This window comes from Haemorhous mexicanus, chromosome 2 (assembly GCF_027477595.1).
Source record: "Haemorhous mexicanus isolate bHaeMex1 chromosome 2, bHaeMex1.pri, whole genome shotgun sequence".
NCBI classification, from domain to species: Eukaryota; Metazoa; Chordata; class Aves; order Passeriformes; family Fringillidae; genus Haemorhous; species Haemorhous mexicanus.
Genome location: NC_082342.1, coordinates 89,130,724 through 89,274,902, shown reverse-complemented (window position 1 = coordinate 89,274,902; position 144,179 = coordinate 89,130,724). Strand labels below are relative to the sequence as shown.

General features: G+C 41.5%; 3 protein-coding genes across 6 annotated transcripts; 2 read left to right on the top strand and 1 right to left on the bottom strand.

Moving 5' to 3' along the window:
• Positions 1-16,828: 16,828 nt before the first annotated feature.
• CHST7 (carbohydrate sulfotransferase 7) lies at positions 16,829-24,180 on the top strand. Its single transcript, XM_059839428.1, has one exon. The coding sequence runs from the start codon at positions 17,167-17,169 to the stop codon at positions 18,568-18,570; it is 1,404 nt and encodes a 467-aa protein (XP_059695411.1). The 5' UTR covers positions 16,829-17,166; the 3' UTR covers positions 18,571-24,180.
• A 12,336-nt stretch (positions 24,181-36,516) lies between these two features.
• On the bottom strand, positions 36,517-105,643 carry SLC9A7 (solute carrier family 9 member A7). Of its 4 annotated transcripts, XM_059839423.1 has the most exons (17): positions 105,277-105,637; positions 73,210-73,409; positions 71,830-71,907; positions 71,089-71,165; positions 70,332-70,444; positions 68,875-68,980; positions 68,442-68,588; positions 65,063-65,163; positions 64,639-64,727; positions 64,413-64,526; positions 61,960-62,071; positions 60,458-60,611; positions 54,795-54,854; positions 50,029-50,092; positions 47,267-47,349; positions 43,954-44,059; positions 36,517-38,285 (listed from the first exon to the last, which is right to left on the bottom strand). In XM_059839423.1, the coding sequence occupies exons 1-17, from the start codon at positions 105,542-105,544 to the stop codon at positions 38,037-38,039; spliced, it is 2,121 nt and encodes a 706-aa protein (XP_059695406.1). In that variant the 5' UTR covers positions 105,545-105,637; the 3' UTR covers positions 36,517-38,036. The 4 variants fall into 4 exon arrangements, with proteins under 4 accessions (XP_059695406.1, XP_059695407.1, XP_059695408.1 ...); XM_059839424.1 differs by lacking the exon at positions 54,795-54,854 and having other exon boundaries at positions 105,277-105,640; XM_059839425.1 differs by lacking the exon at positions 71,830-71,907 and having other exon boundaries at positions 105,277-105,640.
• Positions 105,644-122,711: 17,068 nt separating this feature from the next.
• Positions 122,712-138,987, top strand: RP2 (RP2 activator of ARL3 GTPase). Its single transcript, XM_059839422.1, has 5 exons — positions 122,712-122,899; positions 131,666-132,331; positions 133,934-134,048; positions 135,205-135,290; positions 136,562-138,987. The coding sequence occupies exons 1-5, from the start codon at positions 122,762-122,764 to the stop codon at positions 136,643-136,645; spliced, it is 1,089 nt and encodes a 362-aa protein (XP_059695405.1). The 5' UTR covers positions 122,712-122,761; the 3' UTR covers positions 136,646-138,987.
• The last annotated feature ends 5,192 nt before the right edge of the window (positions 138,988-144,179 follow it).

The following is a 144,179-nucleotide window of genomic DNA, read 5'->3' as shown; positions in this document are numbered from 1 at the left end:
AAATTTTCTAGCTTAGCAGTAAGCTGAACTCAAAGGGTTCATAAAGCTGTATCAGGAGAGTTTAAAAGGTAAATACAAAGATGAGAGAGGATAAATCTGCTCCAATTCGACATTCCCAGTGCAGACATCTGCTTTGGCATTGGTCTCTCTCTGCAGTCAACTGAGAGCAACAGATGTTTCTGGGCATGACTCATCCCATTCAAAACCTGGTACTTGTGCAAGCAAAGTGCACCTTGAGATTGCCACTCTCTCTCCAGTGACTGAGGAGGGTAGACAGGGTGATCAGCTCAGCCTCAAATGTTTCCTACATAGATCCACAAAACCAAGTTAGAAGATTGAGTGTTGGACCAGAAGACTTACAGAGGTCTATTCCAGCCTCAGAAATTCTGTGAAGTTCAGGCCAAGTGCCAACAAGTAAAAGTAGAGCAGCCAAAATTAGAGCTGCCCCTCAGGTCACCCAAACTAGCTATAAGTCCAGTCTTTCACAACATTTTAAATGAAAGCAGGATGGGCATGTGGGGTCAATGATATTATCCCATAATTTACTCATCTGGGTGAAAAAATGCAAACATTTACAAGAGAGTATGTGCAGAGGCTCAATAAGTGATTGTCAGAGAAGCAAAAGAAGACTTACTGAAGTGTCTATCTTGTTACTGACAGCCTTAATTTTGTTAAGATATTGATCTGTGTACCATTAGCCATTTTTAAGAAGAGATAAGCTGAAACTTTGACTCTTGAGAACAGAAAATACAATTTTTTTCATACTCTGAGACTTAACCAATTACTAAATAATATTTTTTATCCCTTGTGGACAGAGAAACAGGTGCTGAACTGATGTCCAAGCCACTGAGGAATATAAAGTGCCTCGGGCTTGAGGGAATTAAGGTGCAGCTGCCATAGGAAAAGGAAACAACAAAAACGGCATGTTTCTGAGGAGACTGTGATGGCCAAAGAAGCAACTAACTAGGAAAAGATCACGTTATTTGCCTGAAAGCCTCATTCTGCCACTAGTTTCTGGAAATAGATCAAATCAGAGGAGTAAGTATAATCATCTCCAAGCCATTTATGAGCCTGAGATTAAAGTGGGCTGGTGAGGTGTGAAGAATTATGGAGGTGTGAGGAAAAGAAAATGCTCCTCTGTAACTGCTGTCAGATACAGCATCCAACTGCCCATAGGCTGATTGCATTACAGAGAAAATGTAATATATTTTGTAATCATCACAGGATTTAGTTTTCAGTATTCTTTAGATTTGTGTTTTAATGCAATTGTCTAGGCTCTCCAGGAGCATCTTGACCTGTGTTGGCCATAATTCCCACCCCCAAAAAAAACCCTTAAAAATTCCTCCATACTTGTAATGAATTTGGAAAAGAAAAACTAAACAACACCCAAAAAACCCCAAAACCAAAAAAAAAACTTAAAAACAACAACAACAACAACAACAACAACAACAACAACAAACCAAAACAACTAAAAGAAGTAGCCCTTCTCACTTGCCCAAAACACTACTGAGTAATAGCAGGTAGCTTGGACAGGTGGATTTCCAGGGCAGCTATATTGGACTAATGCCTGCTCAGAAGAAAAGGTTTGTATTACTTGATGTGCCCTTTCTCTTTTCAGCACTTTCAGTCTTGAGGATTTTATGAGTAAATCCAAGGAAAATACTTGGGTGTACAGTGACAATATCAAAAATGTACATTTACTAGACAAATAAATTTTGTTAAGCAAGCTAGGATCATGAGAAAGTGAAAATTAAGGAGAGAAGGAGAAGAAGGAAAAACAAAATGTCAGAATTCTTGTGACTGTTGCAACTATTCCTTGTCTGACTCCAAAACACAGTCAGAGAGAGAAAAATGAATGCATTAGGTTGGCATTGGCAATTTTGTATTCAACCTCTTTACTACTTTCCTGCTACAGTTAGCTCATGAGGGATCTGATTCCTCACTTTGCTATCCAATTTGAAGTCAGGTAATCATGAAAGGTAATACCTGTATCTTTTACTGTGCTAAATGAAGCAAACTGGCTTATGTGGCAAGGAAGTAGATGACCTACCAGGCATATTTAATATTTTAGTACAGGGCTGCTTAGTTTTTTATTTCCTTTCAGAAGTATTTCCTCATGTTCCTGGCCCAAGGATTGTGCCACGCTCTCAACTGCCAACAATCTCTGTCCTGAAGGAGCAGAAAGGCTTTGCTGCTAGTCAGCACCTCCAAGTCCCATGTATGAGATAAGGAACAGCAGCAGATGACACAGCATGATCGGTGCAAATTAGGAGTAAATCTTAAAAAACATGGACTCCTGTGCACTACCTCAGCGAGGATCTGGTGTGGACACCAATCAGTTTGAAATCACTTTGTCCCAGATCTTGCAATGCCTCCAGTCTATATGACTCTACTTTGAACAAGTGCAGCATCTCCAGGCCTGGCCAGTGAATTTTCTGGTATTTGTTGCATTCAGCTCTAAAGTCACTCACACAAATACACAGGGGGAAAAATAATCATCAAGTAATGCTTTTCTGGTAAAAGCATTGCAGGAGGAGCCCACAGCCCTCCAGAAACTAGAAAAGCAAAAATTTTTAAATTAATAGTTACTTCTTTTCAGCACACTTTAATAGTCTCCATTATTTTGCTGGTTTTTCATCTCATCCCAAGGCATATTTACATGTTGGATTGTTTCTTTCCCTCTCAGATTTGCTGTGATGTCATCAGCAGTTACAAACGCTGGGCCGAAAAAGCTTTACAAGTGCTAGACCACATTTATGGATCCTCAGCATCCCAACCCTTTGCAGTTTCTGCAATTGGGGCCTGTCCCCTTCTCATCAGGAATTTGTGTGGACTCTCCCCTGGCTGGCAGAGCTTCCCTTTAGTGGCCTAGTTCAGATTTACTACTCCATGCCCTCACCTCCAAACGTGACTCTCTCTTTTAAGTTTTATTCTCTGCCTTCTCTGCTGGCTGCAGTTGCTTTAAGCAAAGGAAAAATGAGAAAAAAAAAAAAAAAGGGTGGAAGGTACTGCTTTAAAAGGAGTGCCCCCAAATCTGCCCCTCAAGTGAATCCTGCATGACTGTTGTAAGTGCAGCTGCTGTCACAGGAGCCTGGAAAGACCAGCCCTGTGACCCATTTTAAACACACAATCCCTGATTCATGGCAGAAATCTCATTATGGACATGCATTTTTTTAAGAACTGCTGAGTAGTGGGTAACAACATATCTTCAAATTAAATCCAGTTCAATAAATAGCACAAAATTAAATTATTCAAGGTCTGGCCTGCCTTGAGCTATACTTAAGCCCTGTGCATGATTAACAGATTAGAATGTGAAAAAAAGCAGCTTAATATGTCCACTGCAGAATGCTTTTATTCCCCTGTGCTACAAATTGTTTTATCACTAGATACTACACCAGCCTGCTCTGCCTGTAGGCCTGAGCAGATGGTGTGGCTAGAGGAGCACTGAATTTCCAATTTACCCTAAAACCTGGATATTTGTGTTGTGTTCTTTGCATGATAATAGTGTTTTCAATTCTTGCAAAGAGCTATGTATTTGTCTGTATTATACTCATTATAGTAGTATTCCCAGTCAAGATCAACACAAACAAACGCTGAGAGGCTCAAATTGGTCCCAAGCCATGCAGTAATTCAGTATAAAAGAAAAGGCAATGGCATCCACATAGCCCAAATCCTACCTTCATGCCTTATCTGTAACAACACACTATCTGCTATGGGGCTGTCACTTACCACCCTTTAAATTTGCACTTTTTTTTAGGACATTTAAATCCTAAGTATTGCTCACAATGAACTTTAATTTATTAACAAAGCCAGCATTCCAAGCTTTTATTCTCTTAAATGGAGCCTACTTTTATTTTTTTATAAGACTGCATAGCTGCATGACTACACCACTGCGCTTAAAATAAAACTAAAGTAGATTAATATAAAGCTCAATACAACAGAATATAATTTAAATTCTTCTGGCATGGCAGGACCATGTTTCACTTTCAGCAGAAACGGAGAGGTGAGAGGGCTCAGCCTTGTGCAGGATGAAACCATTTGCAATATTACATAGCACTGAGGACAGAGAGAATCAGGCAAACATTGAGACCATGCTCAGGTCTCAATTAGAAATATCAGTGATATTCCAGGCTCAGGTGCCTGCAATATCACTGCAAAGCCTTTGGCACTTAAATAACCAGAAAATCCTTATCATCATTTGCATTTCATAGCTGAAACTCACTTAAATATTGGGACATATCAGAACAGCAGTGAGAGGCACTGGCATATTCATGTATTTTTAAATATGAAAAAGACCACCCTGCTGTAGCAGGTGACATTTTGCAGTCTGCTCTGATAGTCTCCTTCAATCATGCCAGCTACTTCCAGCAGATGTTTTCTGCCAAAGTGCCTGAACAAATTAGAATCCTGCTAACACAGGGGATCTTTCAAAATGAGCAGTGGGATTTTAATTTAGTGATTCTCTTAAACATAACACTCTTAAACCCCTCTGTGGACTTACAAGGTACATGGCCAAGTCAGACTTGCCTCAGGTACAAAATTCCAATGACAATCAGCCTGCACCAGCTGTAAAAGCAGTGAGCTGGGCAGTACCACTGCAGCGTGGTGCTATGTCACCTACATCTGCTGAGGCACAGGCTTATGTCAGAAAAGATGTCCTAGGAATAGGTAACCTGTGATATTGTTTCCTTTTGTTAAGGTTTCGTGTCATTTTCCTCTACCAAGATTTCAGAAATTAGTCAGGTGATGAATGACCCAGTTTTGAACAGGAAGGTTACCCCAATTTGCTATGCTACTGTGAGCATGTGTTGTCTTCTGATTTTAAGTACACATAAAGAAAAGAAGAGTTGATTAAATAAATCATTAGTTCTTTGTTGTAAGTTTTCAATGAATTGATATTTGAGCAGCAAGCTTTGTTGTGTTAGAGGTTTTTTCCTAACAGCAGTTTCTGTAGTGATTTCTACTAAAACAAAGGCAATGTGGTTTTCAGACCATTCAGTGTGATAAGGCTGTGCTGAGAAATCAAGAACCTGTTTGTGTATGTCATAATACTTTTCTGAAGAAATAAATCAGAACAGCACTCTGCAACGTTGAAAATTGTGAGCACTTTTCCAGTTGCTTGCATAAAAATGACTGCATTTTTAGTGCTCTGCTTCAAAGTCAAGTGGCCACAATTCTATTACCTGATTGATTTGTAAATCTTGGAGTTTGAATTGTGCAAAACCCCTAAAAAATAGTCAAGTGTGTCTGAGGCATCTAATATTTGAGGAGAGACTGACTTTCCAGACTCCTCAAAACAGAAAATCTCAGGAAAACATGCCAATGTCAACAGCTAAGCCTCCCAGATGCTCTCCAATTCACCTTGAAGCAGCAAAGAAAACATCATTTTATGTGATGAGCTCATTGTCTGCAGTGCCAGACTCTGCCCTTCCAGAATCCCAGGTGCTGGGGAAAGTCAGTGAGCCCAGCTTTTCCCACCTTTTATTTTCAGTCATTTATTATCATTGCCAAAGGGATATCCATAGCCATGTTCTTTCTCTTTTTTTGCTGCAACAAGGGCACTGACAGCTTTGCACATGCCAGATGTATGAAGCCCATGTCTATACACAGCCCAACCAACATCAGCAACCAAAAAGACACAGCCAAAAAGATTAGTCCCAAAGTCTCAGCATCTTTCAAACACGTCAAATTTGCTGTGAATATGCTGATCAGCTGGGCTCCTGCAACTGGTCTGAGAATGTCCAACTAAGCATGTTAAGTTTGCCCAGGATGGATGGAAAGGCAACAGGGTTGGCTATCAGAAGTTTAAAGACTGTAGAAGTTCAGAGTATATCAGCAGCACTCCAACCAGAGCTGCAGGGAGGTCCCCAGCTGCATAGTGATTTTTAAAGTTGAATGCTGTATGACTGGGGGAGGAAAAAAAAAAAGCTGTCAGTAAGGCAGGAGAGTGTAGGTGAGAAAATTTTCCCCAGATTTAACAAGATCCTAAATATTTTCATTGAGACAATCTGCAAACAGTTCTTTGCATCTAAAATACCCTGGAGATTTGACAGTGTTGCGTGCTCTTGTTTAATTAATGTTTGTTACAAGACCTACTGAAACTATTTTTCTCATGTTCATATTATAAAGACTCTGTGATAGTAATGTGAGACCAACAGGAATAACCCCATCTGCGTAAAAGCTAAAGGGAGATCTGTAACTGATTGAATTTTATTGTGTTTCAACCACAAAATACATCTTTTTATATCAGAGACACATAATAAATTGCATTTCTGTCAATAGGTAACACAGATGAGTACACCACTCTATCAAAATGAAACTTTAGCCATTTCCTGTTATTAAGATTATGATTCTTGCAGCCACATCCAGACTTTGGATCCAGAAGCACATTCTTCCAAAGATGTACCTTTGGGACTGATGCAGACTGACACAGAAAGAGAAAAGTGCAGACAGAGTTAATACAAGCAGGAGAACTGTGAGGTGCAGACAGGAAATACCCTTTCTGGTTTTAAGTAATTTGGTTTAGTTTGTTTTAAAACTTATATTATTATATTATATTATTACGGAGAAAATGAGTCCTTTTTGATTCCTGGACTTCAAAATTTTGCATCTTAAAATTATAATAGAAGGACACCAGTTCAGTTTGTTTGGAAATTACTTGGGATTGAAATATTAGCCATGTGCACTTTCATTTTGGCTGGTTTTTCTTTTCCAAACTGAAAAAGATAAATATATTTTTAATTTTACAATCCTTTTCTGTTTTTCATTCCTATAAATGCTGTTCAAGGTGTTTCGGATTACAGTGAAAACCTATATATTTTTGCAGCTGAGAAGATGCTTACTTACCTACTGACTGCTGAGGGTATTGAAAATTTGAGATTTGTCACTATAATTATTAAGCACATCAAGTTATTTTAAATTTCTTGACAGTCTTCCCATTCAATGGCAGCAGAAATTGAGACAGCATTCAGCAAAACCACAACACCAGTTTTACTTTCATCAGGAGACATTTGGAGGCATCACTACTTAAGTCAGAAAAGACATTAAATGCTTTTTACTAGAGCATGTTATTGGACAGAAGGAATTGTGGTTGAGAGAGTAAAACTCCATCCTACAACATGCCTGGCTGGAACTCAGATCAGAGGAAGCTCTTATTTGGGCCATGGAGGGAAGGGAAACAGGTCTCTTAACACAAACAGAGATAATTTTAATTACTTTAATTGTTTTTGCAGGAACTCTTTAAAGAGAGACTCAATTTTTTAGGACTCCCACAGGATAAAGGTAAGTTAACAAAGTAAATAAACACAGAGCATCTTAGATCCCAGACAAAACATTTAAGCAAACTGATCTATTTGGCTTGCTTGCAGAATAACTGTCAGTATTCCCCAGAGGAAGAGGGATGGCACTGAGAAATCCTTAGGCTTCATCTGAACCCTTCAAGTCAGTAAAGCCAGGCGACTGTGAAAAGTGATGATTTAGACTTCCCTACAAAACCCTTTTGATGGTACAGTGAAGGTGCAGTACATCAAAGCCCAAGATACACTTGAATAAAGGCAGTTCATACTGAAAAGAAAAAAAAACCACCCAGTTTTATAAGAGCAAGAAACAAAATGGATCAAGAATGAAGGAACTGACATTGAAGAGTTTCTCTAAGTACCAGGCATGGCTAAATTGACTGATATCCTCAGTAACTATCAGTAAGTCACTGATGCCAGGGTCCAGGAGAGCTGGATGAGGGCCATGTACTCCTGACCAAGTCTGTGTTTTTAGGAGGTGTGCCTCAGGAGATGACTTAAACCAGAGCCTCAAGGAAAGTCCTCAGTGTTCTGCAGATGAAAGTCTGCTATGGCTGAGTCACTCAAGAGACGAGGTCACACCACTGCTAAGCAATGCCTCTATTTCAAGTCATTTCATAGACCATGAACTTGGGTGAAACCTGTTTGGAAGTTTATCACCAAGACCAAGTAGATAAAACCCCAAAATAACTAAAATGTAAAGCAACTGTTTAGCTCCCTGCTTTGGCCAAGTCTGGAAGCAGGCATGACTCTTCATGGTGAAGTTATTTTCCTCAGTCCCCATACTCAAGAGGACATCCCATCCCCTTTGCAAAACAGCTGTGTGTGCATCAAGGAGGCTCACAGAAGACAGACCCTGCCTTGTTTGTGTTATGTTTGCAAGGGGATATACAGACAATAACTCACTAGTACCTGTTTTAGCAACTCTGAGTGAGTACAAGTGGGAAAGCCTGGTCCCTTTCAGCAGCAGCTCAGCTCAGATGAAGGTGGGTGTCAGCAAAGTGACTCTCAGCAGAAATGAAAGCCAAAGGTGCAGAAAATTGTCAGTTACAAAATGCTGAGCCTCTGAGGGCACCCCCTGTCCCTGCCATATCCTATGGGGTTCCCCCACCCTCCCTTGGTCAAGGATCCCATTTCAGCCCAACCTGGACCCATCAGTCAGGCCCCCATTAGAGTTACCTTGCTTGAGGTAACTTACCTTCCTCAGAACTCAGATGGAGGCAGCTGTGACAACAATTTCAAATACTTAAAATATTAAACAATTTAGTAAAACTTTCTTCCTGCTTTGCCAGTAGTCTTGCAGTGTTTTCAGAGGGTATTTCCCAATGGTAGGCTGGAGGAGAAATCACTAATGAAAATCTCCACCTAGTAAAACCACAAAGTATGACTGTTTCTCAAAACAAGATGTAAAGTAGGGGCATTTCACCTTAATACCAAAAAAACATGAACAGTCCTCTGTAGCTCCTGCCTGGGCAGCTGCTTCAGCTTCAAATGGATCAATACTTTTCCTTGAAGGCTGAGTGACAGGACCATCCAGCAAGAGGATAAACATAAAAAAACCCATAGGTAAGAGGACTGAAGACAGTGAAGGAAGGACAAAGGAAAAATCAACCACCACCAACAAGAAATACAGCAAGAGAAACTAGAATAAATTTTCCTTCAAGCAGAGCAGAGGTGTAGGGACTTCAAATACATGCTTCAGCCTTGGCCATTCCTCATGGCCAGGACGCTGGAGCAGCCTGGTTTGACCACCAGCAATGCCTACATGCTCTTCTGCATACAGCAAAGTCCAGCAGCTAATAAATAATGTGTGAAATCTGCCTGGACAGAGGATCAGGTTTTCCCAGAACATTTCCATAGTCAGCCCAATTCTTCTGAGAACCTGAGGAGTATTGCAGAAACTGTGCTGAGATCAGCTTGAAGTTTTCAGGATGTATTTGAGTATTTTCTCTTTGAGCTGCATGGTTGAAATAAATTTTTGCAGCAGCTCAGCAATTGCATGTAACTTTTTTTGTTGTTGTTCAGCTCAAACAACAGTTATCTCTCCTTAGAAAATCAACCTCTATATCCTGTAATGACCTTTTACTCTGGTGTTTTTTTCCTGTTCACCCACTTGTTTCATGAACTAGGGCTGTGTGTTTTCTCTTCCTTTTTCTACTAGGTATAATTAGAGTGAAGCTACTGAAGAGTAGATGATTTCTGTGCTAAAGCTTCAGTAAATTTTGTGAGGCAATTTTCACAGTCATATAAAACCTGAAACTGCATTAAATTGTCTATGTAGCTAAAGTAACAAAGCCTGACAATCAACATTTGCATACCAAAAACTGCCCAGAGACAATGTCTCTTTACAGAAAGCAGTGTACAAGTTCTTTGTTTACAGAAGTTTACAGTAAAACCAAGATGGTTTTCATCCACTGTTTAAAGCATACAGGCATAGGGATGTCTCACTAAATAAATGATGTGCTGCAGTTGTGCTATGATTGCTTTGGATAAATTTTGTAAAGCTTGTAGTGAAGGCCCAAAGCAAGAGACTAACACCAATTTTCAAATCTGCTGCACTCATTAGACAGCTGAAAAAATAAATTGTGGACTGCTGACTACCATTCCAGTTGGACACCCCCAATTAACAGCATAACAAGCACAGAGAAGACTTCCTCATTAATAACCAGTAATGACAGGCAGGGAGTTAAACTGGTTCCCAGAGGTTCCAGGAACCCAGGAATTTCTCAGAATCAATATCTTTTTGCCTACTAACATTTCCCTCATGAAAGTTAAATTATCTGGCACAAGCACATACAAGATTAATTTTCAAGTGAATTATACATTCTGGCATTTGTCTTTCTTCCATATAGTCACAGTAATGTCTCCTGGGAATAATTTGCAGAAATTATTCAGAAATTCTGAATTTGCAAAATTATCTTTAGAAAACTTGATGGGACATATTTATAAAGTAGGTGCAGTGATTGAGCGCTCAGCATTTTCATTTGCATATGTCAGTACGGATTTGCACATATGACTGAAGTGAATAAAAAGGCAGATAGATGCTCAGTCCAAAAACTAAATTCTGTGCATGAAAGTGTTGCCTGAGGAAGTGCAGGAGAATTGCAAGTATTTTGTTACAATAGCTGTCAGAGGGGTTACTTTGGGGGGAAAAAAATCCCCCTTTAAAAATAGGTCTTAAATTTTCTAGTTAATTTCTTCGCTTGAGTGAACTGTGAAAGAATTAGTTCCCTAATTATGCCAACACAATGGCTTAACTTGTTGAGTGTCAAAAGCTTGCTCTTAATCAGCATCTCCAATTCAGTAATAGTAAGACTGTGACAATGAGAGAAAGCAGAAAAAGATTCACAGTTTCTGCCAATAAAAACTATTATTTCCCAAACATTTTAGTATAGAGGTAGTTCTAGTACTCAAAGCTGTCAGACCCCAAACACATTACCACAGGAATAATTTTACTGTGGCAGTTACTGTTAATGGCCAGGCAGTGGGATGGAGGTGCTGGCTGTTGGTGTAGTGTAAGTGTTTCTGGGCTGCGAGAGAGCTGCCTTTCTGCTAATGGGACAACAGAGCTCACTCTACAGGGGAGAGGTTGAAAGTCTTCAGATTAGAGCCATCCTTGGTGGAATTTAGGAAAACTCAAGTTACATTAGCATTGAGTTGGATAACAAAATAGATGCTTTTTTCTTTCATTGTTGCTGATTTATCTGAATTTACACTGTTAAATACTAACAGACTTCCTTCTGAGCTTCCTCTTGAACCTCAACAAATACATAAGCTTACCCTGCTCTGTCTTCTACCCCCTGCATTTTCTTATTACATTTCCTCGTAGCATTTTCTGTCATCTTCAATGATGACATTAGCTTCTTTCTTTGAGGAAGTTAGAGGAGCTCACAAGATCACTGATGACATAACCATGTTTTAAATTTAAAAACCCCAAACCTTCCTGCTTCCTTTTTTTTTTTTTTGTTTTTTTTTTTTTTTGTTTTTTGTTTTTTGCCATTTCAATACTCAGATTTCACATTCTTGGAAAGCCACAGACAATTTCTACTCTGACAATTACAGTGTAGTATATTTATTATATTTTAATTTTTAAATAAATCATAAGCAGAAATAAAATGTCTCTGCTTCTCTTGGGCATAGAAGAGCTCCCCTAGCTAGGTATATGTCAGGCTGCTGCAGCTGGTTCAGCAATGCTGCACTGGGCTATCAAGCATCCCTTAGCCCAAACACGGGCTGCAGTGCTGAATTTGGCTTAATCTGAACACCTTCTCAGCTCACTCCCTGTACCCAGCCCTTATGTCAGAAAGCTGAGAGCAGCAGCAGGCCTAACTTTACAACTTTACCAGTTCTTAGGAATAACTGGAGAAATTTGGGAGAAGGAACCAATGCATCCCTTCCCTTCTGACTCCACACATGCTGTTGGTCCCCAAATTCCACTGCCCTCTTCCCTCCATCTGAGTGGTACAGGAGTCTCATCCTTTTCTGCTGCCCTTGCTCTTTTGCAGAGCCATTGGGTGGTCTGGGATGCACAGTGGCTATGTGATTGTATTAACCAAAACCTGAAGCTGTACAGAATCACAGAATAGGCTGAGCTGGAAGGGACCTTCAAGGATCATCAAAGTCCAGCTCCTGGCCCTGCACAGAACCATCTCCAAGAGTCCCATCATGTGCCTGAGTGTTGCCCAAATGCTTCTTGAACTCTGTCAAGTTTGGTGCTGCAACCACTGCCCTGGAGAGCCAGTTCCAGTGCCCAGCCACCCTCTGGATGAAGAACCTTTTTCTAGTATCTAAACTAAACCTCCCCAGGCACAACTTCGGGCTGTTCCCTCGGGTCCGTTCACTGGTCACCACAGAGAAGAGATCAGTGCCTGCCCCTCCTCTTCCCCTCATGAGGAAGTTGTAGGCTCTCATGAGGTCTCTTCTCAGTCTCCTCTCCCCCAGGCTGAGCAGACCAAATGCCACTCGTCATACAGCCACTCCTCATACAGCACCCCCTCAAGGCCCTTCACCATCTTTGTTGCCCTCCTTTGGACACTCCAAAAATTTTGTATTTTCCTTATATCGCAGCACCCAAAACTGCACACAATATTCAAGGTGAGGCTGCCCCAGGGAAGAGCAGAGTAGGAAAATCCTCTCCCTTGCCCAGCTGGTGATGCTGTGCCTGATGCACCCCAGGGTTGGCCCTCCTGACTGCCAGGGCACACTGGTGACTCATGTTCAACTTGATCAGGACCCCCATGTCCCTTTCCATGGTGGTGCTTTCTAGCATCTCATTCCCCATTCTGTCCATACATTCTGCCCCATCCCAGGTGCAGAATCCAGCACTTTGTCTTGTTGAACTTCACAGTGTTGGTGATTGCCCAGCCCTCTGATTTGTTGGAAGCCTCTCTGCAGGGCCTCCCAGCCTTTGAGGGAGGCAACAGCTCCTTCCAGTTTTGTATTGTCTGCAAACCTGCTTAGTGTCCCTTCCAGTCCTGCATCCAAGGCCTTTATGAAGATTGTAAGAGCACAAGACCTATGATAGAGCCCTGCACAGCCCCACAAGTGACAGGTCACCAGTCCGATGTCTGTGTTCACTGTAATCCTTTATGCCTGACCTGTGAGCCAGTTGCTCATCCATGTTTTTATCCAGTTGTGTGCTGGACATTTTGTCCAGAAGGATACTGTGAGAGACAGTATTGAAAGCTTTACTGAAATCCAAGCCCTTGATCACCTGGGTGGGTTACCTTGTCATAAAAGGAAATCGTGTTTGATAAGCAGGACTTTCCTCTCACGAAGCCGTGCTGGCTGTGGCCAGTAACTGTACACCTGGCTTCTCTCAAATCAGCCCACAGAGAAACTCAGAGCTCTGGACTTGTGCCAATGTAATGATTGGTACACAAGACCAAGGTAGTTAAGAATGCTACGCTTTCCTGCATCATTTCCTTGTCTTCCTTGCAGATGCTCAAGAATGACATCAGGTATACATGCAGAAAGCTGAATTGCTACCTTCTGAATGTGGCTTTGTGTCTGAAGCCACTTCCACCCAACTGCTTACCAGCCCCACATTAGAAGTCTACTCTGCTTTTGTCTTACTTTCCACTTTCTTCAGATTCTCTAAATTTCCATTGTGTCTCAGAATTTCTGTGTCATTTTTGACCTTTTTCAGGTCCTCAATCTCTGTTCCACTTTTGGGGAAAACTATACTGCAAAAAGTCCCTTCTGCACCAGCCATCTCGCCTGGACCAGCTTGTCCTTCCCGCTATTCTCAACACGCCCTTTCTAAAATCTGAGCTACTAGGTCTGGTCCCATATGCGAAACATGTGGTATTGCACATGTTGGAACATCTGATGTCAAAGTAACTTCAAAAATAAGGACATTTGTCCTAGCTTGTTGGCTTCTGGAAGATTTTTAAGCTGCTACTAACCACGGACTTCCTTTTGGCTGAAGCCTGTGAGTGACAACATGTGCAAGCAGAGAGCTCATTAACAGTCAGGATGTTTGAGGGCGGTGCTCCGTGTGCAAAGCATGTTTAATTTTATCAGCAAATCAAGCTATTTTTACTCACAAAGTACTCTGTGAAAATGACAAGAGCATGGGAGAGCTGAAAGATTGCGAGATATAGAAGCAACTATTTCTATTTTGAAGCCTCTGCTGAGAAGATAAAAATTATTGAGGCTGAAATGCTGCATTCCAGCATTTACTGTCTCTCTTGACAGTAGAAGCACCGTGGGAGACAGAAGAGCAAAAATTAAGTTAGAGAGATAATACACAGGAAGCCAATGTTATGTTATATTAAAAACAGACAGTACTTACAGTGACAAGCTTGGAAACTAGAAAGGAAATACTGCAATACTAAAGTATGCAGAACATGTTATGCCTATGTTCTTTCTCTCACTCTTTACAAAAAACTATTAAGCATAGAATTATCACCAAAAAATGGCAGGAGCTAGATGTCAAATGCGCAGACTATTCACAGATCAGTGAAGAAGAACCTGGCTGTCTCCCTTGGGTACAGAACCCTCCTGATCTTAGAAGGAGATGCAGATCATTTGTATATTTAAATGGTGTCTTTGTGGTTTATAGAAAAAGCCTAAATAGTGAAAAATCATCTCTCTTATCTGTGCTGAAGAGACAATGCAGTATGGAACTGAAAATCGAGAAAAGAGAAAGCTGCTCTGTTCCTGCTCTATGCAGAGCAGCAGTCCACTCCCCAACGCTCAAATAAGGTACTTCTTGAGAAGTAGGCACTTTCTTCAGGAAGGCTGGAGCTCAACGATTACAAGTCTAGTTCAGGCACCTGGTGGGTGACAAAATAAATACTGTCTTTGCTGGAATCTCCCTGTGCCAAAACAACTGTAACCCAAAACAACTGAAGTAAACACAGCCTAATCCTCTCACAGTAGAGGAAGGTGCAGAACAAAACATTTAGTGTAATTCTTTTTTGATCTGATATTATTTTAACAACTATGGTTTTATCTTTACTAAAATATGTAACTTGTCATAAAGCTATTTGCATCTTTCATTTTTCTAGAACAATTGCCACAGAAGTTTGTAGCTCCACTCTCTGAAAAAAATCAGTGTAAGACGTACAGCGAAACCATAGTTTTATTTCTATGGTTTCGCATTTTTCTGATGGATTGTCTTACTCTGTAAGATGTTTGATTCTTTACAAGATGGCTTTACTTCAGTTAGGCAGGTTTAAGACCTTGATTTTAGTTCTTAGGCCTAAGTATGTGTCTTAGAAACCCATATAAAATTAGTTTAAAGTAACACGTCCTGCGGCATGGCTCATTGGCCATCACTGGAGCTGATACTACTGCCAACCCAGTATTTTGTCTTACAAAGGGAAAATCCTGGCATCTCTGAGTTATCCATTCTCATTGGCACTTCTCCGGATCCTATCTTGGTAAATCTATCCAAATTACTATTTTGCATGATGCCACACAAGTCAGTTACACTGATGGTTCTCAAAATACTAAATATAAATGGTTTTTGGATGAGGAAGGGATTTTTTTTGACAAGACTGTAACATGATTTTGGCAAGTGTGTTTTTATTCTGTCATCCTCCTTTAGCTGAGAGTCTGGATGAAATCCTGGTATTACTGAGTCAGAGGTGAAACTCACACTGCTAAGTATGAGATTCTGGTGTATCTTGGTGTTTGAAGACATAAGCAGTAAAATGTATGTTGAGGCAGAATTTCCTTTCCAATGCTATAATTTCAACATTCTTCTGCTAAGGAGCTCACAAATCTTGCTTGGCACCCTCTGCTCACTCAGCACGCCATAAAGGGCAGGAAGCCCAGTCTTTAACACTTATTAATATGGGGTAAGTAAAGAATTAGCAGGCAGACAACTGGCTCACCACCTGCACAGAAGAGAAGCATGCTTTTTCTCTCTCACCCTGATTTCTGGTCCTTGTGTTTTGCCTGACAAATTCAAAACTAGATTATTATTTAATAACTGGACATTCATACTATGTCCAGCATCTTCAGGCTGTGTATCTACATATCTGTATGGATGGAGCATTTTTAGAACCCAAGAAACTAATGGGTTGTTTCTGCTCTCTGTTGCATGTGGTGTCATGTGTCTAAGCACAGGTGCTTATATACCACAAAGACTCTTCTGGGAGTCAAAGCATCATACACCAAGGGCAAAAACTGTGTTATCCTCTCTGAATTTTGCCCTGCACACCATACTTAAATATTAGTAGCGTTTTACAGAGGATGCCACCTATTGCCTAGAGGTCAGGACTGTCAGCAGCTACCACTACACCATCAGCAGGATAGGGACCTCACTTTCCTGACAGCTGAATGCTTGGACCAAGAACATGGGATCATGGTCCATCTCCTTATGTGAGCATCTTCCAAGGTCAGGCAGGGTCTGGGCTGGAGATTCTGAGACTATATATTTTAATTTAAACATCTGAAGTCAACATCATGTTGACTTTCCATCTCCCAGCAGATTTCAAATAATCTTAGATGTCTAAAAAACTAGAAGTCTACATTGGAACTGGTGACTTTATGCTCCTACTGTAGTTAATAAAGAGGGCTAACAGGAAGACATCCACAATAGGTTGAATGTCCCTCTGTGGGTGCCCATTTCTTCCTTCCAGCTGCAAAGACAGCTATGGAATAGCTATGGAACTTACAGGTGTAAAAACTGGAGCAATGAGTCATGATCGAGATGTCCGCATCCCATCAGCACACACACGTAGACAAAAGTGTGGCTGAGAAACCCCGCAGCTCTCTACAGCGCAGAACTGCAGCATTTCTGAAACTCACTGCAGATTTTAATAGCTGTCGTCTACCCTAAAAATACATTTGCACCTCTCATCCTTCCTGTAGCGTCTTGCGTGCTCTTTCTCCGGAGCTCTGGTGAATAGCAGGACCAACCACTCCTCCTCGGGACACCCTCGGCTGCTCGGTACCTGTCCTGGCTAACACACCTCCTTTTCGGTGCGCCCCTTCCCGGGCGGGGGTGAGTCCCGCCGTGCCGAGCCCGCCCCTCCGGCCCTGCCTGGGGGAGGGAGGGAGGCCGGGCGAGGGGCGGCCCGGAGCCCGGCGCAGCGGCACCGGGAGCAGCAGCAGCCCGCGCCCCGCCGGCGGCAGTGGCTTCTCCGGCGGCAGCGGGGGCAGGTGCGGGCGCTTCCGCGTCGCGCTGCGAGGAGGAGCAGGACGAGAAGGAGGAGGCGGCGGAGAGCGCGACGGGTGGCGCGGCCAGGAGCCCGGAGCCGGGCCGGCGTGCCCGTGGGCGTGCTCCCCGGCGGGGAGCACCGCCCGCCGCCCACATCCCCGCCGCCGCCGCTGCCGCTAACTTTGCTTCTCCGCAAAGAGCCGCCCTCCGGCAAACAGAGGGTCGGCGGAGCCGGGGTCCGAGCCGGTCCCAGCGATGAAGGGTCGGCGACGGTGGCGAGGCGAACATCGCCGCTTCGCCGCGGTGCTGGTGCTGTACACGCTGCTGCTGCTCCTGTTGGTGCCCTACGCGCTGGACTACGGGGCCAGGCGCGGGCGAACGGACGAGGAGCCGCTGCTGCGGCGCTGCCCAAGCCTGGAGGAGGCTCTGAGTGAGTGGGGCTGGGAGCAGCGGCCGCCGCTGGACGAGGAAGAGGAGGAGGATGAGGCGGGCACGGCCGGGGCGGCGGGTAACGGCAGCGCGGGGACGGCGGGGAAGCGGCACATCTACCTGCACGCTACCTGGCGAACGGGCTCCTCTTTCCTCGGGGAGCTCTTCAACCAGCACCCCGACGTCTTCTACCTGTACGAGCCCATGTGGCACCTTTGGCAGGCGCTCTACCCGGGGGACGCGCTGAGCCTGCAGGGAGCCCTCCGCGACATGCTGCGCGCCCTCTTCCGATGCGACTTCTCCGTCCTGCGCCTCTACACCGCCCCGTCCGGCCCCCGCGACCCGCTGGCCCCCGCCCCGCCCGCCGCCGACAACCTCACTACGGCCAGCATCTTCGGCTGGCGGACCAACAAAGTGATCTGCTCGCCGCCGCTCTGCCCCGCCGCCCCGCGGCCCCGCGGCGAGATCGGCCTCGTCGACGGCGCCACCTGCGAGGAGACGTGTCCGCCGCGGGCTCTGCGGGAGCTGGAGGCCGAGTGCCGCAAGTACCCGGTGGTGGTCATCAAGGACGTGCGGCTGCTGGAGCTGGGCGCGCTGCTGCCGCTGCTGCGGGAGCCCGGCCTCAACCTGCGGGTGGTGCAGCTCTTCCGCGACCCCCGCGCCGTCCACAACTCCCGCCTGAAGGCGCGGCAGGCGCTGCTGCGGGAGAGCGTCCAGGTGCTGCGCAGCCGCCACCGCGCCGAGCCGCGGGGCCCGGCCCGCCACCAGCAGCAGCATCTCCTGCTGCCGCCCGGGCTGCTGGGCGGAGGGCGGCCGCCGCAGCCGCAGCACCGCGCCGAGTTCTTCCTCGGCGGCGCGCTGGAGGTGATCTGCCAGTCCTGGCTCCGCGATCTCCTCCTGGCCCGGCGCGCTCCGGACTGGCTCCGCCGCCGCTACACGCAGCTCCGCTACGAAGACCTGGTGCGGGAGCCCCGGGCCGAGCTGCGCCGCCTGCTGCGCTTCGCCGGGCTGACGGTGCCGCCGGCCCTGGAGGACTTCGTGGTCAACATGACCCGCGGCGCCGCCTACTCTTCCGACCGGCCCTTCCTCATCTCCGCCCGCGACGCGCGGGAGGCCGTGCACGCCTGGCGGGAGCGCCTCAGCCGCCAGCAGGTGCGGCAGGTGGAGGCGGCGTGCGGAGAGGCCATGAGCATCCTCGCCTACCCCCTCAGCGCCGGCGACGCCCGGTAGCGCCCGAGCCGCACGTCCCGGACGGGCCTGAGGGCGGACGGACGGGCGCCGTCGGGCAGAGCTGAGCGCGGGGGTCCTCGCTGCATGGTAGGCGCCCACTTGGCGGGCGGGGAGCTCCCTTGAGGGCAGCCCCGGCTGAGGGACACCTGCCTCGCCTCGGGTACAGGCAGCGCTGCAGGGTGCAGGCCCTCCGTGCTGCTGTGGCTTCATTGTGGCTGTTTTCCTTCTGGGCTGCGTGGAGAGGGCAGGGGGATGTTACACTTCCGAGAAGGGTTTGGTAAGGGGCGTCCTCCTAGTACGGCATCACTCTTGGAGCCTTTTAGCTTGAAATTGTGATCGTGTACAAAGAACAGGTATGCTACAAACAAACTGCATGAAAATTTAAAAATCCCCCAGGTGAAGACTCTCAGCAAGAAACTAGAGGGCCTGGAAGGTGCTCCTGTGGGAGCATTGCCGTTCTGGAGCTCTGAATCACACTGACCTCTGTCCTGCTGCTACTGAAACACAAGAGGCTTCTGTGAAGTCGCTGCAGGGGTCAGCAGGGGCCTGGACAGCCAGGAGGAGGGTGCCTGCTGCAGGGTAGGACTCAGCTCTTCTCCAAACCTGCTCTGCAGGGATGGTCTCTGCCCCTGTTCATTGCTGGTGCTGTCGGGAGGGGGCTGAGGGAAAGGGAACCGTGTCCAGCTCTGTCCCTTGTTCTGAGCAGCAGGGTAAGCAGTGCAGGGAGGGTAAGCATTTGCCTGCTTATGTGTTTTGAAGATGTTTGTGGCAGGAATCTTTGCTTTTCTAAAGAAATCTGTAATTGTTTTGAAAGTAGGATTTTTTAAAATATACGTACATTAATATAGTTTGGTGATACCCATGTGAGATACAGGTGACTAACATGTTTCTTTGGAACACGTGTAGGGGTGAATGAAGCTGGAAGGCAACTGCTTGACATTTCCGTTTTGTTTTCTCTCTCAGATGAGAGAATCACTTTTCTTCCCTTGCTTCCGGGCTGACACATTGTGCCATGCACAGGGTCCTCCTGATCACATCCCTTCCAAACAATAACATCCTCTCAGCTGGCAACTCCTGGACAACAGCAAATGTTTCCTAAGAGGCTAAGACCAATTAATCATGAAGTTCCCAAATAAAATCTTACATTAAAAAAGCAAACAAACAAACAAGCCCTGAAGTTTTATTTTAGATTTTTAAATGACATGTTCCTGCAGATATCCTGCAACTTGTGTGAGAAGAGGGTGTGTATCTGCAAGTACCTTTGTCTATTAATTTCTTGATGTGGGGATAGAAGGTTCAGTTGTAATTTAGGGATGCAGTTTCATCACTTCATAGAGACTGCTTTTGAATCTGTTACAGTCTGGTAGTCTTTAAATGGCTCCATGAGAGTGTACAGGATTATAGGGATGTTTGCATGCAGTCCTCAACTACAAACCCAGAATATGAGTTTCAAATTGCGGATAATCCAGGATCAGGAAGAAAGTGCTTTTTAGATAAAGTGCTGAAAATAAAGGCAATTCAAAGACGTTATGTTATCGTGGAGGAAGTGTTTGAATTGCACTGTACATTTTTGTGCTCTGAGTGTCATGCTGTACAGCATGTCACTAAGTTAGGATGAACCTTCATTTTTTTTCCCCTTGATCTTCCCATCTGAGAGTATGTTGGCATAAGAAGCAGGTTTCTTTCATTATCTGACAGAAAAATGTAGTCATAACAATATTTTTGAACAAATTTATCCATTTCCCTGTAGCATACTTCATTCAGTTTTGCAACCTTGGGCTTCTGCTTGAAGTAAGAATTACAGGGTCTCGTTTTGTGCTGGAAAAACTTGTGTATTATCTAGGGGATGTTTCTGCATTCTCTCACTGTGCTTGTGACACCAAAATTTGTCTCTGGGTGTTCCAGTAGCATTTAATAACGGTATTTGTATAGCTAGTACCTGTACAATGCCTTGATAACCTGTGTCAGGTAACCTATTTTGGGAGGCTTTTCTGGGACTATACCCAGCCTGGCTTGTACTGACAGGTTTGAAAAGAAATTAAGATTTTTGTGCATACCAAAAGATGATACGGTACTTTTTTTCCTTAATTGGATGGGAGATTAAAATCCAGTATATCCTATTGATTTGTTCTTAGCAAGTTGCAGTCACAGAATTGTGTGATGCAATAGTTAAGCATTCTCCTCGCCTTGACAGAGAATCTCATCATGCTCTTTCAGGTGGTAGATATCTTTCATAAGTCTTTCAAAATTCACACTTAATTTCACTTAAAATGGTTCATCATGATGAGCAAAGAAGTGTTACCATCTAGCTTAACTTGATTCTTGTAGCTGGGAGGAAATTATTTGGTATTTTCTGAAACTGTGTTTGAGTTGCGGAGGTGGTGAAGAGCCTTGAGGGGAAGCCATGTGAGGAGCATGTGAGGTCACTTGGTCTGTTCAGCCTGGAGGAGACCGAGAGGAGACCTCACTGCAGTCCACAGCTTCCTCATGAGGGGGAGTGGAGGGGCAGGCACTGATCTCTTCTCTCTGGTGACTGGTGACAAGACCCAGGGAATGAAAGTGTGTCGGGAGAGGTTTAGGTCGGGTATTAAGAAAATGTTCCTCACCCAGAGGGTGTTTGGGCACTGGAACAGGCTCCCCAGGGACATGGTCACAGCACCAAGCCTGACAGAGCTCAGTAAATTTTTGGACAATGCTCCAGGCACATTATGTGACTGTTGGGGCTGTCCTTCGCAGGGCCTGGAATGGGACTTAGCTGATCCTTGTGGGTCTCTTCCAACTCAGGATATTCTATGATAGATGCGTTTTCTGTATCAATAGTTATTTCTGTCAGCACAAGTTGTTCACTAGCCTGGTTGCTCTCCGTGAGTGATTATTTTAATTTTTAAATTTTTGTATAATGTGAAAAAGGCTCCATTGGGCAAAGTGTACAAAATATAGCAAGTGCAATTTTTGGTTTGTATTCAGTGGACCTGAATTCATCAGAAAACTCATCTAAAAAATCTATAGGGGATATCCAAAGCTGAGAAAGGAGCAAGTAGGCCAGAAAGACATCTTAGAACAGGATGTGGATGACAATTGTTTAGTGACTGGTGGTGTGACACGTGCGCTTCAATCATTAGGAGTTTTTCTAAAATTCTTCTACCCAAGGAGGACAACTAAGGCTCACCAACAAATGCACCCTATTTTTCTCTTCATGGTGTTTTGATGGCATTTGACAGCATCATTCAGGGTGCTTACAGCATGTACTTGGTCTTGAAATTCAGGCCTTGAAGAAAAAGCAAATGTACTGTCAAATGTCAGTGTTGGTATTTTTCTGAAAAGGCAGAAACAGGCCTTATTAGGACAACCAGCATGGAGTTTCAGTGGCAAAGATCTTTGGAACCAACCAGAACCTGCTGAAAGCAGGACACCCATAGTTAGACTGCATTGTGAGAGCAGCTGGACATTTATAGCTTGGGCAGTTTGAGGTGAAGTCACGGTTCTACTGGGTTGTGGTAATCCGTGTTTTTCCTGGGCCTTCTATGAGTCCAATCCAGCCAGCTTAAGACTCCAGCCCACACGGACCCGCACAGACGAAGGGAAAAGACAAGAGGCGCTCTTCTCCACGTGGGTGCAAGTATCTTGTTTATTGGCTTGGTGCAAGACACACGTGATGGGGTCACCCAGGCAGAAAAGAGGGTGGGGAACTCTCACTCAGGAGGTTTTGTACCCTAGGGGATGGGGGTGGGGGAGAGAGGACCAGGGCCAATGGGATGCCATTGGGGAGACATGCCCAGTAGAAATTGCCCATCAGTGCAACAACAACAACTAAATAAACTATTTAGTGCAATACAAGACTGGATGATGTAAAAAATTGAACTGCTCATTTAGAGCAGAGCATGGCATGATGAGCAAGAGAACAGTAAACACATTTTTGTATCCAACCTGAACTTGGACAGCTTAGAATCACAGTGCAGGACTCAGCCATAAAGTTTTAGTATTTCAGACTGAGATTGGTGAAAATTACCTACTTGTGCTACATTACATACAATGAATTAGCAACTAATTTATTGAAAAGTCATAGTGGGAAATGGGTATAGAAATGACAAATGCTCACAAGACAACTCTGTTGTCTGTTTTTACTTAACTTCTGGTTGTCACATGTCCAAGTTAAGGGAGGTAGAAACTTGAGTACTGTAATTATTCAAGAAAGGCTGGGATACTTCCATGCCATAATTGCTTGTGGGAAATTATGAAAGTCCAGGGCCAAGAAATACTTAGGCCCTGCCTTATTTCTACTCCTTAGGATATGGAGTCCTTGTAGATATCCACAGTATGTACTTGCATACTGCAGGTACAATAGAAATAGTTTGGTATGAGTTGCAGTATCTAACAAAAGTGGAGTTGTGGAGTTACTTATTTAACAACTTCAGTATTGCATGAGTCATTTTAGCCCCCTCCTCCCCCATCAGTCTGGGCATCAAGAAAAGTCCTGAGTTTCTGCATTAAGTTCTCAGTATCACCACTTTCAGTAAAGCTCAACGATAAAAATGCTGCAGAGTTTTGGGTTTGTTATGGTAACGCAATTAAACCACTGAAACCCCGAGAGCCAGCAAGCCCGACAGCATGTTCTGTTCCTTTCTTCAGCACAGAGAGCTGTCACTGAGACTCCCTGATGGTGCCTGTCATTTTTCAGAGTCACCATGCAATCCGTACAGCACTGGGACTACCTGAGAGGTTTTATCTTTCTTATTTAACTTAACATGACACCTACCACCATGGAGGATGACCTGGGAGAAAAAGGATTTGTCAAGCCTTGCACTAGCAGTTTTCAACACCCCTCTGGCAGTGTGTGTGTGTGTGTGTGTGTGTGTGTGTGTGTGTGAATGAGGGGCCAGGTTCAGACTGTCCTCATGGCTGTGTTTCAAAGAGGTGAAAGCTGGATGCAAGCACATTGAGTCGGTGGGTTTCAGTGATTGAGGGGCCTCTTGGTTGTTGGTGACACTTATGTCTGGCAGCCTCAGCTCTGAACAACAGGCTGCAAGCTGATGAACATTGTTTTAGCACTTGCAGTCTGGATATTGAGTACTGTGAAATTCTTGCTTCCAGCACTGAGATGTTCAGCTCTGCTGCTAACCTGGAGCACCTGCAGTGCCATTTTTTGTTGCTGTTAAGTGGGAATCCAGCTCCTTCCCTGGAGCTTCCAAACTTGTTGCCCGTTTCTGAAGGTCCAACTTTGCCAAATTTCAACTGTATATAGACTGAAACTTTTTGTCATGGGCGTAAGGTTTAAGTCTTTTGGAATTTCAGTCAAAGCAGTTGCATATTCTTTTTAACTTAGAATGTGGTGGTCTTTTGCCTGTGTTTAAATATTCTCAAAGATATTTCTTTGAAATCATTTGTCACTTCAGTGTTTTGGGACAGAAACTCCAGTTTGGGTAGGGGAAATGACCTCTTTGTAGAGGATGTCCCCTGTGTTTTTATTTTTACCTCTGCTTTCTATTCTGATTTGGCCAAATATATTAATGTTTGTATAAAATGGATAGCACGTGCTCAGTAAAAATGGTTTTGGTATGTGTGTGTATCTTTATTTTATACCAAATAAAATCTGCATTGGTCTTATCTCCAGTGAGCATGTGCAAACCTCTTTCTTTCCCATAGAAAACTCAGTGTGGTACAGAGGGAATCAAAACCATGTAATTATGGCAGGGGCTGCATCACTGGGCTGAGCAGGGAGGATTCTGCCATTCCTGGTTCCCACTGATGCCTTCTTCCCTATCCCCTCTTTCCCTGTTGTAGTTGTTCCTACGGAAGACCCCCAAATCCAGTGTTCAGCTTTCCAGTGCTTAATAAGGAAACGGACTATCGGTGAGAGGGAGAAGACATTGATGACAGATGGGGTTAACATGAGGGAATGGGGAAAGGAGTTCACTTTTGGTTGAGGATAGTGAGGTTTGTGCAAAGGACTTGGGTGTGAGATGAATGAGGGACTGAGATATGATGAGGAGAGGCAGGAAGTTGTGATTGCTTTAATTGGAAATGTTGGCTGGGAGTGTGTGAGGAAAGGAAGGTGCATGGAGAGAGCAAGCTAGGAGAAGTAGGGACCAAGAACTGGGAATTGCCTCAAGTGTGTTATTTGGAGGAGATAGAGGAAGGAAGCTCAGGGCAGGAAGGGGGGAAGATGGAGAGCAGGTGAGTCTGAGTCCAAATTGCGGGGGAAACTTGTAACTCTTCAACAGCAGCTCTTGCCATGTTTCAGCTCAAATTGCTGTGCAGACAATTGGCAGTGGATCAGCTCCTGGGTGGAGAGCTGGTCCACAGGGCAGAGGTGACTTGCCCTCCCTTGTACCTTTCCCAGCCCCCCAAACATTTCTCCTGCAAACCAGACTCCCCTCTTTCCCTCTGTGTAAGGAATTTATTAACTGCCCCCCTGCTCTCCCAGCATTGGGGTGGGATGCATGGGAAGAAGTTCTCTCCTGCAAAACTGAGATTTTAAAGCTCAAATTTGTAAAAATAAAGTCTTTGCCCACCTTCTGCTACTGTTGGGCCCAGTCTGTGAGTAAAAGGGATGATATGAGAGCTGTCTCACCCAGCTGTCTTTGTCTGAGCTCCATTTGGGAATGCCTTTGCAGCCCCTTCTGCTATGGGCATTACCACCAGCCACCAGAACAGAGGAGTCTGGGGAAGGTCCTTGTCTGTGTCCTTGGTTCGAGTGACAGATGTTTGTACACTGGATTTAAAAGTCCCAGTTCTAGCAGTGACTCATGTGCATATCACCGACATCTATTGTTTTCAGTAAAAGCTTTTTAAAAAATGCCAGGAAACCTCTTGTCTATGCACCCTGTTACAGGGGCATTCAATGTCTGTGCTGCAAAGTCAAGCACTGAAGGAGTCAGACTCAGTGTCTGCTGCCTCTCCTTTTATGCTCCTTCTTAGTCATGGATCACAAGTGGTTGTTTTTTCTCCAGTGCAGCACTTGATCAGCACTCAAGGTTGGACACACCTGGGGCAGGAATGGATCGTGCAGCACGACTGGCACCATGAGCACCTGGCACCTGGTCTGTGCCAGAGGTCAGAAAGTGTGCAGGAATCTGGTGGGAGACTGAAGGAGGTAAAAATAATGGAGGTAATATCTCAAGGCTGAGGTATGTAAAAGCTCTCAGAGGAGCTGGACCCAGTCCCTGGTGCCACAGTGTCTGTGAGGTGTTAGACAAGTTAGATTTTCTGAAGAGGCCTAGTCCAAATCAAGCAGAAGCTGAGTGACACCTTTGGTATGCTGGAGCTGGCTTTGCAGAACTGCTGTAGCAGCAGTCAGGGTTCGAGTGTGCCTGGTCAGGGGGCACTGGTGGCTCAAGGGGTGACTCTGAACCCCAGAGTGAGCTAGTCGTGAAAAGGGAAAAATGTATGGTGGCATTAACATGTTCTTTGTTATAGGCACCCAAGCCCCAAGGGTGTGAAGTTATATTTTTAATAGATACAGAGAAATGTCAGGTGAAATAACTTCTTGGAGAGGACCAAGCTGTGTGATTTATTTAGTCTCAAAGTCAGGGTTGAAAGAGGAAGCAGTGCACAGCAGCATGAACAGCAGTGTGGAAAAGAGGTAATCAAGCTCTGAACAATACCGGCTTAAGAACAGATTTTTACACATCAGCACTGAATCATTTCAGCCTGGAAGTTGGAAAAAGGTGGGGCTTTTTTAACCATAGAACAGCACAGCAGGAAGGGATGGAAGAGACAACTCATTTTAAGAAACAACTCCTATAGTTTAGAAATAGAAAGGAACTGATATGGTAGATTACCATGTTATGACTAGATATGAAGCTGATGGTCCAGAAACCCTGTGACCCATAGGAAATACTGTACAGAGTGCTAAAGTCTTCTGAAAAATCAGTTTTAATGTACAAAAAGACCAGAGCCCTAGTTTAAAGATGCTTTGTACATTTTGTTTGTGCTCTGTGAAAAGGAGGGAATGCTGACTTTCATAGAAATAATGTTAACTCCAGACTCCAGTTTGTTCTGGGGTACTCTGCAATAGGTTAGTGTCTCATAACATTTCCTATGAGGAAATCTGGCAATTGTGCCTCTGCCAGTATTTGAATAAAATATATTGGAGTTGTACAATAAATCATGAGGAGCACAATGCCCACACCATTAACCCAGTAGCTTTTGCCCCTTTTTGCCTTGAGATGAGAGGAGCTGAAGGGAAAGGAAAGGTGGAGTTGTGTTTGTGTAAGCAAAGGCTGCGTGGTTGTTCATTTGCCACGGGTAGAAATCCCAGCTGTGCCAGCAAGTGCAGGATGTGGGACCACCCAGCCCTAGCACTGCCCTTGCTGTGACTGAGCAGCCTTTAATGCTTTGCCATACAGCTGTAAAATGATTAGTCCCTTGTTTATTTATGCACAGGCATGAAACTAGTTTCAGGTGGGCTCTGGCTAGGATCTGAAGTGCAGCACTTGTTAAAATAATGGGAAAGAGCTGTGGGAGATCAATCCAAATACAGCAGAGGCCTCTCTGATGGAAGATTTGAAAACCTTTCCTTGGCTTTTCACAGTCATTTCACCCCGCCTGAGCAGGGGTGACTTGACTGAATTGGTGTGAGTGTTCATCCCCCCTCTCTTATTTTTTTCCCCTTTTTTATAAAAACAGTTTAAGAACATTGAGTGATACTTAACTCTTTCTCAAATGGATTTAGAGATGAGAGGGTAGAACATTTGTCACCTGTTTCAATCTGGTTTTAAAATCATTAAGGACAAAGATTTCATCTAACATTCATTTACTCCATTATGTCTGTATGCCCACTGCTAAAACCTGCTCTCAATCATCTGTTTGAATCATTCTTGATTCAATTTAAGCCTGGTACTTCTCTTACTGGATGCAGAAAACAGCCTACTACCATGGCTCTGTGCTTACTTTTTCTTGTCACAAGCACGTAATTATAGAGTTATTTTTTTACACAATTACAACAACCCTCCCCCAAATACTCAGCTTTCAAGTTTATTCATTTCCAATTCAGGTCTCCATTTTACAGTTTTTGTTCCAATAAAGCACTTTGGTTTGTTCATGCTTGCATATTGATCAGCTTCCATACTCAAGTCCCAGTTCTGCCTTCATGCCCCAAATCAGATAACCAGATAAATATTTCAATCATTTATATAACATCAATTTCTTGCATGAAAAGAGGTGCTGTTGCTTACCTGAAAATTGGTTTTGTCTGTTTACAATATTTTTAATATCTAAAATGTGAAAACTGCTAAAAACCAGGACCCAGCCTCAAGCTGCTGCAGCAAATAAGGAGTTGCTTTAGCATGAATTTAATTTTACATCCTTAAATTGTAAATTGGAAACCAAATCTTCTCTGTAAATTCTTGTTAAAATAGTTGCTAGTTGACTCTTCCAAGAACTTATAATCAAAGCAGTTGCATTTAGATTGGATGATAATAGTAATAACTAGCTGATATTCTAAAACTTTGTTCCTTAATAGGAAGGGAGTTAAAATCTTGACAAGCAGTATAGGTTATGTAGCTGCCTTGATAGCTCTGCCCTGGAAAGTGGCCCTCCTGCTGCCTTTAGCTCACTACCAGAGGTTAACATGTTCTTGTAAATTGGTAATGCTACCCCTGAAGGAAGCAGCTACTCAGCAATTTTAAGACTGCATAAACTTGCCTTATTTCTAAACTGAGTTTCAGGTTGCTTGGAGCTGTCAAAGTGTGTCTGGTCATGCCTGAACTTACAGCTTCACAGATTCCTGCCAGGAAGGATTCCAGTTCTGAGACACTGAGCTCCTGAGGGCTGACCTTGGAGCTCTCCTCAGTATGCAGAGAGTAAAACTCCTCTACTGGCTACTGAGCAGGTGAGTGATGCCCCAGTCCTCATAGCAAAACTCCTGTCTTTCAGAAGAGTTAGGCTGTGCCTTTAATAAACATTACTTTAAAATTCTTTACTAGTGCATGAAAGAAAAGGTCCAGGGATAAGTGGGAGAGAAGTCTCTTGTGATGTTACAGAATAGCTGGAATAATTTTGAGCTAGACATTTAATTAGTAAAATTTTTCATCTTCTAACGATGCTTTGATCTGGGGAATGCACAAATAGTCTAGGGCCCTACAGAATAATTCCTGGGACTTATTTCTGAATGCCTGTAGGGCTTCATCACTGCTCTACCCATGAGAAGTTCATTCCAGTGTTGAGGAGTTTTAAACTAGTGAAGGTAAAAAGTATCCAGGGAAGGTGATAGTTACTCTTTAATCTAAACCAACTGGAGTATTAGACGTATCTAACTGTAAGCAGTAATTTGAATACCTGTAATATCATAAGTACAATTAATACAGAGTGAAGTTTGCATCCTTTGAAATCCTTTACATCCTGACTGGACAGTCAAGTTTTGGAATAACTGCTAAAAGGTAAAATCAGGTTGATTTTTGTAACCAAGTGCTTTCATGCAAGCATAATGTTATTCTCCAAAAGAAGTGTGAAATTCTACAAGATAAATGGCACATCCATCTTTGTAGATTTTTGTTGGCTAAAGGCCCAGTATGGACCACTTTCCTTTTTAGAAGCTTTTTGGATTTTTTTTTAAACTTACTTCTGCCCTGCCCATGCAGATATAGCATCTGTACTGAAGCATGCAGCTATGGATAGCTTATAGTAACCTGAGGGTAGTTCTGTTTACATTTGACCATAGTGTTGTAACAGTTAATTCCTTCCTAGTGAAGGAAAATGTGTGGAAATTTGCTGGCATTCCCTTCTCCTCCCTTTCTAAATACCAATGTCCAGGGTAAATCACATCTTGCCCAGTTTATTTTTCCAGTAGGATTCTACCAACATGGGTGTTTCTTGTGCTTGAAGAGACTTTCTCCCATGATCCATTAGCTGCCTCTCTGGGGTCTAACCCCAAATTCCTGCTGTTGGCTGAAAAGCCCAGCTGAGCTGGTTTTGGCTGGGGAAGTTAAGTTTTTTCAGAGCAGCTAGTGAGGGGCTGTGTTGCATTTGTGCTGCAGGCAGTGTCAATAACACAGGCATATTTTCCTTATTTCTGAGCAGTGCTTCTAGGGAGTCGAGGCCTTTTCTGCTCCTCACCCACCTGTGAGGAGACTGGAGGTGAACAAGGAGTTGGGAGGTGACACAGCAAAAGATAGCAAAAGACAGGTGCATTCTCTACTGCAATTGTTATAGAAAATTTCATGCCATAAACCAAGTTTCTCTCTGTGGCATATGTTTAATTACTCATCCTTTCTTGAACAAAAGGTGCTTTCAAGATACCTGTACATTTACCTCAGGTTATAATTTCCTTTTTCAGATTGTATGTAATCATTTAATATTTAAATTTGATTTCTTGTCCTTTAACAAGAGAGCAGATGTGGTTTTGTTTAAGATTTTTAATAGGGATGGATTTGATAATTTTATTTCATTGATCAAATGTCTCAGGACACATAGTGTATATTGAAATAGTCACGTTTTCAAGTGTTACCCTACACAAAAACTGAATGTAAGCTGTCACTTTTTATTCTTCTTAAAATTCTTCTTAAAAGGAAAAGAAAACAGCTCCTAACTGCAAAACACACCTGGCTTGTTTTACTTTAAGTGCTTCTCAGAAATCACTTTGTCTTGGACTGTGGATTAGTTTAGCAGGAATAGTTTTTACTTTGTGAGCTCACTCTTGTTTAGGAAAAATAATAGATACCTGAATTAACAAAATTCAGTTTCTTTGAGATTATTGAACTCAGTCGTGGCAGAGGTGCCCTAGTCTTGGAACAGAAGCAATGTTAGATGAACAAATATCCTTTATTAAGTATGTTTAAGAAAATACAGAATGGCTGGGGAAGGAAAGTGAGTGTGCAGAACATCTGTAGCTCTTCAAGCAGAGTTAAATTCTGATCACCATCTCTTTTCATTATTTCCACTCCTCCTTTGATTGATCCAGTTCAAATATTCAGCTGATGTTAGCATACTGAAAAATTCCTGTCTATATACGATGGGATAATGCAAGACAAAGCAGGCTCTCCTCTGGTATCTCTGCCAAAGCTCCACCTCACGTCCTCAGAGGGCTGGCAAAGCCACCCACACATTGCTGCTCGGACAGAACGGGGGAGCAGCTCCTGCACTGGATTTACAGTGCAACAGATGGTTTGTGAGTTTGGCTTCAGCTCTCAGCAGTGCCTTTTTAATCAGTCCTGCTGTCTTCTGAACACTAACCAGGGTGATTCCAAGCTCTTTCTGACAAACAGGCAGCTATTTTATAGGCTGTTGCACTTGTAGGCACACACACACTGGAAATGCTTTTCACTAAGTGCAGCACCCCATTTTACAATCAACCTTGGGTTCCAAAATTAACTGCATATCCCCCACATTTTTCACTTTTCTGTGATTCCCTTCTCCAGATCCAGCCCTACACATCCGTAGATGACAGTGCTAGTAACTTCTCTCCATTGTGAAAACTGGTGAAAAGATAAGAAACAGAATAGAGAATAAATGTTCGTTTATTAATCCTCATAGATTCATCTTCCTACAGTGACTAAGAGAGTATGAGCCAAGGCTTTTTGAGAAAGGACTTTCCAAATATCTCATAAAATTTAGTATATCATCAAGACCTCCTTTGTCTGCATGATCATTCACTCTTTCTAACAACACATTTAGAAGTTATAACACCTCTCTATCCCATTCAGGTTGATGTAAATCTGTAGTTTATTTCTCTACATTATGTTTACTTTTTGCTGTACCTTGCAACCCTTCCTAGGGTGGAGATGCTCCAAGGTGGAAACCATTAATTAGATTTTAAGGAAGGGAACTCTAAATCTGTACTGTGAGAAGAGAGCTGAGTTGCTGGCTTTGCCTTGAGGGAAGACCTGACAGTGTCAGCCTTTTTCTCTTCCAAGATAAAATACAAAGTTCATGTGTATTGCAAATGTGTCAAGCCACAGTAAGTTTTATATTACTGTCAGCCAAATAAGAAGAGAAGACATATTTCTGATGTCTACAAATGACAGCTATGATTATTTGTTCTAGTGCAACCAATGGTGTATCTCAGTGTGAAACAATTAACACCACAAAAGCTACCACTACCTTGTACCTGCTATCTCCCAGTGACTCCAAAGTCTGTTTGATGTAAGGAATAAAAAATGGAAAGATAATGCTGATCTAGAACAGTAACACCCTCTTCATACCTAACCTGAAACTTGCTGGCAGAGCAGGAGTTCCAAGCAGCACTAACACTTCCTCTCTTGAGAACAGAATGCTTGAATGAAGCCTCAATCAAGACACTCAAAGCTGAATTTACTGCAGTATCTTGTCCCCATGAATGAAAGTTTAGCCAAGCTTGTACACAAGCCAGCCTCTGGCAGAAAGCCCAGCAGGTGTTTATTCCCCATCCTCCACTGTTACTATCCCCACAACATGGAGAGCTTTTACAACATTTTGCTTTCTCTCTCCTCCCCACCTACTGTTGTAATCAAAAGATAATTCCTTGCTATTTAACCTCTTTAGGATACTGAGCTCCCAAACTTGGACTCGGAGACCTGCACACCGTTGGTGTGCTGAAGACCAAGAAACCAAGCCCTGGTACTGCAGAGAGTTGCTGTTCTTCTTACATCCTCACTGCTTCACATGCAAATATTGAAAGGACAGCTGTCATGGAGCTGTCAACACGATGAAGAGGATGTGTCAGGGCATACAGGACTATGCTCCAGTTCTACTAACCTCTGCTTACAGCAATTACTTCAGCATTATTAAAGATATTTGGTGCAGTAGCACCCAGTTTCTTGCACACAAGAAACCGTGTTTATCTTGTGGAAGGATAGGACTAAAGATATATTAGAGCCCTCCTTAGTAGCAGTTGGACCACTCCCAGCTTGAACCTATCATACCATGCAGGCTGTAGGTGCCTCAGGGAAGGCACCTCCTGAAACCTTACTGATATGTTTATATCATAAGTGACAAGAATGGTAAACTGAAAATTCAGGCTAAATGCTGCTTCTGATTTTGAGCATTATGAAGAGACCAAACTAATTAACAGGCAACCTGTGGCAGCCAGCCTGTAACTGCAAAGGCAAGGCATGGCATCCTGTCTCCCTTAAAGGAAGGAAGCAAATTTGGGACGTCCTTAGATGGCTTACATTCTCCTTGCTCCACCAGAACCAGCTGTGGGTAGTGTGATTTTACCTCCTTTTCTTTACTTCTGATATCCCAAACTCAAATCAGACAAACTTACCTCAAGTGACCCCGTGTGCTGGAAGTTGTTATTTCACAACAGCTATTACTAATCGGCTGATGCGATCCAGAAGAATGCCTTCTGGTGTTCTGCTTTCTGGTATTAATCTGTGTCAGCATCAAGACATTCAAGCCAAGCAATTTAGGACTGAAATTCAAAATCAGGCAGTGGAGGATAACCTCCCTGATTAAACTAAAGTCTGGAAACAAAAGTCATAAATATATTACAACACGGAACTGCATGACCTACTTCTCCCTGCCTCAGTAATAACAACTTCAGAGATTTTACTAGTTAAAAAATAAATCCAATTCATTTCTCATAGCCTAAAGTTAAGTATTTTAACATTGCAGCAAAAACCTTTTAAGTTGGGCATTCACTTTCTCTGAGGGAATGCAAATCTGGAGGCTTTTTTTTCAATTAGAAGCAGGAAAGCGACCTTTAATTGCTGCATTTCAAATTATTGCCATTTAATTAATCAAATTTACATAAGTTAGCAGTGTAGCATAGCTTTGAAATTGTACTCAGGCACCAAAGTGAAGTTTGATATTCTGCCTCTCTCTCTCCTTTTTAAAAATCTTTATCTAATGTGTTTATATGTGACATTTTCAAGCTCCAAAAGGTTAAAAAACTGCAGGAAATGGGGCTTCAGAAACTTAAACTAAAAATTATTATGTCAATAAAAGCTAGAACTAACCCAAATATTTTTAATTTTCCTAGGACAAAGATTGCTGCTGCTCCCTTACATGCACCAATAGAAATCCTCTCTGGCTCTGTACTATTGCACAAGAACCTGAGGGGAGCACTGGCTTTACCCTTGGCAGATTAGCAGGTGTTCAATAAGCCAGGGCTTCTCTCCCTCCCTACACATACCTTTCTCCACCAGAAAGTTCCCTGATAGAGATAGTGGAGGCAACTAATAGTCTTTTATTCCAGAATAAATTATAATGAGCTGTCTCACCCATTTAACATTCAGTCCCTAGATAAATCTTCAAACCCACTGGCATTTTGGATGTCAGCAAGTCCATATGGGGCACTGCAAAATAGATTATTATCAAGAAAGTACCAGAGGAAGAGTGAATAAAGCAGCCAAACCAGATAGATAATTTTATTACCTGAAAATCTAAACTGATTCTAATATTCAATTACTGTGTTGCAACTGTTTAATTTCCATAACAAAAACTTATATAAATTGCAAGTATCAAATGAAGATATGAAACGTCTTTTTGAGTCTGCAACACAGATTGAAATATTAGATAAGCATTTGCATCCTGTTTGTAGGTGTGCATGTTTCATAAGGTGCCTCCATATTTACCACACTAATTTACCACACTAATATTACCCTAAGAACTGTTCTCAACATTACTATAAGCAGTTTAGAATCAAGAAAACATAGTAATGATGTAAGGTTACTTTAAAAAGATTGTTCAAAGTTACTTTCCTTACTCTGGAGTAGAAGCAAGTCAGTGCTACCCTGTAAAAGCCTTTCATTTTGTGATCAGTTAGAATGGGGTGGTTTTATTACTTTTGCATTATCCCACAGCCCTTGTTTTAGATAAGGTATGCAGAAGCCAACATAACTTCTCAGCATTTAGGACTGCAAGATTAAGAATAGCAATTGTTTACAGTGCTGTTCCCACAGTAGAGCTGCCTGTTTAAACCATTTCCTGGCTTTGTAATTCACTGTTTCCTCCACACTTTCCTCCTCTTTCACTTTGCAGGCTTATTTCTACTGGAAGTTATTTTTCAGAATGGCACTCCCAAAAATTCCAGACCAAGAAGTATCTGTGGTTTTTCGCTGTGCCATATTAAGCTCTCCCCTAAGCCTTGGGACTCTGCTTCTGCATGGAAAAGAAGGTTTGCATGGGCTGCTTCTTACAAAGAGTGCTTTCCAATATAGGGATATTTGAATTTGTAATCTACATGATTTCAACTGATTAATGTGTTCAACCTATTCAGCAGCTTTGTCCTACTTTCTGCAAGTCTAATTATGACCAAAAATTTTCATAGCCAGTCCAGGGCATTTACTGGCTGCTTTTCTCCTGGATGCTCTGTGTCTCCTGGTCATGGGTTGTCTCCCCTTTCTTCTGAAGTTTCAGTGGGTCATGAGTTCAGTAATTTTGGAGAGGAATACTCCCTGCTGATGCATTTGTAACTTCTCTGGTTTCTCCCCCAAAAAGGTCCTCCCCAAAATGTTAAAGAAAAGCATATGAAGTTTAGGCTTGAAAGTATCCAAATTCCATTCCCACACTTGTGCAGAAGCAGACACCATGTCTGCCAAGGCTGAGGTCAAGCATGTTATGCTTCAGAGTTAAAAGAAACATTGAACCTTTCTCTGAAAGGCATGTGAAGCACACTAGTTCTTAGGGTTTTATTGTCCAGAATAATACTAAAAGACATTCTGCTGACCAATACTGTCTAAAGAGAGACTGCAATTGGAGTTAAGTTGATATTATCCATGAAGGACCATGCCAATCTTATTATAAAGACAAAAATCACAGAATCTGGCTTCCTAAGCAGCATGAGCAGCTCGCAATATCTGTGAAGGTTGCTAGAATTCCTACTGTGAGAGTTTTTCCTCCCCCCAGGAGTAAAACATAGCAGCCATCATTCCATTAATAATGGACGTCATTTTAACCTTTGCTATTTACTCACTTCAGATCAGCTCTTCGGAAGGTCAGCCCAAAAAAGAAATTTTTTTTCTCTCCTCCAGTTAAAATTCCTGCAGTCCTTTCCCCAAAGGCAATTCCTTCATTGTAAAAGTAAATACAATTTTTTTTGGTCTTTTCATAGGTCAGAAAACATGCATCCTTGGAATAGGGCTAGACTTGGTCAAGTACCAAGTATGTGATACCTCACCCTTGTACAGGCTTATCAGAAAAGCCAGTTTACATTGCATAGTAGACATGTAGCAGAGAGTGTAAACACACTTGTCATAGTGCTCCTCCTTTCTGATAACTGGAGATCGAGGATCAGAGCTGCTCCTGGAACCAGCGCCAGCAGCGCTTGGAACACCTCTCACGGAAAGCACCCTGGAAATTCCAGTGTTGGGCCCCTGGTTGTAGCAGTGCTCTTGGAAGTCACAGGATCTGCTCATGGCTCCTCAGCCTTAACTGAAAAACTGCCTGTGCTCCCAGGGAAGTGAAAGGAATTGCCTTTTTTTTTGCAAAAAAAAACGTGCGGGCCTGAAAAGTTTTTCTGCTCAGCCATCTTCATCAGGGTTTGTCGCTCCCTCATTGCAGCCTACAACTCCTCATGAGGGGAAGAGGAGGGGCAGGCACTGATCTCTTCTCTGTGACCAGTGACAGAACCCAAGGGAATGGCCTCAAGTTTTCACAGGGGAATTTTAGGTTGGATATTAGAAAAAGGTTCTTCTCCCAGAGGGTGGCTGGGCGCTGGAACAGCTCCCCAGGGCAGTGGTCACAGCCTGACAGAGTTCAAGAAGCATTTGGACAACATTCTCAGGAACAAGGTGTGGCCCTTGGGGATGGTGCTGTGCAGGGTCAGGAGTTGGACTTGATGGTCCTTGTGTGTCCCTTCCAACTGGGAATATTCTCTGATTCTATATGGGTCTTACAATTTTTCCACTAAAAGATGCCTGGTTTCCTTGTCTCTTTGCTTAATAATGTGAGACTGTCATTACAGATCAACACCCTTTTAAATTTACCTTGGAGGGACAGACAGGGAGGTAGATCACTCATTAGAGAGCATGTTTGAAAGAAAGCAGACTAGACAACACAACTGCAAAGTTCCTCTGCAGCAGGAAGTTCACGTACTGAGGTTAGCCCAATAAGTTTAATAGTTAAGGAAAAACAGAGTGGGTATTTACTCACACACAATTTTATGAGAGGAACAACTGAAATGGCAGCGAGAAAAACACACTTTCTGGACAAACTGGTATTACATCACGTTAGTGGGCCACAAACTCTTTAAAAAAATAAATCTTTTGAGACATGAGAATGAAATCACATTTTAGCATGCTTTAAATAGCTGAAAGGCTCTTCAAAGCATACATTTTCAGCTATTGGCAAAGACAATGATTATCTCCTCATCTGGAAATTAAAAAGCATTTAGCAATAAGTTAAAGCTAGCCTACACGTAAGTGGGCTAAATACTAGTCAGAGATTCTTCCCTTTTCACATTTAAGATGATACTACAGTTCATCACTTCTGTAGCTTATTTGCTGTTGTGCAATGCCCCACCGAAGTTTCACATCTACTCTGCGAGAGAGAACAAGGGTAAACAGCTTTCTTTTAGGATAGTCACAAATGGTAAAAACAGTAGTATTTGTTTAATTAGATGTTTGCTGTTTATCACACACAAGAACTGTAAGCAGAGTCCATGAATTCTTCTGAGCAATATGAAACCTCCTGGTTCCATGCAAGTTCAATACTGCCTCTCTCTCTCTCTCTCTCTTTATTTCTCTCCTCCTCCTAGCTGCTGTTTTCCCCAGCCCAAGTTTCCAACTATTTTCATATGAAAGAAAGTTTTACTTTGTGACTGCTACCTGAGAGAGCCTGGCTCCAGGCTCACGTTGGCTTCAGGTACATCTTAGACCACAGGAAGCTGGATGTTTTTCTTTTGAGGCACTAGAAGTTAGGCTAAGAGTAAAAGTCAAGTTGCCCAAGAGTAATAGTCAAGTTGCCCAAAGCTAAAGGGACAAGTAGCTTTCATTGCCTTCTTATTTAAACAGCTGGCCAGCAAAGAAATCTTATTTTCCCTTTTTTTCCCTGAAATAGATTAAGTACATTTTGCAGTAACAGATTCCCCAGTCCTTCATTCACACAGCTGTAACCCTAATGTTTACTGTCCCATTTCACTTGAGTTTCCTCAACCTCAAGAGAGAAGTTAACAATGGATCTCTTCACATTCAGATACACACACAATCTTTTTTGTCTCTTAATTTTCAAGTTTATAGATGTCCTTTCACATTCTCAAGCTAAGCCAAGACAAGCTCAGTTCTATGATAACATTTTCATGTACCTCTCTTCAGAGAGAGAGCTGCTGCAGCTGAACAAGACAATTGCAGCATGCTAGTTATACTTGGATTTGATAAGCAGTTGGAAAGAGGAGAATAACCAGTTTTCTCATTTGTCTAATTTCAGACATTTAGAAAACCCCACTGTCAGCATCTTGAGTAAAAAATTGGTGACATCTTCAGACCCTAGTAAAACCACTTCTGCGTGTTAACTTGTTTAAATAAACACCCCCACCTCAAGTGACACAGTGGCCTGCAGTCTTCCTTGATCCATTCACAGAGCAAGAGTTATTTTTACTGAGTCAGTAATCATGCATTGTATTCCAGAGGAAATACTAGCCGGGTACCCCTGCTTGTAACTTCATGATCTGCGGCTCCCAAATCACGTTCCAGTGCTTCCTCTGAACTGCTTTTTGTTCTCCTGCTGTCAAGGTTAGTGGTAGCTGTATGGGGGCCAGAAGAACCATTTGCAGTTATTGTTGTATCACCATATGTCACAGTAAGGTCACCATCATTCAGAATAAAATCAGAATCCTCTTCTCGAAGCTGTTCCTGATTCTGAAGAAAAAAAAAAATAAATCTTTATACAGTGCACAGCACCTTTCTCTGCCCAGAACGTAACTGAAGAATTCACCTACATGTCAATACAGAAGAGATAATGTTCCACCTTAAGAAATGTTAAAAATAACCTTGAACCCAGTGTTTGCAAATCAGCTTACTGTTCCCTGTATAACTACTGCTACTGGGGAGAGTTGAGAGGGAGCTGAAGCCAAGAACTAGGTTATGGAACGGGTAACCCGGGATTTAGTAGCACTGGAAGTACACCAGAAGTACAGGAGATGAGTGCTACATATTGGGTTTTGCATGACAGTTTAGAAGGCAGTACAGGAGATCAAGCACAGTTGAGCCACTCCAGATACAGAATTGCATCTGTTGTTAGTTAGTCAAATTCATTAATAAACTTTTCGTGCAAGTCCATAAGAACTCAGAAAGCCCAAAATCTCTGTATTCAAGAATTCTTCAACACTTTTTTGTTACACATCAAGAACTAACAATATTTTTTCAAATTATCTCCTTACTTTTACCTATTCCTAAATAAAGAATTACTTGACCTAGTTCTTTGGCATGCTCCTGAGCCATAAAGGATGGATACAACAAAGTGCTTGCTCCGTAGTTTTGTAACTAGTTCTGATGGGTTTTCTTCTCAAAATCATTTAAGTGGCTCACAAAACCCTGTGAATTTATTTTGGCAGAGATGGAATGAAATATTTAGTCAGAGAATAGAAATTGCTAAAGTGCAATAAAGCACTTCATTTCTCTATCACAGCATAACAATTGTACCGTGCTCCACTCCTGTTTAACGAGGTAAAAGGCAAAATAACTGAATTGGTCAGAAAATGGGCTTTCTTCACATTTGAAGAAAATTCTAATCAGTGCTATAAGCTTGCTTTCTTGCAACAGAAAGCAATTATTTCCCCACATGAATGGCTCTGCCCTGCTTAGCAGGAGCTGCAATGTGTACCGCTGCTCCTTTGGCAGGCTGGACACAGATCAGGCTACGTCCTCAAAATGCATTATTTCCTTGCACTGCGGCAAAGGAAGGGGGGCACAGGCCATGTGAGATGGGATGTCTGTGATCAGTGTGAACAGAAAGCTCTGCCTCTACTGCAGAACAGGAGTTCAGGGCACTGGAGGTGGAAAATGCTGATTAACCTGTCCATGATGAAAAATGCAGCTCCTGACTAAATAAAACTTCCTGGGAAAGCTTCCTGTCATTATGTCAGAAAGATAATCAGACAAAATGAAGCAGCAGAAGCCTTTAGATGATACAGAATATATAACTAACAAGGACTAGAAGAGGTGTCAGGAGTTTGCCAAAATCAAGTAAAGAAATGGTGCAGTTCAGTGTTGGGTGCAAGACAAGCTCTACTTTGAAGGAATGCTAATTTCTTAGAACCTTTATGGCATCCAAATTTATCATTGGTTTTTTGTGACAGGGTTAGTCTGATAGAAAGCACAGTGTTCTCAAAGAGCAAATATGGGTTAGGACACTTGTTTTTTGATCACAAAGAAAACACTGACCTGCTAGCACCATCTTAAATAGAAAAAAAAAAGGGACAAATGAAGGGGTTCAGCTATAATTGGCAGAAACAGCCTTTGCAATCTTTTAATTGTTACCAAAAAAAAAAAAAAAAAAAAAAAAAAAAAAGGTCTGAGGAACAAGACCAAAATGATTAAAAGGGTCACAAAATAATCAGTTTAAGAAAATCTGGTATCTGTTGATATATTGTTTGGAAGAAGAGGCATTCAAATAAGGAAGAAAATCAGAAAAATGAGCAAGAAGTGGGAAATCTGTGACTGTTGACTGATTATGTTCTAAAAAGTCAAAGAAGCTGCTAAGGTCTATCACACATTCCCCTTCATGGTTTTTGCCCTTGGAGAGGCACCAAGGAGGGGAAGGCAGAGCTAACAGAGCACCAGAAAGTATTGCTGGACCAGGCCCACATGTGAAGTGACTGCAGCAGGCTCTCCTAGCACCTCCTGTCTCCACAATGCTATTGAGCAGTGAACCCCTGCAGCCACCTAGCAGATAAGAAACTGTAAGAACACACTACACTTGAGCTTCCCCAAAAGGCCGAGGTGCTCTTGGAAGCATGATACTGAAAGAGAGGGTCACTGGCTTTATACTATATGGCAGGTCCTGACTCAGTCTTTCTTGGTTTGTCTCATGATGCACTTACATGTACCTAAACATGATCAGTTCCAGAAAAAACACTGAGACTGAGCTTTCTCTCAAGGTAGTGAACAAACATTGCCTCGTACAAGCCAAAGTCCACTTATTTGTTTCCATTCTGAATAGTACTGCAAGCAGCGTGGATTTTATTTCCTATATTTCCCCAGAGAACACCCACGAAAAATCTCATGTACTATACAGTTTTACTGTGTTTGCAAACAAAGAGGATGGGTGAATAAACCTATCGTGCTCCATGCAGCATGAACAATTCGTTCAAGAAAGACAGGAAATGTATCCAAATAGATCCACAGAGACTTGAAATACTCCCAAGAATAACCCTGAACAGGCCTCTGCAATCCCCTACGGTTCTGTAGGAAAAGCTTCAATTCACTCAGAAAACACAGGTCTGAACGACACTGCTGAAAGTGACACACTAGAATGGCTCAAGACCTGAATCCAAATCTGCAAAAAAATGAATTCTGCTTTGATGTGCCGACCTTGAGGGACCTCTGCAGACTGTCCTCTTTGTGGTAAAAGCTGTTCCTGCTCCTAAGAATACATGCTGGAGATGTTTTTTATTATAAAAGCTTATTTAAATGGAGTAACTGCTCACAAAGCCAGTCTTTATTGCCTCCTAAGACAATGTTTAAAAAAGCACAAGCAAAGTACGATGCATGTGCAAAGTGCTGGCAGTTGTCACAAATGCTGCACACAACACGGGCACCACAGATAACAGAACTTGCATTAGAAGTTGCTTATCTTGTGGCTCCAAAATGAAAGCATCAAGTACCATGCATGCAAAATATATTTCAATTTAAACCTGATGCTCCGTTTAGTTTCTCTTTCTCAGCTGAATTTAAATTCAGCAAGGAAACGAAGTAATTTTTGCTATGAAGCTAGAACCACTGAGGAGGGGGAAGGGGGAAGCCTGGCTGAACAGTTTTCTTAGCCATTTTGAGAGTTATCTACTCCAAAGATTGCAAATCAAGTCTCTTCACTGGGCTTGCATATTCATAAATTACTTCAATTCTTTCTAGCTTCATACCAAGTTGTCATACTGTGTATGTGCAAGAAATACTTTTTTTTTTAAAGAGTGCAAGAGCCCCGAAACAAACAAACAAACAAACAACAACAAAGTATCCCCAGGAGGGCTTATTTCAGTTGAAATAAATGACTGATAGAACAGAAAATTACTAAAAGTTTCAAAGGACATTTCAAAGGAAAAAGCAAAATAACTGACCTACATCAGTTTGGTCATGCACTGAAGATAACACCAGAAGAGAAAAAAAGTGACTAAAATTATAATTTTCAAAATTTGAACTGCTAACTGCAGCACCTTTTCGTGCTTTAAATTCCAGCTTATCTGTCTGGGTTGGAAACAGCCCAGTGGCACAGCCTTAAAGCAGTGGGAGAATGTCAACAAGGAACAGTAACATCATCTCTGGAAAAAATCCACTGTACCTCACCCCTGTGGGCTGACTCAGAGCCTCACACATACTCCATGCAAATTGAGGCTTAGAGGATACAATCTCATGCTGAGGAGTAAGTTGTGGGTGGGCTGCATTGGAGGATTATTTGACTTTCAGACTTTTGAACCCCCCTTTGGCATTTAATTAAAAAGACCTACTCCCACTTGTGGAAGTGAGAGTGAATTCTAAGTAAGGTTGTGATAAAGTCAGAGAAGAAAAAAAAAACCTGAAACAAAAGCTAAAAACAATCTACAAATATACAGTCAGCATAGCCACATACTTATTGCTTTCTTCTCTATATAGATATCATAACTCAGACACGCACATGTAATGAGGTCCAGGATTTAACACTTGTTTGGGAAATATATTTTATGGCTATATTTTTGCAGACTTTTTTTTTTCTTGTTTAACTGACAATCTTCAGTCTTTATTTCTCACAGGTGTGCCATTTAATTATCCTGGAAATACCTCACAAAAGCACCATTCCAAGCAGTTTCTGTCCCCACAAAGACATGGCTGTCTTGGTTGCTTCACCTTCATTTAATAGAAAGGCAAAAAGATTCCACAGCTTATTAACCAGTAATGAAAAGTCATAGCCAAGTAGTGGAGCAAAGTCAGCCGTGTAAAAAAACAAAAAGACAAAGCAACTGCAGGGTTCAGAAACCTTGAAAAGAAGCTAGAAATAAACTTCAAAATCATATTCTTTCATAAGACAATTGCAACACTGCACTGAAATAGGAACAGGAAAGAGAATACAATAGGAAAGTTCCATATTATACACCTTAACAAAGTATACAACCTAACAAGCATTTTTAATGAAGGTAATGTCCTGTGTGTATCACAGAGCCAATCCATTAAACAGTAAGTTTCCACATCTGGTGGTAGCCAACAATGATGAGTAATGAGGGGAAAAAAAAAGAAGAAAAAGAGCCAACTCTAAGAAAATGAGAGTCAAAGCTTGCATGTTCATTCTGGTTAGACCCTCAGTTACTGGACAATTACTCTCATAAGATCATAAAAAGGCAGACATATGGGTAGTGCACAAGGGCTAATTGGTCTGATGGATGCCTTCCAACCCTTCCAATGCCTTCAAGACCTCCAGTGCCATTGCAAAGAAGGGAACTAGGCCGATTTCTTGCATTACTGTAGTTCCAAATGGGCAACAGGTACCTCAAAGTTCTTTGAAATTTTTCTATCGGGTACAACTAAGTTGCTAATGATACCCAGAAAGAAATGTGGGGAAGATTTCAAAGCTGCAATTAGAATTCGTCATTTTTAGGAAATTATTAATAGACAACTGGTCCAAGACTACTTGAGCATAGAGATACTAATATTCCAGAGAACCTGCAAATTTAAGAAGTCCCACATAGTACTATGGCTTTATGTACAAGCAGCCCATGAAAGGTTGTAGATTTCAGAAGCACTGTACAGATAAGAATGACAAGTATCAGGATCCTACAAGAATAATATGAGAAGAGAGCACTAATTATTGCAAGACATGGCTCAAAAGACAGTGTGGTGACCTGCTGGACTGAGAAAAGTAACTGATTAACAGTTTCTGAAATCTGATCTCAGATTTTGCAGTGGAAGCAATGAAGGGAAGTGCTACCAGGTTTTTTTCCAGCTGGGCAAATGTGTCAATGACATCCCTAAAAAGACCTCGAAGTTTAGCAGTAACAGGCAAAGAATCTTGTCCAAAAGCCTTGAGAAGGGACTGAATATTATGAAGTGATTCACTGAACTGGGTTATTGACTAGGCATGTAACTTCCCCATATCCTTAACTGTTATTTTTCTAATGTAGTATTTGAACAATAAGATAATTCCTGATCTCAAACACCACAAGCTTTTGCCTCAGAAGAGACAATCTTCAATCTTTTCTGCCTAGGAAAACCAGGACTTTCTTGCAGTATGTCTATCAGACCAGCTGAAACCAGGACATTACCTAAAAAGGAAAAACCACCAATTTGCTGAAGTTTAATACATAAAAAACAAAACCAAGAGGCATTGAATTGTTCTACTTACATCATAAACCTGGGGACTTGTCAGGCAGCGGGCTATCAGGCCACACCAGCTGGGCAGCGTTGTGGTCAACGGAGGGCCACTGTGAGTGAGAATTGGCTTTAAATAACTTTAGTAGTTAAGGAAAACACACCAGTGCTCAAAAACCACTACCGAAAATAAAGAGACAATTGTACATAAATGTGGTTCTGCCTTTGAACTGTGATATGCAATAATTGTACACAAAACACCCTCCCAACATTTTCCCCTTGATTGTTTCAAGGGCAGTTTCTTTACTCACTAATCTTCTGCAGGGACCACTAGCTAACTTTCTTCTTACAAGTTTCAAAGAGTTGTAATGTTTCTAGGTTCTGTGCTCTCAAGGAAAAAGGAGAAACCAAAGGTGCTTTAGTGCTGAGAGGTCCAAGGGTATTTCTCCTCTGAAGATGGGAGCATGGTGTCAAGGCTGCAAGCTATAGGCAGGAAGGTGACATTCCTGCATGGCTTAATATATGTTCATTCAACATCCTCAAAGCAATATAGCCACTTGATCTGCTGGTTACTGAGCCACAGAGGTGCAACCAGAGGTATTACCCTGGGGCAATGCTCACAGACATTTCTGCAGTGCACATATATTATCCACACAGAGCAAAAAAGGCAAAGGGAAAACTGTATGAACCATGTACCACACTGTCAAAAGAAAGCAGTGCTGCCTAGATGACACTGAGGGGACATGGGCGTGGGAAAGGAAAGTGTCTTTACCCCTGTTTTAAGATCTGTGCCCTGGTTAATCCACACTTTTCACATGGGTACTCCACACTGATGATATGCCTGAAAAAAACACCCAAGAGTCAAAATATGTGTCTCTGTTAAAAAGCAGCATGTTGATCTTGACTAGCACACGAATCAATCAATTTTAATTTAAATTCAAATGTATAAGTTGCAGGTATTCTAGTTACTTTCTTAGGCCTCTAAGCATGGAGAGAATCAAGTCCATTTGTAAATATAATAGTTTTCCTCCCAACCCATTAAGGTGCTTAGGGTAAAGATGGGGTTAAAAGGGGGCTGTTTTAGCAGAGAGCTATCCCTTCCCTTTAGCAGAGCCTGGCACAGCTGTTTACTCCAGCAGAGTTATGTTTCCTCCTTTCCTCCTTCCCTAAGAGTGTGGTTACACCCATTCCTGGAAAGAAACAAGCTCTTCACCCTCACACTAACCCAGGTTCCATCCTGCCCTGTGCCAGACAGGCAGCAACTCAGCCATGAAAAAACAAGCCCAGTTGAAGACATCTGCTACTTCATCAAAGTTGCGGTTGTCTCCATGTTCAGCAGTTGTGGGTGAACCCAGGGAACAGCCCACAACATAAAGTGACCTCTGCATTGCACAGGAGTGAAGTTCCCACTCAGCCATGTGTACAGAGCTCTGCAGGCAATAATGAGCTCTGGAGCACACTTTTCCATCACTTACTCCCATCTTTTTCAAGTTAAGCTCTCTTGCAAAGAGTGAATTTTGAGACAATCTGCCTTTCTACCCAGAAACCAAGTGAATGCACCAGCAAAAAAACCCCAAAACATATAGCCATGGATATAGAGGGGGCAATTCTAAAGGTCATCCCACAATTTAAGCCCACCCAGACAATGCTTGTCTGAATCCCTTCTTCCAACAGAAGGAGCAGACTTTTACTTCTACATACAGGAAGACAGTTCTGCCTCTCAATGTCAGTTTCCTTGGCACAAACTTCACGGAAACTTTTCCTAAATATTGCAAGTCACTACTAGAAAAAAAAAAAAAAGGGAGTGCACTGTCAGGATCCTTTAAGTTCCTGTGAAACAGGTAGTTTGGCTGTAATTTTCCTCCAGGCACTCCCCCTGCCTTGGCTGCAGCTGCTAGGGAGGGACTGTTCTCTGCAAGCATCAGCTGAGGGAAGTCAGCATTGCCAACTACTCCTTTCATCAGGCACATCCCTTTTGTAAAGGCAGGGGAAGAGGACAGCTCTGCTTCCTTCTTAAAAAGGCTAAAAAGAAGCAGTCAGCCACAGCCAGATCCTTTCATGATTTTAACACCAAAGTCTCTGTGGGGTTTTTTTGGGTTTGGTTTTTTTTTTTTTTTTTAATAATAAAAATTGACCTTGAGGCACTTTGAGGCCAGTCACCAGAATTTGAAGAGTTAACTTGGAATTACAAACATTTATGAATAATTAAAATGGCACATACACTCCCTTCTGTGCCTTGGGTCAGTACTACTGCATCTGGAAGCCTTGGTCACAAACAGATTTTATCCCAAAGATGCAAGTGCTATTAGGATCCAAACATTTTCAATGTGCTAGCTAGGTTTGCCTGGGTGTGAAAGCCTTGTGCACAAGGCATGGAAGGAAACTGTTGTGCCCCAACCAGTCCAGCAATTTCTCATCAATCAAAGGCCAAGACTTCAGTGAAAAGGCTCACATTGGAGCTACAAGAACATTAGGGCCCTATCTCTGGTCAGTGTGTGTATTTAGCTGCCCCAGAAATTACTAGGAATTCAGTATTAAAATTTCTTTGGGTGTCTAGGTGTGACTTGCCATGGCCACAAGATTATCTTTGCCATTTTCTGCTAAGTAACTCTAAGCTGTTGAAGAGGAGCAGCTGTGACATACTTAATGTGTCATAATTAATAGCATACTGATTAAGTTAAGTAGATTAAAAAAAAAAAAAAACCAAACCCACAAGCATGAAATACAGGACAGCTACACAAAAGTTGCTCAGGATCTTAAACAAGGTTATCTGAATAGTATAATAATAGCTTCAGAAGGGTTGTACTGTACTATACACACTCAGAGACACTCTGCTTTAACACCCATAGTACATTCTGGACATACTTAAGGAGATCAGCTGGATCTCATGTAGATTTTTAGTTCCAGAACTTCCTCTTTAGGAATCAACCACAGATTTTGGGACTTCATCACAAAAGCAGATGGCTCTGCAGAGCAATGAGTTGAGGCTTAGATATGTACAATGAACTGAAAACCTAGTTTGTGCTATTAGCATCATTGAAAATCAGCACAGACTAATAGAACTAATCAGAAATAGTTAATTGTCTGTCTTATTGTTTAGGAAGGTACTTCATCTCTGACTGGTTTCTGTCCTCCAGCAAGTGTCACACACCCTGCATTAGGGAAATGAAAGGTCTGACTGCTGAGCCAGTGAATTCAAGCTTCAGTTCCGTGCCTTGAGCTCATCAAATACTTGAGAGAGTCAAACAGGAGAAAGATCAAGTGCTTAAGGCTACATATGGGTACATGGAAAGGGAAAAAGTGAACATTTCATGCCTTGAAACGAAGCTGTGTTTTCAAAAGGATACTTATGATCAAAGCTGTACCACAGCCTGAAGAGCCAAGCGCTTTCCTGCTTTGTCCTGTTCCTTCGTGCAGAATCTTGGCCATCCTGGAAGTAAGATAAAAACATATTCAATTACTTCAGGCAGAAAAACGCAGAACTGTACACTCCAATAATTCATAATGTAATGTTCTGTCAAAAAAAAGAGGCCAAATTCAATACTGTACTTGAAATGCAGAAGAAAGCTGGTTAGAGACTTGCTGATACTGAGTTTACTTTCCCTAGAAAGACCAGAAACAGCTGCAGAGAACCAGGCTGTCTTCATTGCACTCATGTTACTTTAACAACTCCTCTACCACCAAGTTCCCTGGAGCCTAAAACCTTATCTCACTGTTAGTCTAGTAACAGATATGGAAATAACTTCCAAACTGACAAATAAGCCTTGTGATAGTCCAAGACTGATTCCTATTCATTGCTTGGTTGGCTTCCTTAATTCTAGGTCTAGGTCTAACTCTAGGTTTGATGGTTTTTTCTTAAGCATGTTGCTTCCTTCGAAGAGCAAGGGAAATTGCACTACCTGATAAATTCTTAGAAACCTGATGAAATATATCACATTTAAAAGAAATGTGCTTAACAGAGAATCCATGTAAAGATTACAATTGAGGGAGGTCATGCAAATCTCAGAAATGCTGGATCAACCTTGAAAGGGCTAACAGTGTTAAATATAATCTCTTAACTAGCAGTGCTGCAAATCATCACACCAGCTGGTCTGCAGCTGCATTTGTTTTTACTTTTGTTACTGTTTAGGGGTTGAGTGTTTTGCTTTGTGTTTTTGTTTTGTTGTTTGTTGTTTGGATGGGGGGAGGGGCATTAACTCTGGCCTCTGGCCATAAACAAACACAGGAAAACAAATGAATGCCTTGAATGAATCATCTTCCAAACTACTGGAAAAGAACAAGACAAGGATTACACTGTGTACTTCTGACCTGCAAAAAATCCGTGATCCACCAAGAGTTAAACCTAATACATTTTCACTCCCTCCCCTTCCCAAATGATATATTTTCTTTAACTGTGACATACTGCTAATCTTGGCTTGCTGAGAGAAAGATAAATCCAAAGGGAACTGACTAATGGACTATGTTAGCAATGCAATGCATGGCTAAAGAGGGAAACAAACGGGTAAGTTCTTTATGTTTGCATGGGAAAAAGCAAACATGATATTTCCACAGCAGACACTGAATGAGAGCAGAATACCCATGCTCTGTTCCCATTACAGCAATTCCTCAATTACTGAGGACAAGCTCAGTCTGAACTGGCCAAAGCCGTCTTTCCATGATACCACTTCCTAACCTTGGCTGTATGCAATAATTGTGGCCTTCTCTGTAACAGTTCTTTTGAGACCTGGACTTCTGGTTACTTCCAGATAGTTACAAAACAAAGTTCACCCTTGCTTGTAGCCAGCTCCACCATTTCAGCATCTATTTTGTGTGCTGGACACAGGCTTTTACAAAGAATATAGAGATGCCAAGTGCAGTGTCTGAAATGAAAGAGGTGCTTCCTGAGAAGGTATCTCTCACCTGTACAACATGTACCAGGAAAAGAAAGGATGGGGGGGAAACAGCCACCAAAAACCCCACAACAAACCAACCAACAAGAAAAAACCAAACCAACAAAAACAAAACAAAAAACAAAAACAACAACAAAAAAAAAACCAAAACCCAAAAAAACACCCCAAACAAACAACAACAACAAAAACAAACCAGACAAACAAAAACCCAAAGCCCCAAACGCACAAAAACAAAAAAGGCAGGAGAAACCACTATGAAAAAAGCTAATCCCAAATACATTCATCCATCTCTGACAAGCCTGAACACCAGCATCATCATACAACACTTGGTCCCTAAGCATCCCCTAGATCCAAAGTTACCTTGCTCAAGTAGGTTCCTACATAAGCAACCAGCTGTGCTGCTGATCTATCAGTGCCAAGCAGAACTCTGGGAGAATGGAAACTAAGATCTGGTCAGAGGAAACTCCCAGTTAAGCCTGAGGAATTTTTGAGTTGTTTTGTTTTTTCCAGACCTTTCATTCCTCCAGTGAATCTAGTTTATAGCTGAGCAAAACTGAAAATTCTGCTATGAACAACATTCCTCCAATGATCTTGTTTGCCAATAGCATATTTCAGGAGGAAAAAAAAGTCAACTCTTGGGTTGTTACTGATCATGGAAAGCTTCACTAAAGATTCACAGCAACAATTTGCTGAATACAAATGGCAATTTGCCCGTGCTCCTTCTGCCACACCCAGGTGATAGGTAGTCCAGGCAGGATCCAGCTGGCATGTGGTTTGGTATACAAGAGTCAAGATCAGATTAGCAAACCTAATCTTGGATTCTAACAAGCCCAAGGGCTAAAATTTGGTATCAGCTAAGGAAGGGGAGCCAGCAGTATTACCTCTGAACTGGGAAGAACAATTTGTGCAGTAGCATGCTGGGAGCAAGCACGTTGGGCAGGTGGGGGAAGAGGAAAGTACATTGTTATACAGAGTATTAGTAGATTTGGGGAGGTTTGTGATGCCTTACGTATACGCAAAAATGTGACCATGACAGCATTAAACCCAGAATCACTGAATGTTTTTCAGTGGGCATTACTTGAATGTTACAAAGCAAAATCCCCTACTGACTTGCCAGCTAGGACAGAAAGGTTTTATCCATGCATGCAACTTCTGCAGTTTTCTATTGTCTTAGTTATAAAACAAGATCAGCCTAATAGAGAAGTTATGTAATTACTTACTCCTTGTAAGACTTGAAAGCTGTCATTAGTAGGTGGAGGATCCTGATCTGGGTCAACCCCAACCCTACAGAAACATTAGGAAAACAAAGCAAGTGGTGTTACTGAGGGCTGCAAATGCTGTAAGTTTGGCAGAATGCATTTTAAAAGCACTTTAAGCACCCAGCAAAGCTGCATCAGAGAGGTTATAAGAACAGATTGAAGAAGAGCTGTCCATTACTCCACTGCAGTTACACAGATATAACCAAGATACATTTTCACTCAAGAAACTGCTTTAACTCTAGGTCACCATCAACATCTACTGCTTACCTTTGTTGCCAATTTTTTTAGAACAATGGAAAATACTATTTTTGCCTTAAAAAGTGGATGGCATCCTCTTCAGTGGAGAGTATCCCTTGTATTCAGCAGGAAGAAAACAGAAACTAAGGATAAAGCCCAGCCTAAATATTTCCCCAGCAAATAACTGCCAGATAAATCTGAGAATGACTGAAATACACGATTTTAAAAAGACACACACACTCCATGTGTTAAAGCACTATGGGAAGCAAAAAAAAATTTTATAAAGTGTCATAACATTAATTTGCTGCAAGTTTCATTCACCTAACACAACATAACCACAGTGAACTAGCACGTGGCCTGTAGTCCAGCCCTCCATCTGAGTGAGGAAGGGTTTGTGTAATGAGGGTGTTGACAGAACAATATGTTAAGAAGAAACTGTCTACTCACTTTTGCATAGTTAGAAAGCATCTTATTACTGAACCATCCTTGCAAACAGGGCTCCTATCCAAGAATGGCATTTAATCCTTGTAATTATGTTCAGGTTTTTCTGGTCTGGTTTGGGGGTAGACTGGACTTGTCTATTTTATATCCTATTCATGTCCTGATCTCTGTCATTTCTTGTAGAACCTAAGCCTCCAACCTCAAAAGTCAGATAAGATTCTCAGTCTCAAATGTGCTGTGTTTCAGTTCCACCATGTCACATAGTAAGTGTGGGGAAACACATGTAACAGCCATTTCAAACAATAAGATTTTGTTAACATTGTCACTTCTACTCTCTTAGAAGGGACTGAGCTGGTTTGGTGCAATGTCCTTGTTACTCAGACTTTTTGTCAGCTAATCATTTGATAGCCATGGTGTTTATGCACCAGCCCTAAGAATCACCAGAAGCCAAGAGAACCTTGCTGCTCAGACCATATCATTGGTTTGTCCCAGGGACATCATGCTTGGATCAAATAAAAAGAGAACACTTTCAAATAGCTTCCAGGGCAGCATCTTTGATAGAATAATAGAAGAAGAAAAGTTTAAAGTCATCCTTGTGGACTCACAGCCATCTCAAGGCCTCACATGAATTAATGTAGTTCAGAGAAAATCCAGAAGGCTGCTCTGCAGCAGCCTCATAAAACTAGTGCTGACCCAGTCCTTTGCTTGGATTTTTTTTTTCTTTTTTTCTAAGCATCTTGTTCTTTCCTCATTACTTCCTTTTTCCATATATAGAGTCGTCTCGAACTTTAGGCACATTTAGCCTGCAAATTCCTTGGCACTGACCAGCCTCTGAAAAGCTTCACCAGTTTAAGGGAATGTTGGATAGACAGATTGAGTACTGGATTGTAACACATGCTAAAATAAAACAGCACACACAAGAGCTCTGAGAGCTCACAAGGGCTGAAGTGTTGCTGCCTTGGCTATCAGTACATAAGAACAGGCTTTGGCAGGGAAACTGGGTTCTAATGCAGAAAGCTGACAAACAACACCAGGAAACCAACTCAGTACAGAAATATATGTATATACATAAGAGTATGCATAAGTGCACATGAAAAGAAAAGAAAAATACTTGTGGCTTTCCAAACTGCACGAGGGGGAAGGTGCAATGTGCTATGCAAAGCAACCAGGCTCAGGTTGGCTGCGTAGCTGACAGTGTGAACGGGGAGTTCAAGAAGTTTGTTCCAGAAGATGAACATAGCTCACATTCCCCAAATAGTTTTTACTCCCTGGGCTACCTATTCACTTCACAGCATGTAAGAGAACCAAACAATTCAGTGTCTCAGCTTTTACTTGACTTACAAGGTTGTGCATTTGTTTTGAGAATTTTAACTGCCCTTAGGCAGAGAAATGGGGCTTAATGGAAGACCAAAGCAGGATAAAGACACTGTTCAGTGAAAAGTCATAATATATCACAGACCAGGAATTTGGGTTCACTGTTGTGCTGAAGAGGCAAAAAAACCTTTTCTGTATTGAAATGGTTCAAATTTTAGGGGAAAAAAAAAATCATACCACAAACGTTTCTTTCAATATTGAACTAGTATATCCACACAGGCTTGTTCATTTAACTTTTTTTCAAAGTTATTCTTCAAATGAATTAATATTTTGAATATTTATAAATAATTATTTTCCATAAATCACATTACAAAAAAAAAATCACTCTCAAAATCTGTTCCTCAGTTCAGACATTAACACCAAATACATTGCCATTTTGAATTCTCACAATTACATTTTGTATCTTTCAAACAATATGCTTTTATCCTCTATTCTAGCATCAATTATATAGGAAGCTTAACTTTTTGGTAGCAAGCCTGCCTAAGTTTCGAGGCTAAATACCCTTATCTCATGACAAGCATCACCGTTTTTTGCAGCCCCAACAATTCTAAGGAAGTGTCACTTTTATCACCTGAAACAAAACAATACTAAAAACCAGTCAAGTCTGTCCTAACCTCTTTTACAGTGAAAAGAAGCACAGAAAACAGTTACTTCATCTTTAAATAATTAAATAATTAGTTACTTCATCTTTAAATAATTAAAAGTACATGTAAGGCTGATGCATGTATGTCTTCAACATTGATTTTCTTCTTATGCTGAACTAAAAAAAAAATCTATTTCCTATGCTTAATATATTTCGAAAGTTTCCTGTCATTTCCATGTGCTGCAAAGGTCAATATCAGCTCTCAATTATCTAACCTGCTTTATCAATTAAACTGTTACTGGGTGGATTCACACAGATCCCCTCCCAGAGGTCAGAGCACAGAGAGGGCAGCCCTGCTCAAGGCTGGGCTGTTTTGCTCAAACCCCTAGCAGAAAGGCAGGGTAAAAACAATGTTTTATTGAAGAGGCACCTCTGTGATGGGGACTGAGGGGCACAGCAGATGTGGCACAGCCAAGGCCAAGGCAGTACAGATGCCAGCAAGCATCTTTGTTTTCCCCTCCACTCTGAGAGCCTCTTGCAGCAGTTGTATTTGTACAGCCTGCAAGGCTGTACAAATAAGTAACTCTTAAAAAGATGATTTTGGATGAAGAATATGAGCAGTTTTTCAGCTGTAACAATGCATATATGTTTCAAAATCAGTGAAAAATCCATTTACTTCCCCTTTTACTTAACTTTGGTATCTGATAGACACTTTATTCCTCCAGTACAGACAATTACTAGTATGTAAAGCTCAGACACCTTTATTTCAGCCTTGAGAAGGTCATTGAAATTTGTAGACAAGAGTATGCTGTAGTCAAATTATTCCCATTTAAGTGTATTTCTTCACTCCTCCCTTATGAAAACTTCTTTTTAAGGCAAAAGAGACTTTTAATGCTTTAAGATCTCTGTAACAGCAAAGAGACTAGTCTTGAGCTCCTAATGCCAGCACCAAAACACAGCATTTCTGCCCTTAACTGACTCCTGGACTTCTTGGTCTTTATCCTACAGCTACAACTCCAGCACCACATGTAGGAGAGGAGCTACTCAGACTTGAACTCTCAAAGCATTAAGCTTATGTATAATTCAGTAATTTAAACAGTGTGGGAGAAAGTGGTTCACACACAAAACTGAGCTAAGTGGATGGAAATGAATGGAAAAAAGGCATCTAGAACTACATCAAGTTCTCTGCTGCATCATTTTTAAATGGGTGGAATGATTTCTTCTGAAACTTCAGAAACTTTTCCAGGGCCCTACAACACATGGATGACAAGTTACTGAAATAGCAGGCATTATTAGATTTAGCATGTGTAGTTACTATTGCAACAGCCAAGAATGACTGCAACAGATAATAGTTCTCAGATTGTCTGCACAAACTAACACATTGCATCTCTGGCAAATCTAGTGGTTTGCTGGAAACCTTCAAGTGTGACAATGTACATGAAAACCTTTCATTACCCCATCCCAAAGAACTTTCTTTACATAAATATTCTGTATGTTTTTATATACACACATACACATATGTACATACATATTGCCTATAGATGTCAGTGAGAGATTTATCTTATTTTAAATTCTCTCTCTAACCATTTATCTGTTCTAAAAACACCATACCAGAATCCTAGTATTCTCTGGTTGATATCTGTTTTTGAAAATATATCCCCAAAAAGGCTGGGCTAAATCACCTATGAAGTTCCTTCCAACCTGAAGAGTTACACAAAATAACCTCAAGCAATGGTTAAGAATACCTTTGTGATTAAATATTATAAGGTCAAATCCATTATTTGATCTTATAATCTTTTTCAGCTCTCAAGTCTTCCAAGGTCAGAGATTCAAGTTTGGCTTTATTAAATATCTATACACAGAGTGAAAGAATGTGTTTTATGGTTTCATTTTTTAGACATGATGTGTGATCCACACTCTCACAGCTCAGAATAAGTGAACAGACCCAGAGTTGAGGAACATCTATAGTATTCTCAGAAAAGAAGCAGCAGCAGCATGCCACAGTATAGAAAAAGAGCACACACTCAGTGTTACAAAGAGGAAAAAAGCCAAGCACCAGGTTAATGTGGTATCAAGGAAAGCACAGTGTCACCTGAAATACAGCCAGTGGCTTTCACTCATCTCTTCCACCGATGGAACATGGTCACCAACTCTGGTACAGTACAAGAATGCAATGTGAGTAACAAAATGCTCATGAGATGGGGACTCTACAGAGCTCTTCAGCAAAACAAAACAAACCAACAACAACAACAAAAAAATCCATACCCAATCAAAAAAGGCAAAACATACATGAAAAACAATGGCAGAGCAATGACAAAGTGACTAAAAAAACCAAAATTAGCAACAGCAGCAATTTATGATTGACATATCCAGTAATATTCTTCATACATTCAGATCCCAGCTGGCAATACATCTGTATTAATGACAGACTGCATTCCCCAGAAAACCAGATTCAGTGACAGAGCCAATCTGAGATGATTCCTACCACTTCAGACCTGCACATGGTCTGAAAGAGAAAGAGACATCACAGGAAGCAGTGATGGGAAGCTGTACATGTGTGAGAGGGATCACCAATACTGCCTGGTTTCAGAGCACTCCAAACCAACTGGAACAAGCACTAAATCACTCCATTGTTTTAACTAAATTCGACTATCAGTTTTTGATTTAATTTCCAGTCATATCAGAGTCTGGTTTTACTCATTGCTTTGCCTTTTTCAGTTCTGTTTCTGGGGTTTGTTTTAGGTGCAAATGAAAACAAGCTTGTTTTCCAGTATTTTTCACATACATTCCTTAGCAGCCTGCGGGGGTTTTGTCCCCCCTTTATTTTTCCACAAAGGCATGTGTCATGAACAATAAATTGCTTGTGTAAAATAAAAGCCCAGATCATCAGAAATCCACAGAGACCTCACTTTAGAAAAAGCAGGTGTACACACTGGTTGCAGGCTGACATCTTGACTAACCAAATATTTAAGGCCATAGCTTGTGATACAAAAAGCATGTACTCATCTAATCCTTGAATATTGAGACAAATACCAGACTTGAGATAGCTTTGATTTGGATTCCAGGTTCAATAGCTCTTTTCCCAGGCCAACATACACTCCAGGTCAGAGTACTCTGCTCCCCAACGCCATCACGGAGATGGTTCTGCATGTACAGCAAAAACTAAAATTAAAAACTCCCCAATAACTTCCCTTCTATGACTTCTTTCTCTTTCCTGTATCTTTGCCAAGTTAGTATACTAAAGTTTTCCCAGATGTCTGTAATGAGTGCAGCATTTTTGGAAAATTTTAGCTATTTTTGAAGAGTTCAACAGTTTCTGAGAAGATGGCTGAGAAGAAGAGAACTCCCACCACCATGTTTTAAAAAAATTAAAACCCAATCCCTAAAAACCTCTGAAATTAGGAAAAGTTGTCGAGTAGTTTTAGGATGCCTTTGGGTATTTGCTCACTTCACCTAACCAAGACAATGACTGCAGTCATTGTTTGGCCAAGGCTGGCCAGAGCTTGGCAGCTTAACTCACGCCATCTATGTGCTCTAGATGTGCCTCAACCCAGCTCCTGCTCCAGTGTGTCTCAACCTGATGTGTCTCAACCCTACTCCCACTCCAGGGTCTTCCCCACACTTTTCCTCTGTGGTCTGAATTGCTGTGTTTCAGAGAATGAGAAGAGAGAAAAGGAAACATCTCCCATGCTCACTTCCAGACTTCCAGAGGAAGAGGTAATCTCTTTCCTACTAAGGGAAAAGCCCAGAGGGGTGAGGCTGGAGGCTTGGAGGCTGCACTGCCCCACTATTAAGGGAGATCCAAGACTAATGATAAAAAAAATGGAGATTGGGAAAGGAGGAAGAACAGAAAAACTAGGGAAAGACAACTGGAAGAAACAGTACAGAAAGAGATGGGTGAGGGAAAAGCTCACAACAGAGGGCAAAGGACAGCCCCTGTGTTTGTGCACCTGCCTTCAAGGGCAGCAGAGTGGCTGAAGGCAGTGAAGGATCTAAGACCATAATGGAAACAGGCTGCTAAACAGGAGGATGGAACCTCCTGTCAGACATCCCCCAGCCCAGCCTGGAACACAGCATGAGGCTGGATCCCAGCAGCAGCACTCTCCTCCTGCCATCGCAGCACACCGAGGTGTGGTGTGCAATGCACATTTTATCCCTGCACCACCTGGTAAGAGAATGGAGAATAACCACCAAGCCAACACTTTTACCACCATCCCAGTTAGCCAGGTAGTTCACATAGCAGCTGGATGAGAGTTCATGTTTCTACATTTCTTTTTCAGTTTCCTCTTTTACAGGAAAAGAAAAATCACTAAATAGGAAACTCTTTAAAGATTGCATATGCAAAGTCAGACATAAGACACTAAATATTTAAGTTGGGCTTGTCAGTGCAACCTTTAGCTTTTATGGTAAAAAGAAATCTGAATTAAAGTGTAAGGTATAATGCTTTGAGATTTATAAAAAGGTTTCTAAGTATAACAGAAATTACTTCATTAAAATAAGCAATAACTTCTGCATTTGCAGCAGGTTATGAAGGAGAGGAAGGCACTAATCCATGTGTTGCTTCATTGAACATGAAAAGAACCAGGTCACTAACCTCTAATCAAAAATGGAAAACACATTGTTTAGCAATACAAATGCTAGAAGTTCCCTTTTTTTTCCTCTGACAGATAAATGAAACAAGAAGTCAGCTATTTTTATGAAAAGAGGAATTTTGCCAGCGGTTTTGATTTACATAGCTCTCAAGTTTGCTGAAACTGTTAAAGCTTCAGCCAGGAAATTGTTTCTTGGTTTAGGTCTTAAAGGATGAGACTATATTTTTAATGTCCAGGTCATGCTTTAGTTTCTAAGGAAAAAAAACATCTACTACTAAGAAAATATAACTGTTCACCACTCAAATGTTGGATGTGTCTCACTGAGAGTCAGCCAAGGAACTCTAACACACGATATCACAGCTTGAACTCCAGTTTCTGGTGTTGTTTTTTATTTTCCTCAGTGTCAAGTGGCAGAAATCAAAAGCATCTCAAGATCCTGTTATTTTTCTACTCAGATTTTGAAGTTGTGACCTCACTTTTCCAACCAGTTAAGCAGTAAACTGAAGTTAAGCCTCTGCTGCAAACCATAGGTTCTTTGCTGCTTAGCTGTATGTAAAAGCCTGGTCAGTGGTCCCTGGTAACCTACCCTATCTGAAAAAATAACTGCTCATCTGAATATCTGACATTTTCAGGACAGCAAGAGAAGGCAGAGAGTATTTTTTGCCTGTTTTCCTCCTTATACTGCTTTTTATTTTACCAAACTTAATTTGCACATTAGCCTCTCTGCCCCTTACCTACTTTTAATATTTTGTATCATGGGAGGGAGGGGACCAGCAGTAAATAAAGAACCAAGCACGCATCCCAAATGCTACACAGCTAATGGTGTGGCCAGAAGGCGAGTGCCTCTTCCTCCAAGCCACAGCCAAGCAATTCTGGATCCCTGTCTAGGCATTTCCCCTTGCATGCACACAGCTGCTTCCCCATGAGCTCACAGTATCAGGCCAGGCTGACACTCCTGGCTGGAGTCAGCTCCCTGCTACAGTTCTACTTGAATCATGCAGGCACCACCTTAAATAAGCCCCCTTGGTTTTGATGTCTGTCCTGGCTCCTCTGATTTGCCCAGACATGGGCCTTCTACTTACATCCACACTGAAGAAAGGCCAAATACTTCATGAGGACTTGGTAAAGGCTGACTAGCCTGCCTGCCTTCCTGGTACAATGGGTATGACCTTCACATCAGAACCAGACTCTTAGGAGTCCCCAGAAATCCTGACATTTAAGTCCAACATAGACATGGCATTTATTATTACATCCCTTCACTTCATCTAGGAAGCAAACCACCTTTTATCTTATAACCTCTTTTCTGCTAAATAATCCTGCATGCACCCACCACTTATTTCCAGCCTCTGGCAATCGAATTTAATGGCAAGTTCCAAGGCTCAGCAGGCATCCTAGGGACAAGTTACCTGCTGCTCAGCCTCGGGACTGCATCAGCACTATGCACTGCTGCTGAGCGAGGCACTGGGACAGTGCTGGGACAGATTCCTCTCCTCCTGTTTACCCCTTCCACTGAGTAGAACGGAATGGAAAAGAGATAACTAGCATGATTTAAAAATTCAGCTGGAAAATAATTTGTGCCTTTTTTTTTTTTTTTTTTTTTTTTTTTTTTTTTTTTCTCCCCAGCAGAAAATGTTCTAACCACTGGGGGTACCTCGCCAGCACCAAGCCTCACACTCTCGATCAGTTGCACACGGCCGCCACCTCCTGGCACAAATCTGATTCCATGCTGTCCCAGAGGGCGCAGGCTGCATCTGTCAGGCCAGTGCCTACCGAGCCAGCTGCAGGCAGACCCACGCAGTTCTCTAAAATGCTTCCTATGCAGAGTTCCCTTGTTATATATGTTATCCTTCCTTTGACAGGAAAGTTAAGCCTTTATTTTCTGTCAACCATGCCAAAAAAGTGACAGTTAAAATTACTGCTTACTCGCAAGGATGGGTAAATCTCCCCCCTAAAACTACAGCTAAACACTCAAAACTGTGCTTCAGTCAGCTACCTTTTGGTAGTTACTTCTCTAGGAATGGTACCAGAGCCTTTACAGCTGTTCTGCCTTGTTGGTCACACTAATGACTTTTGCCAGCCTAGCCACCTCGAGGGACAAGCCTGGGATGGATATGGGGTTAGTCCTCTCTGCCTGCAGGACCAGCTCATCAGCCAGGCTTATGGAGTCTCACTACTGACTAGATTAGCTAAAGGAGGAAGTGCATAATCTGGGATGCTTCCTGGTTCCGATGGAGGAGGGTGGGAGGAAAAAAGCTGCTACCTCAGAATGATTTTGCAGCTGGCCAAGGGCTGGGGCACATGCAGGAATTCAGTCCTGTCCTACTGCTGATGACTGAAGGAGCCCTGTGATAGAGGTAATGGTTGGTTGCACTCAAGGCTTGCACAGCTTGTATTGTTTTAATTCTCCTCTATTTTTCTTTGCCTCCCAAACTGCCAAAACTTCCAAAATTATAATATATATGACTTTAACAATGATTGATTTGTGATTCTTTAGCATATCTCTTGATGAATAGTCTCAAATATGAAAGTACATGCAGTCAAAAGTACTAAGTATTAGCTTAGGATTTATAGTCAGACATCTATAATCATGCAACTTACCATTTTCACAGATCTCCTCAAAACAGGAGGAAACATACCCCAAAGACCAGCAGGATCCCATTTATCCCAGTTACTTAGATAACATCAGGTTTTGTTTAAAGTACATTCACCTTAGCACCACCCAATAAAGAATTTACTGAAATTAAAAACCTTAGCAGGCCCATTATAGAGAGCCAAAAGAAAGGGAACAGTCTTAGTATAATATGAAGTTTATGTGGGACTAGATTAATTCTTTATTTTCAATATAGAGCTGCTTTATCAGGCAACACTATTCCATATCCTGCTGGACTGACATAGACCTAGAAACCTTCTTGCAGAGCACCAGAGCACCTTTAGGCTGAATCCCAGCAGCATTAGAACATTTTCTTCACCAGATTGCACTAGCACCTTCCTCTATAAAATATCATGTCCTAAATACCTATATATATATATATATATGTATGTATAAATACCATGTTCTAAATTCTTCTAGCAAGCATGAAACAAGTTCTGTAGAACTGTGCCAAATTAGCACAGCTGCCTGTTGAAAAGTGAAGTTTCCCCAGCACACAGCTGCATCACCAACCTGATGTTCAGCCACGACAGCATGGGGGTTGTGCCTCCACCAACAATCCACACAGTGAAAAACACGATGAGCAGAGTTGTTGAGAACATCATTTGGTGGGAGTAGGTAGCAGTATCTCGTATAGCCAGAGCAAATGCCATGGCTCCCCTGAGACCTATCAGAAAGAATGAAACAGCACAGCTTCAGAAGTGCAGATGTGACTGTGGAGAAAACAGCACCTTTGCTTGCTCCCCCCCACAAAGTGTCAGGCAGAAAGCACTGGGATCCAGCAGCTTTTAATTTCCTTAGATTCCCTGATAAATTATGCCTTGGGATAATTTACAACAGAATATTGTAACTCTCCTGGTTTCCTATAACTTACAGAATCCAGGAGTGCTGTGAAAATGTGTAAATACTTCCAGAAACTAACAGGAAAGGAAGACAGAAACAAACAAGTTGTGAACAACAGCAAAACATTATGTAAGTTAAGCAGCTCCCTGAATCAGATAAAAATTCAGACATTTCCAGTTGAATTCATAATTGAAATGTGAGTTCTTGACCTGACATTTTTATCAGCCAGAAATTCTAGTTAATTACATGGTCACAGGCAGACTATATCTTTCCTCCTCTCCTCTGCTCCCAGTTATGAAACTTCACTAGCAAGAACAAGCCATGGCACTGGACCACCTGCAGACCTCTTATGTAAAGGAATCACAGGATGGTTAAGGTTTCTTAAGGAACCCCTGGAGTTCATCTGGTCCAATTCCCCTGTTTGAACAACCCCTGCTCCACCTGCACTAGGTTGCACAGGACCACATCCACGTGGCTTTTGAATATGGATGGAGATGCCACAACTTCTCTGGACAATTTGTACAATGCTTGGACATAGTAAAAAAGGTTTCCTGATGTTCAAACAGAAAACCTCGTGTGTTCCAGTTTGTGCCCATTATTTCTGGGCCTGGCACAGGGCACCGCTGAAAATAGCCTGGCTCTATCCTCTTTTGTACAGAGGATTCCCTGGAACTTCTTGAAGATGCACATGTTTAGACACACAATATATAATTTGCCTTAAATTATAAATTTAGACAGTGTCTGTATGACAAATTACAAGACAATTTAAGTCAAATTTGTCCAATTAAATGGGAAAGGGTACCCACAAATACACCTCGATTTTCTCAGCAGGTATCTATTTCTGCACAATGTGAACATCTTCTCAGTTAGAAATAACCTTTTAGAAGAGATACATCCCAATTCTCCCATGTCCTTCACAAGCACTTCGAATGAAAATGCTCTATTCCCAGCTTCAGGTGCTGCCTGCTGTGAGCAGGTAGCATTTCACCCACCCCAGACATGGCACACTCTGTAAAGGCTGAAAGACACCTGATGGCATGCTGCAACAATCAGTAAGTAAGCCTTCCCTTTAGGATGCATGAATGTGGATCACAAAAACAGAAGGTAGCAGAGTCGATTGCTTATGAGTTAAAACTAAGACTTTTTGCCTTGCCCAGAATTTTTGCTCTTACCTGAAAACATCATCATGTGCTGAAAGCTCCAGCTGATCTTATGCCTTCTGCCCAAATTCAACAAGAAGGAGAGGGGGTAGATATGTGCAGCTCTGCCCAAAAAGATTGCAACCTGTTTGCAGCTGAGGGTTAAGGATTTCTTTTTCCTGAGGTATGCAGTTTTTGCTACCTGGCTTTAACATGAAGCTTTTGTTTTAATGAGAGATTTACATCATGATATCAAGTGTTCTTCCTGTAGCTGTGTATCTGAAGCAGTCTTTCCCCAACTTAATGCAATTTGTGTGTTCACAAGTGATTGCACAAAATGCACATTTTTACTAATATAACTAAGTTTTTAGATGCACAGTGAAATTATACCTAGTATTAAAATGACCAATTGTACAAATTAAGGCTTTACTTTGAAAATTCCCACTTTAAACAATTATCACCAGCACCATTCAGTTTTGAGTTTTGGCACAAAAGAAATGCAGCCTTGTATACAGAGGGGAAACCAACTTAAGACCAGCAAGTGGTCACCCCTCCTGCAGAGGCAAAATATCCTAATGGCTAGCAAACACCTGTACAGAGTTACTCAGAATATAAATCCAAAATCCATTTGTCAGCACCAGAATGAAGCTGAAAAAGAATAATGAAAGAGTATTGCAGAAATTCATGACAGTAGGTGGTAAGCATGCCTACTGTGCTGCAAAACATCCAGTGAAGAAGCAGAAAGCTGAAAACACTCTCAGCTGTATAAGGAGCACTTTAGGAAAAACTGGAGTGGTTGGCTGAAATCCTATAAAATGCCAACACGGCCAGAAGCCAAACAAACACTGACAATTTGCTGCTGGGATGGGAACATTTGAAGAATAATACATCTACCATGGAAAAGAAATAAAGAGAATATAAGAGCTCTAGACACCACTGGGTTGTTGCCAAACTAAAGTAAAGCAATACTGTCAGCAGGGAATATATCTAGGAAAATCAGATTTTGATTATTACTTTGTACAATTACCCTCACATAACTATTCCAAGCAACTTTTATACCAGTCCTTTTGAGGACTGCAGAAATCAGACAACAGAAGCCATCAAGACTAATGTATGTAGGAATAATAGATAAGATTTTGCCAAGGATGCTGAGGCTCTAGCTCTGTCTTTACAGTCCAGCCTTTCACTTTCAACAACTGGTGATGTCTCTACATTTTACCTTTGCAAGTTGTTAACTCAATGGGGACCACAGGTGCTGAGTAAAACACGGGTGCTAGTACTAGTTGCCCTCCTCACAAAGGTAGAAAAGCACTCAAGAGGTAACAGAGGTTAAGTGCAATTGGTAGAAAAAGATGTGGAAAATGTATTAAAAGGCAAGTAGGCAGAGAAACAACTACTGAAAACAAACCCAGGACAGACAGCACAACTTGAGAGCAGATGGAAGGCCTCAATAAGCATGAAAAATTGCATGGTTTAGTATACCAGGTGCAACTATTCTGTTCATATCTTTATCCAATATCTGCAGGGCTCTGGAGCATTTCTTAGGCCAGGAAAGTGGGCATGAGGCAAAACAGCAGAAAATCTATTACTGTTCCAGAAATAAGTAAATGGCCAAAGGAAAATAAAAACAGATGTGGTAAATCCTGAGAAGTAGTACAGAAAACAGTAGAAAGAAGAGAAAATAAGTACATCTCATACATGGCCATCTTTATATGTCCTTTTTCAGGGTTTTAGCTCCATTGCCAACAGCCCTACTCCTACAGCAGGAAGAGGGAAATGAAGACTGGTTGCCATTTCTTCATGCACACTTATAATTCTGCTGAATTTTCAAGCAGCCAGGAATATAGTGAGGAGAGAGTTCCATTTCATCAGGGGCAGGAAGCAGAGCTTACATGGGTGTGACTACTACAAAGTATTCAGTTCTGGGGAGTTTGAGAGGCAGGTACCAAACCAACCAGAGACAATGGCAGAACCTTTAATTGTGTACCCTTCATGTAATGGCCTGCACCCCAGCTGAGTTCCTTCCTCTCCCATCACCTGACCTCTGGGGAATTGCTCAAAGATGATCTATTCACCCACATTCCTTTTTATGTATTTGAAGTTTGCCCCTTACCTTCTCAAGGGGCCACTGGAAGTGGAGAGAAGAAATAATCCTTTTCTAGGTCTCCAGAGTTAAAATACAAGAACAACACAAGCAGTGTTGGCTGCCAATAGCCAAAGCACGCAGTAAAGCATATTCATTTCTTTATCTAGTGAAATTATATGGCTTCTAACATTCAGGTACAGAGCCAACAACTATGAGGCACAGAGGCTTAGGGCTTTGATGTAAGGTGTAACCAAAGATTTTTCTCCAAATTATTGTGCCTCCAAGACATTAGGAAAACTTAGGCCAGTCACCATTCTCTGTTTGATAAAGCCAACAGACATTACAAGTTTTTGGGCACATAAGAAACTAGAGAAACTTCACACAATGTGAAAAAGGATACAAAAGCTCCAATAATGAAAACTGGGCTGAATATGTGCTTCTGGAAAGTAAACAGTGCCAAGCCCATGTAAGAAAATATGAAGTTCTCAGCCAGGAAGTGCAACACTTCAAAGAGCTAGAGAGAAAACCATCACATGTTAAAGGCCAAGTAAAAAAGATGTTGTAAAAACAAAAGCACATGGACTACTACAGCAATGCACTGTAAGAAAGGTAAAAGACATCCTTGCCTGCTTAGTGCGACTTCTTGATTCAACGGACAAGTTATTGTATGTATAATGTGCCTGGGTAATTCCACAGAAGAGGACAGCCACCACACCTGTGAACAGAACCACATGTGAAAATCAGCCGGTTTACTGCCAGCCCACCACACTTTCCCTTCACCAGCTCCATTTAATTATAGAGAATCCTTAACCTTGAGTTTTTATGACTCGTCCATTCAAGTGAGTGAGATACCAGGTTAGGGAGATGGTGTCTGAGCCAAACCATTGCCTTTGCTACACAGTGAGCTGCAGCTTCAACATGGAGCAGAAGGCAAAAAAACCCAACAACCCAACTTTAAGCACAACTTTATTTCTCATTGAAAAGCTTTAGTGAAAAAGTGGAAAAATAGCTGCTGAAATGGACTTCTGCGCTTAAATCCAAGCAACTCACCAGTAAATCCACACGCTTCTGCAAGCAAGAAAGTGCTCCAGGACATCAAGAAGAAGAGAGCCGTTTCCAGCAGGGGGAAGCAGTGCAACTTGGTAAACTTTGTCACGTTAAGTCACTTGTTAAGGGATCAAAAGGAAATCCTTTGGCTACTCTGTTCCCAGTACTTCTGAAAAACACTTTTATGTTTCAGAAGCCCCTGCTTGCTGGAAAACAAAACACTTTTGATGCTGAAGAATGCAAATTCCAACACATCAAGGAAAAGTTCAGACTCAACTTGTCAACAATCAGTTTTGGTTATTTTTGTTGTATATCCATAGCATAAAGCATGGCTCCAGCTCCTAGAAGTAATATTATCTTATTCTATGATTCCCCTTGAAGTGCTAGCAAGGAAGGGATATTTACCTGCTGTTCCTTTTAGACTGTGTGTGCCTTGGCTTTTCAGGGGATTGGTGGGGGAATGATGTTTTGTTCACCCTACCAACCTCAATTATGAGTCCCAATCCTACCTTAAAATAATGCATAAAACAAATTCAAAAGCATTTAATTTACAGAGCTGTCCTTGACTACAGCAACCCTAAGATCAACAAGAAATTTTCTCCTCAGATTTGTTAATTAGCCTTTTCCAGCAAGCATGGTTACTTCAGTATTTTTAAGGCAAAACAATTGCTGCCTACAAATGTATTTCCTCTCCTTGTGCTGATGTGTTTAGAGAAAAAGCCAACTCAGAGCAGCTCAGTCTTTCAAAGGAAAGAAAAAACAAGTTCATCTTGCAGAGGAGAGCAAAACCTGAGGAACATCAAAGCACACACTGGATTAACAATTCATACAGCTACTGAAGAAGCAAAACAGACTTTAGCAGTGTTAAATTTAGCTCTTCACACACTACAAAAAAAAGTTGTTCACCTATTTATAGAATCCTTTCAGTGTTGGTTTTTTTCCTGAGCGCTACTCTGGCAGCAGGTACACGCTGAACAGCACGCTGTATCTGTATCTGAGGTGCAAAGAGCTAGGCACTGTTCATATGAAGGCAATCAGTGCCAACTCTCCACTCACACCTACTTCTTGCTGACATTCTCTGCTAACTTGGACTAGGGCAAATATATACTCCAGACACACCTTCAGCCATGACCTTACTTTGTCAGAAGGTTGCTCTCAAAACAAAGCTCAGAGCATCCTTAAAAAAAAAAAATCCATCTCCATGTTGGCATTACACTAAATATAAAACACAGCATAATTTTTAAACAGCTGTTAATTCTGCACAGAAACCACATCTAAAACTTCTGAGCTCAGCTGAATTCCTCCCCACCACTTCCACCAAACAGATCTATTTTCTAAGATCATGCTTCTAAAGCAGCAACATCCACCATAACAAAAATTGGAACCCATTTCCCCACAGGGTACTCAGATAATCCCAGTGCCTGACTCAAGGGACATTCATGGATGCCTAAGGAAACTGGATAGCCACAGTCACTACAGGGGAGAGGAAGAAGTTGAACCTTGTTCCCCCAAAGTTAGGCAAGAGGACTTGTCAGAAACAGTTCCTTATTTCCAGTCTTTTCTGGCAGTTTTGTGAATCAAACTGTTTATTCCCTTTGCTGCTATTGTCAGTAATCATACAAAAATATTTCATTAAATCTGAAATGAAAACCTGTGCTCATCATTTTGGAGGAAGCTCAAACTGAAAGGTAAGAAAAGAAAAACATTTTATTATTTAATATAATTGATCAAATTGAAATGTTACCTAAAGCTAAATTATTATTTATTTTTTCTTATTTATTTTATTTGTTAGACATGACCTTGTATTTCACATCTTTTCAACCAGTCAGATGCTGCAATTTAGTAAAAATATACAATATGGTACTATAACTTAGCTATTTAAAAAAATACTGAGACAGCTTGCTGAAAGGCAGAATAAGTCCTTGTATATTATCTGCAAATTTGGAAACTGAGCAATTTATTCTCAAAGGATAGTGCATGGCTGCATGAAACCCCTTACTCAAAGAGGTACAGGTATAGGTACTTCATGCTATAGGGATATTAACTTAATCCTTAATTCATGGGTTCTAATCAGCTATGAATAGTAAAATGCAATTTTTTTTTGCTTATAGATCATTGCATGACATTGAGGATGTTTAAAAAATAAAATAGTAGTATAACTAAACAACCTAAGAAAAAGAACAAAACAAAACCAAAACACAACAAAAATAAAAAAATCCCCACCACATATACAAAATGCCACCACAGAGGCTTTGTTCTGAACAGCCTCACATCACCTTCCTGAGCACAACCATTAGAAAAAAACAAGGACTGGCTGCTGCTTCAGAAGCATAATTTTACAAAGTGGATCCAGATGCATTTCAGCCAAAACCCACAACTGCATTTGAGCAGTGAGAGCCATGGATGGCTGGTAGCCTAAAAGCCAGAGGAGGAATCATGGTTCTGGGTCACATAGCTTGCAGATCAGTGGAACTGAGACTGAAGATTAAAGCATCAACAGCACATCTTCCCCTTTCTACTTAAAGGGTTTCTGTCATGCAGACATGTCAGGAAAATCTGCACAGCGTGTATATAAGATACAGTTCAGGCAGTACTGCTTCAGAGTCACAGGTTCATGATCACTGTGCAGAATATCACATTTTACCCCTTTCAGGTCAGTGTTCAGAAGCCTAGGCACATCAGAGACGCCTGGGATATGTACAAATATGGCTATGCTTGCCTGACAGAAAGCAAAGACTTGGTTTTGTTCCTGAAGAAGCATCATGACTCCTGGAGTAGGTCAGGCTGAAGGTCTACTGCCTGAGCCTAAAACAAGACCCACACAGATTGCTTGCTAAGCACCTCAGACCTAACCAATTAACAGTAACAAGCATCAGGAGAATGGAACAGATTATGCAAGGCACCTCATGTTATTGAGTAAAACTTTCACAGAGATAGAATCTTATCCAAGATGTATGACATCAGATTTCTGGCAAAAAGTTTAAATGCAGGACTCAAAGAATGCTGTGGGGGTCAGAAACAGCTGAGAGATTTTGCTGAAGACAGAATCAAATACCAATTATCATAGGAGATGTCTTTCAAGACTAATAAAAAACCTAGGTTTTATAATCCATAAAAAGAAACTAGACATTGTTAGGACATGCCTTGGTTTGCTGTGGCAATATCACTAAAACTTCTACTACAGCCTCAGTTTTATTAGAAAGGGTTGATTTCTGTGGGTACCTATAATGTCTTTCTATAGAAAAGAAGTCAAATGAATACTGATCACATCTTCACACTCAGAATTAAACAAGCTAGAGTCAATTCTGCTATAATGGGAAACAGGAAAGCCCTGATAATATCCACGTGTGCCATCTCAGCTGGAATACCAAATATGAAAAAGGATATCAGAGCTGTCACAACCCCTGTCACTGCTCCCATCATGAAAGAACCACTGAATATTCCCAGGAAAACACCAACAGACTTGAAAAATGCTGCAGCATCAAAAGCATGGGTATTTTCACCTGTTGGCTGGTAGGCAACTATAGATCTAGAAAGAGAGAACACAATGACAAGTAAGAAGTGGCACCAGGAAAGATTTTTTCTGTAGCAACACTACCTGAGCTACAGGGAGACAATCCCATGCCAAAGACATATGTGTCATTCTGGCCTATGTATGCCTTAGGGGCCTTGGAAAATGTTTGCTATGGTTATCAATCCAGTTAAAGGCAATCAATTTAAACTTAAAATAACATTTCTCAGAAAAAGCATTTATTTTAGATAAATGCCAAAAGCAGTTGAGTAATTTCAGAGTAGAAATTCCCATAGTTACTTACGAGGATAATACAATGGCAACAGCATCATTCAACACGCTCTCTCCAAACAGAAGGGCGTAGAGATCAACATCAGCATGCAGCTCATTAAATATTGCTAGCACGGTAACTACAGAAGGAAAAGAGGAAAACAACACTGCAACGACGGCACGAGCTGTGGAATTGACTTTCCAGTCTGGCTAAAGCAAGAAAACCCAGGAACTGAAGTAACAGCATCAAAACTAAAATGGGAAACCATAGTCATGTTTACCTACAAGTAAGCAATTCCTCCGTCAGTTTTAGGGCAGCTCCATTAAGAGGTGGCTCTTTTGTCCTCCCCTCTGCACAGTGCTCACAGCAAGGCCCCCCCTGAGCAAGGGGCATGGGGCAGACAACGCCCTTCTCCAAAAGCCCTGATATTATTTTAGAACATATTCCGTATGAAACAGCAAACAAAATGTTGCACAGCTCTTCCTGCTTTTAAAATCTGTATGGATTGCTGACACAGGTTAATTATTTCAGCCATTGTAAAATAGTACAAATGATCCCAAGTGTTCCCCTAAGTATCCATTACGCCACAGGTGTGAACTTCCACATCATTTAAAAAGGACAAGAGTGCTAAATATTTATAATCATTCTTTCAAGAAAATTCTGAGATGAAAGACCATGATCTTGAAGATGTTCCCATATACGCACTTCAAAAATCACACGGTGATTTTTTGCATAAATTGTATGCAACCACCAGCTGTTCAGAGCTCAGCTCAATCACAGGAGCTATTTCCCGTTTTCACACTAATCACCACTAAGCACCTCAAATAAACTGCTTTAAATGTCAAGCTGCACACTTCAGCACTCCCCACCCTAGCCCCTGACCTTTGCCAGCCCTATAAACTGATCTCTCAAGTGGAGACTTCAACGTGAGCCTGCTTGACTCTGAAGGATGTCTACATTATTTGGGCAAAAGCTGAATTACTTGGCCAGAAAAGCATTCTTCTGCCTTAACTTATAAAACATGAAGTTTATTTGAAAGAGGAACAGAAAATCTTCCACCTAAAAAAGCTAAAAGTTTCAAATACTGCTCTTAAACTAAAAATACTGCTCCTAAACTACCCAGCCCCAAGCAATGTAGCTGAAGAAGGAAGTCCTGCTATCCAGAAAAAGCAATAATTTAATCTATCTGCCATCCTAAACTTGATGCACACTTAACAAAGAACATTGAAGAAGCCACTTAACAAAAAACATTTAAGTATTTGAACAGGAGAGAATTGGACTTTTCTCCAAATATACCATGGTGTCATGCCAGTTCAGTCATAAATCAGCAGAGAGCAGCTTTCAAAATACTCAGAATTTGCATGTGTTTCAGAGAAGAGGTTCAGAGATACTAATATGACATAACTGAAAATAGAGTCCTGTTAATATGCAGCTGAAATCCTAACAATAAGGTTATTTTGGAAGGTCATTAAAAATGTTCATCAAGGTACCTGGATCAGTGGCAGATATTATCGCTCCAAAGAGGAGGCAGTCTGTATAATAGAATTTATCAGACAGCTGACCCACCAACTTCATTAGCTTCACAACCCCATACATGAGATTCCTGAAGAGAAAGAAGAGGAAACATCCCAAGTCAAACAATCTGGTGCCTGTCAGAAAGACCGAGGGAAAGCACAAGCAACAGTATTTCAGACCTGCTTGTTTATGCTATAGCCCAGTGGGACCCTGCCACAGTGTAGCACTAAGCTCTCCAAGTGAACTTTCCTCTTTTCCCAATGAAGCAAATCAAGCAATATATGATCCAGGAGACATCGTATAAAACCAGTACGTCTGAAATCTTCACACAATCAACACAGAGTCTACATGTTTCTTCCATTTTCCACCAAGTTTTCTCTGCTCAACATTCCCCTCAGTACTATTTCTCCCAACACAATACATAGACCAAAAGCTCTGAGGTAAGAACAATTTCTAATAATAGATTACTTCTCTAGAGAAATTCCTTGAGACACAAGCCAAGGTCACCAATACAATTCAGAATTTCTGTTATTCAGAATATCCTTATACAAGACACAGTAATATGAGCAGGATAAGAGACTGTAGGCAAGCAAACCAACATGACCAGCTATCTTAAATTAAATGTGTGTGTGTATACATACATAAAATATAGATATGCAGGCAAAGACAGAGAGTGTGCTTCATCAGCTTAAGCTTTAGTGTAGAGAGGAACTGATATCAGAGTTCACTTACCCAATAATAAAACAAGACACAGCTGTTCCTAAAAAGGCATAAGCCAAAATGGACCCCAAATTCCTGAAAAAGTGTCTCTGCACAAGAAAAAGAGGTTTATATACTTACTTCAGGAAAGTTATATTGCCCATTCAGAACCATGTAGCACACTACTTCACTTGTATCAATACACAGAAACACACATCCATTTCAGAGAAACATTTCAATTACTGCTATGTAAATTCAATCTAACTTGAATAAATTGAATAAACCAGATCTGTGCCATGCATTAGACCCTACATGTAGCTTTCTGACAGAAGGCTTATTGACAGAAACCAGCACCAATTCATGGTGTCTTCAAGCAAGATCAGAATCTGGGCCCTTCTGCCATTAAGGGTCTGGCACATCTCCACTGGGATTCAGGGTTAGGTCTGCCTCTCAGCATAATTTACTGCATTTTGGACATTTCAGAAGGACCAAACCAATTCATAACAGAACATCATTTACTTCAAATGAAACTGACATCAATGTCTGGCTAAGTTCAAAGGAAAGCAAATCAGCAAAATTAAGTAAGGTTTAATACATTTATACTCAAAAATATATGTATTTTCTCTTAAAACAATATGACCTAACCATCTCTGGAGGAAATGAGATTTTTCTTACTGTAAGTAAATGCCTGAAAGGAGACTACAAGCCTGAACGAATCAGCAATCTCTCATTAAAAAAAAATGATCTCTTCTCCTCAGAAGTTATCTCACTTACTTTCTTCAGGCTATAACCAGCATGAAAAATAATAGGAGGCAATAGAATGTTGAAGAAAACTTCTGGGTCAAATGTTACCTAAAAATAAAATATAAAATTTCAATTAGAAACAGACAAATACAAATTGTTAGGGCTTTTTCCTCATTCATTTTCTGACAACCACTATTTTTGGTTGATGAAATAGATAAGCTGAGCCTCTAAAACATTGGCCAGCTCTATTTGTACATGGCAGCAAAAAGCTGCAGCTCCTGCTGGTAAATAGCATCTAGAAAGAATAGGCATTGCATTGGTCACTCGTGATCTGGCAGCAGTCCCAAACACAGTCCCCTATTTTAAATTAAAAATTTCTAGCAGAAATGATGCTGGAGAAGATCTCTCCTGTTATTGTGATACCTGATATTGGTATAGCTGCAGATGAAATGTTATTTTAGCTTACTTTTTTGTGCAAATTTAGCCACTGAACAGTTATTGTAAGCCAATCAAGTCAGAAACAAGACTGGTTTTCAGAAATTTGGATCATACACCTCTTCCATGTATTTCAGTAGGAGTTCCAGATATCCATGAAGGACTACACTACACTAAAGAACAACAACAAAAAAAACAAGTTAAAATGCAATCAGAATACCTTCACACATATGGGACTAACTAGGCTCTCTTCACTCCCTGCCTAGGCACAGGTTAGAAGACAAACACTACAACTGTGCCCTCCCAGAGTAGGACTCATTTCAGCTAACTTGAGATACCTACAGCAGACAGATACACACAGACAGCTAAGCTCTCTCCATACTCTGCAGAAAGAAGTACTTTTAGATCACAATCCTGTGCTTCAAAGTCCAGCTTTGATACACACAAAAGGTGATTAATTCCTGACACTGAATAAAAAGGCAAATAACACATCTGAATAACTGCTGATAGGTGAATTTTACTTCCAACACCAGACTGCCTCATTTGGTGGTTTATAGGGTAACTATTTCCTGACAATAAACAGATTTTAAAACCCTAGGGAAAAAAAGACCAAAACAACAAGGAACAATTACTTTTCACTAAGAAATTGTCATTTTCCTTACTTTGCATTCAAAAAAGGCAGAACAAGGCTTTTTTTTTTTTTTTCCAGTTCAGCTGGTCTCTGTAAATTCTACCGATGCTAGAAACATACATTAAGTCTTACACCACATACATGTAACAGAGCACAGTTTTCTCCAGCAGTGATATAATACAGAAGGTGCTTTTGAATTAAGCATTAAAGTGCTGTTTCTGTCAGGAATACTGATGCTTGACACTGCCTGAGGTTCAAGCAGGATGGAGGGGGGAGGAGGGAGGGAAGCACAGATGAAGGAGGAACACTTAGCCAAGCATGTGTAATGGTACAGCCTCACTCACCTTTCTCAACATGTCATTTTGCTCCACGTTGTGTATCTTGCCAGGGCTAATCTCCCCTTTGAGCGTGTACTCGAAGAACTTGCCGCTGACATTGACCAGCAGGGTGGTGAAGGGCCTGTCCTCCTGTGAGCAGCTGAATGGTTTGTCATGGCCACTCGTGGAGGGAGTTCCATACCTCAGGATCACCCCGACTATGAGTCCTGGAAGAGAGGTAAAAACCCATGAGGCTGGTTGGCTACTCCTGCTCTTTAAGTTTCAAACATCATCTAAGGGGTCATGCATGAACTTTACAAGCATATGGGCATCATAAACATGTTGAAGTGAATTGGTACTTTCAGTTTTCTGCAGGGGAAGAGAGGCCCTGAGCACATCAAAACTACCAGTGAATCTGAAATATCTGGTACCTGACTGAAATGACAAAAAAAAAGGTTCCATTTCAGTTCTTGTCTTCCTCACACCTCTAAAGTGTAAACCCCCACAGAGGTCACCCGAGAGGCTGAACATTAGGACACATCAAATACATTTCACCTGCCTAAGGACAGAACCTAGCAAACACACTACTGCCAGGAAACAACGACTGCTGGAAAACACGTGACGTGATCTGGAATGGTGGTGTTTGCCACATTATTTGATGGCTGCAGCAAGAACACAGTTTTTAGTCTTACAATTCTAGGCAAGTGAACAATGCCTGCTGCACAATCTTCTGTGTACTCCACAAACTTTTAAACTAAGAGACAGATGACATGCACAAAGAAACTACTTCATGTCATTTGCAAGCATTTTCCACATTTCATATAAACAAAAATAAAATAAGGCGTAAATGAGCAATCATAAGAGACCCAGGTTTCAGGAATATAGGACAAATCACTTAGGCAGCAGAGAAAATCCAACCAGAAAATACTATCAATAACAAATGCATCAGAGTCATTCTTAACTTAATGCCAAGGGGCTGGAGGAGCACAAAGTTCTAACTGAGCACCATTCCTATTACAATGTACTAAGAAAAGAACATCTGCAGAGAGAACATATAAGAACAGTCAAAGTGGTTTTGGTCTGGTAAGTAAACAAATTGATACCCACTTACTAAAGGCTCCCTGTTGCCTTAGGATGATCTGCAATTTAATCCTTGTTCCAGACCACTGCAAGATGAAGATGGATGTTTGGTGCTTTTGTTGAAGAGTCAGTAGAAAGTGTTGGGTTTGCTCCCTGTGACCCTCCCTCTGCATCCACAGTTTCCCCAGTAGTAAATGAAGCTGACAGATAGTAACCAAAAAATAAATGAGGTAAAACAAACAAAAAAAATCTGCCACACATAACAAAACCCCCCAAATAGACTTATTGTCATGACATAGTGCAAAGGGTAACCAAGCTGTGCCCCCAAAAAGCCAACCAAAGGAGCACACCTCATTCTCCTGAAGTTCATAGCCACAAAACTGTTTTAATGCAAGAAGATACAGCAGGTGGCAGCTGTGACACTAGTGGGAGGCTTATCTCCAGCCTTCCTTCTCTAAGAACAGAGCAGCAACATGATCATTCCAAAGTAACTGGAATGTTAAGATACATTTTATTTAGAAAAGGGAAGTCCATACTCAGCGAGATCACAGGAAGAAATCTCCTAAACAAGATAAATCTACTTACTGAAATTTCAATGCTAATAATTTAAATACACATATTTATAGGAGCATCTCCTAACACCACCAGAGCATTCTGCAGCTACATATGATGGATGAGGCAGAAACACAGCTCTGCACAAACTGACAGTCTACAGCCAGTCACCTCTAAGCCACCTGCACTACCAGTTATGGCTACAGACCTCTCCACCAACCCAGCCAGGCAAGCAGCCTAAGCTTTGTGCTGCTCTCACCCTACTCACAACTAGGAAGAGCTACACTCACAGAAGACATCAGGAAAACTGACTGTGGTAAAAATCGATCGAACCAGCATCAGCCAGAAATCCTGTAGTAAATCAGAATGCAAAAAGAAAACTGTACAGAGGAGCTTACACATAGCTGTGGCATAAAGCCAATTCAATATTGCTACTTAGCTGAGAATAGAGAGGGGGACACTTCTTAGAGTAGCTTTTTAGGGTCAGAGACTGTCCTTATTGAATGCATTGCAAAAGCAGATGGGAAACCACATTACTATTGCATTAGGAGGAGAAACCTGAGAGCAGGAGGCGATTGCACTATATAACTGGCTACAACCCACTTGTACATTCTCCTCCATTATAAGATATACCAGTTATATGACAATTATATTCATGACTGGTGCTTCTCATTTGAAGTGAAACATTCTATCCCATACCCTCACTCTCCCATAGCCCAGTTGCACAGCTACAGGGAATTTTCATTCACCTCCTATTGGTAAAGCAGCAAAATGGATGAGGTTTTTATACTGAGCACCATGCAGTTCAGGAAGATGGGGTCTCTGCTGTCAGGGTGCTGTCTTGCAGCAGGATGCACCTGGACCTTTGTTGAGGCAAAAGGCTGTCAGAAGCAGTCAAGTGGGTAAAGCCACCCACAGCTCAGTCATTAATGGAAACATGTATCAAAACAAAAGGGGCCCAAAGGAGACACACAAATTCCACAGCCAGTTTCATTAGCAAAATACTAGACATTTATTAGTTCAAAAGATGAATTAGAAGAATGGAAAGCTCCCTGACTTTACAAAGGTGCCGGCATACTGCTATATACATCATGTATTCCCAAACCAAAAGGTTCTGGATATTGAAGGGAGACATTAAAGCACACAGTTAACAGAAATTCGTTAGTGCTTTTTCTAAAAATATTTGAAGTCTTCACAGAAAACTATTTGGAAGAATTTTCTGCTTTCTAATGAACATTGCATCTTTTACGCACTAAAAAGTTACTGGACTTGTTATGTGATTTCTACATCGCATTTCACTTGATAATATGACATTAACAAAGCTCAGACAGCTCAGTCAGCTCCCCCAAGATCACAAAAAACTAAAACCCCAAATGCTTTTCAGGCAGAAGAAACTGCCTGATTTATAGCCTCAGGAAGGGTGCCCTCCTAAGCTGTCTGCCATTAGGTGTTATACAAAGACCAGGGCATCCCCCGTAATTCTCTCTGGATATTTGATTTCAACCATTCCTGAAACATCAGAGTTGCAGCTGAAGGACAAAAACAGAATAGAAACAGAGATACCTGGAATTTTTCAATGGATGAGCCTAGACTAAGTCTTACTTATAGGCTGTTAACATAAGCAAAAATTCAGTATAGCTCTGTTATTTATTTGGAAGCAAGGAATGGCTGCTGGAACCTAGGAACAGATAGAGAGGAATCAGTACATAAACTCTGTGTTACTCCTACCCAAGGGGTTACTGCTGAAGAGCTTATGGAGAATCTGGAACAAAAGCAAATATTTTTCTGACTGCTTAAGAACACTCTACCTCTTCTAAAAAAGAACCTCTAGGCCAAATAAATCCAGCACTGCCTTTTATTGCAAGACTGCAACAAGACAGAAAAAGCTCTAAATGGGTACAAATACTTCAAAATTTGAGAAGGGCCTTACTTTCAAAGTTTTGGGTTGTGGTATCTATTGCAAAGGCAAGTTTACATCATTGCTCAAAGACTCTCACGAAGGATTATCTCAAAAACAAATACCTAATAACCTGTATGCATGACTTACATTCTTACTTTTAATAGAGAGCATTTGTGCCAGCAGCTTGCCTATACAATGCTGATCATGCAGGCTGTACGCAAAGAACATCTTACTAAGAGTGAAGCGTTAAATTCTGGGAATATTTTGTCCCTTCTGAAACAAATCACTATTGATAATAAAAAATATGAGATTTCAGACATAGTCATAGAATCATTTAGGTTGGAAAACACCTAAAATCACCGAGTCCAACTGTTAACCTGGCACTGCCAAGTCCACCACTAAACCATGTTCCTAAGTGCCACACCTACACATCTTTTAAACACCTCCAAGGATGGTTACTCATCCACCTCCTGGGGTAATTCCAATCCTTGACCACCCTTTCAGTGAAAAAAAATAATCCTAATATCCAATCTAAGCCTCCTTTGATGCAAACGGGTTGGTCAACACCAATCTAACAATACACCATTTAAAATGTCATTGTTACTTTTGGTTTTGTTTGAGTACAGAAGTCACTGAAGCGAGAAGGTGAATTCAGAGAGACACACATAACCACGAGTGCCTTTATCTGGTAAGAGCTGTGGCCTGGGTGATTTCCAGCCCAGTTCCCTGCTGAAGCAGCCCTGAGGTTTCAGGGAGCGCCAGCTGGCAGGAACCAGAGGCATTCCCACTTCACATCACACAGTTTGATCAGTGAATTCAGCTTGATCTGTGAATCAGTGGAGTGGATCAATCCGTGTGCTCAAACCTGTTTAGATACAGTTTCTTTAACACACTTCTGGTAAAGAGCCAGGTGCTGAAAGCTGAGGGTCCTTCCCCTCCAACCTTCAAACTGAGGGAGACTTAGTAGAGATTTTACTGCTGTTTGCAGCTGCTCTCTGGGGAGGCAGAGAAGAGAGGGACAGAATCTTCTGGAAAGCGCACAGTGATTAACACTAAAGGCAACAAACTTGTTGCAATGTAGGTGAAAAAAATTAGGCAAGGCTTGTTTTTTGAAACAAGGACGTGGCTAAGCACCAGAACAGGCTGTCACAAAAGCTGCATCATCTCCTTCCTTGCATATAACCAAAACTCACCTGAGTATGGCCAAGAGCAACCCAAGCTGTGAGCAAAGGGCTGGACAAGACTAAACCTCCTAAGGTCTTTCCCATGAACATTTGGAGCCCTTAGACAGACACCTCATACTGCAAACATTTCTTTTAAATCACCTGAATTGCTTTCTGGCTCAGGTCTTGGGGCTATCTATTGCTTTGGAGCTGGGTTTTTATTTTGCTTAAATGACGGGCTGCTCTCCTAACTCAGTAAGTCAGAGCAAAAGAAATAGCAATGAGTCTCATCATAAAAGCCAAAGAGATCCAGCAGGCTGGGAGGGGGCTGCTTTTACTGCCTCAGTCCACCCTCACTTGCCACCTGCCTTGGTCCTCCACTGACCCTAAAAGCAGGCAAAAGGGGTAACCAGGAGATATTCAGCTAATTCCACATAAGTACAGGAGAGCAGGTACTGTGAGACATCGCATAAAACACTTGTTACTAGCACTTCTCTTGGTTTTTTTTTTTTTTTTTAATGCAACAGTAGTATCTTTTGGATGTGACACTGCAGCAAACCACTGACAGGTGTGTGAAGCTGGGCAACACTGTCAGTGGTATCAGTCTTGGCTTGACAGAGTTTGTCATCCCTTAGTGCAGCCCACACAGAGGCAGAATAGCCCATTTTATGCACCTGGACACCAGCTTCTTTGGTGATGGAGAGTAAAACACTGCTCGCTTTTGAAATAACACACAAAGAATGTGGGGAGAAAAAAAGGATTTCTTATGTTTAGAAGTCTAGATTTTTCTTCCCTACTTCCAAACTGAACTTTCTACCAGCTTGAGGGCAAAGAAACAAAGCTGAAAAAAACTTGGCAAGAAGGATGAAAGAAAGTCCTGTATGTATTTTCAAGGTGAAAGACTAATAATAATACACAGTGTTTTTCACAAAGATCATTTTTCTTCTGGATGTTTATGTGCAGTAAGATATCACACTTGGAAAGTTTTACTTTAAATAGCCTAAACATCAACAAGTAAAGTATTTTTCCTATTACAGTGTCATCCTTGGAACATCACAGTCCACACCTTCAAATTTCACAGTGATTTCTGATGAAGTTTCAACACTTGTACAAAATAATTCAAGCATTTTTTTTGATCCAGAACTGAGCCAGTAACACTGTATATTAAAAAAAAAAATTAGCTCACATGTTCCATACCATCTCCAGAAGCACTAGCAACGCACTCTCTGTACCTACATTTGCTTGCCATTGACTGTACCACCCTGCACAGGAGGGCAGAGGAGCACCACCACACAACCCCTTGAGGAAGGGTTAAACCAGTGTCTGCAGAACCCCAGGCCTCTGACAGCATCTGCATTTTCTATATACTCAGCACTGGTGAGGCCACACTTTGAATCCTGTGCCAAGTTCTGGGCACTTCACTTCAAGAAGAACATTGAGGGGCTGGAGCAAATCCAGAGAAGGGCAATGGAGCTGGTGAAGGGTCTGGAGCACAAGTCCTGTGAGGAGCAGCTGAGGGAGCTGGGGTTGTTAAGCCTGGAAAAAAAGGAGGCTCAGGGGGGACTTTATCACTCCCTGGAACCACCTGAAAGGAGGCCACAGCCAGGTGGGGTTGGCCTCTTCTCCCAGGGAACCAGCGACAGGACAGGAGGAAATGGCCTGAAGCTGCACTCAGGTTGGACATGAGGAGGAATTTCTTCACAGAAGGACTGATTAGACATTGAAACAGACAGCCCAGGGAGGTGGTGGAGTCACCATCCCTGAAGGTGTTTAAGAAACAGCTGCATGTGCCACCCAGTGCCATGGTCCATTGACGCGGTGGCGTTAGGTCCCGAATTGGATTTGATCTCAGAGGTCTTTTCCAGCCTAATTGTGATTCTGTGATTCTGTCTTGCACTCAGCATAGCTAATCATCAACTACTTTCTCAGTGGTGCAATGTTGCCTGTGTGGCATTTGCCAGCTTGTCACATTGCTGCAGAAGATGCAAACTTTGAAAAATGGAAAGCAGTTTATGTTCAGCAGTGCGAGCACACAATAAATCCCCACTACATTTCAGTTTAAAAAAATTTAAAACCAGCCTTTTTCAACAGGAAAGGAAGGCAGAGGATGCCAATTCTAGAAGTCTGGAAGAAATTTTGAGGATATCCAAACTCTAAAATACTGAATAACAAGTTCAAGGTCATGCTTTGTCATTGCCTTAGGGCTATTTTAGATAAGGAAGTTAAAAGACAATAAACAAGCTGGTACTTCTTCCTCCTTGTAGGCAGACATAGCACTATGCTATCAAGGGCATCTTTGTAATAAGCATTTTATTAGCTTTTAAAATAAGCCAAACTAAGCATAGTTTTGAATTTAAATAAACAGATTACATAAAAAAGTTATTGGCAGACTCTGCAGAACCAAATATCAAATTAACTTGCTGGCTTTGTGCTGCCAGACACCTGTGCACAGTGCAGTTGTGCCTTCTCACAAGCCTTTGGTTCCAAAAAGCTCACAGGAGTGTAGGGATCTCGTCCTTTTTCATTTTGTGTCATGCTGTGTGATTTACATACTTAAATGTAAAGCAAAATGGTAAAAAAAAATTATGAACTACAGGGGCAGGCAGGTATGCTTTATAATGTAATGTACATTCTTACTGACAGTAGGGTTAAAGAACAGGTTCAAAGCAGAAGAAGACTGATTTAAAACAAAACTATCAAGAGATTTAAACAGAAGATTGCTTTGGAATTTCAAAAGTTAGTTTCTGAAGAACTAGTAAGAACTAGTAAGTCACGTACAGCCTTACATTTACATAGGAAAATTAGTTTGTTCCAAATAATTTGGAGGGATGAGTAGACCCTATTAGCTAGAGGGCAGTCACAGAAAGATGACAATAAATACGTGGCAAAATGACAGCCAGTAAAAAAAAAATTGCTGGTTTTATTCTCCCCTAGAATCTAAAATCCAGAGAAGACCAAAAAAAAAAGTTTAGAAGCATTAAAAAACCCCTAAACCCACAAAACACACACACCCCAACCCAACAGCATCTGTCAAACAGCCTGAACTGACAGGCAGCCCTGGAAGGAGCTGCTGTCCTGTGGTAATCACATGTGGCCTCTGGTCCAAGCATGGGACTATGAGTCAAGGCTCCTGAGCCAACCCCAGCCTTAGTAATGACTCAGTAAAAGACCTTGGACAAGCTACAGAAAACAATTTAAAGAGAATCTCAACTCAGAAATAAAATTCCACAGTTATAAAGGGCACAGGTAATTGTCAGAGATTACAGTCTGCAACTGATTTCAACTCAGGTGTTTTCAAGTTTAGTTACTGCATAATCATTGTTTCATGCAACACAGATTAAAGCATTTAAAGCACTTGCTGTTAAATACTTTATAAATAACATCTTAAAAGCTCCTTTATACTTTTCAAAATTTAGTTTTCCCTCCTTATTTGTAAAACCCAAATAGTGAAAGCCATACATGTACCAATACCACATATGTTCCTAGAGGTGTGAGCAGCAATAGGCCATCACAAAGACACAAAGCCTGCCTCACTGTGGCTCCCTTTCCTTCCTTCACACAGGAGTGACTCCCTAACAGAGTGCCAACTGCAACTGCTCCCAGTCCCCTGCAGCAGAGCTGAAGGATTTCTTTCAGCACAGACTTCTAAGCCAGATGAGTAAAACCCCAAACACCAAGATTCTTTCCCCCAGGCACATCAGTGACCATGCTGGTGGGCCCCAAGAAGAGCAGCATGACCAGCAACAGTTTTTATGGTGTATAACCAAAAGCTTTCTATTTAATCCTTGGGTTCTGTTACTGCTTTTTCTCTCATTTGCATGTTAGAACACTCAGCATATCTCAAACAGGAGGCCACAAGTTCATCAGAGTCTGAAAAATAATAATGTCAAGTCTTTTGTTACAAAAAGATTTACAGTAATAGTACCTGGCTCAGGCACTAGCAAGAAATGAGCTTTCCAGTTAAAAAAAAAAAAAAAAAAAAAAAGCCCAGAAAATAATTATCCCCCCTCCTAAAGCTTCAGCAGAAGGAGTTATTAATCTGTCATTGCAAGGAGTCAGGCTTCAATCTGTAACCCAATTGAAACTCATTAAGCAGCAACAATCTCTTTCCTGACACTGTCATTTAATTTTGAAGGCTTGACTTAAGGGGAGGAAGAAGGGGGAAGGGGCAGGAACTGCATCCATCTTGGTACAGTTTTGGGTTCAGAGATGCCACAATAGCTACAAGGAGTGTAGCTAGGTCTGTTTTCTCACTAGCAACATTCTGACATCCCCTCCTCAGGCCTCTGCTCATTTGTAGAAAGTAACATATGTGGGGAGGCTTTCATCCTAAAAACCATTCCTGGGAACTTCTAATTAGGATAGGGGACAAAGCAAAGTCTTAGGAGTAAAAGGACAAGAAGAAATTTGAGCAAGGTGAATGAAATAAAACCTGTTCCAGAAAAGTTCTCTTTGAGACAAGTGAAAACATTCCAGTACTCCTCTCTCCCCGAAGATCTTTTTGCACCAAGCCCTTTCCAGTTGCTAACAACACAACCTTCTACATGACGAGGGGACAAAGGTTTCAAGCTGACTGAATTTTCAAGAAAACAATTATTTTGCTGTGGCTAGCCCCATGTTTTGTAGCTGTGGGCAGAAAAGCAACCAGCACTTGTAGATAAAGTGGTTTGTGGCTTACAGAGAAATGTACTGACCCAGAAGACAGAAATAGCAGCAAGATGACACCTCTGGCTTTCTGTGATCATTATGTCTGACCATAGAAGCCTTGTTATTACAGCATCCAAACACAGACAGTCCAACAGAAGACCTACCCCATCTCATAGAAGCAACCTGCCCCTTACAGATGTGTTCCAAAGATGAGCCAAGACACCTCATGTTTCCTGATTCTCCTTTCTGGGTGGCTGCTCAGAGCCCAGGCACTTCATTGACCATGGCCTTCTCACAACCACACCACAACTGCCAATCCCACCGTACAGCTGTGCTAACATCCATCCCACTGTATCTATATCCATCCCACTATAGCTTTGAACCGAAAAAAGCTGGCAAATGCTCGTCTAGGACCTTATGGACAGCTGCCCAGAGGAGCAAAGGAATCTACTATTACTTCTTTTCATATGTAGTTTGAAATTGAGGCAGTTTTTTTAGTACTAACTGCAGAAGCCAGCAAATGACTTCTACCACAGCCTGCAGTGCATGAACAGTTTCACAGCACTTCTGCCTTCCTGACTGATTCCCATGAGCTGGAGAAGAAGAAAGAATGCACTTGGAGCTGTAACAAAAAAAAGCCATCCAAAAGCTCAGCCTGCAAACAAAAAGTACACTGTCCAGAGGTCCCACAGCTGCAACTCTAAAACTCCTACACAGCTCATTACCACTCTTCTTTCCTCCTAAATTGGCACAAGCTTTACCTTTTTCCAGCTGAGCTCACCCTACAGATCCTAGCCACTAGCTTCTTGCTCTGCTCCCACTACACACTGATGCCTCCTTGCCTGCTCCCAACAGATCTCAGGTGCTGTTGCAGCCTGACACTTCTGCCATCCCTTACATCTTTTTTTAGCCCCAGTGGTACCAACAAGATGCCTGAGCACTCACATCCCTTTCATCTCCTCTCTGCATGCCACCTCAGCTCTAACCCCAGGAGGTCTCATTGGTGGCACACAAGTGGATGGGAACCTATCATTTCATGTTTCCTCCTAGGCAAAAGGTGCCAGATGAGGGCTAATAAAATCAGATTTACTAGAGATGAAGAGCAGCCAATTGCTGCTACACGGAATAATCTGACCCACTGACATCCAGGGCAGCTACTGACACCATAGGATTTTGGTGCAAGACCCCTCAGCAGGACAGAAAAGGGTAAGGAGTACAACTCCCCTCCAAAGGCTGATCCCACTTACATGAGCAGAACCATCATGCACCCCATGAGCTTCCTCCCAAACAACCCATTTTAAGTGTGTTAACCATATTTTTTATTTATGCTGTCTTTTGGCCATTCATTCCTCTCCCCTGCATATTTTCTTGAACAACCTCAAGAACAAACATAAGAAATTCTCAGAAATTCTGCTGTTAAGACAGCAGGTTTTCCCACTCAGTTTCAACACAACAGCTCTCAGCCCTACACTAAAATTGTGGGTTTGGACATTTGCAAAGCAATCACTATAAAGCAATTCTTGCATCCCAAGGTAGAGGAGTACCCTCTCAGGAAGATACCAAGCCAGAAGAAGGATCTTCATTTCACTTTTTGCACACCACAGCACTTTCAGGGCTGCTTCAGATAGGCATCACCCTCCAAAATTCCCTAATTTTTTTCTCATGACATGATTTATATGAATTCAAAAAAATCCATTTTCATCAATAAAACTGTGTCTAACCAGTTCAGTTGAAAAATTGTTTAAGCCAACTTGCTCTTTAGATAATGAACTGCACATGATACTTATAAAAACCCATGAATTTAATAAACACCCAGGAATTTATACATTTGCCACCAGAAGCATGAACAACTCTCCCTTGACATAAAATGAGAGGATGGGATGGACCCACAGCCATGCTCACAACGAAGGACAGAGAGCAGCAGGCCATGAAACCAAGCACTGCTGCTCACCATGCACATCCTTTACCCTTTTTGCACACATGAGTTTAAATAGCCTGCCACATCACTGCCCAGATGTAACCTTCACAGCCTTTCCTTTCCACTTTTCCATTTAGATTTTTCAAGTCAAATACAGTATCAGCTAATTCTGGCTTCTATTCAGTTTCACTTCTCCAAAAACTAAGAAAATTGCATGACAGAGTAATGCAAGTGCCAGTGACAGCAACATGCAATATATTATAAGGCATTTTGTCCAGCTTGCAACAGCCATCCCAAAGCACAGAAAAAGCACCTTATTTAATAGCAATGTGCCTGCTAGGGCCATGGTATCAGATAAGTAGTTGAAACTAACAGAAAGAAACCAACAAAACCCCAAGAAACAATGGTATGTATAGATAAAATGTTACTCCACCCTGCCCTAAGTGCTGAGACAATCTATATCCATCAGCACTGCTCGTGGAAAGAGCTGCCTCGGGGAGCATGCACCGGGGTTTTTGTTTTTAAAAATTATGTGCTAGTACTGCTGCTTTTGGACAGCATGCTTAAGGGACAGATGACTAATTAGATACTTGGAGAAACTCCTCTTGAAACTGTAAAAAGTACTCATTCCAAGATTTTCTACCATGCGAATTTGCAGGTTAAATGGCAGGGTATGACACTATTAATAACCTCACAGCACAACAGCTGGACCAGTATCTAACACATAAAGACCTCAGATTTACTCCAGTGGAGGTAAAGTATCTGAGCAGCTCATTGTAACTCCTATTTTGCCTCCACCAAGCTTTGGTTTAGTACCAGCCCTCTGTACACCTTAACATTTAGGGAAGCCACCAGAAGTGGTGAATGGCACTTGCCCAGAGCCAGCAGGAAACACAGCTCTCATCTTTTCCTCTTCCAAGCATTAAAACAAAGAGAAACCAGCCTAGGATTTCCCATATCACCCATTGCTGCTCAAAGCACCAAGTCAGAAGATAAATAACTCCTCCTTTCAACCCGCTGCTTGAGGCTTCCAGTGCAACACAGCATTTTCAGCACAACATGATATTTTACACCTCAGAAGAAACGATTTAACATCTCAAAGTATTGGAGTTGAGTTCATATACACCTCATAGGCAGAAACTGAATGTCTTTTGTGCAATTCATGTTAAAAAGGCTACACATGTGCTTTAAATGAAGTTAATTTTTTTTCAGACACAAAGTCCCTGGTGCACTTGAAGAGAGTTCTGATTTAATGATTTGCCTTTTAAAAGCCATTAGCAGTTTGCAGCAGCTCCCACACATTTATCTTCCATGCTGTTCATCACTGTGGGAGGGGAAAAAAGAAAAGTACACAGCTGCAAACAAAACAAATTAAAGTGTTGAAGAGTTAGAACCGACTTAAGTCTGACAAACAAATCTAAAAGTTCAAGCTCAGGTTCACAGTTTAAAGATCTACTAGGACAAAACATTTGCAACTTGAAACTGTGATAGCTACAGAGAAAAAGAAATGACCAAAAATTTACTCAAGCCTCCAAGGAAAAAGAAAAAAAGAAAAGGAAAAATTGCCCTTTTTTTCCCTTAGATGTCAGCTGAGTGTTACTGGCTAAAACCACTTTTGAGACCTAAAAAAAGCCACTTCCTGGGTTTAAAGACTGAAATGTTTTGGAAGAGTTTTAGAAAACTCCCAAACCACAGAGCTTTTCAATTTCAGCTATGCAGCTTCTTACACAAAAGTAATTCAAAATGTGATCACCTATTGCACGGATTGCCTTGGTGAAATACACCCATTTATTGGCAAACACTTTTAAATTTGTGCATTACTTTCTACTGGCTAAGGGATTGCAGAATGAAGGAAGTCAGATTCTTCACTTAGACTGCCCAAAAACTGGCAGAGGCAGTAGTTTCAAAGCCTCCAACTCAAGCCAGGAAATTTAGAGAACACAATGCAAGGGATGAACACTTTCCATTATGACAAGTCCAGCTGGTGGGAACCTGCAGGATTTTAGGATTAGCAATCCTAAAAATTGACTCCTGTGTACACAAAGACAAAAACAGAGTTCAAATCAGAAGTTTGGAATGAAAGTTTATTCAGACTATTTCTCTAAGATAAATCTGCCTTCATGGAGCAGGCTCAGTTGCTTTTTCCTAGCACATCAGCAGATTTTCTAACACATCAGCTGCTTTCACTGTTGCCATTCCACTGGCAGGTATGGGTTGCCCCTCTCAATCATCTCCTCTGTTCCCTGTGGAAAATATAGGTCCCAGTGAACCACTCAGCAACAAGTGGACAACCAGAACATGCAGGCTGCAACACTACCTGGACACTCCTAATACTCATCCTCCTAAAAAAGCAACTTGAGCCTTGCCACATTCCCCACTGACCAGGAGCAAACCCAAGGTCCTGATGTGCTGTACAAAGTATTCATTCTGCAAACTCCTTAAAAGTTTAATACAACAGGAACATGAAGGCATAATATTGATGACTGCTCGACCCATCACACATGCAAGCACATCTCTGTCTTTAAAAAGTCTGGTAAGAACTCTGACCAAAGTAAAAGGTGGTTTTTAAAAGAACTGCTCTCACTCTGAGGTTGCAGAGTATGACTCTTATTAAATATTAAGGCGAGACAAATTGCAGAGATGTCAACAAGACTCAAGACTTTGCAATCCAATACTGACAGGCTGAGCAGTCACTGTGGTATCCTCACCTAATATTGCTGGAGAATTTGCAAAAGTAGTGATTACATAAAAAGTAATTTGATGTTTTTTCCAGACAAGGAATAAAAAAATTTCTGTCAGAACAACATTTCACAGTTCCAGTTTCTGAGGAAATGTCTCATAAAAGCAAGGCAAGGTCTATCAAATAAAATTTGTATAATACTATCTAGCTAGACTTAAGCCCTATCTTCATTGATGCCTGTGCTTTAAAATAAATTTACTGTAAAAGATTAACTAGAGGCCTCCATAAGATTTTTAAGGGGGATTTTAAAAAAAAAATGTCAAGACTTCTTAAATAAAAAACAAGCCCAAAAAGTGACAATAGTAAGAACAGCTATTTTAGCTGTTAAAAGGATCACTTCCTACACTAGGAAGAAAAAAATCCAAATAAAGTTATTAAAATTTCCAGAGAGGCTTCCATAACCATTCTGCCATTAGTTATGAAATATTAGAAACAGTTATATTTAGCTGTACATTTTGCTAGGCTTCCACACTTACCTTGATCAAAACTACAGCACTGATCCACAGGACACCAGAAGACCCACAGATGCTGGGGCAGGGAGGGCACTGTGACATGGCTCAGAGAGCAGGATAAAGGGCTGGGTGAGAGCAAACTGACAACAAAGCAAAGACAAAAACACTTCCCAAGAAGCAAACTGCAAAGAAGCTGTAACCAAAACTGCATGGAGCTGCATCCCCTGGCTTTTCTTTTTCCCCCATCACTGGTATCATTGCTTCATCTTAAATCCAACACCATGTTTCTGTGCAATTTTCTAAAGCAAACTGAAGTGTTCCACTATTGTGCCGAAGCAGCACAATAAACTTAATTTCAGTTTGCTTTAGAAAATTGCTCTCCACTCCCAGAAATCAGCAGGCGGAGCATGAGAACACTGCCCTGGGTTAGACAGCTCAAACACAAAACCCAGCCTCATTCCAACACATGCCTCGGATTTACTCTAAGATTAGCCTTGCTACACCTCACAGAAGGTTGCTGAGCACTAGGATCATGTCCAGTTTGTTGAAATTTGCTAAGGATATCAGCAAGGTGGGTCTCTTCCAAGAGTGACAAAACCTTAAAGCAAAGCCATGCTGTCTGCTGAGTTAGAGCCCAGGATTGAGCCTCTAAGAGCTACCAGGTGATGCCAAAAACCACAAGACCCTTTTCACCAGGGGGCATGACTTGGCATTCTTGAACAAATAAGTGTTTAGGGCTCTGGTTGAGAAGAGCAGTGGTCTTTCCAAGTTTCACTGGTACATGAGACCATATGTGGGAGCATAAGAAAAGAAAATCCCAATTACAGGCATCAGAAAGGAGCAGCTGAAAGCTGCAGTGAATGCTTTAGGTCTTGTTCCTTGCCACAGCTTCTCACCTGCAAGATGAAGCCATAGCTCTGCTCTGCAAACACATCTTAGGGTTTCATGATCGTGTGAACCTCAGGAGTAGCCATCACATTCCCAAAGAATAGAAGGAAGGAAGAAAACTTTACAGAAACATGTTACATGATAATAGCTTGATATACCACATTCAAGCCCTCTGCTAGAAGCTAACAGAGACACCACGAGTGAAGCAGGCCCTTCAAGTCAACTGTTGGAGGCGCTTTGCTGTTTTGGATACACTATCTCCAAGAGTATCTAGGAGCTGTTCCTCACTGCTGCTGGAAACACAATATCCTTCAGTCTAAGATAAAGAGCAAGTCGGACTGGGGCAGCCGAAGAGCAGTGGAACAAACACAATGGAGCATTCCCTTAGAATGGATGGAAGCAGGGCACAGGTTGACCTGGTACACTTTCAGAGTATGAATATGATAGTCATTACTTTTGCAGTGTCCAGACACCTGGTGAAATATCCTAGGAGTCCACATGAGTGTGGGGTATTGTAATATTGGACATTGTTATTCAGTTTTCTGTGCCAGAAGTAGCAGGGAAGCTGGTTCACACAAACATACTATACAGTCCAGTTCCTTCAGTGTGACATGTCAAAATCATCAAGTAGGAACATGAAAAAATTTTATCTGTGACATGGTTATAGTAATACAAATCCACCCTGACAGATAACAGCTGGGCAACTGATGTCTACAGAAGTGCAAATATTCAATTAACAACATCTCTGAGCAATAATCACAGGTGTTCTGATGTCAGGAAATGCAGTCACACCATTACCTGTCAAACCAGGGAACACACATACCTCAGCAGAGAACTGCAAAAAAGCACACCACTGTGTGCTCAAGTCTAGCACTAGCAAAGATCCTAAAGATGGCAAGCACATACAAAATAATTTCACTGAAAAGCTGAAGAAAATAGTGTTCAAAATATGCACCTAAGTGGCTTATATAGCACTGTGTCTTCATCAAGGGAAAACCTTTCCCCATTGCTTGCTTCCTGTCATCTCTCTCCATCTCTTTGAAACAGCTGCTATTTTCAAGCTTTAATTTTGCTGTTCAAAGGCCTTCCTGTAAGAGTTATCAGTAACAAACTACCAGTAGCAAAATACTGCTAAGAGAAGATTGTCTTCAAAAAGCACCACTAACATTTACCACTTCAGTAGCTGTATCAAAGTCTTGCTATATTTGCTTGTTGACTCAACCAGAAGAGATTCCATACTAAAATCTCAAAGGCAAGAAAACATTCTTCAGACCAGAATATTAACACTGTTTGCAATAAATGGCACTCACTGAAATGCTGTATTTTACTACATGTATTTGGTTTGTGCAGTTGCTAAACCAGCTACTGCCGATGGAATCAGAAGCCCCAGGGAGTCAAGACATGTCTGTATCAGTGTTTTGGAGGGTATGTCTCACACATACCCTCCAAAACACTTACAAAACAATTTCAATGTAGTTCTCTACTTTAAATTACATTGTACTAGCTTCCTATGTTTTATCTATTTGAAGTGTTGGTTGCAGTTGAACCAGGTTGTTAACACGGGATATTCCTAAATTGCTCCACTAACGGAGCACTAGGAAGTGCTGCATGCCACTTGCAAGGACAGCAACTGCCCAGTGGTCATTTACTCCTGATTAACATCTTTAGCAGAAGAGATTGTTATCATTGAGGATAGAACTGCTAAAGTGCTTTATCCAAACATCATGGGGAAAAAATCTGCATTTACCAACACCTACCCCATCAAGGGCATATTGGAATATGAAGGCACACAACTCTTGGTCACAGTACTATTTATATTTGAGAAACACAGGGAACATTTCAGCCTCCAGAATCAACTCTGATCTTCAGCCAGCACACCAGAGTGTTCCTTGTTCAGTGCTCCTGGCATAATACAGCGCAGCATCCCACTCAGAATTGCAAGCACCTTTTGATAAGACTTGTCCGATAAGATAAGCACAGCTAGCAGTGGAAAGTAGAATTAAAATCCAAAATTACAAGCTTTCAGTGAGAAATAAACAAATAAATCACACTTAGGAAGAAAGACAGCGTGTGCTGCACTAGTGTGTGTTGGACTATACACCATCTCTGAGTACTCTACTGTGCTTTTAATAAAAAGAGTATGTTACCCAATGCTAACATTTTTTTCAACCCAAATACGCCACAATATACTGACAACTGAATAAATGGCCAGGACAATCTGCCCATTCATGACTGCTGGAGTTCATCATTCCTACTTATTCTTCATCCTTTGCAGATGCAGTAATCCTTATGAATGCAGGCTTTCTTCAGATTGTAAAGAATGGCAGTAGGGCCATAATGAAAATCAATCCAAAGAAAATCCAAGCTTTCAGAGCATGCACTGAAGATTTGCTGATCTGTACAATGGTCAGCCAGAAAACATACACTCAACAAACAAAACAGGAAAATGGTGGGAATTGAGTAAAAATGGTTTATGAACCACAGTATCATTTAAATGTTGTATTTCAGAAATCACATGTGCTTCTGTATGAGTAGAGTTTTTTCACAGTACCTTCCCTCTCAAATATGCAGAAGGGCTACCTTTGCCCATTCCTTTTTATTTAGGGATCAGTAACTCACAGAAAGAAGGAATGACAAGAATAAAGAGAGGTTACAGATATGCTGAAACATTGTTGCAGGTATTGTAAAGATTTCTGCCACTTCTGTACAAAAGTATGTTCATGTCAGGTCCTGATGTGCTCTGAAGCTGCAGCAGTTAAAAGAGTTATTGAGAAAAGAAAAATTATTTCTGCAATGCCTATTCATGCTGAGGACCTCAAGAGAATTACTGCTTCAGTGAGCCTTTCCTCAGTAGCAGGCAAACCAGCTTCACAGTGCTTTTGCTGGAGCCCAATAGAAATTAAAAAAAAAAAATCTCTCCCAAATTCTAAAAATAAATTACACAATCGCAAATGCAACCCAGTAAAAAGATTTTTTTTTCCTTTTAACAAGCTGTATCAGTTTAAAAAAAGAGGAATTATTATTAAATATGAGCAGGTTAAGTAACAATAAATGGGAAATCAAATTGAATAACGGCTCCTTACAGTGAAGTTTTACCTAGCTGTTAGACTCAGGTATAGAGAACCAGTTCAGAGGTAATTATCCTGAGAAAGCAAATAGACTCTTCAGCCCACCATATTCTTCTGGAATAAATAGCTGTACCATTTCAAAAGGAACAACAGGACTCTGGGGATGAGCACAGCATTATCACTGTTACCGTGATGTTTCAGGCTATGAGATCCAGATGGGTGCAGGAGAAACTGTCATATTTGTTACAATAGCAAAGCACTGACAAAAGGTGTGCCCAATTGCTCATGCTAAATGCTGACAGACCGAATTGCCAGATCATTGGGAAAGCACTTGGTGTCAGGCTGCCAAGTCGTAGGCCACAAACATAACAAATTTTAAAAAATTGGCAGACAATATCACTACATATGTAAAATTCATATATTCATTATCCTGCATAATATCTGGTCACTACTAAAGTATTTGCTTTGAAGACTGGATTTAGTTCTGATTACTCTCTGAGTAAAAGGTCATATATTCCAGCAGTCTAAGTGGAAAACCTACCATTAAATTCAACTGAAAGTTAACAAGGTGTGACACAATCCTTCTGCCACAACAGTAACTAAAAAGTGCACCAAATCAAATGGAAATGAAGGACTGAGAGGATCTTGCAACATGAGCAATGCACACAATGGCCAATATGAAGACACCTGTGGCAAACACCAAAACCCCACAAGGCAGGAAACCCCCCATTAATTGTTTTACCAATACTCAGACACCCTTGGAAAAAAATTAGTCACCTCTTTTTATAATTGCTGACTAGAAAAACCAGGCCACAAGAAGTCCCTCCACTCCTCTGTGCTGGGTTGAGATTCATGGGCACTCCAGCACCCCCCCAGTCTCTAACTCACACTTCTCCCATAAGAGATGTGGCAGCCTGCCCGCTTTGCATGGCTATAGCAAAGGAAAATGGATGTGTTGCAGGCACAGGTAGATATGTAAAGTCAGATCATGTTTAGCTGGGGCCCTGTGTGATCATTACAAGAGCAAAGAGCATGCACAGCATCAACTGCTTCAGAGTAGAGGTTCCGCTTTTCCTGGAACTGTAAAGTCAACACTGACGGAAATCACTGAGCAAGGACAGAATCACAGCTCATGATCTGATTCAGCAGCGAGTTTCCCAAGCTATCTTGAGCAAACTTTTCCTGTTGTACTTCAGACCTAGTTCTATTTTCCATCTTTAAGAGGCAAAAATTAAAATGAAAAGGTTTTACAATGCTTGGATACTTTTCATGGAGCTGTAAATACACCCACTCTTTTTTTTTCTTCTCCATCCCATATACACAGGCAGCGATGAAAACTGGGTTCCAGCTTCAGGCGGATGAGCAGCAATAGCCCAACCTGCTATCATACTATTCCTGTAGGTGTACCAAGCAAGGAAGAATACAAAGAAAAAAAGCAGCAGCATAGACAGGGGACTAAGAATGTTTTTTAAGGGCTGAGCAATTCACTTGTGGTGGTTCAGAGATGGTGCAACTGACACTGACTTCTGAAAACCTTTGTCACTCTTTACCTCAGCAGCCTAACCCCAGTCACAGCCAGGACACCCCTCCTTCGTTAAGTTCCTAAGAGAAAGTGTTCTTTTTCAGGATTTCCTATTTATTATCCCAAAGATTTGAGGTTACTGGACTGTGACCCACAGACTAAATAGAAAGATCAAACAAATAGCACAGGAATATAGCAAGGAAAACTAGACTAATAAATCAAAATATTTTCTTTGCAGAAAGCTTCTAGTTTTTCAGCCATTGATTTGCAACCCCATAAAGAAATTCATATCACCCCCAATATTTCTGTCTTCCCATAGGCAGCATCTCAGGCCATTTCAATAAGCCTGACTGAGTCCTCTGCCTTCATCGCTCTCTGCAGACAATTCAGCCAAGCATTTCTCCTTGGAGTACTTTTTGCTGCAGGAATCTGTTCTGCAACTCCTTCTGGCAGGTTAGGTGACTTATTCAGTACTGGCTGACCTCCTGCTCACTGAAGCTTGCAACAAGACTGCCTTATTCTCAAGCCCATCAAATCCTAAGTAATAGATAAATTTTCCTGGCCAATACGACCACTTGCCTACTAGAACTCATCCTGCAAATGTGACATCCCAGTAGCAGTAACTCCTAGCCCAAGAAACTTGGTCAGTTCAATTTACAGTATGAAAATGAGCTTTGTTCCAGACATCACAGACATTTTAAACATATGACACTGTTTTCAAATTAATTTTCCTAAACTTTGAAGTCCAGCAGTATGGAATGGATCTGGCAAACTGCTGCTAACAGAAATCAGTAATGTCTTCCCAAACCTTTTTAACAGCTCTAGAATGCCTTCCTGGCTGCACCAGTTCACTGCCTCCAAACCTCAGAAAGCCCCTGTTTGAACAGGAACTTCCCATAAATCTGCATTTGTCAACAAGCTGCTGTCCCAATCCTCTCAACCAGTAAGGCAAAAATACAATGCAACAGGAAAACCACCTACAGTAAGAGCAGTTAAATTTAGGAGTGTACCTAACTATTAACTTCAGGTGTATCAGCTTTCCACCAGGCATATATTTATCTCAGTATATGATTCACAGACTTTTTATATTCTCCACACAACATCCACTCAGTTTATGTATCAGGACAACAAATCAATGAATCTAAGTTTCAGTTGAAATGTTTTTCTGGTGTTATTAAAAACAATACCAAATCCACATGTAAAATGGTAGATTTCCTATACTAAATCAAATGCAAAGAAATAGTGCTTCCAATCAAGTGAAGCATCAGAAGTCTGTCTCTGTGCTCAGACAGAGTATTACACAAGAACAGGCTATTCTGGAAAGTGAGCAATTCAGCTCTGAGGTGTGCATGTTGTGTGTGGGCACACACACATGGGTTAAATGTGATCTGTTCAAGGATCAAAAATGCCATGCACATGTTGCATCATTGGGATTCTGGCACATTGACATAATTACAAAAGCTCCAATTACTGTTCTTATGTGTTGCCCTTTTCTGCATTTAAGTCCTCTGAAGATCTTGGAAGGTTTAACTTACTGAAAGACTGCTTTTTTACAAACTTGTTATAAACTTGTTACTTACTATAATTGTTACAAATTAACTCAAATTTCCTTGCTGACTGTTCAAGGAAAATTCTATAACATAGCCGTGGTGGTAAATAGTCTCAATGGTCCAAATTTTCTTCTTATAGCTGTGAAATCCATACTTTGCTCATGAGGCAAACTTTAGGCCTTTTTTTAAAGTATAAGGGCTAAAAACTAGGTTTTGGTCTTGACACAGTCTATCAGCAAGTCATAAAACATTAGTTTGATTCTTGTTATGATTAAATGGTCCTAGAGATACTGGCATCTTTATCTTTCTCTTTACTGAGGACAGCTGAGAACACAGAAACAAAGCAAGAGAGGGTCAGGGAAAAAAAATTCTTATAACACAGACAGCAAAAGTTTAATCTGAACAAAATTCTCCTGTGCCTTGAAAACCAGAACATCAAAGGAGCCAATGTTGAAGTGAAAGCCTGGACTGTAGATATATAGAGAGACATGGGAATTCATGCCTTAATCACATGTTACCTAGAAATATCTTCCACAGCTTAAACAGCTTACAGGTGAAGACAAGGCACAGACAGTTTCGTTAGCGGTCAGGGGAACCAGTCTCAGTGATGAAAACTGTGCTAGCAGGAGGAGGATAAAAATGACAAGCTATTTCAGCCATTCTAATATTGAGCCAATCCTCACATTCCCATGAGGCAGGGAAGTGAAAAAAAGGTTTTTAGTTTAGAATGGAAAAAAAAAGTAGGTCTGATGTATGGAGAGGAATCCAGGCTGTCAACTTCAAACTCTTGGATGCACCATGGAGAGAAATGAAGTAACAAGGGAAGAGTGTTAGGAGATCCCCACAAAAAAGCAGCAGTCAGCATAATACAATTTCTCAGAGAGCTAAAATGCGTGACAATTGTAATACCCACAGGAACCATTGGAGAGCAAGGCTTGTGTGTCATCATCATGCAAATGAAGGAAGAAGAGCAAAGGGAGGCTAAAAAATTTGTATAGACATCATGCTCCAAAAATTGTGGGAGTCTCAACATTCTCTTTGAGCTGTGGTAGAGGGAGCATCTAATGCAGAAAAACAACTTGTGGCCTGGTAACAGAGGTAAAGAAAATCTCTAGGGTTGTCTGGTTTTTGTTTAAGAACATAACTATAAGTTTAAGCAGTACCTAGAAGATTGAGACCCTGCTGGGAGAGGGGGGGGGGGGGGGGGGGGGGGCCTAAGGATAAAGAAATCATAAATGTGGAGTAGCTGGTGCTTATACCTCCTGCCCCAGCCTTTCAATTTTTAGAAGAGGGGCTATATCAAATGTATGAACAAAAGATAATGCGAAGTTTCCCCAATCTGTGATTAGGGTTGACAAAACACTATCTAACATCATAAGCACCTGATGCAATTAGGTGTAGATATTTGTGTTTGAAGTACCGAGAACACACACACACAAAAAATAAAATTGCAACTGTCCCACCTTTTATACTTTGGAAGAGATCCCAAAACCATTAGGATCAAAAAATAAAAATGTTGAAACAAGTAGACTCAAGCATTTGCCAGCAAAAGCAATAAACCCTTTTTATGGCTCCCTGAGGAAATGGGGGACATAATCAAGTACTAAGTATCACCAAGATATCTATGTTGACATTTCTCTGTTTCATGCAGGCACATGTATAATCAGAGCATGCTGCAATTATATTTTGTTACTGCAGCTTAACAAGCAGATCATCATTAGGAAATCACTTGCTAACTCTTCAGTCATGTAGAGCTGAGGAAAAGATTAATTTTATACCTATGTATCTCTGTAAAAGATAATCAGAAAGAGACTGTGTGTGTGTACGTGTGTGTGTACGTGTGTACACACACTGCTTTACCTCAAGTGAACATGGTTGAAAGAAGGTTAAAACCCTCTAGATATAAAAATCAACTTCATAAAATTTTTGCCAAGTCAGACATACTGCTGTGCAGAGATCAAAAGCAATAAAGGTTAGCCTGAAACAGTGTCCTGACACTCAGTTGCCTACGTAAAAGTCTATTCCAGCATTAAGGTTATTTCACACACACCAACACATCTTCAAAATATTCCTTCTTCCAAGAATAATTTACTGTAACCCAAGTCTGGTGGGAATATGTTCCCTGTAAGACACTAGTATTGCAGATAGATATGACAAAGCCACACCCTTTATGCTGTTCAGAGTATAAAGATGACTCTCAAAGTAAAAATCTTCAAGACAAACCAAACAAGCAGAAGTGCCTGCTTGAATTTTGTGAGCCAGGAGAGGATGCTACAGCCAAACCTGCCAGGCATGTCTGTGGAAGGTCACTTACAGTCAGCCTCCTCTTCTCTTAATATATAACATTACATAATAAGCAACAAAAATAGCAAAGTTAACCCAGGAGAAAGAATGGGGTGGCACTTCCCCAACAGAAATAAACCTTTACACCAGTTTTCTTCTTCCATATTTCTCCTGTATTTTCCAGAGAGTGCAAAACTGCAGTGTAGCCAGTGATGCCAACTCCACTCACTGCTTCAATTCTCCTGGGAATACCCTTTCCTCCCAGCTAGTCAGGGAGCCCTCTGTTTGCCACTTTGAACTCTTCTAGGGAGCCTAACTTCTAAAGCATCAATTACACACCGAGGCTAAAAGCCAATTAAAATAAGTCGGTATTCACTCACTAAGAAGGCATTTTAAGAACAGTCCTTTTAAGAACAGTCAAGTTTTCTCATGGATGAGGAAAATCTTTCCAGGAGAAAGGCCATTACACGATCAGTAAGTACAATGAAGACTGTCACAAAGGAATGAGAAACAGGAAGGATTGTGCAGCAGTAAAACAGCAGCAGAGAGGTACATGACACTTAAAATGCAGGTTCCCTTTCACTACTGAAGGACTTGATGTCAGGTGCTAAGAAGTGCTTGTGTGGGGGAAATAATTTCTTAGAATTAGTGTGGAAGCAATAGCATTCATTTTAATGGATTCGGAGTAAAAACCATAAGCTAGTCATATCCACATGTGTCACTTGCTATTTTTAAACCATCATCAATGGCAACATCTTTCTGTTAGTATCTCATATTCAAAGCAATGGCAAAGGTTAACAGCAGTTTTCATATTGAATCCAGCTCTGGAAATATTGGAACAGCCTCCAAGCCTCAGAAGCAATAACTACATTCCCAGAGTGTTGGCACTGCTCATGGACATGGCGTGCCCTGCTGCAGAGCTGACATAGGGAAGACTCTCACACATAGGTGACACCAAGACACATGAGCAGCTTTCTCTTCACCTAGGTACTGATGGCAAGAAATGCAGGTGCACACACCACACTTCCATAAACAGCCAGCACATTAAAAACTGTCATCTTATGCACAGACAAGTTAATTGCATTTTAGAACCCTTTTGTAGCATGCTCCTTTGTTTCCATCCCTTTTATTGTTAGGAATAGTCCCCCAGTTTCATAACAAAGTAGCAGGTGAACATGTCAAACTTACTTTAAAAAGAAAAAATAATTCCTCAATCCTAGCTTATTTTTTTTATGTCTAAGTGAGAAGTGAAGACAGCTAAGGAAAGGCATGGCATTCTGAATAAGCAGACCACTTTATTTAAACATTTCCACATATCCAGCACACCAAGACCCACAGGTCTGCTGTTCAAACTCCCCTCTCCAAGGCGCTTACAAGGTAGCAGAAGAGAAATCAGTAACACACTCAAACACACTTAAAATATGCAACAGGTATTCTGGTGGGTTCAGCTGCCTTTCAAACCATCTACTACGGGTGTATTTTGACAAGGAAGAGGCATTTTGAAAAAAGCTACCATGGCAGCTGTGGAGAAGTAGCCCAGGCTACAGCAAACCTCCAAGTCCCACCAGGGTGGCATTAGGGCCAGGACCCTGCCGTGGCAGCAGCTCTACCCCATTGCTGAGCCATCAGGGGTAGCCAAGCCCACAGACACCCCTGGCAGCAGTGCTGACCCACGAGAGCTCTGCCAGGAGAGGGTGTGAGCTTTCTCCATGTATCACTCACCCAAACATCTGCATCAAGAGAAATGAGGAGCTTCCACCCAGCCTTTGAAAAGCAACACAGACTGCCAAAGCCATGAAGAAAGCACAAGAAACCACACACCTCCTCTGACTGAGAGCAGAGCTCATCTCTTCAACTTCAATTTAGAGGGAGCCTTCAACTCTTTCTCCCCAGTAAAGGAAAAAACTCCAACAGTTTCTTCCACCATAGGCTCTTTAGGCTCTTCTAAAGTAAAGTGATTTGTCTGATTTCAGGACATGGAAAAAAAAACCCAAACCAACAGTTTCCCACAATTTTGCTTTTCTCCCTTCACACTCAGTTAATTGCAGGCTGAAGTGCTTTTTAATAGGGGAGAAAAAAGCAGGGCATTTTAGCTAAATTACCTATGTCTGGTAGACAAAAAGATCTGAAGTGCTGAGAATGACTGTGTATTCTTTACAACACTAGTAAAAAACCCTTCAACATAAACACTCCTCTACAAAAATTACTTGTATCACAGTCTTTCAATGTAGACACCACTTAGTGTAAAGCAGGGCAAGAAAGGCCACATTCAGTATTTAACGGGGATAAAGCTTTAATCCTGAGTCACAAATAAGTACTCTGTGTTGGGGGAAAAAAATAAAGTCTACAAGCTGGTATTTCTGGCTGTCAGCATGGAAACAACAGACTTGATTTAAATACTGAGGCTGTCTCTTGAACACACAGGGATAGTTCAGCAGCCCAGTGCTGGACTCTGAACATCCAGCATGTAAGCAAGGAGAGAACATCCATGGTACACAACACCTGTTAAAGACCTAGATAGGAGCTACAAAATATTTTTACTTCTGCCCCCTAACAGGCCAAGATACAAAGTTCTAGAATGTGAACTGTGTCCTCTAACACTTTTTTTCTTTAATAATAGTGGAGCTGAGGTTCCTGCTTCAGATATCTGGTTTCTAAATCAGTTGAGAGTGAAGCTGCCACCTCTACCTAATGGAGATAATGGTTGGGTAGGAATAGCTCCCTAGCAGGAAGAGCTCACCCAGCTCTCTAAGATGTTTTGAACTACTCTGCAGAGACAATAGGTAAGGGGAGCCCAGCTTCCAGAAGGAAGGAGTGGGGGAAAGGGCTGCTATGCATACACAAAGGGACTGAGGATATCAGAGGATCATAGCTAGCTGAACCATGAAAATTTTCTGTCACAGGGAATCAAGCCTTCCCATCACTGCTTCCAGAGCTATCTCCATGCACTGCAGGAAACCATCCTGGCTTGGAGTCCAGGCCAAGCCCTTGAGAAGAGAGAGTTTGGGTAAGTCAGAGGCAAGGCTTACATCTGCTTCCAGTTGTGCTGGGAGCACACAAAGCAGAGGTCTAGAGCTCTCTCTAGTCACTCTGTTAGCAAGCCCAGGACACACAGCAATTTATAAAGGTGTTTCACAGGTTGCACAGATACTCCTAAATGGTGCCCAGGACTGCCTGCACAGGTGACCCAGAAGCACTTCCTGATGTACAGATAATTATTTTGGGTGAAGGCAATTTCAGTGTTCAGGTGTTCTAATCTTTCTATAGCACAGGAATTGAGAAGAATTATTAAAGATGCACTGCAAAGGAATACACATCTATAACCACTTCTATTCAGCACAACATTTTAAAATTAAATTTCTAAAAGAACAATATCTAAATTGTTCATTCTGTTTGAATGACCAATTACAGTTCATTACAGACAATTTACAATGCAGTATTGTGAAATCCAGTGATAAGATTACACACTAGCTGCCACGCATATTTTTGTTAACACAGCCAAAGAAACTTTCCCTATGACCTTTCTCTCACCATCCTTGAAACAAAGGCCTGCTTTACCAAACAAAAAGGACCCAGGTGAGAATCCAGGCCCTTCTCCCATCAACCTCTTGCCAAAAACATAGATCTCCAAAAACTAAATAAAGAAGCACTGAGATGGGGACACCATCTACACCTGAGAAGTAATTCTGCACAACCTGTTGGACTTGATAGCTTTTATATACTCCTTCACCATCTCCTTTTCTGTTTTCTCATCTGCACCAAGTGCAGAAGTTACTAGACATGCTGCAGATGCTCTGCATCTACAGACCAGTTCAGTCCTTGTGTACTTTCAGGAAGAATCATTGGCAGACCTGTTCAGAGACATATTTCTACCACAAAGCAGCAAAGAAAAGTTGGAAGTGGTTCCAAAAGAAATTTTCTGAAGTGGGCAAAGGAAAAACCTCCAGCTCCTACAGGGCCCAGACATGTGCAACATTAACCTGCCATGGAACTGCCTCACTCTGACAACAAGCTTGTGTGCCAGACATCATGTTACCTCCCCTCAGCTCAGCACACTCCAGGCAGCACAACCAGAGCACTCACACAGGAGCAGAAGGCAGACAGGTGTGTGAGCTCTGCAGTATTACAGACCTGGCATCTATTTGTAATAACTTTCTAAGTTAGATGAGAATTACAGGACATGCAGGACCTTCCCCCTTCAGCCTTTGTGTGGTTCCTACAATTACACAGTGCTGCAGAGCAGTACCAACTTTAACAGCCAGGTGTGTCACCAAAGGCTTCCCCAAGCTAAAGAAATCCAAGTTGCCATTTCTCTCTTCTTTGGCTTATATCATGATCAGAGGGTATTCTGGTGCTCATTTGACAAAACTTCTCACAAAGACGAAGTTAACAAACAAAAATGAAGTAATTTATAGTCTTAATTAAATACACTACCCTTATAGAAACAAATTAACAAAACCCCCAAACCCACAGGAACAACAACAAAACCCCAACCCACAGGAACAAAGAAGGAAATCCAAAATCACTGCCCTGAGGACTACAGATTGATTGTACTCCAAAGATATATCAGAAATATCAGCAATTATAACCTATTCAACTATCCCTGCCTGAAGGGCAGATCTGAAATACAAGCAGGTTAATAAAAGCTATATAGCATTTCTTCTAAATTTCTCTCAAAAGAAGAATTTATAATTTTTCTACCCAGCCACACGCCATAAAGCAAGCTTAGAGAAAAGATTTGAATTACAATTAAAACATACTGAGTAGTCAAAAAGCTGAGCAGGACTCACTTTAAAGCCTGTAACAAAGTGATTTAAAACAATATTCAGGAAGAACAAGCAGCTTGCCAGAGAAAGGATAATGTTCTCAACACTGCTGCTCAGTTATGATCCTAAATCTAGTATTAGGAGGCTTATGTCAAAGTGGCTTATTAAAAACCAAGACAGACATTATTTTGCTGGCAGTGGAGATGAGTTAGGTCATCCCTAGCATGTGTAGATAGATACTAAAATTCTAACAGAGAGCACTGCAGCCAGATGAGCTAAAAATAGGCCTTTTCTGTTCTGCAATACTCTGTATTAGACTAAGTTTCTGTATCTACTCTGTGGATACAGAAACTTAGTCTAATACAGAGTATTGAAGAACAGATATAATGTTTTCTTTCCTGAAGATTCACAGCTTCTCTCTCATTTGTGTTCCACAAAAGGTAACAGAAGTATTATATTCCTCTTCATACACTGTTTTTCTTTCACTGTACCCAAGTCCAGCTTGCTTTTACTTTCATCTGCATCACTAGCACGTGTGGCCCACAGACAAGAAGGTACCTGATAGGACTGACACATATGCTGAATCATGGGTGGCCAGTTGCCTGCATACCACTTATAAAAAGGGGCAAAGTGATTGCCTGGGGGCAGTGATACCACTGCTTCTGCTGGGAGACATCTACTTATCCAGGTGGCTGCCTCCTAAAGAGCAGCCTTAGGAGGCCCACCAGTTGGGGGGACACCATCACCTCCCACCCTTAAGTCCACCCTGAGCTGTCCAGGTGCATGGTCCATGTCCTGCTGCTCCTACTACATGGTGACGCTTCTCGGTAGAGAACCAAGAAGCCTGCAAAACAAAGTAGCCACCAAACCTCTTCAGGAAAAACATGCTGGAATACTTTATCCTCCAACTCAGACCAACACTAAGAACAGCAAGCACCACGATCATTATCACTGCCTGAAATACATGTGTCAGCAAAATTGCAATTCCCTTATTTCTCTGTTGTGGATTGGTGTTTGCTTGGGTTGTGTCAGATTATTTAATTGTTCCATAATAACTTGCATTAGCAATATTAGCAATACTATTGCTGGAGCAGCTGACATTCACTGCTATTTAACTTCCACAGAGCAGCACCCTTGTTACAGTTTAAATGCTAGAATTCAATTCTATTTAGCACTAAGAGATATGTGTGCTTTTAGGACTACAAACTCTTTCTTTGACATATTGCCTTATGATTTTATGTTTAAGGCAGAGTGATCAAACATATGCACTTTAAATAGATATACAGCTTTTATAAAAGTGCATTTCTCAGATAACAAGTTATCAGCAAAACAGAAACCCATCTATCAGTTTAACTGCTGCCTTTTAAACAGCAAGGAAGGAAGAGGAGACTTAAGCTCAGTTAGCAGAAGTATAACAAAGTTACTACAGCACTTGTTGCGTTGTTCTTTGTGTTCTATAGAAAGTCTGTGAAATGTAAAAGTGAAGCCAGGTCTCAGCAGAACTCAGGAACTGAACATACTAAACGTGTTTCCTAGGATGTTTGCCATGCAAAGACAAGAGTCAGTTTGTTTGGGAGGGAGAACAGAATGTATTTTGATATAATAAGGGGACTCATTTAGAAGGCAAGTATATTGGGGAACAATCTACAAAAGAAAAATTATTTAAGTTAGGGCACACCTAGAAAATGTAACAGTTTGAGCCAATTATTCTTTTTTTGATGCTGCCAGTGGGGCTGAAAGAGATAGTGCCTTTCCTAAGACAAAATTTCATCATTTGCACATCAAATTGGGAACCTAACAACCCTTTCACAGATCATGAACTGCGTGTTAGAGCAAACTAATTTGAGTTTAATGAGAGGCAGTATCTCTCCAGCTGAACAATTTCTCATTTCCCACGCAGCTCATCAAAACACATACTCAAATGCCCTTGATGCCCTGACACTTGTACTGCATGTATTAGCACACCCACATACACAAGATTTTCGGCATAAACTAAGCCACTAAAGTGATCACAAAACCTAATAAATGAACTTTCCAAAGGTGACAACACTAGGGTAATATCTAAACATCTTCAATACCACCTTACCCTGTCTCTTTTCCGATCAATACACACAGTTAATCTACTGTCTCCTAGGCACTCTTCAGCTGCTAAACATTATCATGCCAGTGCATAACTTACTTATATGCCCAGTAGTTAATTTGTCAGTTTTCAGCAGTGAGCATATGTGAAGTACAAAGCAGTGCAGCAAAGAGATCAGTGACTAAGAGCAAATTGGGATGGTTTAAGGGAAGCATCAGCAGAGGAAAATTCCACTGCTTTGCAAGCAATCACATAGCTCTCAAGAGCAGTAGTACTCATCGGGAAGGAAATGCTTCACTTTCCCCCTCGCTCTAGTGCTGAATTTCTCATGTATGGTTACCTTCAAAGTGCTTATCCCGACCAACATCGGGCAGGTGCTTCACACAGTTCAGCAGGAACAAATTCCGCTGGCGAAGGAGAAGAGGTGCCCCCGGCGCTTATGGCAGTAGCCAATCACCAGCAGACAAATAATTTTTCAAATTGATGGCTGCTCTTCACCGCAACCCACTATGCTCTGCCTAGCAAACTGCGCACCGAGCACAATCGCTGAGTTCCCCGCGGAGCGAGGGCTCTGCGTCCTCAGCTCAGGCTCACCTGCCGCCCTCTGCACCAGGTACTGACAGCACCAGGGAGAGCAGACCAGCACCATGAACATCATCCTGCAGAGCCCAGCTCCTCTGGGCCATCAGCCCCACAAACGCAGGGGAGACACACAACTTCTCCTGAGGGATTTACCTTCTCTTTACTCACATCCCCCGAGAAGAGGGCCTGGAGTGGGCGAACTCAACTCGGTAGAGCCCTCGTTCTACCAGGAGGGCTCGGGAGGAGCCGCAGACAGTGTCAGGGTGTCTGGTCAGCGTCACTGCGGTCAGTCGGGATCCGCAAACGCGGGTCGCCGGTGACAGCAGCGCGCCGACAGCCAGGGAGCCAACCCGGAGGCTACACACGCTCCTTTCCGCGTGGTGCGGCCACAGCGCGGCGAGGGCAGCGCGGTGGCGCTTTCCAAAGTCATCTCTGCCATGACCTGCACGGCTCGGCACTCCATGCTGCTGGCAGTACGGCCGGCGAGCTGCCTTTCTGCGGCAGGGAGGGTCACCGGAGCGCTGTGCCCGGCAGCACGGCCACGGCGGCGAGGCGCACCTTCTTCCCGCAGGGCACGGCTCCGCTGTCGCACGGGAGGCTGCGGACAGCATGTCCCCGCTCAGTGTCCTTCTGTCCCCAACCCTAGGAAAGGAGCCCGCGAGCGGAAGGGATCCAGGAGCACCGGCGGAGACGGCCGGGCTCTGCGGCGAGGGGCTCCCCCTGCCCGGGGCTTGGCCTACCGGGCGCTGCCGCCCGTCCGCCGCAGCGGCTCGGTGCTGCTCCGGCGGCACGGAGGGGCGCAGCCGGTACCGGGCCCCCCGCCGCCCTCCGCCCCTCCCGGCACCTGCCGGTGCTGACACCGGGCTGAGGCGCGGGCGGTGCCGCGGCCCCGGCGGGACTCACCATAGATCATGGCCAGGCCGGTCTCGTGGAGAAAGCGGACGCGCCGGTGCTTGAAGAGCCAGATGGTGAGGATGGTGAGGGTGAGGAGCAGGATGAAGGTGAGCAGGCTTACGCTGTCCTGCCGGTGGCTCTCCTCCGCCTCCTTCTCGGTGGCGAGCTCCTCCATGGCGCTGCTGCTGCCGCCGCTCCGCTCCGCCGCTCGCAGCCCCCCGGCTGCCAGCAGGAGCAACGAGAGCAGCGGGAGCCGGCGGCGCAGGGGCTCGGCCATGGCTGCGGGAGCCGGGATGCCGCGGCGCCCCGTCCCCCTCCCGCGGCGGCGACGGCCCACGGGCACTGCCCACCGCCCGCCCGCCCGGCCGGCGGGGGAGGGAGCGGGGAAGGGAAAGAAGGACGGCGGGAGGGAGCGGCCCCGGCGCGCAAGAGCCCGCCCGCCGCCGCCTCCCCCGGCCCCTTAAAGGCGCAGCCCCGCCGGCGCTCGCCTCGGCCGGGCAGCGAACGCTGCTCCGCCGTCAGGACGCGGTGCCGCTGCTCCCCCCGTGCCCGGCCCGGCCCGGCCAGCCCCGCCCAGCGGAGGTGTCGGGGTGGGCGAAGTTTCCCCCCGCCCCCGCGGGGCTGGATCTGCTCCGAGAGCTCCAGGAACCGCCTCGGTGGCGCGGGCAGAGCTGCGGTGCCCGTGCCGCTCTCCCTCCCCGCGGTGCAGAGCGAACCTGTGTGCTGCTCTCACACCGGAGCCGTGCTGGAAATCATCACCCCAGAGCTCGCCCTGCCCATGGCCGGGCTCGAACCGGGCCAGGAGCGGACGGCCCCGTGAGATCTTGCAGGGAATAAGCGCTGTAGTCTCTATTTTTTTTTTTTTTTTTTTTTTAATACGACGTAGGAAAACTTACTAACCGTAAATTGCTGACTTGGAGGTTTTCATCCAGGCACATCCTACTGGACATTTGCTTCTAGGAAATAAGACAATTGTAGGAAATGAATAGAGAGCTAGTCAGCAATTTTCATTTGATTTTTTTTTTTTCTGAAAAGATAGAGAGCATGTATTTACTGTTTGAAAATCATCTCGAGTTGGGGAGATGAAGGAAAGAAAAGGGGAAGGAAAGAAAAGTCAGTTTTTGCAAGCAACCCCAAATCAGCACTTTCTCCTTTAGCTTTTTTTCTTAAATGAGTCACAACCCCTTTAAAAGATGAAACAGATGAAACATTGAGCAGTGAAATTGTTTGGGTTTAAAGAAATACAAAGAGCTGTATAACTATATTTGTGTTTTCTTTTGGGGTTTTGTTGGTTGGTTTTGGTTTTTTTGTTTTACCAGCTTCAGCAGGAGAGTACTCTGCCTTTTTCTACCAGAGGAATACCTCCCAGTTTCCAGGGGTGGTGTAAGCAGTGCTGACATTTCTTCTCCTGGGGACTTTCTCCCAGAGTTATTTTCAATCACAACATCTAAGGTGTATTTTTAGCCGTTATTTTGTGTAAAAATAAAACACAATATCTTTGGCCACATCTTTCATTAGTGGCATGCCAGGTCTTATTTCCTTTAGTGTTGTGCTCTTTCTTAACACTGTTGTCATATTTCTGAGGGTATTTATTGGGATGCTAGAGTCACAAGAAACTTTTATCTCCTACTAATGCATCTGGAATAGTCTTTGTGTTATTTGCTATTTTTTAGAAATTCCATTTTATAAATATTTCAAGATGACAGCTATGTAAATCTACACTTCTAATTATATCTAGTCCTTTTAAAGACAGTATTTCTGCAAACTCTCCTTAACAATTTTAAAAATCCAGTGTAATTAGGTGCAATTATATTTAAATATTTGATTGTGCAGGGCTGAAATCTTGCTTTGATAGTGCCATCATTTGTAAACCTCTTAGAGATGAAAAGAAGTAATTTGCCTTGAAGACCTAGCTCTGAAACCTATGTGAACCATTAAAAATTACTGCCTCAAGGCTGACTTAAGTTAAATCTCATATTCAAAATTAACATTTCTGCTATAATGAGAGCATTATACCACTGAATCTTTACTATGTATCTTTAGGATATATAATCTCCATACAATGTAACATATATCTTTAGGATATAACAACCTACAGGCCTCCTAGCAGGCTAGAGTTATGCACTACAGTGCTAGGTATGTGTAATGCTAATAAAGCTGTAAAATAAAAAATTGGATAGCAATAACAGGCTCTCCTCTGTGGGTTTGGTTTTTATGTGCTGCATAGTGCTGGGCAAAGTCTGTCACTACATGATGGCTCTTTTTAAGGAGCCAATTTCCATGTATATTGTAATTTTATCCACTTCTCAGCTAAGCTGTAGTCAGGGTCTTAAGTTACTTCCTGACAAGTCTTCCACCACTAACCTGTGTTTTATTTTTCTGCAGTTCACTACATACTATGCCTCTTGCTCTCCATGCAATAATGAGAAATATCCAGGCATTTTTTAAATACTTAAGAACAGCAGACAAATTTTCCTTTTTTTTTTTTTTTCAGCTGAACTCTGTTGTTTATGGAGGAAAGCATTCATTCATGGTTTGATGTGTCAGTGCTGCCATCAGCTCAAGCCTTGAACTCCCACATTCACATTTACCAGGCTTTTTCACTGCTATCCTGCCCTTGTAGCCCTGCACAGGTATCACCTTGTCCTAGGAATCTTTCTTCAATTATTTTTATCAAGCTAAAAATATAACGTTCACTTCTGTTGTGTGCAAAAGTGAGTACAGCTTATTCTTTCTCTGGACTGTGTGGGTGTAACTAAATCCTGTATGCAAAATGGTGATAGGAGCATGATTGGTTCTGTCTGTGCAGAGCATCAAAGTTTAATAGCGATGTAATTGACTTCTCTTCAACTCAGTGTTCCATCTAATAAGTTGTTGCCAGGGAACTTGATATGCAGAGCATCTTTGATTTGTACAGGCCATAACTTGCTGTCTCTTTACACTCATGGATTGGTATCATGGTGCATAAATACTTAAACTGATTCAAACAGCATCATCTAGAGTGTATGCTATCAACTAAGGAAAAAAGGTATCAGGTTGAGCTTCTTTATACATCTCTGCAAACCAGGCTGCATCCTTGTCAGAGGTTTGTGTTGTTGACACAGCTCAGCTCCTCGCAGTGGTGTAACTCCCAGGTCTCCATGCTGTTTTCAGTCCATTAGGAACATCAGTAATCTCACCTCAAGGGGTAGCTCCACCACCGCAATAGCCCTGCAGTTACAGTTTTTGTTCCAGACTGATTTGGGCAGGTCTCCACCTGCCTTCCCAAGCTGTTCTGCTCTAAAACTTCAGGTGGGACCTCTGCCTGACAGCCACCACATATGTGGCAGAAGTCAGCCTGCCTGCTTAGCAAAACTGTCATTTGATTCTATTCCTGCTTTCTGTCCATTTGTTAATTTTGATCTGGACCAGGCAGAGGTCTTTGATCTGCTTGCTGTTTGAGAGGATTATCTTGAGGCAGAAACAATGAGGCGTGCTTTGGGAGATGAAAAGCCAAGTGGATAACAACAGAGGTATGAAAAGCTTCAAACTAAACTATAAGATGGCAATGAAATAAGTCAGAGGACAAAATATAGCCATTCAACAGAGTTCAGCCACACTTGGAGGGATGCAGGAGGATTTTTGTATTAAATGCTAATAAATATTTACATTTGTACATAGCTGGTAATTGACTGGCAGGATTGAGTCACAGGAGTCTGGCCAAAACACCACAGAGACCAATATGGTTCAGCCTAACCTTTGCCTACCAGTCTTGTCTAATTAAAATGTTCATTCTGCCAGAAGCCACATCAAAGAGTCCATTCAGCATTTTTATAGCTTTGTTTGTCAAGAAAGTCATTGTTATCACATGAACTGATACATACTTGTGTTTATTCTTATTCCCAGAATTGAATATTGTCATGTAAGGCAAGTGCAAGGTCCTATTTTCAATCGCTTTCTCTCCAACTGTTGTTGGTAACATCATCCACTCCTTGTCAATCACATTGGAGAACTGGTGCTCTATTGAGACCTTCTCTGTATTGTGCAAGTCTGTTGAGACTGGCCCTTTGTGCTGCTGAAAGCAGCAGTTTTGAGATTTTCACTGATCTAACATGCTGTTGTAGGACTGATTCTGGTAGAGAAAGATCTCACTGTTGCTTGGGCTTATAAAAAATGGAAAATCAAACAAATCTTTATCTTAACACATGGCATGTTTATGCAACCGCCTTTGCACGCTCACATTTTCTAGCACATTAATCCAGAATGCAGTAGCAAGTTGATTAGCTGTCAGGTCAGCCTTGTAGAGCAGCTGCCATGTCAGCCACACTCCTTTCTTCCCCTTGTTTCTCCTTTCTTCCCTTTTAAGCCAAACTCTCCCACCACTGTGCTTTAAAATACCAACCTATTTTGAACCTATAGCTGACTTCTGGCACCAGTGGCATCATCTTGTGGGTAACTCTCCCGTGTCTGTGTAAGATATCCACATACCCCAGGATCCCATAAAACATGCCCTATTGAGAGATGAGGTTAAAGACAACTAAGTGTTCTGCAATTGAATTCTGAAGAACATGTCATGTTTTTACTGAAAACCATTTCTTTTCAAATCTCCAGCTTGTTCGAAGTGCTAACAATTGTGACACATTTTCCTGCTTGTACCAGTTCTGCAGAGGTGTCATATAGCTGAGAAAATGTCAGAAGTGCCATTTTCCATCAATGCAAGTGCAGAAATCATAATTAGCCTCTACAGTAGACAAAGTCTAGCTAGAATAAAAGCTGTTTTGTGCTATTTGCAAGATGCAGTAGTCACTCATCACGCAGCCAGAACTCACAGCTTTTCAGTCGTGATAAACTTTCAAGGTGTCTGAGACGGATATGACTAGAAATTTTATCTATGTAAGAGTGCTCTGTCATCTCCCTTGTACCCAAACAGATTTATTTCCCCTTCTAGCTGTATGTGATATCAGCAAGTGCCATTCTACTAGGGGCAAGGCAAGTTGTCTCTTTTTCCTCAGAAGAAGGCAGTTCATTACCCTTTACAGGTGCACATCAGGGTTATGACTTTCAAAGTTGTAATCACTCAAAGAAGAAGCAAAGCAATCATTCTTCCCATCGCTCATCACTTCCCACCATGTTCCCCATAAATATTAAAACGAGTGAATATCACAGCTCAACAAGTCCCACAACTCAACCTGTGCCAGAAGAGTCTGAAAAAACATTCTGGAAAAGAGTAAGTGAGCCCAGCTGAGGTTTGTGAATTATAATTTGACCTTGTGCACAAAACAAGGGGCTATGTGAACGTCATTTGAAACTGCAAACATGCACATGGGTGCTCTATTATTGGCAGATGGCAATTGACCACTACCAGAAACAGTGTCTGCAAAAGGTTTCCCTGAATGCAGTTCAGAAGCGTAAAGGAGGAAAGATTGGGGAAAATGTGGGAACAGTGTTGTAGCATTCAAATTTGTTGTAAAATATTTCTATTCCATGTTTACACAATTATACAAAACCTAATGACAAAAGAAAAAAAAAAACCAACCAACCAAGCAAACAAACAAAAAAAAAAACCTCAAAAAAACAACCAAAAAAAAAAAACCCCAAGCTCTCTGTTCTCTTCTTGATAGAGAAACAGAAAGTCAAAATTATGCTTCATTACATCTTGACTATGTTCAATATGTATGCCTTATGCCTGTAGGCATTGCACAGGCTAGAAAGGGAATCTTAATCAGTAAAGTTATGCTAAGTATCTTGGCTTCATCTGATTTAGGCAGCCCAGAGGCATGGTGAGACATTGAACAGGAAAAGGTCAGATCTGTCCTGAGAAGTTATGTCTGAAGGTGTTTATTTTTGCTCTTGTTCTGGAAAGGAGTGATCAAAGAAGAAACTTCTAGTTTCTCCTACAGAAAAACAAGTTTTCCTAGAAATATGAGATTCTAAAACACCCATGGATAAATGACTTCCATCATGCTGGATAACGGCTGCTCTGTAGTTTAGAAAGAAGCCTAGAGGTATAACTAGAGGTAAGGAAATATTATTTGGCTGGCAAAGGCTCTAATTCTGCTGAAAGAGCTGATTTATTAACAGTGTACTAATACAGTCAATTCATATACTCAAAGCAATTTTCTGCACAAATTAGAAATAACTAAGGGAGAGAAAGAATGTCAGATAACTGGCCAGAAAGCATAGGATGGCCGAGGTTGGAAGAGATCCCTGTATTCCATCTTGCCCAACCCCATTGTTTAAGAAGAGACACTTAAAGCTGGTTGGCCAGGACCATGTCCATACAGCCTCTAAACAATTCCAAGGATGGAGATTCCACAACCTCTCTGGGCAACCTGTGCCAGTGATCAGTCACCTTCAGAGTAAAAACTGTTCTGATGGGCAGAGGGAACCTTCTGTGTTCCAGTTTTTGTCCATTTCCTCTGGTCCTGCTACTGAGCACAGCCTGGCTCCACCTTCTTTACAATTTCCCTTCAGATATTTACAGACATTGAAGAAATTATCAATAGATGATAAAATGAGATTAGATTATAAATTATGGGATTGTGAATGTAATATCTATTTTAGCAACAATATTCATTTCCAGAGCTTTCCATACTGGCAAAAGTCTGAGAGTGGTGTTTCAAAACCAAACTTTAATTGTAAATTTGTATTACTGTGGAAACTAAAAACTTTATTTGTGATTGACCGATACCGGCTCTTTTTGAGTTCCACACAATTTGGGAGAACCTGAGTCAGGGAAGCAGAACTGGCTGCCTAGCTGAAAGATGAGGATTAGTCCAAAACAAGACCAGGTGATGCCAGTACTGAGAGCTGGTTGTTCCTTTCCAAGAATTACCAAATTTGGGCTGGTCAGGCAGTGCTGTTGGGCAAATTTTAGCTTCTCGTAGACTCTTGCTAATACCAATGGGAAGCTCTAAAGGGAAGCATGCTGGCTCCAACAGTAGAAACCTTCCACCTTCCACCACAGATCTGCACTTATTGGAAAAATTATGATAATAGGTCTGGGCCAAGTTGTGACAGAAAGAGACATGTAACAGCTCCCTAAAACACTGGACATGGAGCTTTCATGTGGATGATGCAGATAGGGGTGTTTTTTGTTTTCTTGATTGCTAAGCTGCTGGCCAAAGGCAAAGAAGAGAAAGATATGATACAAAAGACTGAAATCAAAAGACAGAGGGTAGTTGTCAGCTGCTTCGAGGTGCAATCAATATAATTGCAGGCTTTAACCCCAAGAAAGGAGACATCCAAGACAGATGTGTTGGTGGAATCAGCATCACAGTAGTCAGGTCAGACACAAATAGTATTGTAGGAACAGATGCCGCCTACAGTATTCTAAGGAAGGATTTGATGTTATACTGCACTGTCTTTACCTGTTTATTCCTTATTTTAGTAAATAAAATAGATCATTCTATAAATAAGGTTTTTCATGTTAATATTATTTGCATATTCCCAGTTCCTCATGCTTCCCCTGTTGTGTGCTAGTTGAGATAAATTCAAGGTTTGGGCAGTAGAGCAGGTGGGATGATCTATTGTGGTGTAGTTACTGCTTGCATACAAAGCTGGGACATCTAGAGGCCACAGCAGTGTCTGCAGATACTGTGAGTACAAATACAGCTACTAGATGTGGGTATTAGAGCATTTTCCAAAAGCAGCTTAGATAATAAGTACATCGCATGACCTCTAGTGGTATTAAGCCCAAGGCACTGTCAAAGTCACACATAGCAGTTTTATGCTGCTGGGGAAAAGCCAAGGTCACAGAGGAACTACCACATGTGTGACAGTTCTGTGCTGCTGTACCCCACCTTGCTGCCAGGTTTATGCCAGCCCCAATTTTGGCCCATTGCCAAGGAAAGAATGAGAAGAGTTTTTAATTCAGCAAAAATTCCAAACACTCAGCAGAACGAATGTTTTGCAGCAATGTTTTCACTGTCAACTAATAACACATTGTCATTAATCTTTCCTGGTGTCATGGTTTAACCCCAGCCAGCAGCTCAGCTTGACCCAGCCACTTGCTCACTCCTTCCACAGTGGGATGGAGAAGAGAATCAAAAGGGTAAAAGTGAAAAAACTCCTGGGTTGAGACAAAGACAGTTTAATAGAGAAAGCAAAGGCTATGGAAAACAAAACAAGGCGTTAACTCACTGCTTCCCATGGTGAGACAGATGTCCAGTCTTCTCCAGGGAAGTTGGGCTTCATCACGTAAAACAGTGACTTGGGAGAACAAATGCCACCACTCTGAATGCCCCCCCCCTCTTTTTTTAGTTCTGCCCAGCTTTACACCCCAAGCATGAAACCATATGGTGTGGCATGTCCCTGTGGCCAGCTGGGGTCAGCTGCCCCAGCTGTGACCCCTCCTAACTCCTCGTGCACCCCCAGCCTCCTCCCTGGTGGGGCGAGGAGCAGAAAAGGCCTTGACTCTGCGCTAGCACTGCACAGCAAGAAGGAAAATATCTCTGTGCTATCAACACCTTTTCCAGCACAAATGCAAAACACAGCCCCACATGAGCTATTATGAAGAAAATTAACTCTATCCTGGCCAAAACCAGCCCACCTGCTATTATCTTCATGTAGAGAAATAAGGAACAAGGAAGGACCAGTGTAAGAAGGAATGACAATGAGAAGGTAAAACTGGCAGTGCTTTCTCTGCAGTGGCTCAGAAAGTCAGAGAGGAGAAAGGATTTCTGTTAACATCAGCATAAAAATAATGTTCTGGTTCCCTGTTTCTGTGGGTTCTATTTCATTGAAGGGGTGCAGCCGTCATTGCTGACATCCTCTCAGAGGGTCTGGAATCCCCACAGCTTGAAAAAGAAGGTAGAAATGATCTGCTGCTGCTGCCTGGGATATCACTTTGGAAGCAGGGAAAGGCAGGACCAGGTATGCCAGAAAAAAGCTATGGACATGAAGATGAGGTGGAAATGGCAACAAGTGTGGCAACAGAAGACACTGAACACTGAACACCTAATCAGCTGTGTGATTAGGAAGCCAGGCTTTCCCGCAGGACCTGCTGGAGAAGCCTTCTCTCGTGATTTGCTGATGCAGCCTCTGTGTGCGAGGAACAGGAGGTTGTTGGACACCTTGAGACAGATAAGTTAGGTGCTTTAAAGCTATAGAGCCTGTTCCCGTGATTTCCCTTCCCAAACATCATGTTCTGTAGTCCCTGAGACATGCAGAGTGTGCAATGAGTCAGTCCCCAACAGCCCATCCAAGAAAATTATTTCAGTGTTCTGCTACAACTGAGAGAGGTGCATTCACATTTCGATAAAGTGCTCATTATGGAAGGCATATTTTGTTTAATTTGCTCTTAAATTTGATTTCACTCACATTCTGGTTTGGGGTTTTCCTCTAGTGCACTTCTTTTACATTTATGGCACCAGGCTATTTTGGTGTTTTCCAATTATATTCCTGTTGCTTTCTGTTATTTACTTTTTAGTCCTTTGATGTGTAAAGAGAGAGGGACTTCAAAGTAAATAATTTTAAAAAGAAATAGTTTTAAATAGGCAATGTGATATTGACCTCAAGTCAGTTAAATCCAGAAAATTAATATTATATTTACAATAAGTCATTTAAATCCTAACATCTTTTTGTATGCCTGAATAAGATCTTAAATGGATTTGTTTCAGGGCATCATCCAGGCTTATTTACTTACTATATTTATCTCAATAGATATGCCACCTTTATAAATAACAAGTGAGTATAATCTAACCAGTTGTTATAGCAGCCACCTCTTTAATGTGTGAATTGATTTGACCTTTTATTGTGTGTGTGAGCTGATTTGACTTAGCTGCTTTCCAGATGTAAGCCATTTCTGACATGGACTGCGGTTTCATTTATGTATAGCACCTCTAAGTTAGAGAAAACTCCTGGAAATAATCAATGGCAAACAATTGAACATAAGAAGTATGATTAACCTAAAACAGCCTTGTCTAAAATTTTTGTGTCTGTGTCTGTGTTCGTCACTCTTTGTTTGCTTTACTAAGAAAAAATAAATTGGAAGCTGAGATAGGTCTGGTTAGCTACCATCCAAAAGTGCTTATCAGAGATTAATTGCCTCCCCCACATTTTTTTCCACAGCCTACAAAAAGATTGTTTTGGGTGACAAACTCAGAGCCCCATATCTAACTAGTAGACCTGCCAAACTATGGCTGAGGAAGTCTACCCAGGACTCTGTTTGGCAGCAACGGATTCCATTGAGCTGTGAACTGAAAAAGAAAAAAAAAAGGCACTTTTTGATCACTTGCCTATATTGAAGACTTTACCCACTAACAGAAGTACAGGAGAGACAGATTTTTTCTTATATAATTAAAACCAGAGACAGCTATTAGATTGTTTTTCTGGGTACACAGGTGCTGCTCAATAGGTCTGAAACAGACTAAAGTGTGAATCCCAAACTCAGCTATCATTATTGCATTTTGGTTCTTTTTTTTTTTTTTTTTTTTATTTGGCTTTGTCCTGATGCCTCTCTGGATGAAAGTTTTTAGAAAGGGTACTGCAGTTTGAATAACCCTGGAGCTCCTAGAAAGAGAAGGATTGAGAATCATCAAAACAGCAGAAGGTTGAATGAGAAATTACTTAATTTGCGTTAAATCAAAGATATTCACCATTTTCACATTGCTCAGTGGCCAGCTCTGCATCAGTTTCTCATTACTTGGCTGTGCTTCCCCTCTTTTGACTTTTAATTCTGGACCAATTTGCCTAACTACATGCAGGTCATGTGTAGTGTATTTAACCCTGTTTATGATCACAGGACTCCTTTGGGATTTCACCCTACAATATTAGAATTTATGCTTCTCTCTAGTGAATGAGTCTATTTTGCAAGAGAAGATATCTTTCATTCCACTCCTGTTCCTCTGTGTCTGAACATTTTATTTACTGATTTCTGTACTGAACATTTTCACTCCTTCAGTGCAAAACATATTATTTGAAAACCAGTCCTAGTGTGAATCTTCCTAGTAGCCAAGCAAGATCTAGAATTTAATCTCTTCCCAATAATAATTACTTCAGTATTTTCTTTCCATCTGCTGTCTCTGTAGTATCCCTTGCTATTTTGTATTATCAACAGTTTAGCTAAATTATTCCTCAGAGTCTTACAGTGACATAGCACTATTTCCAAAAACGGCGTCTAGAATGTTAATTGCACATTCTGCTGAAAGACAGAAAGGGAAGAAAAGGCAAAACAAATAGAATCCTGTATTTGTTTACTTTAACAGCAGGATTTTTCACAGTTAACACTGAATATTTAAATGTGCAGTTTAGATCTGATTCACTGGCCTGTTACTATGCTGATGAAATTTTATAGTCTCAACCTGTGTGAGAGCTGCTCAGGCTTATAGATTCCTGTGTAATTCCCTAAAGTTAATGTAGGCAGACTACTGCCTTACTGCAGCCTTTCAGCATATTTTGGCAGGATTACAAGGTTCAGATCAGTGATTTTTGTCTACATTTTTGTTGAGGATCTCACTTTTTTCCAGTCTCATTGGGAGCATCAGGCAGCCACTGTTCACATCCTCAAGAACAATAGCATGGCAGGTTGGCATCACAGGTAAAGACATCCCACAAAACTAACGTTAAGAGCTTCAGATTGGAAGAGCATCAATAAACTGTGCAGCAATGTAAAATGAAACTTCAGATAGACAAATGATGATGGATTGTGCAATAGCAAATTAACACGTTGCCACTTCCAATTATCCATGTGTCATGGTCTGCTGCACCAGAGTTAGGAGGACAGCCTCTACCCCAGGTCTCAGCAACCCTTTTTCCACAGCAGGAGCCGAAACCAGCAGTGAAAGAGGATGGGTATTATGTCAGACACTGCGCAAGGAAAAGCCCCCAAAGAAACAGAATGTACAGTCAAAAAGGCTCTAAAATGCCAAGTGATAAGAGCAAGCCACTTTTACCCAAGTGTTTTATGGGCTTTTCTGCACTGGGACTATGACCGAGGGAAACTTTCTATCACCCTACCTTTGCAACAATGCTCCACTGAGCACCCCAATGTCAGATGCTAGAGACCTGGAAAAGATAACTGGAGACAGATGCTGGCAGATAATTTTGTCAATTTTAACCCAGATACATGGGGAATCAGAGCACCTATCACTTTTATCACAAAAAAAAAAAATTAACTCTAAGCTTGGGAAAAATTTAAGGGCTGCTGGGCTATGATGCAGCAAGCTGTTAAAACACATCTTAATTTTAACTATGAGCCCAACTCTTCACACTCCCTCAAATCCCACTGAAATCTGTAGGTTTTAGCACGTGCACACGTGCCTGGCTGAATCAGCACTGCAGCTTGTTTTCTGAATTGTTGCCCTATTAAGCATGAATTAAAGACATATAATTCATAAACTTTGATGTAACTACATTGCATTTTTATTTAACATTAAACTGAAGGGTCTGTTTGCTTCAGCTAGTGGCTCAGATGGAACACAAGGCTTTCTGGCAGCCTGAATGTTGGACAATACCATCATTATGGCAGCTCTCTTCAAATCACAAAACTGGATCTCAGATATAGACTCTTGTGTGAGATCTATCAACCTGCAAGTGTTACATAAGAATATGCTTTATAGCTGAAATCTCACTTGTGGTCTGTTGGGTAAATGCACCCACTACATTAGCTGCCCTTAAGCCAATTGTGACCTCTCCAACTGCATATTTTCTGTCTCAGAGATGGCTTGAAGCAAAATTCAGAATTAGTGTGGGGTTTGTATTGTGCATTATGCTGTCCTTTATGCTAATATTAGGATATAGTCTTTCATTCCTTCACACAACAATGTTTAATTTATGCCTTTTAAAAATTAATGACTATTTGGATCTTCAGTAAAAAAAACTTCTAAAATGACTTGTAGTTCTATGTGGTGCCTTTTAATAATGATTTAAAACACTGTGCTGTCTGTCTGCATCTCATGTACTGCATAGAACACTGCTTACTTTGGTTCCGAACACCAGCAGCAGGAAAAGATTTGTAGACAAGCTGTAATTTCTCACAGGGAACGTAATTTTTGTTGGAAGTATGTGGAAAGTAATTTTTGAACAAGCAGCTTAGCAAACATTAACTATTCAGTTTGGCTGCTTGTGCTTTTCCTTGTCTTACCAGGTATGTTCACAGTAACCTGAGGCACAGGCACACCTATCCATTGTTCCCACTTAAAGAACCCCAGGATTAAAGCTTCATATCACAGATTCTATGCTAGGGACAGCTACCCAAAAAAATCTCAAAAAAAGAATTCATGTCATTGTTGACCAGCAGTAATGTGATTCAGCACAGTTACTGATGACAGGGCTAATTTCTGTATGCAAGGAGATGCTGAAAAGCCATATATTGCTTGAAAATGGGGAGGACATTAGTCCAAAAATCACCATTAGCAATGCAAAAAAGATTCTAGTACATCTTATCACAACATTAGCCATTTTATTTGTTCTACCCTACTTGTTCTCAAGTTGCAGAGTAGCTTGTCTTGGTGTTCAGTCTGGCAAGAATCTCCAGCAGTAGAGAATCTACTAAAGAGACAAAAAAGGGCTAAAATGATGTCAGTATGTAATGACTCTGTGTGAAAATCCTAGTCTGTATATTCATCATCTTCTTCTGAAAAAGAAAAAAAAAAAAGGAAATAAAGAAAAAAAAAAAAGGAAAAAAGTATATGAGACTAAAATGCACAGATGTCTGATTGAAATGGTTCTTTTACACATTCCTCTGTTTCCCAACACAATTTACCAAGTCTGTGCAAATATTTGTACTGTCCCACTGCATAGGTGATTGGGGATTTAAACAAGCTGCTGAAGCAAGGGATGCTTTCTATGACAGTTCTGTCTTAAATGTGTATAAAAACATAGTCTGAGAGAGTAAACCCAGCAGAAAAGTATCCTTTCCTTCCTTTCTGCTGAATGCTATGTAAGGAATTGAATACTGTGGAAGGATTCGTCTGTAATTCACAATTTTATATGAGTAATCTTAACTAGGAATTCTTTCCAAAGCTTTATATCAATTTTAGCTAAGTTTCTAGGATCCCAAACACAGGATTTATAATCTTTCCAGATAGAAAATACAAAAGGAGCCTTTAGAAAGTAATTGTATTTAAACTCTTTTGTTTTCATTATTTTCATGTCTTAGAAATTGTATTTTCAATGTCTTCTCTATAACCAATAGGATTAAAAACCTGCTTTAAACAAAACACACTTAAATTTTGTCATAAAGGTATGATTACAAGAGCTTTAAGAAGCACACAGAGAATACAATGAATCTCATGAAGGAGAAGGCTGTGAGAGTTGGCTTTGTGTGTTTTGTCAGGCTTCCAACACCACCAAGACAAACAGATTCTAACCCAAGATAGGAGAAGTGCAGATGTGCACACAGTGAGCTCTTGCTTCCTTAAGATACCTGCTCAAGACCTGGGCAGGTTTCCAGGTCCTGATGTTTACTGAGAACTCCCTCTCTGTGCTTTTGGGGCAATGCAGAACACTGTCAAACAAAAGGAGGAAAGGGAGTTAAACTCTTATCTGTGGGCATGCAAGCACTCCCAGGCAGTGTGGGGATAAGAGCCAGCACATACAGAGACACAGCCCATGGAGGTGCTTTGCCCATCTGCCTGAGAATGGCATCACTGCCCCCCTGGGAAGGACAGCAGAGATCTGAAAGGCTCCTTGCAAGCTGCATGTGCCCAGAAGTTACCAGTACAGCAAGTCTCTTTCACCAAATACCTTAGAATATAACCTTTACAAAGAAAATGTTTTACTTTTCAGTTACCTAGATACCACTTTTGGAGATCACAAAACTCTGTATTAGATTGTAATTAGATATATTTCACAACATCCTTCTGAGGGAAATCACTCATTACAGCAGTTTGTAGAAATCAAGGTGAGTGTAGTCATGGTTGGTAGTGACTATGATACTATTGCAATCTTGTATTACTCCACTTCAGGCTATGATTGTATCAAATCTCAGAAGCCAAGAGGGTTGGGTCTGGCTGGCAGATGAATAGAGAATGAAGAACTGAGCTATGCATTTGGGATTTCTTAAGAAGTTACGTGTTTATAAATCACAAGTCATATTAATTTGATCAGGAATGAGTACTCTGGAGCTTTGGTGTCAGGAAACACCCTAGAGCTTGAGAGGTTGTATTATGCCAGAGAAATAAAACTTACAGCCTTTCCTGATCAGCTGCAGTCATAGTAAAATCCTGTATTTTTATGGGATTGATAATTTTGCAGGACAAGTATATCGATCATAGCAACATGGGAAAATCTCAGCTCTGAAACTTGCATTTGCCTTGCATCTTCTCATTAGTGATGTAAAAGTAACTTTATTTTTCTTGCATTTGAATACCTTTTAGAAACATTGCTACAGCAGTGATATTTCCATTAGAGAGCTCAGTGCATCTCAGCAGGGAAAGAAGTCTCTCTACACACACAGACTATAAAGTTTTCTGTTACAACAGGTAATCCAACAATTGATGTGAGATAACTATGTTCTGGTAACACAGTTTTAGGTTTTGTTGGTTTTAGCTTAATTAAATGGTGTTTTAGTTTTTAACAAAAAAGTTTCAAATGTTGCTTTTTATTCCTTCTATTTTTATTTTTTTTAATGGATGCACAGAAAGAGAAGCCTGATTGCCTAAAGGCTGCAGAACTTTGTTAATCTATATGAAATACAGATGTCTGGGAGGGCTGTTAAGACTTCCAGAGAGTGAGCAAAAGAGATGAAGGTGTATCAGACTCCTGTATTGGCAAACAGTCTCAAGCTGTCCTAGCTGGACACACTGTGTGTCCTGGTTTGAGACAAAAGTTGGGAGGAAAGAGCTGCTGCACAGAGGATTAGATGAAGATCAGCAAACCAGTGCCCAAGAAACCCAGGAAAATAGCTCATAGAGGAAATCCACTTTTCAACTGAGACGCAAAACTGTGCTTGGTGGTGTTGAGGGTAGCTATTGACCTGAACTGTAGCTTCAAAAGCTCAGAGCAGGCTTCACTACTGCCCAGGCATACAGTTTGTTGTGCAGATGACTCCAAAAGATTGTCAGTCACACCTCCTCCTTAGCAACCATTTATGAGCAATTGGTTTCACTTCCTTCTTTCTGCTGTTCTCGGGGATGTGACCTGGACAAGCCTTTCAGTCTGCTCAGCTGGCAGAGCACTGCTCTGCCACATTTCCTGGCTTCTCATCTCTTCTGCTCCTACAGCAGGAATGTCATCCTTTGTTTAATACAGAATGTCTCAGAAGTTTTGTTTGTGGGTAAGGACCCGGTGTCACCCAGGGGCTGGCAGAAGAGGTGGTCTCTGTGAGGAAACAGGGCTGTCCCATGGCAGACACAGCCACTTCCAAACAGCTCCAAGACACCCACCATGGGGAATGGCTGAGCCCCTCCAGTAACACCAGTGGCACCTCTGGGAAAAAGTATTTAAGGAAGGGCAAAACCACTGTGTACCAGTGTGAGAGAGAGAGGAGTGAGGAGAAAAAAGTGGGGAATTCCACTATGAACAGAAAGATAAGAAAGAAAGAGGGGATGGAGGTGCTGCAGTGCTGGAGCAAGGATTTCCCTATAGCCCAGTAAAGGACCGCAGTGGGAGCAAATATCCGCAGTACGGCCCATGAGGGACCCCACAACAGAGCAGGTGGATACTTTCTGAAGGAACTGAACAAAGCATCAGAGGCAACTTTGAAGTATTTCACCTCAACCACAGGAAAAAAAAAAATCTGTAAAATCTCGGAAAAAATGTTTTTGACTGGTCAGACGGTCTGATAAAAAAACTGTGAGTTTTTACTGTGGGGGGAAAAAGCGGCTAAAGGAAACCAAGCCGAACAACAAACTCGCAAACCACAACCCAACATAGGAAGCTCGACTATTTGCCGAGGGAGGCACAAAGCGGCAGAGCGCTGGGGGTTCTTGTGCCGGCGCTTGCCTCTTCTGCTGCTCTGAAACAGTTACAAGTAGCCGGGTCTTCCGGGGCAGCCCTTCCAGGGCAGCGAGCGCAGCGGCGGTACGCGTCCCGAGGGGACCGCGCCGGTGTATCCATAGGAAAATGACGCGATGCAGGATTAGTCGGTTTGTATTTACACCCCGTACCGGGCGGTTTCCCTCCGCCTTGCACAGCTGAACCCGCACACGGCTCCGGGCGGGACACAGGTTTCACCTCGGTGGAGCGCTGGGTTCACGGGCAGCCGCCGCCTCTTCCGAGTCGCTCCCGCGGGATGGGCGGGAGGGAATCCTCCCCGGGGCGAGGGAGCCATGGCGATCACTGACAAACCGCACTCTCCCGCTCCCCCCCGGCCCCTCCAGCGCCGCGGGTGCGCTGCCTCCGGCGGCGCCTCGCCCGCTGTCAGGCACCGCCCTGTCCAGGCGCGTCCGCCGGCCGGAGGCGATGGCTGGAGCGGGACGGGGCGGGGAAGGGGAAGGGAGAGGCGGGGGAAAATGTCGCGGTCGCTACGGGAGACGGGAGAAAACCGGAAGCCGGCGGGGCGGGGCGGCGTGGAGCTGGCGAGCCCTTCCCCACCGTCAGCCTCTCCCCGCCGGCCGGCGGCAGCAGCGCCATGGGGTGTTTCTTCTCCCGCCGAAGGAAGCCGGCCCAGGGCGGCCAGCTGCCGCCGCAGCAGCAAGCGGGAGCCGGGCAGGACGCGGCCACCGGCGAGCAGAAGGCGCCGCAGTACAGCTGGGACCTGCGAGCCAAGGTACCGCGCCGGCGGCTGCGGGCTGGGGCTGGGGCTGGGGCTGGGGCTGGGGCTGGGGCTATCGCCTCTCTCAGTGGGCAGCGTCTCGCTCTCTCCTGCCGTCCGGGGTGTGTGCTCCGGCAAGGGAGCACGCCTTCCCCGGTTCCGCTGTTGCGGCTCGGTCCGAGCAGTTCAATGCGTTTATTTGAACAATTAAAAAGTGTTTAGCCTAAGGATTTTACCAGGCGGTCTCAAATTGTGCAAGCGGAGAGGGCGGCGCGCTGGATGCCGCGGCTGCCGGCGGTGCGAGCATCGGTCCCGGTGTGGGGCTGCTCCCGAGGGGCTGGAGCTGCCTCCCGGTGGGACGGCGCCCTGTGGGTAAGCAGCTTAGCTGTGACAATCCCCAAGGTGTCTGCCTGCCGTCGGGATTCCTGATACAGCGCGGAGTCCCCTGGATGCGTGCTTCACTCCAGAAAACCGGGATTAATGGCTGGGGAACTGCTTGTGCCCGGGCGAGTCCCAGCACCTGGCATTGGGGCGGAGGCATAAAACTCGTGCCATGTGTCCTGACTGTCGATATTGATTCTTCCTGCTTGGGTGTTTGCGCTGCTGGTTTGGTTGGTTGTTTGGATTTGGATTTTTTAAAAGGTTTTGGGGTTGGTTTGTTTTTTTCTTGTTTCCCCGTTTTTTTTTTTTTTTCTCTTTAGGAAGTAGAACTAGCTTATTAGCCCGTAAAAAGACAGATGAAGTAAAATGACTTCCCAAGCTGCTTCCAGAGCTCCCGGAGGCAGTCATGAAGATTCAAGAGGGGAAGCATTTAAATGCTGGATAAAATGTATTTCTTCCGAGCCTCATTTCAAGTCTCACTTCCTAAATATATAATGACACTGTAGCCCTACTAGGCCTCTCTTCCTCTCCTCTCCAGCTGCCTTCGGTGGGGGAAGAAGAAATTGGGCAGGTGAAAAATGTAATTAATGTGGTTTCAAAAAATAAAATCCTCAAACCTTTAGGCCATATTTTACAAGTATGGAAAAGAAAATGTGTGAACCTATTTGAATGTTTAGCTTGCTTGTTTTTAAAACTTGGCCAGGTGCTCTAGGGTGTCCCTTAAGTCTTCCAAGTAGATTAAGGCAAGCTTAGATGGAGATGAGCTAGAGAGTGTGCGCATGGCCTGGAGGAGTTGGTTCCTTGAGGATAAGGATGAGCAATCTGTGTTGGGCTTATTGCTTTGGCTAGCAGGTATTTAGGGAGCGGACAGAGAAGGAGAGGATAACAGCCTGTCACTTGTATGGAGACTATTCTCACAGCTGGAGGGGCTGTACTGAAGCCATATTTTAGTGACAGAAGAAAACTTGGTCTAAAAGTAAATTACTAAATCAGCCTTTGGAATAATATTTTTTTAATTTTAGAGCAAATTCACCAGCTAAGGCACAACAGGTATAGGAATTTTTACCCCATCTACTTATATGCAGCTAACTTTGAAAACTAAAAGAAGGAAAGTCAGGATATACAAAGACTTGATTCAGAGAACAGCCAGCCTTGTTGCTAAGGAGATGATTGTTGTTAACTTGCTGGAAGTAGGCTCAAGCTAACATCTGAAGCTGTTACAGCACCAACAATCTATCTCTGTGGAGTAAAAAAAACCCCGTGGTCATGTATTGCATGTAAAACTTCCTCTTTTTCTACAAAAGACTCTTACAAACCAGAAGAATCAGTGAGTTTGGGCCATGCTAGTGAACTGTGTAAACCATCAAATTAGGTTCTTAATTTTGTAGTGTACAGCCTAAGAAGGCTATTTAATGTCTAAGTTCATTTCTCTTGCTCTTTGCAGCCTTATTTTTCATTGGGCTTTTTGGGTGTAAGATTAATACATTAAACTAGGAAAGCACCTGAAGTCACCTTATCTTAGGTGAAGGACTACTGAGCACTTGCTGCACTAAACTTGTTGATCCCAGTTTGTATTAAGTGATACCCTGTCAGTGTTAATGCAGTAGCTTTAAATGTTGTCTGTGATACCTTGTCCTGTAGTCTATTGCTTTCTCATTTGTGATGCTTCACATATACTAATTTATTTCACAAGTTTGTGTGTGTACACAAAGTTAACTTGAAGTCAGTTGGAAAACTTGTGGCATTGAGATTCCTTTTTATCCATTCAGTGCATTGAATCATATTCTAAACCCTGAAAACCTCAACTCTGTCAACTGATATGCTAAATTGTTCTTTGATGTTTATTTCCACCATTTGGGTTGGGGATGTGTTTCTAATTTTAGGCTCTCCTACTCGGTGGTGCAGCTGTGGTTACATAGTTCCATTTCACAAGCAGGTTTGGCAGTTGTCTGTAGCTGTTGTAAACTATGCTCAGTGTGTTCTTACCGGTGAGTATGTCTTGCTGCTCAGACATTCCAGCTGTCTTCCTGTAAACTAATGCCATCCTGACATGGCAGAAAAATGTAGGCACACTTGTGTGCATATTTGTGTGATTAGGAATGTGTAGAGGGATGACTGAACCTGAGGGGTTCCTCCAACAAAAGTGTTTCTTCTGCTTCTGAAGGACATCATTGCTAGCTGAGCCTATTTTAATCATGTTCTGATGGTAAAAGATTATTATTATTGATACTGTCTGCTAGTGTAGCCCTAGACAAAGAGAAATATGATGATATCCCAGTGACCATGTAACTCTTGTGTAATAGTCCGAAAAATGGACCATGTGGTAGAAAATTCTAAATAGAAAATATTATAAGGTGCTGGTAGTTGAATTGAAATTAAGGAAAATATATGAGTTTGAGGAGCCTTTTCAGATTTCTATATATTAAGTGAGGACAGAAGTTTTAAGCTATGCAAAATTTAATCAAATTTAGATTACATTGTAAATCTGCTGGAGTCTCTGAAATGCTTTCTGAGCCTTAGTTTCAGAGAAGTGGCTGAAAATTACTTATGGTGCAGTAGAAGAACCAAAGGATCAGATGATCTTGAAAATAGAAAGAAGAAGGATGAACATTCAGTTTCTTGCTGCTCTGGGATTCTCAGTCCATGAGTGTGAGTAGAGCACAGTTTATTCCAGAGTCTGTTAGTACTGCACTGCATCCTGAGGACTTATTATGCCTCTTGATGTCTTTGGGCAGTCATGAGAGTCTCTTTCTGACCGAGTGTGGGAGAGGAACTTGGTGGTGCTCAGCCCTTCCCAGCCTCCTTCAGCTAGCTTTCCACCTGGGTTGGTTTTTTTCCCACTGTATGACTAACAGCAGTTACTGAATGTGGGTATGTACCAGCAGGAACTGGGGCTTCTGTGTCTTGTGATGGCAGATGCACTCATGACCTCCACAGGAGAAGAAACACAAATAGCTGCATCATCTTTTTTTGCTCTTGTTTCATGTTCAAAGAAGTAGGATTAGATTAATTATAATCATAGTTGTATTTAGAACTTAGAGGAACTTTCCTTCCCAGATTATTTTTTTAACTTTTAGGAGGAACAAGTAAAGTTTTGTTTTATGTCAACTGACTTGCAACTTAACCTGTTTAGTTGATAGGAAACATGCAGCTATCACTGTTATTGTGCTGTGTAGCTGTATTTAAACAGTTAAAAAACCCCAAGAGGTTTCACTTTTTGCCTAAATCATAGTCTTTTGTTACTTACCTTATTTTTGAGGATTCTTCATGAATGGTCTGAGCTGACTTGTGTATGTCTAAATCTTGTTTAGGTAGCCATTTTGTACTTTATTTTTGAATAATAATAAAATAACTTTTTTTTTTTTTCTCTAAACATTGGATTTAAGGACCAAATAATTCACTGTATCTCCCTTCTCTCCTGGTGCACCAGAAGAACTATTGCTGTTTTTCTCAAAATGTGGACAGATCAACTGAGAAACACTCAGAAGGTTCATATTAAGCAGTATTTCCAGTTAGATTAAATACAGGCCTGTGGTAGCTTCCTTTCTTTTTTCACTTTTTCTGTATGCAGTGTTTAGCAGTGGTTTGCTGAATGTGAATGACTGTTTTATGCTGTTATGGGCATTATGGAAAAGCATGAAGATTCCCAAGAATAGAATGAAATGAGTATTCAGATTGTTGTATTGGCCACTCCTACAGTCAGGGTGTGCAGGAGATGCTCCAAAATGAAAAACTGTTTTTTAGAGACAGGAATCTTCACTATACTTTCCACCTTTTCTTGTTGTGCAAGAATCTTGAAATCTGCCAGTGGATGAGTAATTTCAACAAGCAATCTCCAGAGGATGTTGCAACTCATTACTTGAGGGCACCAAACCGATGCAAGTATGAATATGCAGAAGTGTCTAGGCCTGGGAATGCACTTTTTTTTTCTTATTTCCCTAATGTTAATTCCCCTGCTGACAAAAATAGTGCTTAAAGCTTCTTAAGTTGATGTGCCTACCCTATAGGTACAGCTTTTAATGTCACTGGGTCAGCAGCCAACTTCTGTATATTATCAGCTGTAAGTTCTTTTCTGAACTGCCATCTGTAGTGACATAGAGAGATAGGGATGATTTTTTGAGAAAATATTTAAAAGAGAAGACCTTAGTGTAAGTGGTTTAGAAATACTTTACAGACTGTTGGCTCAGCAGCCTGGACACGGGTAATTAGAGGAGAACTGTAACCTGTTAAGAACAGGAGTACGTTCTCATATTTGTAGGGGTCTGTCACTGTTGGCTGAAACCCCTTCCCTGATGGATCCTGTGTAAAAGTCTTGCTAAGACACGAACTCATACCAGAAACACTTTAAGATGTTGGTATCCTTTATGATTCTAGGTACAGTTACCACAAACAGCTGTGAAAGTCTACTACTGCAAGTCTTCTTCCAAATGGGAGCTGGCAGGTTTTGGTGCCAGTGAACTGGATAGTGGTGGCTGAAGAGATGTATGTCATGTGCAGCTTTCACATAGCCTCTGACCTTCTTGCAAGACAAGTGTCTGCAGGAAGGAAAGCTGCTTAATGCACCTTGCACTTGTAACAGGATGCCCTGGAGCTGTAAGGAGCCATGATAAACTCCTTTGCCTTCACTTCTCTCCTTTTGTTTGTTCTTTAAAATCCTCACTCCTTACAATTTATCCTCCAACCCTTTGTAACAGACTTCTCACCATTGTGTAATTGCTAAGAAACAAAGATTAGGCTTCTGTTTCTGTTTTGAGAAAGGAAAATATTAGCCCTGTAAGAAGGACTGGCTTTTTCATCATCACATCTGGTTATTTTAGGTCATTCTATGGAGTAATACCTGAACCTGTGCATAGCCACTTCAGTTAGAAGGCTTCAACTCCTGAGCTGTGCCGATATCTATTAATGTATGACTCTTATCTACTCTAAGAACTCTTTCAATTCACCTGAAACTATTAAAAGCTACTGCTGTGAATACTGTCACCTTTTGAACTTTTATCAGCCTGGGAAAAAAAAGCACGTTTAAAAAATCTGTTAAGGGCCGGACAGTCTGTCTGGGTGAGATGGGTGGATTTGGACAAAGGTTTTTGAAACTTTATCCAAATACAAAGGACAAGTAGATGAGTTATCAAATAGTTGAATTTTCCTGACCTGACTTGTGCTTAAGATTTTATAGCCAGTGGAGCACCAAATGAATGGGCAGAGAAATGTTTATAGCCCTGGTTATGGTTGTGTGAAACTGAAGATTTTACTTTCTTCTGTTTCTTTTGGCTTTTCTAGCCTGATTTTTTTTTGCTATGTTGCCAAGACAGAGCTTAACCAGCAGTTGGTGTTCACTGTCTGGGGAAGGAAGGTGGTTGCAGTGATTTAATATTAACCTGTTGATGATACCTGAAGACTTCAGAGATGGTCAATGTGCACCAAGAAGGCTGATGGCATTCTGGCTTGTATCAAAAGGAGTGTGGCTAGCAGGACTAGGGCCATGACCTGTACTTGGCACTGTTGAGGCTGTACCTCAAATCCTGTGTTCAGTTCTGGACTCCTCACTTCAAGAAAGACACTGGAGTGCTGGAGCATGTCCAGAGGAGGGCAATGGAGCTGGTGAAGGGTCTGGAGCACAAGTCTGATGATAAGCACCTGAGGGAGCTGTGGTTGTTGGAAGAAAAGGAGGCTCAGGGAAGGCCTTATTGCTCTTTACAACCACCTGAGAGCAGGCTGTAGGAGGTCAGGGTTGGTCTCTTCTCCCAAGTACCGAGTGATAGGATAAGATGAAAAGGCCCCAAGTTGCTCCAGTGGAGGCTTAGATTGGACATTAGGAAAAATTTCTTCATGGCAAGAGTTGGAACAAGCATCCCAGGGAAGTGTCAGAGTCACCATCCCTGGAGGTGTTTAAAAAATGTGTAGATGTGGCAGCTGGGGACATGGTTTAGTGGTGGACTTGGCAGTGTCAGGTTAATGATTGCACTTGATGGACTTAGAGGCCTTTGCCAATTTCAACTATTCTATAATCCTATGGGCATATAAGGTGCTGCTGGATGCATCCTCATAGTCATGGTTCTGCCTTCAGGCCTGTTTCTCTGGCATGTTTCTTTAACCCAGGAGAAGTGAAATATTTATATCTGCTATAGTCTTATATCCCCTCCTCTCAGGGGCAATAATCCAGTGAGGGGAGAGAGTTTCAAATCTATTCCATGCAGTCCCTCTAGTCTGTACTGCAGTGTTAACAGTCTTTAAAAGGATGACTGCAAAACAAAATCAGAGGAAATGTGCATGGTCAAATTCTTTGGCATGGTCAACAAACTGAGAAGTAAAAGCTGTGTCAAGGTGGAACTCTTAGTTCTGGAAAACTGGCAAATAAAGAGGAGCTCCTGAACCTGATAATAAGATGAACTTTTATCCATAACTTGACTACTATTCTTGCTCAAAAACTCTCATTTGAAACTGTCTACAAGCTGTGAGCTTGCTGACTAACGAGTGTTTTTTACCTAGGCCTTAATAAAATTGCAGAGTGAGGTTTCACAAGTCCTTGCAAAGGCCACTGGGTAGGATGAGCTAGTGCTGCTTCAGAGGCTTTGTAGAGCAGAGCAATTCAGAAAGATGTGCTTAGGTTCCAAGTTTCAAAAAAGCTGTAAGTTCTGGAAACACTGAACTTCTCATTCCTAAAAGAAATAACTGTTCCTCTGTGCTTCTTTTGAAAGCAGTAGGTTTGTCTCCCATGGTTATTAAAAAAAAAAAACAACACCCAACATACAGATATACACAAACATACATAAATATTCTAAGAGATGCCTGGGAAGAATATGTCCAAAAGCAATTTTAATATTTGTGTTCTCAAGTAAGTGGGAATATGAGGGTAAGTAACTTGTATATTCAAATATGTAACATTACTTGAAACTAAAGACCTTGGAGAGTTAGAATCCAAAGCATGCTGTGTGACTGAGTCTCCATGAGGTGTCCCTTATCTTTTGAGTGTCCCAATTTTATTGGTAACACTTCCAGCTAACTTTCCTGGATGTGTACTAGTGGTATTAAATATGATTGAGGAGAGAATTTTAGAAAGACATCTTCATTGTCTCAAGTTGCATTTCTTTGGAAGATTCATCAGCTGCAAAACTCCTTTCCTGTCTGTAGGTCATATATGTTGCATAGAACAAAATACATTTTATCAGCTGGTAAGGATTTTTAGCTTCCTTTGGCTGTTCCAGTCAAAAGCTGCCAAGGCTGGTTTATTGAATGTCTGGTGCTAGCCTGTTCTGGTTTATGCCTTTTGCTGGTCTCTAAATATTGTGTCAATGTTTGACATGCTAGGAAGAAGTATTTTTAGGAATTGAACTGCACCAAAACTGTGGTAATGCATGATAACTGATTATGGTACAGCAAATTTTAGAAGCCTCAAGGCTGATAATCAGAAAGCAGGCTGGTGAAGAGGTCTTGTGTTGGTCATTCGCTTATACACTTCTGAGTGCTATTTTAATGAGCTTTCACAAGAGGGCAGAGTAGAATTTGCTCCAGGAAATTGGCTTGAGACTTAACTTATATCTAGAAATAAGCCAGCTCAGATTCCTTTGGTTTTAGGACAGCATGGGGTGTATTATTCATGCTTTCCACCTGTATTGCATCCGTCCTAGGTGCTGTGTGGCTTGTGAGTTGCTGCTCCCTAAAGGAGAGTGTCAGGGAAAGCCACAGCCTCCCTCAAATGTTCTGCCCCAGCGAGAGGGATGCTGGAGTGTGGAGGAGATCTGCAAACATGCCCCCTGTACCACCACTGCCAGTTGTTGCTTTTGGACATAGCTAAAACAATCTTGTATGTTTTATTAGCACAAAAATCTTGTCCTTGTTAGCACGAGATAATGCTGTGGCACACATTAATGAGCTGTTTGTAGTTTGCAAACATAATAGAGAAGATACTGTTTGACAGCAACAAGATTTCCTTGCAATATGTTGAGGTAAAATACGACCAAGAAAATTACTCGAAAAAGAAAATACTGTGTATCGCCAGCTTTATGAATCTGTAAGTATGCTGGACAATTTGTTTATTACAGTTACTACTCTACCCAGAACCATCATCCTTGTTGAAACAGTTCAGAGTCTACTGTTAAAAGTAGGTCCCCTTGCCCCTTTCTTTATTAAAGGACAAACTGAGTTGCTTTTTTTTTATTCCCCTAGACACTCTCAGAGGCGTAGTTTCACGTCTTAGTTGTGTCTCAATACTGTGTATTCCAGTAGTTCAGCTGAAAGAGTTGCCTCTGATCTTTCATCACTCATTGAAGACCCTTGTGGCAGTATATCCTATACTATTCAGTTGTTCTTCAATCAGTGCAAGTCAATGGGCATTTAACATTTTAATATTCTCTGCATTTGAAGACTTTAACCTGTTTTTTTATTATTTTATTCCTCCTTCAGATTGACCCCAAGGATTACACTTTTTCCGGACTTAAGAACGAAACTGTGGGTCGACTGCCTGGAAAAGTAGCAGGACAACAATTTGTCATTCAGGACTGCGAGAACTGTCAAATCTACATATTTGACCATTCTGCTACAATCACAATTGACGACTGTGTAAATTGCCAAATCTTTTTAGGACCAATAAAAGGCAGCGTGTTTTTCCGTGACTGCAAAGATTGCAAGTGTGTGGTTGCCTGCCAACAGTTCCGCACGCGGGACTGCAGAAAGCTGGAGGTGTTCTTGTGCTGTGCCACCCAGCCCATTATCGAGTCCTCCACAAGTATGAAATTTGGATGTTTCCAGTACTATTATCCTGAGCTTGCTTTACAATTTAAAGATGCTGGTCTGAGTATCTTCAATAACACGTGGAGCAACATCCATGACTTTACCCCTGTGTCTGGAGAAAATAACTGGGGCCTTTTGCCTGAAACTGCTGCAGTCCAAGACTACGTTCCTCTGCCCAGCTCTGAGGAGCTGAAAGCTGTCAGAGTTTCTACTGATGCTACAAAGAGCATAATACCCATAACTCGAGGGCGGAGACAGAAAAACAGCGATGAATCGTGTTTGACCGTGTTTTTTGCTGGTGACTACACAACTGCAAATGCCAGGAAGTTAATTGATGAGGTGAGCAACCTTTGTCTTCATTCAGGCTTTTCAATTCCTAATTCAGCGTTCCTGTGGACAGCCTCTGATTCTCCCTAGAGGGGGACTATAGAGGCTCTGTTTGTCTACTGACCATACTGATCAACTGCATTGTTTAAAACTTCAAAGCAGGGTAAGAGACTGAATCTCATTTGATCCATCAGTTGCTTTACAGTTGGCATCCTGTGAGTTACACATCTATCCTCTGGTGTACTTTTCCATCATGGCACAGCAAAGCATTGCTCTGAAGAAAATATGTAGTTGATTTGATTTGAACTTGGTCAAATATAGAGTAAGTGATAGACAATGCTTGTGAGAGGGATGTAACTGATTTACTTGTTGGCTTATTGTCCTGAAAGCTTTTCCAGTACTAACAGAGAGTCTTAAAAGAAAAAAAAAAAAAAGGTGTTTAAATGTTTCCCCTGTGTCATCCAGTGCTGGAACTTTTTTTCTGAAAGGGGCAGTGAGTGTTTGTCATGGCTGGTCAGCTGTCTTCAATGACTTAAATCGCTTTTTTTTATTGGTCTTTCTTTTTTTAATTTTTTTTTTTTTCTGTGACACAGCAGCTTCCAAGCTTGGCAGAGTTTGTACTTTCCTGGGGCTAAAACCTGGGAGTGGCTGGCTGCTTTCACCATCCTCAAGTGCCAAGGATGTCACAGAGCAGAGCCAGTAACCGTGGGCTACAGCATCTGAGAGTGGTATCTGCAAAAGATGCTGATCACAGTGTTGTACGATCAACTAAGCATCTGGTGGAGCTCTTTCCCTTGGGTTTTTGTCTGCAAGGAAAGAAAGCTGTAGGGTGTCTCCTTGCCTCCCCACTGCCCAGTTGGACTTTTGTGGGTCTGAGCTACTGAGTTTAGTGAAGGGAGATAATGATACTTACAGGTGGTTTCTTCTCTGATGAAGGAATAGCTACAGGAGGAGGGTAATAGATGTGCTCTCCTCTGTTAGTAGTTATTTAGAAGTTAGAGTTAAGAAGATGCTAAAGCACTAGTTAGCATGTTTCTGTGGAAATCTAACTGCTCTGCAGATTAATGGATGTTTTGGAAGTAAAAATGTATTTGCTCCTTTCCCACATGCTTTTAGTTTTATATTAGATTTGGAGTAAAAATGAGGGGATGGGGCGTGTATATGTGTTTTCAAACATTGTTAACTCTTGTTCCAAAACTGAAAACTTAGCAGTTGATGGATGAGAGTCTGAGCTAATGCTTGACTGAACTATTGCAGACTAAAGAGAACTGACTGCTTGTTTCCAGATCCTGAATGCCTTTAACTCCCATTAGTTTATGCTTGTGAGGGATTGTGGGGAAAAACACATAACTCTGGGCCCTAATATATAAAACAAAAACATTCACATTTATTCCTCTAGGTGCACTAGGGCAGAGGAGAAAATCTGGATGAATGGAATGAAAATAAACAGAAGTGTAGAAAAAGCAAATGATCTCTGAAAAGAGCAAAAAGGGTCCCTTTGCTCTGAGACTTAATGTGTATGGGAAAAATGAGTCTATTACAGTGTAATCTGGATACTCAAGTTGAACTTTGCCTCAGAAGCATTTTTAACATGAATTCTTCCTCTGTTAACAGATGACTAGCAAAGGCTTTCAGCTGGTACAGACTAAAGAGGTTTTAATGAAGGCAGAGGATGCTCACAGAGTTTTCCAGCAGAGTGCGTTAGAATTCATTCCACTGCTGGAAAAAGGTGAGTTTGTGTTATCTTTCTCCTTTTGATATAGAAATCTGTCACTAGAGAGTTCTGGAGAAGAAAGAAGAATGAAGGACAAATTTGTATTTCAAGGGCATACTATAAAACATGTTGAGATAGTTTTGGAAGCCTCAGTGAGGCCCTAAACAAGCCAAAACTCCTAAAGGCATCAGAAATGAATTATTTCACATTTATTTTGTGTTTCTGCTCCCCCCCTAGTGGTCCAACTGCATAGTTCAGGAGCAGTGGCACATGCAGACCTGCCTGAAGTGGTCAAAAAAAGTTCATGCTTTTAGACTATTTCTGACTTATCACAATTGCTGCTCGACCACTGAGCTGTTTGGTGTTTCTGTATAAATTATTTAAGCAAATCAGTATAGGTGTACAGAAAGCAGAGAAGTGTTTAAAATTCTTGTTTATAACTGGTGTACTGTCTGAGTATTTCAAAAGCCTTTCTATTGATATGACTGCAGTTGGGTTTAGTCTCTTCTTTCAGAGGTACTGACATCTTGTTATGTGTCACATGCTAAAGTTCACTGCACATTCCCAAACTTGGTAGGTTTTTTCATCATGACGTGAGAGGTCTGTGATGCCCATTGCAAGAACAGGACAAAAGTCATTGCACTTGTAAGATGGTAGTCCAGCTTATGGGCTGTGTTGCAGTCATGTGGGAAGAAATACCATGTTCAGAATGAAACCAGAGAAAGCAGATCTGCAAATAGTGGGTGAGAACAAGTCTAAAAGTCAGGCAATTCACTATCTTGGGACTAAAGCAAAAATGCTTGAATGACTCAGTCCTACTCCAGATGTCTGTGAAATGGCTCACTATTTGAGCAGTTTAGTCTGACTCACTTCCACGATGCCTTGCACTCTTTAGCATTTTTGTGCTGTTGCTGCCTTTCAAGAAGTAAAACTGGAATCCTGCCCAAATCTCTGGAAAAAAAAAAAAGGAGCATGGAATTGCAGATAACACTGTACCTTTTTTTGTAACATGTTTAAGTCTTTTTAATTCTTTATCTACTGTTATGAGACTGCTCAAGCAAAAAAATAAAATACTTCTTGTAAGCTTCACAATTCCCTATAGGTTGAGAAATCTACTGTTTCAATGCCAAACTTAAAAGAATTATTGATTTTAGATGAACCTATTTTCTAGGTCCAGTGGTTGCTTTGGAATTCAATGGAGATGGTGCTGTGGAACAATGTCGAAGCACTGTAAATGAAGTTTTTAGCGGCACCAAGGTAAGCTGGTGTATTGCTTTATTCATAGAAAATATTACAGAATGTCTGAACTATTTCATGATCTAGTGTTGACATACTACACAATCTTTTTCGGTTCCTGGGTAGTAAAATTGGAATATCCTTTTGTTGTTGTTTTGGTATTTTGTACTCAAAACATGAGTAACTTTTTGCTGACGAGAAAATTGTCCTAGGAAAGAGAATTCTGAATCCCCATATCCACTGAAGAATATAAGATTTCCACTTAAAACTGTTATTTCACATAACACAAAATCAAGTTCTATAATTGTAGTACAAAAAAGTTCCACTTAAGTCCTGGATATAGTCACTTAACTGTGGTGGCCTTTCTATTAAACCACAACAAAGATAATATGATGGGATTTCAACGTTTTTCCATGTTTACTTTTGCTGTGTAGGATACCACAATGCCTCCCTTCAAAGACAGTGCTCTTTTTTCTTCTGTCAGCTTCTTTCACTTTAGCTTCCTTACACCACATCTCCTCTTTCCTTGCCATTCCCTTTCTCTAAATGCCAATGGTTTTGGGAAAGTTTATGGAAACATTTAGAGCACTCCTGATAACAGGAGAGTGACAAACCCTTTGCTTTCAGGCAGTTGTTCAAAGAAGACTTCAATATCTTTAGACATCTAGCATCCATGCAGCTCCTTGTTGTCTTTCAGTTCCTTTCAAAAGACTTACTTGGAACTAGGCTGCCCAGTTTCTGGAAAACAGTCATCTTGTAGCTAAAGCTTGGACTTTTACATACATTGATAAATTTTGAAAAATGAAAAAGTAATTGAAGTTACTTTTTAAAAAATAGTCATCTGCTGGAGAAGCAATGAAGATGTTTTTAGGGTAATATAGCACAAGGAAGTCTTTCTTAAAAATTCTCCCCTTCTGTTAAAGGAAAGCAGTATTCTAAGGATTTTGTGTATTTATTTTTCCCCAGCTCTACTGGAAAGAGTTGACTTTACCAATGAAAATACCTCTAAATAGACACTAACTGAAGCTGTGACCCCTGAATAATGAAGCCCCAAGCTCCTGATCCTGAAGGCTAGGGTTAATGCAGCCAGCATGTGTGCTAGGAAAGGGTGACAAAAACAAATGGTGGATGCATCAGGGCTGAGAGAATACTAGGATTTGTTCTGTCACACAGTGGGAACCAGCAGAGTTGTGTCTCTCATGAAATGCAAAACTAAAAATAAGCATTACTGGTTCCAAAAGAGCACGACTGCTTTTACTGATGCATAACTATTTTCTTGTTTAACAAAACAGGTTTTTGTATCGGAAAGCAAAGCATCAGCATCTCAAGATGTAGACAATTTCTACAATTTTGCTGACATGCAGATGGGAATGTGAAGTTCAGCATGATGGTGCTCACGAACGGTTTGTCTTAGCACTTGGACGTCACTTGGCTTGAATATCGCAGTAGTTTTGTCATTTAGTTTTGTATTTCTCATATATCCCTTTTATAAACCACTGGTGGTTTTTAATGTGATATTATCTGAACTGGAGTAAACTGCATAGCTAGCCCTGTGCATAGTGTTTGAAATTTAAGTTTAACTTCGAAAACAATTGAGCTTTTCTACTAACTTTTTTACAGTGATTTCTAAACATCTATCGACACTTGAATGTTTCTCAACAACATCTAATGATTATACATATTTTAGAAGTGCAATGCTGATCCAAGTTTGATGCAGTAGTAGTTGTTATCGTTCACTCAGACACATAGTTTAGAAAGTGTATTTATGTGAAATTTGCCCATCAAAATTTTCCCATATGCAAATTTGTCTTTACTGGGGGTCCAGGAAGGAAGCTGTAGTCATTTGCTTTTTCTGAAAGCTTAGTCTGAAATTAATTGTCCTTGTAGCATGCTTTCAAAAGCAGTTTGTGACTTTGGCTAACTCTGCTTCAGCATGCTTTTTGAATAAAGTTGTTTGCAGCAGCCTTTGTGGTGAGAGTTGTCACAATAGCATTCTGGTAAGTGAGCACTTGCCAGGCTTTTCTGCTTTAGGGTGAATCCTGAGCATGAGTGCTCTGCTGAAGCTCCTCTAAGGTCTGCTCAGGTTCTTTGGCATTGCCAGCTCACACATAGGCTATATTTGAGGTTTCTTTGCACTTGAGCAATAAACCTCTGGCATATTGTTGTTTTCTAGAAGGGACATAGCCAGTAGTCAGAGAAGGACTCTGATGGCATTAAAAACACCTTCTTCCTTGCTAGACCCCAGGAGAAGGCTTTTACTTGCAGAAATAATATAGAAAGTGCTGTAAAATGCCACACACTGCCATAGGATTTATTTTGTATTAATTCTAAAGAGAGAATGAAGAAGTACTACCAGCATTTTGTGGGATGCATTTGAATAGTGTTCAGTAATAATGCTTATTGCTAAATAATGCACATTAGAATGCAAATCTATATGGGTATTAAATACATGATTGATTAATTTTTACATGTTACATTTTTTCTATGTGAACTTAAAGCTTCAGTCCAGGTTTACAAGCCCTCTGTAATACTTGAACCAATTGTGCATGCAGACACACAAAACCAAATTTCATAATTAAAACATGGCTTGCCAGTTTGCATAGCCTTTACAATTCATTGAAAGGATTGGGGCTGTGCTGAGGTGCTAAAGCCATTTCCTCATTATGGTCATCCATCAAAAGGGAAGATCTTGCAAATTTTAACTGACGATGAGTCTTGACTCGTCAGTTTCACAGCTCTGGATCTCCAAAGTGGGTGGCTAAAAACATCTCTAATTTTTTTGAATTAGCACATGAGAGAATCTCTTATCCTGAAATTCATAATTCTGTAATGCCTAAGAGAGGTTCTGAACTGTCACTTTGTTGCTACTGGGCAAATGCTTGCCATTAGTTTAAACTCAAGGATATGTCCTTAGGACCTCTTGTTATAGTTATGCATAGATTAAATAAGGAAGAATATGTCCTGAATAAACTAAACCATTAGTATACTGGAGGTAAGAAAATTGCCACTTCTTTGAAATGTTTTTATTTGACAAAGTCAAGCCACCACTAGCACAACTCATCAGTCAACATTCACAGGAATTAATCTAGACATGTACAGTAAATGTATTATTTTGGTATGGACAGTACATTGAAATTGTATAATGTACTTCAGAGCTGGCATTGTGTGATTTGTATCAGCAGTACATATACCAGACTATCTTGGTCTCTAAACTTCCACATACAATATTTCCAAAGTTACATGCTGACACATGATTATGTATATGTTTATAGCTTATTTTTTGTATCATCAACCTGCTCTGGAAACAAAGTGCTCAATGGACTTCGGTGACTCCTTTTGCTGGAGGACAGGAAGATTAATAGAAAATTAATCTAGGCTTGAAACAGTGGAATAACTTTTCTACATGCTGGGAATGAGCAGTGTTGCTTTTTTTTTTTTTTTTTTTTAACATGGATGGTCTGTTTACCAGCATCAAGAATTTTTAATAAAAAATCCCTAAATAATGAAGGAGTTTCTCAATCCCATTATTTATCTGTCTTTTGATCTCCATTTCTTGCTAACAGGTGTTAAGAACACTTCTAGCTTAAGAATCAAGAATTCTTTGCATTACAGAATGGTACGTGTTTAATGTGTTCTTTGTACATTTCTTGTGTAGCTTTTAATGTAATTTGTATTGCACTGTGAATGTGATTCATAATAAACATTTGAAATATTTGAACTCTGGATTCTGAAGACTTCTTAAAATTATGGTATGTTGAAAAACATAATTAATTATACTAGGTATAAAAACTGGGATATTAAACAGGGGTATATCTTGAAATAGATACTCATAGCTAATGAAAAATAAGCTTTAACTCTCTAGGCATTTATCCTCTGAAAAAGGTGATTTTTTTTGACAGCAGGAATTTTTCCTCAGTCAGAGATTGTGGTTTTTATTGTAGTAAAATTGTTAATTTAGAAAGCAGGTCCATTTAATATCTGAAAAACAGTAATACCCCCCTGAAAATAGACAAACATTTAATACATTTCCAAATGTGGCTTTAAACTGGTCAGAAATGTGACACTTCCAAGCAGAGATGGTCTAGGGTAACTCTCACTAGGCATAAATATTTGGAAAGAACATGAAGTATGGTATCAATACAATTGCCTTTTGAATATATTGAGTAAAGTTGTGAAGCTTAAAGTAGAAAAGCTTTTGGTTTACCTTTAGCTATTATTGTATGAGTTTTCAGTTTGGAAACCATCTTGTTACCCCAGTTGGATCCAAGTTGCCTAATAATCTTTTCTCTTATGTGTCTGAGTCATACCAAAGCTGCCCTTAAGTATTTTTACCATTTTTAACAATCACATCTTCAAATATGAACATGAAGAAGTATCTGTGCCCCAGTTGCTAGATCACCCAATTTCTTTTGTCATATCTAATATACATGCATTCTTTTCCATGAGTTTAATCCACATACCAGGCTGCACTTATAACTTGGACAGATTTTTTTTTTTCAATTCCATAAAGCAGCCTTAACCTTTTATTACAAAATACTTGCTTAAGTCATTCTGACTAATAAGGGGAAAAATGTTTTACTGACTTAAGCATGAGTAAAACTCTGTAGCTGAATATTTTCTTATTTAAATGCTGGTTTTTAAGTATTTAGGTTTTATTAATACAGAATTCAATGTTCTACACAAATTTAAATCAGAGTGGACAATAGTATCTTCTAAAAGATGTTGATTTCAAAGGCTGTTTCCCTGAAAATTTAATGCAGGACATAGTGAAATAAATCTTCTAACACCTAGGAGCAGCCCAGTTGCCCACCTGATTAGTTCCTAAACTCTAGGTCTTTTGCTATCAAGTTCCTTGTTGACTCATTGGGATCTTTGTGCCATTTATTTTTTGAATTAATGAGTAATCCTCGTGAGTCCACAAGGGTGATATAGATCTTAGGAGGTCTGCAGGAACAGCTCTTCCAAGGCATGTTTAAATCTGATCTAAACCATGTAAATTCTACACCAACAGTTTCAAAAGCTATGAATAAGTGCCAATTGCAAGTATTGTCTCTAGCGTCCATGGATTTGAGTGGGATGGTGCAATTGGCTGTAGCACTTCCTGAAGCTTGTGCTGTAGTGCTGCATTTTGCTGCAGTATATGCTGGAAGGCAGCTAGTTCTGCAAGTCCACCCTGTTCCTTGGGCATTAATTGCAGAGTTTGCAGCATGAGCTATAGTAATTTGCTGAGGACAACAATTTCTGAAAAGTAATCATTTGCTGTCTTGCCATCCTGGAGGTTTTTCTTAAAGCTGTCTATTCTGAGCACTGTCTCTCAACACAACCATTTACATATGGCAAAACCTTGCAAACATCAAACCTGCTAGAAACAAGATGTGCAGGAGGATTAACTGAATGCCTGGGAGTCATGGAGCGTTAACAGTCCAGACATTGATATCTTGGTGTCCAGTTTGATAGAAAAATGCTTTTTACTGCTTTAATCTCTTCAGAGAGCCCAGTTGCTGTAAGACTGTTGCTGGTAATGTTTGTGGTCAGAGTCTTCCTGAGGCACACACAGTCATCACTGCTTCTGAGTAAGAGACAAGAAAAGGAGGGGGAAGTGAGAGAAGCTTTTAAAAAAGCTCTGAAGTTTTCTGAGTGCATAAAGAAAAATGTGCAACTGCTCATTCCTTTTTTTTTTTTTTTTTTTTTTTTAATGCATTTAGTGATAATCCCCAGCTATGACCATTTCAGGGCTAGAGTATCTGATTATTTTCCCAGAATGTATATTAAATAATGTGGCCAGCATCTGTCAAGTACAAGTCATCCTATTTCCAATTGCTCAAGGCTTTAAAATTGCCAGTGCTGCAAGGGTCCAGGAGATCTTTTAAATACGTGTGGATTTTACTTGTATTCTTTTGCTAAAAAAAATGTAGAAAGTTTGTCCTTCAAGCAACAGGTAAAGTTCATCGATAGGAAATTACAATGATGTTAATATGCTCTTGAACAGTGTTTAAATGAGTGTTTGTCTGATGTTCCCAAACTGCAAATACTGAAAGCAATGTGCTATTATAAGTTCTACCCAAATGATGAGGCTAAATTTAAGGCAAAGCACCTCTGCAGCTTTGGGAGCTCAAAGGACTCTGTGTCTAGATGACAGAGGTATGGATCTCTCTGCTTTTCCTTTATTTTAGCACAAGTATTGTGATAATAAAGTCACAGTTCATGGTCATGTGAGAATCTACACTTTAATTTTTAGGAACCTTTTGTCATAGGGAAGAAAACTTGGAAATCTTGGGTTTGTTTCTTTATTTTGGTTTGTCTTTTTTTTCCTGCTTAAGCCATTAAACTTGTGTCTCAAAAATAAAAATAAAAAAATTTAAACCTTTTGGGGGATATGGAAAGGTGGGGTGATCACAGAGCTGTGATTTCTGAGCACTGAAGGAAGCAGCAGCCCTAGTCTCCCCTACTTAGATGGATGCTGTCTGATATGGTGAGATTTTCCCCAAACTGATGTACCTCACAGAGAGGCAACTAACTTTCCAGGTCTTTTAGGCAATTTTATTTCCTCACTAATAAAAGCATAAGATATATTCTTTGATTTTTTTTTTTTTTTTTTTGTTAGGTACTTACTTCCATGCATTTAAGGTATAGAGCTTTAATACTAATTGGTTTTGAAAGCTACTGGCAGCCCTCTCCATTCTGTGCTACTGTCTTAGAAGGAGAAAGATAAATCAAAGATCTCCCTAAGCACAGAACTTTGAACTTGTCAGATCCTGGGAAGTGAAGCTGGGACATTTTGCTCTTAAGAGCGTAAATGGTTCATGATTGTTGAAAGTACTATTTCTTTTTTTTTTTTTTTGTCTGAATGTGCTGATCTTTTTATGAAGGGAGATCTTCCCCTCAGTTTCTGAAGTCCCTCCACAAAAATAATAAAAAAAAAAAAAAAACACCAAAAAAACCAACTGAACAACACTTCAGGGGCCTTTTTTTTATAGAGTCCTGGAGATAAAATGGAAGGGCTGTACTATGACCTGAGGGCATCTTTTGATAGCTGCCCCAACAAGTGCTGAAGGATTGGATTCAGTGTTTAAAGACTATCTTTTGAAGCTCTGAGGGTTCTTTGCTTCTATTTCTACTAGTGAGTATCAGAAACACTTTTAGTCACAAGGGTTTAGAGATGGCTAGCCATCCTTATTTGAGATTCTGCTTTGCATTTTTTTACGCAGAAGAATGAAAGTTTCTCCACAGTCATTATTAATTCTCTCATTTGCAGGTGCATGTTTGGGCTTTATGGTAACAGTTCAATAATTTTGCTCACTGTGAAAGGAAAATAAAGAAGTTAAGCTTTTCTGTCTCTAGCCATTAACTGCCAATGCTTGCTCTGGTTTCAAGGACATTGTATCAAGTTTCAATCAATGGTATCTACTCAATGGTATGGGAGTTTTAGGCAGCATCTACGCATTTCAAAGAAAAGAGAAATTACCAGCCTTTGATATCTGTGTATTTATTTTATCAGAGACAACTAGAATCGCTGGCCATGGAGGCTTCTGTGCGCAGGCTGGGAATGCCAAAGACTTGGGGGTAAGGGGTTTGAAGTAACTTCCCAGGCCTTTCCAATGCTTATTTCCCCCAACTACTCCTCTGTGACATACTTGTTGTCTTTTTCTTCTCTGCCAACTGACCAGCAATAGCAGATGCAGTATAAAAAAATACTTTTTGATGCTGTTGTTCACATTTACTGGAGTACTTCTAGGTATTTCAGTTAGAGGTGCTTCTTTTGTGGCTCAGATCCATGTCAAACTCAGTGTGACCATCTTCTCAAATGTTAAATGCTACTTCAGTGTACTTTCTTAATATCCTAATATACCACAGGCAGCTTTTGTATAGCTGAGTTAGGACTTGGTTCAGCTTGGGTATGGTATATGTGTACACATTATTTTACCCTGATCATACCTCTTCTAGTTTCCAGATCATTCCTCCTTTGGGAAGACTTCCTGTTTGTGCTACATTTTATCCATGTGTTAACAACTGCCTTTGTAAATTCCTGATATTCTCAAGGTGCATAAGAGCATCTGTAGTTCATCCTTTCGCGAGCAAATGTAGAAACTGTGTTGCATACGTCTTCAAAAAGAACAAAAGTGTACAATCTGCTTCCTATTTATTCATCTTTCTTGGTGTTCCTATAGAAATAAATAGTGAATGTAAAGCATTTATTGAAATTTGTAGCCCCATAGACTTTCTGATACGAGTTTTCCTATGTCACTTATCTTTTGGCTATGAGCCCACCATGTACAGCTATGGGTTTACTATAGAATTAGAAGCTTAGATGCCATTTTCTCTTGACATGTGACAGCCTGTGTAAGGAGGTGTGTGTGATTCCAGACATGGGAAATGAAGATAGCTGCTAAACACCTTTCCTGGGTTGGGCTGCATCTGCTCATGATGAGGTCACTCACATATAAAGTAATCTGGCAGGAAACTTACTGTAAGGATGTTTCCTTCACTGATGGGAATATACATTCTTTATTGTCCTTCAGAATGATGGATACTTTAAACACTCTATGTCAGAGTGTGTGTGTGTGTGTTGTGAGTACTCTACTAAGCAGGTTTCATGGACACACAAAAAATATAAATTGCTCTGAAATCCTAATGAAGATACTGGTACTTGAAAAGGGTTTTTGTTTAGTTTAACTCAATCAGACTTTATTTCTTTTATGACAAGAAAACAGGTCTTTAGTACGTGAACTTGGTTTTATCACTCGGAATTCCCTTCATTTGGGTCTTCAAATCTCTTGTCTTAAATTCAATACTGCTTGCCCTGCTGCCTGCTCCACCTGGTTTGATATAAGCAGTGTGGTAGGGGCAGCATTCTTGGTGTTTTACACGATATTGTGGTTTTCTGCTGCTCAGAGTGCTTTTCTGGCAGGT

Excerpts from the sequence above, each read along its gene's own strand:
- CHST7 (XM_059839428.1), top strand. The coding sequence starts at position 17,167 with ATGAAGGGTCGGCGACGGTGGCGAGGCGAACATCGCCGCTTCGCCGCG.
- SLC9A7 (XM_059839423.1), bottom strand. The coding sequence starts at position 105,544 with ATGGCCGAGCCCCTGCGCCGCCGGCTCCCGCTGCTCTCGTTGCTCCTG. Across the intron at positions 71,908-73,209 it reads AAAATGACATGTTGAGAAAG|GTAACATTTGACCCAGAAGT; the intron begins GTGAGTGAGGCT and ends TTTTATTTTTAG. Across the intron at positions 64,728-65,062 it reads AGAAGCGTGTGGATTTACTG|GTGTGGTGGCTGTCCTCTTC; the intron begins GTGAGTTGCTTG and ends TTCTGTTCACAG.
- RP2 (XM_059839422.1), top strand. The coding sequence starts at position 122,762 with ATGGGGTGTTTCTTCTCCCGCCGAAGGAAGCCGGCCCAGGGCGGCCAG. Across the intron at positions 134,049-135,204 it reads CATTCCACTGCTGGAAAAAG|GTCCAGTGGTTGCTTTGGAA; the intron begins GTGAGTTTGTGT and ends CCTATTTTCTAG. Across the intron at positions 135,291-136,561 it reads AAGTTTTTAGCGGCACCAAG|GTTTTTGTATCGGAAAGCAA; the intron begins GTAAGCTGGTGT and ends TTAACAAAACAG.